A 144,179-nucleotide genomic window follows, 5' to 3' on the forward strand; every position below is an offset into this window, starting at 1 on the left:
AGGACCTAAAGAGCACCTGATCTTTGCATGAACCTTAACTCATTCAGTAATCCCATATTACATACACAGATCTGTATCACTGTCATGAATTTGTATTTATTTCTTTTAATGCATAATTTAAGCATTATGGAAATAAAAGCATTATTTAAAAAAACATTACCAATACACAGATTTTATTTATTGATTTCTTTCTTCTTTTTTTATTTTATCCATGCTTGTTTAACTGTAACATTTTGTAATTTGCTTTGAAACAGGTTCATTAATAAGGCAGTACCGCTGAGACATGTCCATAGCAGAAAGCCACTCAGGGCAGGATTATCAGTGAGCTCTTAACTCTCTGCTGTACCCGGCTCAACAGCATGCTGTGTCTAATAAGATTACATATGCACACATATAAAAAGAGAGAGAGTAAAAGAGAGAGAGAGAGAGAGAGAGAGAGACTTCCTTTCACATGGTCCTAAACTTACTTTTAAGCCCATATCAATACTCATCAGAGTGACAGGTCAGAGACTACAACCCAGCTTAAGTCTAGTTTAGGGATTAGAACTAAACACTGACTGCGTATCATATTAGATGACCCTAGATCATATATTAAATGATTGAAGAAGCAAGATGGATACAAAATAAATGTCTGTAAATATTGTGTGCAAATATAGAACATGCCTGTATGTGTATATTCTGGAGGTTATTCGCTGTCAGCTTTCTTTCACTCTTTCGGTTTTCTCTCACGCTCACGCTCACGCTCTCACACTTTCTCCCTTTCTCTTTCACACACACTGACGCACACGCACGCACACACACACACACATGCAGGTTTTAAAACTCATTACCATTTCCCAGATTAGACCCCAGAATGCAAACAATACAGTTAATTAAGACAGATAATTATAAGACAGGGCGATGGGGGCAATCTGACACACACACCGACTGGAGCTAAGCAGCTCAGTTGATGCTTTTTTTGATTCTGACAGGTGCAAAAACATTCCTCAGTCACGTTTTAAAGAACTGGATCTACTTGGAGTTAAACAACTTAATTGCAGAACAATTTTATTCTTATTGAACGATCATTTATTCAATTTATTCATTTAGCAAACCCTGTTTGGGACACCATCTTTCTAGCAGGGCGCCATCCCATGTCCATTCACATCTAGCGGTCCAATTTAGTAACCAATCCAGCTACAGGCAGATTTCTGGGAGGTGGAAGGAAACGCAACATAGGCGAGAGGGGAACGAGTGACCCTGGAGCTGTGAGGCAGCGGTGCAACCCGCTGTGCCACAAATTAGCGTGACTCCAACACTCTTTGTGTTAAGCAGATTACCGTACTGCTGCAAATGGTTTAGATTATCCTGCGAACACGCTTACTGGTTTGCATAAAAATGAGGAGATGCAAGGCAGACTTAGGAGATTTTAAAAGTTGGTTCTTTACCTTTCCTCCGCTTTTCCTTCGTTATTGTCTCTGATTAGGCGCATACTGTATATCTATCTATGCGCATGCACATACTCACAACTCTGGGTTCCTCGATTCTCTATCTCTCATTGCTCTTATCTCGCTGCTTTTTATCCTTGCTGCTGCGCATTTTGAGGCAGAATACTCATTAAAAAAATCCTGTGCAGGTGTATGTCCTTACCACACAATTTCACAACCCGGTGCGTGAATACACATACCCTCACCGCCGTCTCCAAGGAGTCAGGGAGTCACCTGACCCACCCTCGAGAGAGGAACTCCGCTAGAGTCATCCATGGAACACCTCAAAAATTAAACAGGTGAAGTGATTTATACATTGGTATCCTTAATGTGGGAGAGCCACTTGGTCCAAACACAGGTTGAACACATATATGAGAAGTAGTCAAAAATTATCCGCACTCCGGTTATATTAAAACTTCCACGTTTCCCATTCAAGACTACTGTCTCCCCAGTCACTGCTGTGCAGGTGTGAGTGTGTTACATCAGCTCGTTTGTAACTGCGGTGCGAGCAAAAATGGATGTCCTACTTGTGATTTGCATGACAGAGAAGCAGCATGTAGTGATTCGTGTTAGTGTTGAGGTGTTAAGCATCCTTGTTATAGTCCTGATTTGCTCCATCAAACTGTGTTTGGACCTCTTTGGTCCCCTGAAAGCTGCCCTACGAAGACGAAGGTTCACTTCTGATGAAGAAGTGATGACAGTGGTGCATTTGTTGCATTTAAACTTTTTTTTGTCTTTGTTAAAAGTTCATTTTAATAAATTCTACAGCCAGAAAACATTTTTGACTTATCCTTGTGGAATCAAAGACAAAGGACTGCCTATTTAATGCCATCAGGCTGTAATTCTTTCAACGAGAGCTTGTGATTGATGAGGCCACTCCTCCCCCTCCACCACCTGGGACAACACAGTCATCAGGCATCTCCGTCTGGGTATCAGTATAGAAAACAAAAAGCCTTTTTTACCTAAGGAAATGGATATTGGAATGACTCTGTTCACTGGTACAGATCTGACGCTACCTTGTTAGTGAGGCTAGTCCGCAGGCTGGTGACATAAAAATAAGTAATTACAGACCTACATTATGATAATAGCCAGCCAGTCCCAGAAACTGTCTCACCTCCTTATGAACTTGGTTTGTTCTCGGGCATGCCACAATTGCAGCTGTGTCATCAGTTGCACAGACCTGCCGCTGGCCCAAGTGGAAGCCTGGATGCCATATCTCCACCCATCCAATTACACACTGCTTTGAGTCCTGCCAATCTCATCAACCTCAGGATCGCACCCTCAAATCTGGAATGGGTAGCTCAGGGGTTTTGGCAGTGGCTTAAGTTGCCACTTTTGGGCCCTTGAGCAAGACCCTTACCCTCTATGGCTTAGATGTATAACAGTCTGGATAAGGGCATCTCCCAAATGTTACAATAAATAATATATGTTATCAAGACACGCAGTGTGCATGTGGAGGATTTGGAGGTCCATGAATCATTGGAACATCTCTGGGGCTCCAAAGGAAGGGTCACATATTAGTGGCGTTTCAGTATGAGGCCACTGGAATGAACCAGTCACTGTGATACTCCTTGATTACCCCATAACAAGCATGCCCATGAGCTGTTCCTACTCCAAGCACCACCATAGCACCACCCCTGGGGGCATCTTAGTGTGGTGTTCTTAGAGATTAGTGTGTCCAGGTACTGTAGCGATGAAAACACATCAGAAAATTATTTGCAACTTGAAAACCTCCATAATTTAGAACGGTAAGAAGGACTAAGCTTTGCCTTTAGATTCACCTCAAGTTCAAGCTCCTTCTACTCTTGAATGACTGTCATCAAAGTTATTGCCAACCACCACAGATCTTCAGGAAAAGTCAAAGTGATCTTTCGTTTAAGACTTTGTAATAAAGGGGAAATAGGAAAAATGAAGAGTGTGCAATTCATAGGCCAGAAGTGAGGGGTCATGCAGAGGGGATTAGTGCTGGTGCAAAATGAGGCTGACCAGTGGCAATAGCTTCTTCTTACAGAGTGAGAGTCATAAAGAAATAAAGTGTGATATGTCCATTCTATTTATTAGACAGACACACCTACTCAGTTCGCTCCCTCTCTCTCTCCTGTGGCTTGAACCTCTCCTTTTTTTTTTACTTGCTACCATTCTCACTGCAACACAGAACACCCACACAGGTGTAGGTCCTTGCCATTCACTATTCAGCTCTATACACAGCAAGCTGTGGTGCACCTTTCTATTATAACCAGCCACAACTGTTTCAGCACCTTCTGAGGGATCAGACCATGCTAGATCACCAGTTTTCCTTCCTTGGACCACTTTTAGAAGGTCCTGGCCACTGCAAACCAGGGACACCAGACAAGACCTGACATTTTGGAGATGCGCCGATCCAGGATCCAGTCGTCTAGCCATGTCTAAACCATGAGCCTTATCAAAGTCATTTTTTCTGCTCCCAAGACAGCAAATCTGAGAACAAATTGATCTCTTGCTGACTATATGTTCCATGGTTTGATAGGTGCCACTGGAAGGAGATAATCAACGACTTTTCCTTCAACTGTCTTTTACTTTATTCTTCCTTAATGTGTCATTTACAGCATGACTGTTAGAATAAGATTGCATATTGACCTGACAGGAAGCTCTCTGCAAAAAAACTTTCCTTTCTGACATTAAGCTGCTAACTCTAATTGGGTTAGTCAAATCCAGAGGGGCAATGCAACCAAAAACTCTCCCTTTCTCTTTATTTCATTTTCCTTAAAGAAAATCTCAGATAATCCATACAAGGCAAATATAGCCAACAGAATGCTATACCAAACCTTGCATGCTAGAAAATAATATAATAGGCCTAAATTCTGTAATAAAGGCATATAGTTCCATTTGTATATCCACATCATACTCTACATCCATATTATTTCATCTTGAAAATGGAGACTAATAAAAGGACTGTGAGTCAGCCTTCAATATGAAATAATAGATTATTTTTAGGCCATTCAGCTCTACTTAGGTCACTCATTCAGTTCTGCTATGTATTATATCTGCCTTCAGAAACCATTTATTAAACATTCTTAGTCAGGTTGGGTGAAGATCATTCCTAATACAGTAAGGATAAAAGTAATGACCATAATAATATAGCTGTCTTGATATGGAAGTTTTAAAAAGGTCTAAAACAAAGGTAGTCTAAATTTAGTCCAGGCTAGTCCAGGTGTGTGTATGTTTGGATTATAGAGTAAATTGCTAAAATATCTTGGATAAAAGATCCATGTTGGTGATTTGGTTCACATAATATTTCCGTGGCATTTTTTATGTTAGGGACTGTGCTTCCGTCAGTATATTCAAGTTGTGATGATCTCGTCCCCTTATAGGAAACTGTGGGAGGTGATGTCAAAAGGTGATTTACTTTTGCCATGTATGTAGTAATTATACACCAGATGTGTTCAAGTCAAACCGGGACTTGTAATTAAATTTCCCGCAAATGAAGACATAAGGTCCGGTTTAAATTTACAGAAGACATCAGGCACAGTATGGTGCTAAGACTCTTAGCGCACTAAAACATAATTTGAACGGTGCAAATGTATTAAAGAAGCCCATAAATGATGACCCCGGTTGAGGTGGCTTGGAGCCCCATACAGATGTTTTCATGAACATTCAGCAATCAGAATGCCATGTCCTTAAAAAAACAACACACAACTTGTCATTAACTTTTGGAAGAGAATAGAATCTATCTGTGGGAACTGTACACACAATCATTTACCAACACTACTTGTACATTTACATGAACTCTGCTGGGAGTTATTGCCACATCCCTGTACAGTCCTGACCTCGATCCAAACCATTTCCACATATTTAAGGCATTAAAGAACTTCCTGGAAAGCCTGTGTTTTAGATGCATGCAGTACGATCGTGGCTCCGGTGTACTGAGAAAACTTTCTACCATGAAGTTATCCAAGCACAAGTAAAACCCTGAGATAAGTGCATTAGTGTAGCAGGGCATTATATAGAGAAATAAAGCTAATTTTACTCACATAACTGTCTTCTGTTATTTTTCAAAGTCAAAAACTATAGTGTGTTACTTTGAAGAGGAACTTAAAGATAATTGATTGTTTAAATATTAAATATATGTACATGCCAATTTATAGTAGAGCGTTTATGTGGGCTACATAGAGGTTTGATTCTATGAAAGTGGTGGCACTGTGTGGCTTTTATTTTTAGTGTTTTATATTTAGACATTCAAGAATTTTGGGTCAATAACACATATACAGCATGCCAAACTATTGTATTGTAAGATCACGTGTTTTGAATGAGGTCTCACAAGGAAAACTAAATATGAGGCTTTTTTATGGCTTGCAATGGCAATCACACACACACACACACACACTGTTTTTTTACTGTTCATTCTGTAATTTAGTTTCTATGCTTTAGTTTTTTAGATTTGATATCAACCCATCCATCTATCTACGCATCCAAGATTCTTGCTCGAATAATATCTCAGGATTATGTGCTAGAATGTAAAATATAATTCAATTTTGGAACTGAACCAAACTGAATCAAGGTCACAGCAAGTTCAAAAGTCTAAACATTTGTGTCAAATGTTGTTGCGTTTAAGGTTCCTTCCTGTCCAAAGTACATTTTATGGTATTTGTGGCGCAGAAACAAGAAGGACAAAACATGTCTCTATCTTAGGCATCTCATCGCTAATGACTTCCACTTGTTTGTTATCAAAGCTCATAGCAACTTTTTTATTTCTGGCTGAGGCGTACACAAACTTCACATATCCTGGTGGTGTGATTGCTTTTCAGTCTGCCACAGAAGCACATACTAAAATGCACTGAAGCAGCTGGAATTATTTTAAATATAGTTTGCATTCACTACTGACACCTATGCATTTTAATTCTTAAAATGAAAACCCCCTGCTGATTGGTTTTCTCTGAAGAAATCAAACCAAACAGCAATGCATTGAAGGGTTGCATTTTCAGTCTGACAGCTTGGCATGTCCTAATGGAAAATCATGATGTTTGTGTTAAATTAAAATAATTAAATTATTTAATCATCTTCTATACTGCTTAATTTTTTACAGTCTATTATATGAAATGTGTCCAGGATAAGTGGTACAGAATTAATTAATAAATGAATGTGACCAGGATAAGTTGTATACAAGATGTATAAATGAATGAATGAATAAATAAATGAATGAATGTGTATTGGATGATCTGTATACAAGATGAATGAATGAATGAATGAGTGAATTAATTAATGTGTACAGGATAAGCTGTATACAAGTTAAATGGATAAATGAAAGTGTATAGGATAAACAGTATATAAGATGAATGAATGATTGAAATAATGAATTAATTAATGCATGAATGAATGAATGAATGAATGAATGAATGAATGAATGAATATGTACAGGATACGGTGTATACAAGAAAAAATAATGCTAATCATGGTAAGCGGTATACAAGTAGAATGCATGAATAAATGTGTACAGGATAAGCGGTATACAAGATAAATGAATTAATGTGTACAGGATAAGCTGTATACAAGTTAAATGAATAAATGACTGTGTAAAGGATTAGCAATATACAAGAAAAATGCATGAATGAATGAAGTTATAAATATGTACATGATAAGCGGTATACAAAAAATTAATGGATGAATGAATGTGTACAGGATAAGCTGTATACAAGATTAATGAATGAATGTGTACAGGATAAGCGGTATACAAGATTAATGAATTAATGTGTACAGGATAAGCGGTATACAAGATTAATGAATTAATGTGTACAGGATAAGCTGTATACAAGTTAAATGAATAAATGAATGTGTATAGGATAAGCAATATACAAGAAAAATGCATGAATGAATGAATGAATGAAGTAATAAATATGTACATGATAAGCGGTATACAAAATATTAATGGATGAATGAATGTGTACAGGTAAGCTGTATACAAGATTAATGAATGAATTTGTACAGAATAAGCTGTATACAAGTTAAATGAATGAATGAATGTGCATAGGATAATTAGTATATAAAATAAATGGATGGATGGATGGATGGATAAATGAATTATTGTGTACAGGATAAGATAAGTAAGGGAAAAAATAATTAATTAACTAATGTGTTCATGATAAGCAGTATACAAGAAGAATGAATAGATGAATGAAAGATGAATGAATTAATGTGTATAGGATAAGCAGCATGTAAAATAACAAGCAAAATAATTAATTCATCTTTCAAACCTCTTATCCTCTGTACAGGGACATAGGGCATGAAGCCTATCCCAGGAGACTTAGGGCACGAGACAGGGTGCCAATCCATGGCAGGGCATACACAATTCGGGAATGCCAGTTAAACTGTCCTGCATGTCCTTGGACTTTGGGAGGAAACCCACCAAACATGGAGAGAATATGCAAAACACACACACACACCTAAGGCGGGAATCAAAGCCTCGTCCCTGGAGGCGCGAGACCACAGTGCTAACCACTAAACCACCGTGCCGCCATGTTATATTACCTTTCATCTGTTGTGAAACCTTTTTAGATTTGAATCTTATTCTCAGTATCGCGTACTGAGTTTCGTATTCGGCTGCTTAAACTTTTGAATTAGTTGGGAAAATGTGCAACCAAAGAAGAGAATCCTGACTCTTTTTTTTTTTTTTTTTAAGTTTGTCTGTGCTTATTTGTGTTGAAGGACATTTTCACATTCGGACGGGGTGATGTTTGAATAAAGCCCGGGACGCTGAGGCGGTGACGGTGCGGGACGGACGGATTCAGGAGGAAGTTCTGAGAGAGTGTCGCTGAGAGTGACGCGCATGCGCAGACCAAGCTCCGGCAGAACTGCAGACGCCGCTATGCGCTCGCGCTGAGCTGTTTTGAACGGCAGAAAAGCCACTTATTATTCCCTCAAAAGTCTCACCATTATATATATATATTATATATATATAACTATAACTTATGGTCCGTGTGTATCTGTGAAAGATTTCCCGTGACTCGTTGTGAGGATTGACGGAGAGGTTTGTAAAATATATATATTTTTTTTTTTTCATTTTTAAACGCCGCTCTCTTGGCTGACACAAAAGACAGAAAGCGTTCTCGTTTTTCCTTTTACAGAAATACACACAATAAAAACACAGACTGTCGCTTTGTGCTGCGATAAAAACCGACGGATTTGGTTTGTTCGGTGACGTTATGTTTGTTTTTAATGCCGCCCGAGATGATTAGTTTGCTTTTGTTTTCGGTAGATCACTTGTGTTGGGCCGTGTGGAAATCTAGGCCGAGGTTGCTAGCTCCGGTGGCTAACTGCTCTTCTTCTCCTCGCTCTCTCTCTAACTCAGTTTTTTATGCTAATTATCCACACAACACACGGACATTGGTTAACATTATAATTGTAGGAAAGACATGTTGTTCTGACTTGTTCTTGTTGTCGTATTGTTTTATTTTCAGCTTCGTAAACTCAGTCGGATACAGCTAATTAAACATAGCATCTTAGCTTACAGGAGAATTAGCACTGCATAAAAGTTAATAGTTTCTGCTGCCAGGCTAGTCTCACCCAGCAGGACAGAGGGGACAGGGCTTTTACTATGAGCTTAGCAACCTGTATTTCTGCCTTGTTTATTCCTTATTTATGCCCTAATATATCCAGGTTTGTATTTTTTCCCCCTGTGTTTTCATCTCTTTCCACATCATCCGTAAATAAACTTTTTTGTTTTATCTGAGTTTAGTGGTCAACCTGGTTAACTTTAGCTTTGTTGTGCTTTGTTGTCTGCAGCTAAAAACAGTCAATATTAGTGGCCATGTGACGTCACACATTAGTTTGCATATTAGTGTGTTTATGCTGTAACAGTGCTCTGTCAGGGTTTTTTGTATATACAGGAGGAAGGTGCCAGGAAATGAATGGCATAATCGAAATGAAAATCAAGTAAAAAACGATGCAAAGGCAAGTCTGTTGAACGCAGAGTGTGAGCCGTCACAATGTTGGGAATGTTCAGGGCAGGGTAATCCTGACCGGGAATCCCGTGCTGAATGACCATCCTGAATAATCTGTGATTGATCGTTAGGAGCAGTGCTCAATGACTATGCATTGGGGAAACCAGTGATCAGGGGTGTGTCGTTGGAAACACTGGGGATCTGTGATGTCGTTGGGCATACTGGGGGTTAGTCACTGGGCATACTGGTGGGGTGGGGGGTATTCGCTAGGCATACTGGGGGTAAGTTGTTGTGCATACTGGGGAGTGGTTAGTCGTTTTTCATACTTGGGTGGTGGTTAGTCGTTTTTCATACTGGGGGGGTGGTTAGTCGTTTTTCATACTGGGGGGTGGTTAGTCGTTTTTCATACTGGCGGGGTGGTTAGTCGCTTTTCATACTGGCGGGGTGGTTAGTCGCTTTTCATACTGGGGGGGTGGTTAGTCGCTTTTCATACTGGGGGAGGTGGTTAGTTTTTTTTCATACTGGGGGAGGTGGTTAGTCGTTTTTCATACGGGGCGGGTGGTTAGTCGTTTTTCATACGGGGCGGGTGGTTAGTCGTTTTTCATAAGGGGCGGGTGGTTAGTCGTTTTTCATACTGGGGCGGGTGGTTAGTCGTTTTTCATACTGGGGCGGGTGGTTAGTCGTTTTTCATACTGGGGCGGGTGGTTAGTCGTTTTTCATACTGGGGCGGGTGGTTAGTCGTTTTTCATACTGGGGCGGGTGGTTAGTCGTTTTTCATAATGGGGCGGGTGGTTAGTCGTTTTTCATAATGGGGCGGGTGGTTAGTCGTTTTTCATACTGGGGCGGGTGGTTAGTCGTTTTTCATACTGGGGCGGGTGGTTAGTCGTTGGGCATAATCTTATACTGGTGCTCAACGATTGGGAATTTGTAAACACTCAGTGATCAGTGGCTAGTAATTGGAAATACTTGTGATTGGGGGTCAGTCGTTGAGGAAATATCAATGATCAGGGATTGGTCGGTGTGGAAACGCTAGTGCTCTGTGAACGGTCGTTGACGGGGACGCTGGTGCTCTGTGAACGGTCGTTGACGGGGACGCTGGTGCTCTGTGAACGGTCGTTGACGGGAACGCTGGTGCTCTGTGAACGGTCGTTGACGGGGACGCTGGTGCTCTGTGAACGGTCGTTGACGGGGACGCTGGTGCTCTGTGAACGGTCGTTGACGGGGACGCTGGTGCTCTGTGAACGGTCGTTGACGGGGACGCTGGTGCTCTGTGAACGGTCGTTGACGGTGACGCTGGTGGTCGTAGTGATGTCGAGTTGAGTGAACCTGCTCTTTCAACACGTATTACAGCAGCTGTGATGTGAGGTAGACTGCAGCATTAAGTTCAGCACAGTCATCTATATCTGCTAAGTTCCAAAGCAAAGTTTGTTGTTAGCTCTATTTATTTATTTATTCATTAATTTGTATATAAAGTTGTTAAAGGGGTCTAAAATCATTAAAGCACTGAAGTCAGTTGGCGACATAGCTTGTTTAACTTGTTTAAATAGTTGAGTTTTCCAGTCTGCCTTTTTATGATTTGATGAATTATTATTGTTGTTGTTGACTTATTTGCTGTTTTTAAGAAGGAATTTTTATGTTTGAACAGAAAGACAAATGTATAAAACTATTTGGTTTGCAACAGTTACTGGATGTACACTTTATTTGTAAATTGTGTATATTTGTGAACGTTTTATATCGTCCATAGCACACTTGATTCAGTGCTGCACTTTAGCCATCTTGTCTGTATCACTTGTTCTATAAAGTAGTGTTTTTTTTTTGTTTGTTTTTTTGTTTTTAAGCAGTTGTTTCAAGGTTAGCAGAAAGTAACAGCTGTGTTTCAGGCAACTTCCAGTTCTGCATAAAATACAATTAGGCAAATGAAACAACAGTGTTGAGTGCTCAAGGGTTGTTTTTTCACCTTTGCATTTCAAGAATAAAGATTTCAAAAGCTTGAGAATCGAAAACACTCTTAACATGACTCACATCATCTACATTTGAGTCGAATGTGTGTAGTGTGGTTAAGTTGAATGTTTAAGTCTACATGTTGACTCTGAAAAATGGGAAATGTAAAATAAATGGAATTTATTTTCCAGTAAAATAAATGGAATTTATTTTATGCTTAATATAAGCCCAAGAGCCTTTAGATGACTTTGGTTTATTAGTTTTATATTTACGTTACAGGGTTCGCTTTCGCATATTGTTGGCAGTGGCCTTTCCCAGAATTCCTTTCATCTGCCAAGTGTTGTGGTCTGCAAGTCCTCATCGAGGTGCCTCATCTAATTAATTTCAGCACACCAAACGCGGTGAGTGTGAGCTGTTAGAGTTTCAGTGTTTCATTTGGGTAATATGTAAGCTATGGCAAAATGACATGCTGATCCTTGGCAACATGTAAACTACATGTGTTTTAATGCATCGGACACAATGTCTGTTGGTCCTCGCATCTAAGCCCAACCTGCAGCAGCAGCAAATCAGATATTCTGTTGTTTTTTTTTAATTGTGCAAACTACTGATCTAAATCTCACATACCGAGTTTCCTGTGGAAAAGAATAACACGGTCGTCGTATGTAACGCAGATGGTACATTGCTGGCTACACAGTTAAAGTTTATGAGTCTCCCTAAATCTGTAGACAAAGATGTGCTTAAAGGCTTCGTGAGTATCTAAGCAGTGCTACTAATTAGTGCTGCGAATTAAGGGCTCTCGGATCGATCTGTCGCTGTTCAAAATCAGCCAATAATCACTTAATTTTCACCAATCTGTCATCTTTCAACCAACTGATCACATAAACTGATACTATTGTGACGACGTAAAATGCGTTAGCATGATGTCAACAGTCTAGGAATATTGCTGAGTCTCTTTAAAAGATGTCACAAAAGACATTGCACACATTTGTTTTATTTGGCAAAACTATGAAGGACTATATCTGGTGAAGGCTATAACACAACAGCCTTTAATCAGCGCTTAAGAACAATTTCAGTATAAAAAGTTATCCACAAGGACAGCAGGTAAATCTTGTGCGTCCACCCTCGCTTAACCACCTGTAGCATAAGTGCTCAAAAAGAGCCTTACTCTGCAGAGAGTAAAAATACTAAAACCAAAATCACAAAAATAATAATGAACGGAAAAATAAAGAGCCGGCCACCAGCTCTGGACCTTACCGCTCAATACACTGTGAGCGACTGACTATTCAGAACAGCTGCACACATTCCAGGTGATAAGAGGAACAGACTATCTTTTAAAAATGCAGAAATTATGATATTTATAAAGAAATGCCCGTCCTCACTGCCTAATAATAAGTAGCCATGATTGGAATCCAAAGAAATAGAGTATAAAATGTGTGAGAAAATATGTAAAACTCATAATAATCAGATTGCTAGTTTGCTCTCTCTAGTTGAGCGGAGTCTATTTTGTTGGTTTCAGTTTCTTTATAATCTGTGTGAAATAATAAGGGACTGGAATATGTTGCATATGTTCTGTACAATCAATAAAAGCTTCGAGTTTGATACTTTTCCAGATTAAAATCATATTATATAAAAAAATAGTTAATTTTTATACTGCTGTAAACAGTAAATACATAAACAATATTGCACAATAAAAATGAAATCTCAATAACCCCCATCGGGTGGGATTGGCGATGAGCCTCAAAAACCTTAATCAGCGCATCCTTACTGTGAATTGTAGGCAGATTGTTTAATTTATTTTATTGAATTTTTGCCCATTGCAATTTGCAATATCATTAATGTTTATTTTTCTATGATTTGTTTCAGGCAGCTATATTTCATAGAAGACTTTAAAGTATTAAAAACTACTAAAAGTATAATCTATAATTTATGTTGATTCTTACAAATGTTTTATATCGTTTTAAGGGGTAAAAACTTTTCTGACAATTTATTGAGCTATACTCCTATACAACATGTGATGATATTGCACCAACCACTCGTAAATAAAAACTGTAAAGAGGAACTAATGATGCAAAATGTATATAGTAAACTGTGGTTTTATATATTTTTAAGAATTTATATTTACAAGTTTACTCCAATAAGTGTGAATAGAAAACTAACTCAATAATTACATTTATTGAATCAATCAACCTATTGTGTAATCAATTAATTCGGAACAGTTTTAGTACTTTAAAACTTTAATAAACTTTAGTACTTTAACGGAATTAGTTGTTTTATTTATTTAATTTGATTTCTTTAGATTTACTGCACAAACTAGAAACATCTTCCATTCATGTGTTGTGGAATTCTGAAACACAATATACACAGCATTTAAATTTTTTATTAGATTACTTTTACTTTTACTGGATACTATTATTTTTTAGGAGTTTTAATACTTGTAAGATGTATAAATTGCTTGAGACAAACCAGACTGAAAACTTTTTTGCGCTCTTGAATCAGATTGAAACCGGTTAAAACCCACAATGCATAAAATCGAACCAACAGTTTACTCATGATTCACACCTCTAATAATTGCATAGCTTCTTACAAGTTTTTGTTTTTTGTTTTTTGGGTAACCTGAAAATACCGCAGACCAAAATAACCAGAGCTCACATTGCCAATATTGCAAGTGATTAATATTTGGAAATTGCAGCACATTACATAATGGAAATGAAAATCAAGTAAAAAACGATGCAAAGGCAAGTCTGTTGTTCGCAGAGTGTGAGCCGTTACGATGTCGGGCATGTTTAGGGCAGGGTAATCCTGACCGGGAATCCCGTGCTGAATGGCTGTCCTGTTGTGCTTTCCCCGTGTTGGCGGTCGTTTCCCGCCCACCTCCAGAGGCGCGAGTACAATGGGTTGCAGCAGGAACACTGTTTGCCCTCGAGCCTTCATTACTAAGCCTGTTTTGTCTGAAGCGGTCAGCCAGATGTAGTTACAAAACAGTTCAGGTTCAAACATGACATGAGGCAGGAGAACAGTGAACAATGGGTAGGTTTTTGTTTAGTTTGTTTCCCCATGTAGCTATGCTACTACATGTTTCACAATTGGGACATCCTTTGTAGATTGAGTAAAGTTAATTGAATAAAGTTCACAGGCTATGGGAAGTGTGGTGTTGAGTGTGTTTCTATGGAGTTTGCACGTGATCTGACTCTACACTTTGTGTGTGTGTGTGTTGGCTTTTAGAGTGTCATGGCTTTTAGAATGTGCTTGGTTGGTTTCCTCCAGGTAATGTGGTTTCCTCCCACAGTCCATGAATGTGGTGTAGGTAGAGCGGTGCTTCCAATTTTCCCCGTAGTCTCTGATTGAGTGTGTGTCCTCGTGCCGTGTGCCAGGTTGGCACCCCTACCATGGTGTCCCCTGCGTCGTGCCCTTCCTGGGGTAGGTTCCATCTGCAGTTACTTCATGGCCCCCTAGAGCGTCGTGGCCCATTTCTTTCTTAAACACTGCGCTACTTATTGAGACTACAGATGTGCTAGCAGCATTACTGAAACGTTGTGTTTTTTGATCAGTAATGACGTCTCTTCGTCTTCCGTCATAAACAAACTCCTTTTTTCTTTTCTTTCCTCATTAAAAAAAAAAAAGTTATTATCTCTACATAACTTTATCACTGTTACACAAAAGCGCTTTTTGTTTAAAGCTAGCCCATTTTTTGCACAAACCTAGATCATGCTGAGTGATAACGTACGCAGAACAGTCATTTACGTTTATCTGAGATCCGTGCGAGAGGACTCTGACCGTATGTTATAGAATGGAAGAGTTTATTAAGTCTGACAAGCACGTCATCTTAAAAGACTAATCGCGCAGGATTATACCGTGAAGTGGTGCTTCAGTCGGGGTGGAAAAAAAAAAACGATTAGTCACTCGGATTAATCAGAAGTGATTTCTTTTTAACCTTACATGCTCTTCACCTTTTTATAAAATACGGCTGTCCTGTTCGAGCGGTTTCTTCTCATTCTAATATTAACTAAAGGGAACATGAATACAGAAATAACAAACAATACTTCCTCTAACTGAAAATCAGCCTTTCACATCACTTCAGTAGTTTTCCCTCACAGTGCTTCTTTGTGAAATGATTTTTATTTATTTTCTTATATATATATTTTTAACCATGCTTATTTTTATTTTTAGTCACACTCATGTTCTGTAGGAATTAACCGTCACGGTAACTCCAGCAGGTCTGGCGTCGGTGATGCTTTTCACTGCGGAATGCTGTGTTTGCTTTCCACCAGACATAATAAGACTCGTGGCATCCCAATAATCCGCTTTAGACTCATCTGACCACGGAGCATTCTCCCACATGGCTTGGGTATCATCCAGGTTCATCTTAGCCACGAAAGACAAGCGTCTTATTATGTTCCTGTTTATATTCTTGCTGTTATTCCTATTTCTTGTTGGCCTCACAGGAATCGCATTTTTGCCAAATCTCTTTCTGATCGTGGAATCCTGAACACTTAAACTTAGCAGAGGGAAGAGCCAAAGCCAGGCATTCTTTGCATGTTTTCTTAGGATGCTTTGTAATTTCCCGGATAATTAAGCTGTACCCTTCGAGACATTTTGGCAGGCTGGAAGGTTTACTCCCGTTCCAAGTGTTCTCCATTTGGCGATTACGGCTCTTTAACGTACTTTAGTAAATTGATAGGCATGGAAATGCTTGTGCAGCTCTAATATTAGTTTTTGCTTATTTTTTTTTTCCCCCCCATTCTTTTTTTTTTTTTTTTTTTTTTTTTCCTTCCCCCTGCTAGGTATTGTGTACTCGAGTAAGCTATAAGATCATTCTGGCCGCCTTGCTGTTACAAACCCTGAATGTATTCTAATTGGCATCCTCCTTGAGAAATGACTGTCGCATGCCAGGAGCTTAAAACATATGGTGCACACATTGTATAGTGTTTCGAATGCTGTAACTTATTAGTAGTTGGTCCAATTCTTCGTTCGAGAATATCACACTCACGCACGCAAACACACAATTAAGGAATAAATGTCGCTGTGTCGCTGTAATGTTGAAGACACATGTTGAGGAATCTGCGTGAAGGTTGGTGCATGTGGTTTTAGTAGTGTCCAAATCCAACTAAAGTTCTTCCAAAACTTTTTTTTTCCCTCCTTTCTTTTGTGATTTGTGTGGGGTTATGTGGCTAAGGGGGGTATTTATTTGTTTGTGGGTTTAAATAGTCATTTAGATTTGGATTTTACATCATGAAATCCAGCATTATTATCTTTTAAGTTTATCTGTGGCTTTAGCTCACACAAGCGCAAGTATTTAGGGACAGGAATCGTCAGGAACCTTTCGGTACGATAGCCTCACGATACCCAAGTGCCGATTCAAATTGTACTTCTATTGTAATTCTATAAGTATCACAATTTATAAATATATTGATTTGATATTAAACTTTAAGTTTTTAAGGTAATGGCCTCAGCACCTGAGGTACTGACTGTACTTAATATTTTAAAAAGTTGTGCTAATCAGAATAAACCCTTATGGCACATTTTAAGCACAAGGCTCGCATTTTCATTTTATTTGGCTCTCATAAACTTGAGAAAAATGCTTTCTCTAAAGAGTAGATCTGTAGCATAATAATTAGAATTGTGATCTGGATCCGTGCTGTTATTCAACTCAAAAGGGCTGCAGTTTATTATATGTAATATATGCGTAGTCAGGAGAATTGGTTTTCATTGTTTTTATAGTGTTGCAAAATTCACATTCAATAATGCACAAATCATTAACTATAGGGTTACTTAATTAGATAAAAAGAAATGTTGGGATTATTTTGACACATACGAATGTGATTTAAACTGCAATATGTAACTAAAGAGCGATAATTTCTGGAAAAATTTGTGTGCCTCTGCGACGGCCGGGTCACTCCTAATGAGCGTGGTGGACACCATCCAGTGCGTGATGGAGCCTTCTGTTGCATCACAGTCCGTCAGAGGCCGGTCCCAATGATAAGTTTTAGGGATGTAATCAACCGTTTGCGCAATGATTTCTAGGGGAGAAGAGTAATAAGTGTGCGCCGGCACACTTAACTAGAGAGGCACATTTACTTAAGAAAATGTAAGTGGTGCTTGCTGTGGCATCATAGTCATTGCTATGATGTCATAGCTGATGTTGGTCTCAATGTTAAGTCTATGGGACTTTTTAGGGAGGTTAATTGCCCTGCGGGGGCAATTAACCACCTACCCCTTAGAAAAATCACAGCACCCCATTCCCGAATAAGCCGCACGATTTTACATCTCGTTCATGGGTCGAGGACAAACGGTGTGGGAATAGTTACACGCCAACCTTTTGTACGGAAGAAGAAGAAAAAAATAACTAGAGAGCGAAAACTTGTGGAGAAATTTTAAGTGTGGCTCTGCAACGGCTGGGTCACTCCTTATGAGCGTAGATGCCATCCAGTGCGTGGTCGAGCCTTCCGATGCATCATAGTCACAGCCGTGATGTCGCAGCAGAGGCCGGCCTCAATGTTATGTCTATGGGACGTTTAGTGGTGTTTTTGGGGGGAATTTGGGAGCACCGCGCGACGACCCCCCACCAAAAGTCATAGCACACCATTCCCGAGTGAGCCGCACAGAACGGTGTAACATACGGGACGAGAAACGCTGCAAAGATTTAGGGATATAATAAGCCGATTGCGCAAGGATTTCTAGGGGTGAAGAGTAATAAGTGTGCGCCGGCACACTTAATAAGAAAGAAAAAAATAATAAGCCTGTGAGATAACAATAGTAGTGCTTCGATCCGCAAGCAAAAGTAACTATTAATTGTGCCTTTTTTTTTCCTTTTTTTATTCAAAAGTATTTATCCAGGCTAACAGCAAATAACGACACAAAGAGAATGTTTGCCAATATTCATTTTATCACCTCAAAAGTATTAAATTACAGCCTTTTGTGGTTAAATAATTGCAAGGTTCTATATTGCAATTTAGATTTTTATGCAATTAATTGTGCAGCACTAATTAATTATTAATAGCAAAAAGATGTCGTTTTTGTTATAGCTGCACAGTCTATGCAAATTGGTTATGTGAGAGAAAAATAACGAAACCCAAACAATCTATTCAGTTTGTTTAAACAAAGAGAAGAATAATAAACAATAATGAATAGTGTGGTAACGCACTAAAGATAATCAGTGGTCCGTAAGGATCTCTTCTGTCGGTTCGGCAGGCATGTGAACTGTGGATTAAGTGCATAGTTTATTCATAGTGCAAAGTGCAGTTTTACTGCAGCTGTGTGCCGTGACATGTTTGGACCCTTATATTTTTTGCCGTTCTTGAGCAAAAACTGTTTTTTTGGGTTTTTTTTGCACACACAAAGTATATTCTCTCTCTCTCTCTCTCTCTCTCTCACTTTCTCACTTGCTCTCTGCTCCAAGGTTGCCAGATCACAGTGTTAAAAAAATGCTTAGGCAGTTCTCCAATTTAAGAAATAAATAAATAAACGACTGGCCAAATAAGATCAGTACAAGAACTTGCACTGTAGTTCAATTTTTTTAAAGCACATATGCTCTTTCACCGAAATTAGCCTCATATTCATTAATTACTCTAGACACTTTTCCCCAGACAAAGCTGATAAATAGTAGCTCAGCTTCTGAGAAAGCGGGAGCCCAATCTGGCAACGCACTCAACATGGCAGAGAATGACATGATAAATTCTGATTGGTTGTTTCTTTTCCTAAATGGCAGTACTCCCTTTTCTTGTAAACCTTAACCTGCAAGTTCTTTCTTGTGAATATATTTAAGCTACAGAGCATTATTATCTAAAACAAACAAGCAATTTTAATATACGTTTTCAGTGTATAATGGTGGTTGGATAAATGGGTTTAAATACTGAATGGTACATTTAATTGTTAAATATTAAATATTAGTTTAAGTCCCAAGTTTAAGTTTTTTTTTTTTTTAATATGTGTTAAGATTCAAGTAAAATTTTTACCTAATAAAAATTAAAAAACAGGATTTACTTTTCCTACAATGCAGTTTATTAATATTGCAGTAATTTGCTTTTGTTGTCCTTTTAAAATGTTGACAAATATTTGTTTCAGTGTCGTCTTTTATCAGGCTGCATGTGACGATACTGATATGTCTCATATTGTGGCTTTTGTGTATAATCTCATCCCTATTCATCATGCAGTCAATCTTCACAAAAGACCCTCGACCACAAACCACAAAACAGCTCAGAGCAGTTCAAAGTCTTCCACCATATTACACACCCGCTATCTTGTGGTTGAGTTGTGGTGGCTGATGATAATGATGATGATGTTTTTGTTGTTGATTGTGGTATTAATTTCTCTCCTCTGCCCCCCCCCCCCCTTTCTGAAACCCCTCTTAATGAGATCTCTTGTATTTAAAATTTTAAAACTTGATTTCTTTTTTGTTAGTAAGGTTGCTGTGTGTGTAAATTCCAGCCGCAATTATGACTGTGACTGAAGCTACTGTGACAGGAGTTAGAGTGTGATGGCTGGACAACTGGATCAGAGCGACTAAAAAAACTGCAGCTCTTGTGGGATGTTTTGTGTTCTGCAGTAGCCAGGACATACCAAAAATTCTCGGAAAACCGGTGAACCGGACACAGGGTCATGGGCGACCTCAGCTCAGTGATGCGTGTGGAAGTGAAGGCTGACTTGTGTAGTCTGATCCAATAAAGAGCTACTGTAGCTCAAATTGAGGAAATGGTTAATGCTGGTTGCAGTAGAAACGTCTGAACACAGAGCGCATCACTGTTTTGGTGACAAAAGGGGGGGGGGGGGCGTACTCTATTAGGCGGGTGGTCATAATGTTATGGCTGATCCATGTATTAATACTCTTGCACATCGTATTTTTGGTAAACAAATTTTTCCACTTTTGCGTTGAAGGACTTTGGTTTTTCACCACAAGCTACCATGATTACAACCTCGTATTTGGACAAAGAAAACTTGTCCTTTCATGTTTATTCAATGTAATGTGTATGGGTGTTAGTCATTTTTGTCACGTTTTTTAGGATAGTTAACATTCACTGTGTTATAAAGATGAAGTTAAAAAATATCAATTTTATGTATTGTGATTCTTTGGTTATGGTAATTTATGTATTGCCACACTCACTTTTTTTTATAATTATAATAAATTTAAATAATAGCTATTTTTTTAAAGTTGGTACAGTAAAAGCAAATTATTGGTAAAGTTTGTTTAGAATTTTAACCATGTCTGAGAGGAAATTTTTTTTTTTTTTTACAAAATCGCAGTGCAGAATGTAGGTATCGTGATGTATATACTATCGTGTGTTCCCTGGTTATTATGATCCCTATTAAATTCTATCTCAATTTTTTAACAGATATTTGCACTCTGGTTAAAATAATAATAATAACCTGCATGTTTTTCTGCCAAAAATGCAGTGTGGGTTTTTTTTTTTTTTTTTTTTTTGCTGTTTAAATATAATGAACTGGATGAAAAAAAAAAACACTGCATTTTTGGCAGAAAGCAAAGCTGAGCACACTAATAGATTTTATATTATATAAATAAACTAAAAAAATGTTTGAGTCAGTTAATACCAAAGACTTACCAAGATTTCAGCAAATCATTGCATGTTCATATGTTGATCGGATCATCTGCCATTTTATTGGGGAGGAAACCGAATGCTCTTTTCTTTGGCATATTTCTAAATAATATGTCCATACTAACATTTGCAATCCTCCAAATTGTGTTAGGAATTGTTGCAGGTCTGGTTATAATGTCTTATTATATGTATATTGCAGTTATTGTCACTGGTTACCATGGCATTATCATTTAAATGTCTAGACATATATCACACCACCCTTAGGGTATTGTGTTTATTTTAGTTACGCCGTGTTTACGTGGTTTAGTTAAAGAATCGAATGCCGGTGCTTTCTTTTCACTTTTGACGGAGAGACGTCTTGCACGACTGAAATATCTTCAATGGGAACTAGCTAAAGTCTGTGGGGAAAATTCGCTAAATGTCACCAAATTATGTCACAGGCTTATTTGCATTTTAATTTGATTCATGCACTATTTGTAAAAAGAAACTCACAGCAGACAAATAATGCAGTTCAGTTTTATTTATTATACTGCTTTTAGCCATTTTCATTGTTTCAATTTATAAATCAAAATGATCAGATTGTCCCTGATGAGCAAGCCGAGGGTGACGGTGGCAAGGAAAAACTCCCAGAGATGGAAATGGGAAGAAACCTTGAGAGTTTTGTGAGTGTTAGGAGGCTGGAAGTTCAGTATAACAGGAGAGGAGTTTAAGTTAATATGTCCACTTTCCTTATTGGAGGGGTAGTAAAAAAAATAAAATAATAATAAAACTTCTTAATTCTCGTGTGTGTAGGATGGGCTATGAGGAGTGAGAAGTCAGCATGCAGTGTTGAAGCCGTATCAGAGCAGCGTGTGGAGTCCTATATCTTATTAGGATGCTCTCAGGGATGGCATGAGCAACCTGTCCCTCTCTGAGCACGAGGTAAGGGATGAGGATTATAACCAACCACCAAGTCACAGTAACTCAAGATATCAGTATTACTTAATAATGCGGTTCTTACTGATGTTTCAGATCAAATGTCTTATTACAACACTTTTATCACGTGACTGTTTAGGTCAAGCTTCATACGGGACGCGAGAGGATAAAGCTGGCCATGTCACGGGTCCCCACACCCCCTCCTCCAGGGGAGATGACATCAGGACCTGTGGCGGAGAGCTGGTGTTACACACAGGTGAGAGGGTAAAAAATGTAGTCTGTGTCTACATATATTTAAGGATACGGTTTCGTTGAAGATCACAGCCCACCGTATGTGGACACCTGATTATTTCACTCTTGAGCTGGACCCCACTGAACACCTCATTAATGATCTTCTGGAGCAATATGTGTGTGATGGTTAGTTGTCCAGTGCGATTGTGTCTCCTAGAAGAAAGAAAATTAATTTCTGAATAGATATCTTGGAGTTTACTGCAGAAAAAAAATACTACTACAGTGGGTCGAAAAAAGTATTTAGTCAGCCAACAATCGTGTTCTCCCTTTTAAAAAGATGTTATATTCATCATGGGTATACTTCAACTATGAGAGACAAAGTAAGAAAAGAAAATATCCAGAAAATCACATTGTAGGATTTTTAATGAATTTATTTGCAAATTATGGTGGAAAATAAGTATTTGGTCAATAACAAAATTTCATCTCAATACTTTGTTATATACCCTTTGTTGGCAATGACAGAGGTCAAACATTTTCTGTAAGTCTTCACAAGGTTTTTACACACTGTTGCTGGTATTTTGGCCCATTCCTCCATGCAGATCTCCTCTAGAGCAGTGATGTTTTGGGGCTGTTGCTGGGCAACACAGACTTTCAGCTCCCTCCAAAGACTTTTCTATGGGGTTGAGATCTGGAGAGTGGCTAGGCCACTCCAGGACCTTGAAATGCTTCTTATAAAGCCAAATATTTACTTTACCAAGGAATTTATTAATTCATTCATTAAAAATCCTAAAATGTGATTTTCTGGATCATTTTTTCTTATTTTGTCTCTCATAGTTGAGGTATACCTATGATGAGAATTACAGACCTCCCTCATCTTTATAAGTGGGAGAACTTGCACAATTGGTGGCTGACTAATTATTTTTGGCCCGACTGTATAAAAGAAGGTAGTACCAGGTATGATTAATGCTGAGAATCACTACCACTTAGTTTAGGGGTCTAAATCACTGATGACTTTATGCTTACTACAGGCACCCATCACTTAAAAATAAAGAAAACAGGTTCTCATGCCAGTTCACTGTATCACACACGGAATTGTCTTAAAAAGCCTGTCGAGGAGGTTGAAAAGAAAACAAGACTTGGATTCTTAGCAAAAGAAACAAAAACAAAGTGCTAAATCAAGCGCTTGGCGAAGAGTCGAATGACAGGCAGTGAGTCAGCTGTTTACACAACCAGGAGAGGGTTTGTGTTCTCTTATGATGCCATGGTTTTAGGTATTAAGGGTGGATATAGGCGACAGCTCATGCTTTTTCTCTCGAGTCGAAGACGAGCATGGCTATTACGTATTAAACTTCAACTCTAAGCATGTTCACTTTCAGACCTTGCATTTCTAGTAATTATTATACAGCAGATGAGTATTGGAGTGAGTGTGCATCTTTTGAGTTTTACACTTACCCCCAAATCACCTTTCTGAGTCATAACACTGATGCACAGGCATGTTTCTGCTCAGAAATATTACTCATCCTTGAAAGCACTTGAAGTTCCTGATGATTGTTTTGTTTTGGTCTTGTTGGAAGCATACGGAGCTTTTCGCAGGATTTTAACCCCTCGCATATTTTTATTTAATGTTGAATGTCCTATGTGCTACACATCCGTTATATGTACAATATATATTTAAATTATTAATGCACAAAACAATAATTCCTGCCAGGTCAAAGTAGTGAAGTTCTCCTACATGTGGACGATAAACAACTTCAGTTTCTGCCGAGAGGAGATGGGAGAGGTGCTGAAAAGTTCCACTTTCTCTTCTGGTCCCAACGACAAAATGAAGTGGTGAGGTTAACTTTCTATCCTAAAATTACACCTTAAATTAATTTCTCTAATATTAATTTGCCACCTTCGCAACACCAAAGCCTGACAAAAAGTCAGATAAAATTTAATGTTTTGCCCTTACCTTAATTTTTATTTGCATGTTTCTTCTCTGTAGGTGTTTAAGAGTGAATCCAAAAGGGCTAGATGATGAAAGTAAAGATTATTTGTCCCTCTACTTACTCCTTGTAAACTGTCCAAAAAGTGAAGTGCGGGCAAAGTTCAAGTTCTCCCTGCTAAATGCCAAAAGAGAAGAAACTAAAGCCATGGGTGAGCCATCACCTAAAAATAAAAACAGTCTGTTATAATGTCATGTGTGGTTTCTAACTTAATCGTATTTGCTTTGTTGTTCTCTAGAAAGTCAAAGAGCATATCGATTTGTCCAGGGAAAAGATTGGGGCTTCAAAAAGTTCATTAGGCGGGACTTCTTACTCGATGAAGCGAATGGACTTCTACCAGATGACAAGCTTACACTTTTCTGTGAGGTACTGTTATTTGTGTTGGGGAAAATATATTCAGTAGGTGTGTGACAACTACAGGAACTGGCACTGCACCCCCCAAGGTGACTGTCCTAAAAAAGCTCTGGGACAAAATGGTGTCTGGGATTTCCCTCGCGATTTAAAGGCGCAGAGACAACGCTGTTCGTTACCGTGAGATTTCGTTCCTTTGCACGGGACAAATCGATCGGGCCTGTTGTATGAGCGCCTTGATGAAAACCTAAAACAGAGTTGGGTTTATTGTGTATGTCCTGCTGTTTTTGTAATGACTGAGTTTTTCTTTTCTCCTCCCCTTTGCTATAGGTGAGTGTGGTGCAGGACTCGGTGAACATCTCTGGTCAGTCCAACATGAACATGCTGAAGGTGCCTGAGTGTCAGCTGGCTGACGACCTGGGCAGCCTGTGGGAGGGCTCCAGGTTCACTGACTGCAGCCTGTTTGTGGGAGGACAGGAGTTTAAAGCACACAAGTCCATCCTGGCAGGTGTGGCCGGTTGTACAGATCGAGTTATTTTGTCAGATTTAATGTTTAAAACTTTGTTAAACTTTATAATTTATTTTGCAGCGAGGTCTCCCGTCTTCAATGCCATGTTCGAACACAAAATGGAGGAGAGTAAAAAGGTAAAGGAGAAAGAAGAAAAAAACTGTTTGACGGAGTGAATTTCCTGTGTACTGTTACTTACGAGACAGATTCTTCAGAAAAAGCTGCTTTACCGCAGATTGTCTATTTCTATAGTTGCACAATTTGTGTGATTTGTTTTGCATCTCTGTGCTCAGCGTAGCATTTATGTTTCATTTCCTGTGGTAGCGTCACAGTCGTGTGTGTGTTTTATGGTGCAGAGCTCTTTTTTTTAGCATTAGTTATTTTTATTATTTTTTATTATTTTATTATTATTATTATTAGCAAGTTTCTTTCAAAACAGATGATTTTTAGAGATTTTTTTTTTCTTTCTCTCTTTCTCTTGGGTCCAAAGAACCGCGTGGACATTAGTGACGTCGAACCCGACGTGTTTAGAGAGATGATGGTCTTCATCTACACGGATAAAGCTCCAAACTTGGAGAAGATGGCCGATCATCTGTTAGCCGCAGCAGACAAGGTGAGGCAGGAGACGACTGTAAACGAGTTACTAATTGATAAGATCTCATGAAGTGCCTGAGTCACTGCCTCGGTATGTTATCTGCAAATTCTCTGTTTCTGCAGTATGCTTTGGAGAGATTGAAGGTGATGTGCGAGGAGGCTTTGTGTAACAGCCTGTCTGTCGAGAACGTGGCAGACATCCTCATTCTAGCAGACCTTCACAGTGCAGAACAGCTCAAAGCACAAGCCATAGACTTCATCAACAGGCAAGCCGGCTCTCGTTTGCTTTTCTCTTGTTGTTGTTTAGTTTTGCCCCATTCCAGCTTTACACACATGTATGATAGGGGTGTAATGGTAAGCGTCATTTGAACGTTCGGTTCAGTGCACATTGTAGTCTCCGTGAATACAGTCTGGATTTAAAGGTGCTTTGTACGTCTGTGTCGGTCTGTGTGTGTATAAATAGTCCATATCTACCAGAACCATGTGATTGCACTGTTTGCTGTAGGTAGCGCACTTACTTATATTGGTCAGCTTTTTTTTTTTTCTCTCCACAATATTTTTTTTATTTAAACAATTTAATAGGAAGGGAATCAAACTATAAATGTATATAAAAAAGCGAAGGAAGGGCCCCCACACCTGTTGAAATTTCAAGTCTGAATAACGGATTGAGTAGTGAACCTTCTCCAGGAACAAACAGGACATAATATCTCTGAGCCACTGGGCGTGAGTGGGTGACGTGGCATCCTTCCACTTGAATAAAAGAAAACGCCTGGCCAGGAGTGTCGCAAAAGACAATAAATACTGTTTAGCTGGAGTTAGACACACATCGTCCTCTCCAGTGATACCAAAAAGAGCAATTAGAGGGTCTTTTTGCAGCTTTTTAAATGATAGATACATGCTTGTGTGCGTTCCTTATGTGTTCAGCCAATATTAAACCCCTTGCTACTGTATAAAATAAAATTGAGGTATTTACCAAACCGTGAATACACCCCTAATACACACACTGCATGTGAGGAGAAAAAAGTGGCCGTTTAAGAAGAAATAAAAATAAATTATTAAGCTGCGTCAAGCAAAGAAAACAACTAAGGAGATCCTCATTGCCTAAAAGAATAGTGCTGAACTTTGTGGATGAAAAAAAATCAACATTAAAACCCACTTTATATTGAAAGTAAAAGAATTTCCATATGCAGACAATGTGATGAGGGCTAAACAGCTGTGTGATTGTAAGAAATGGGTGCATTCCAGGACTCTGATTGTGAAATAGTGATTATGTGAACATGAGGAATCATTTTCACACACAATCAAAAAGCTATAGGCGACAAAATGAAAGTTGGTGTGTGATCGTACAGTGGGCTGGCAAACACGCTCGGGTACGTTTGGATCTTTTAGTGCACCTCTTCTACCTAGAAATGCACATGTAGTTTATCCTTTAAAAGTAATTATAGTCCTGTAATTTAGTGTGAAATGTACATTTATATCAACATTTTAGGATGCTTATTAAAGCTGTTAAAGAGAAGGAGACCACCCAGGAAATCGTCTTAACAGGTTTTGTTATAGCGGTGCTGTAAGTGGTGCAAATATTTTTGTAACACCACCTGTTTCCTCTCCAGATGCAGCGTTCTCAGACAACTCGGCTGCAAAGATGGGAAGAACTGGAACAGCAAGTACGTATGCACATATTCTACCGATATCAACCGTCATGATTAAAATAGAAGAAATAAAGTCTGAATGTTCATGTATTCTGCAGATAAACTACAGCTTAGTGATGTAGGTGTGGGATGCAAATTAATTAGCCAAGAGAACAATCCTAAAGGTTTTTTTTTTTCTGTTACAAGTTAACCAGGGTCTCAAAACTCCCCTAAAGTGTGTTAATTCCCCAGCTGAAATAAAAACCCTACAAATAATGCATTTGTGCCTTTATTTTACTTTTGCTCCAAATGCGCCAATTTAGTGTATGTGTAAATTGGGTACTGCTGAGCCACAACCCTCTATCGAACAGCACTGCTGAGAAACAAGCCAGGGGAGGGGCTTTTATTATGTGATGTCACATTAGGAGAAAAATTTTATTAGCTTGTAAGCTGGGAGTTTTTTTTTTTTTTTTTTTTTGCATGCACACTGGAGACCCTGCTGAATGTCTAAATATGACTTACTTTTTCATAATAGCCTCCCTTTAAATAAATTCCACACTAAATGAGTGCATATAATATTATAAAAAGTATTCATGTATAGTCATTGTTCTTACAGAATGTAGAATTGCCCAGAATTAGTTGAACTTGATAAACTGTGATAAAGTAAAAACTTGCATCATGCACTTCTTCAGTGTTTGCAGAAATAATAAGCATGCACGGCTTCCCTAATTGCTTTATAGAGATGATGTGAAGAAAAACATTTACTGCAATAATACTTCTCCAAATAATATCAACGTCATGTCTACTCATTCTACATTAGGCTAATCACTTACTCTATTTGTTTCCTTGGTTCTTCAGCCATGCAGCAGACATAATGGAGACCGCAGGCTGGAAGGCCATGATCCAGTCCCATCCTCACCTAGTGGCTGAAGCCTTTCGTGCCCTGGCGTCGGCTCAGTGCCCCCCGTTCGGCCTCCCCAGGAAACGGCTCAAACAGTCCTGACCTTCGCACACAACTTTGGAAAAAAGCAGCAGCCAGCCCTGATTCCCTTTGGCCTGTCACTCCCTTCTCCTTTACTTAAGCCCAGCTGGAGGACTGCACTAGCTCACAGTGCTCTTTGCTCACTGCAGAAGAAGAAGACGACGACGAAGAAGGAACCAGCTTTAAAATGGCCGCCTCCGAGCTGGCTTCTCTCTGCTCAGTGATTTTTGTCATTTGATAAATGGCCTTAAAGGACATGCCCTCCCCCTCCAGGCCTGTCCAGATTGCACTAACTCTTCCGTAACACCGTAGTTTTAAGGTGATGTTTAGGTCCCTTTGTCTGTGAAGTGTTGTCAACAGGGGCACATTAACTGGCATCCAGAATGTTTAAAGCCCTGCCTGTGATATTGACATTTTGGAGGAGGGGAAGAAAAAAAAACAAAAAAACAATGAAAAGTGCGTGAACTCACAAAAAACGGCTCCACACATCAAGTGCGAAATCATTTCCTTTGATACGTTTTAAAAATGATGTTGCCCATGTTGTTTTCGGAAATGTTTACCAGTGTGTCTAACATCAGTACATATGGGCATAAGTATTAACTGAGATTCTGCTTTAGAATACTTGGTAAAATGTGATGCATTCTTTCTGAGTATGTAATTGAGTATTACATGAAAGCAGAACTGAACATGTTGATATTTTGCACCTCCTTAACTATTGGGTAAATATGAAGATTTTCTTTATCATATTGTTTACAAGACGTTTTTTTCCCCCCTTTTCACACAGACTTATTTTTGACTTTAGTTGTATGGAGTTTATTTTCTATGATTAGCAGCTTTGCTTACTCTACAAAACGGCAGAGTTCTTTGTGTTTGGAAAATGTATTGTGGTTTAAAAGAACTTTGATTTATTGCTTTGAAATTAAAACACAAAAAGCACAAGTGGTTTTGCTCCTTTTTGGACTCGCAATAGCAAAAACTGGCCCACTGTGTATAATCGTAGGATTAATTCCATTATTCTTAGAGTGATCGTTTTATCCTGGTCAGGATCTCGGGAACAGAGTGTGAGGCGAGAACATTGTGGTTGCTCAGCGATCGACTGGTAGTCCATTCAGAGAGGCACGGTCTCTCCCAGGGTCGTTTGAGGATAGTCAGTCCACAGATCACTGTGGGTTTTTTTTATTTTATTTTTTTGGAGGAAGCTAGAGACCCCAGAGGGAGATGGTGAAAACTTGTTAAAACTCCATACTGGTATTCAGCTAAGCTCAGGATTGAATCCCTTGAGGTATCGGCTTAGACCTTCATCATCGTAATCCGGTGAATAAATCTAAACTGAGTATCGGGGTTATTGAGATTACTCTCAATGAGTTTACCCAGCAGGTGTATAAATGAACTTTGAGTACAAAAGCACCTAAGTGCATTGGAACTGCTGACACAAAAATACAAAAAAAATAAAAAATCATCAATAGAGGAAACCCTGCTTTTATTTTAAACCCTTAATATTGTCTAGTAGTCACTTGTTTTACTTCAGGATTGTCACAACTACATATGTGCAAGTTTAATCAGTTGTGTAATTTAATCGACCTATTGTTTGTTTTTAACTTTTTTTTTATCATATAGGTAAACCTGGGAAAATATAAATGGTCTAAAAATGACATTTCCTAAAAATACACTTCAGCAGAAAACACTAGGCATCAAAGTCAAACAGACTTTTTAGATGATTGTGGATAATAATCGCCTTCTACCCTAATGCACTTATCTCAGTGTTTCACTAGCGCTTGGATACCATCATGGTAGAAAGTTTTCTCAGTACGCTGTAGCCATGATCAGTTTGCCTAATTTACCTCTGAAACCCTGGCCTCCCAGGAACTCCTTTAATGAAAAGAGAAAAAAAACACTTTTGATCAAAGGCGTTCTGTTTCAGCAGTCCTAAGCCTCCAAGCTTCAGCCACTTCCACATGTTTGGGCCATTAAAGGAGTTCCTGGGAGGCCAGTGTTACAGCAAGGACAAGGCAATCTGATCATGGCTCTGGTGTACTGAGAAAACTTTCTACCTTGATGGCACTAGTGAAACACTAAGGTAAGCGCATTAGTTTAGCAGGGGATTATATAGAGAAATAAAGTGAAATTTTTAATGTCCACTATAAATTTCCCGTTAAGACTTGTTTATCATAGAAACAGCTCTATGCGAGTGTCTCAATTCTTCTTTTAAGTTTATGATTGTGCTATTAAATCAAAACAAAAACAAAAATTTGAATTGAACCTCCTCCTGATTCACTGCTCTACTCAGAACACTGTTATATTTCAGCCTTCAGCTTCGTTGCTGTCTTTTCACTTTGCATTGTACTCCATAATCCCAAATCAGGTCTGTGTTTAAACCACTCAGGAGAACAAAGTGTTTGGAGGTGTCACAATTTTAATGATCAGAATGATTTGTACAGGATGAATCAAGAATAGCCGTACTTTTCGTAATCATCTTATGGTTTGCTTTCCAGCACACAGCATAAAGACGTCACTGAACACATGTAAAGGGGTCGTGTCATAATAGACATCAAAAACATCTTTTTTTTTCTTCCTTTTATCTGGTAAGAATTCATGGTTCAAGGTGAATAAATGAGTTTTGACACTCATTAGGTAAGTGTGCGATTTTTTGTACGTGTGTATGTCCACTTTTGACCAAATTTACAGATACTATTACAACACTTTTTTTTTTTTTTTAAATGCTCAGAACATGCAAAAGATGGAACATTATCAAAAGCTGGGTTCAGGGTTTAAACACTTTATAGATTCTTAAGATTCCTTAAATCTCGAGTGAGGCTTGCTCACAGCAGGTCCTTCAGCTTAGTTGACTCAACTTCAGCCCTCTAATTACGACAAGGGAACAAGGAAATGTGGGCTGTGATGACAGAAACTCAACTCCACAGACATGTACGGTACGCTCGGGGCGAGTTTGAAACTCTACCCCATCGAAGTGTAAGGCATGTCACTGTGGTAATTGTAGTCCGGACAGACTTTCTGCAGCAGTTTGTAGTCAGCACTGAAGAAGTCAATGTAGATGCAGATGACTTTAAAGGGCTTGGAGCAGAGCCAGGAGACGTGGCTCTGCGTCTGTTCCTGGAAGCACACCCTGCCGGTGTCGTGGGTGCAAAACGACGTCCTCTTGCTCCGGTCGGTCTTCTCGTACTCCACCCTGCAGTTGAACGACTTGGTGTCTTTATGGACGTCCAGAGTTTCCTGTTGGGTGATCTCGAAGTCCACAACCTTGGAGGGGGGCACCAGGCTCACCGAGACGTTGCCGAGGCCTGTGGAGTTGTGACGGAAGTAGACGCTGAACGTGCCATTGCCGTGGTCGACGATCTTGCCCGTGATGAGCAGGTTGAGCTTGACTGTCTTAATATGGGAATGGAAGTCACCCCAACCGAACATCTTCTTGAATTTGCCCGTCTTGACGATGGGTCGCCGCTTGGCTCTAGTCAGACTCTGTTCGTTCTCCTCTGTGCGATTGAACAGCCAAGCCCACAGATCTTGGACCGCGAGCTGCTGGGGGGCTTCGCTGGTTAAGGACAGGTGCGAGTAAAGCCACAGGGGTTTGAGGAGGTCCGAGTGGGAACTGTGCCGGGAAATGCTTTTATCCTTTTCGTTTTCCCTCCATCCTACCGGAGCTACTGCTGCACTGGGCTCTGCATCACACATGACCTTTAGAGAAAAAAAAAAGCAGGGATAAATCCAGGTAAAAAAACAATCGGTCAACCGGTCAAATCACCAACCGGTCGACATTGACTAGTAAATGTGTTGTGTAACAATGCTCATTGTTGGAAAGCACCTTTACAGAATCTAAGGAATTATGGAAATAAGTTGTGAGGAAGTATGTAGAAATCATAACGATCGGTTTGTCCCTGATGGCGACGGTGGCAAAGAAAAACTCCCTGAGATGACAAGAGGAAGAAACCATGGGAGGAACCAGACTCAACAGGGAACCCAACCTCATTTAGGTGATCTCAGATAGATATCTGTGGAATTGATCTGTGGTTATCCTGAAAGTTCAGTATAATGAGAAATGTGTTTAAGTTAATAAGAAGTCCTGGGTACGAAACTCAAATCTATAAACCCTTAATACAGAACTGCAGCAATCGAGTTTAGAACATTTGGGTCAAAGTGGATCTGGTCTGTTTGTGAAGCCTGAGAACATGTTGGCTCACGTTGTTCTACACAAATCCGACCATGGGAATGGAGGTTGCACGTCTACTTCCTTATTGTTTTTTTTACAGAACAAGGTAAACCCCTCGTGCCAACTGAAGTTTTCCCAGACATCTATATAAATAAAGAACGTTGTGTTTGTACGTTGGTCAGAACTCTTTCTAAGTTCTCTCCGTTTCACTCATCACTCTTTCAACGACGTCTTTAAATTTCATACATTAGAGGACCCGAAACCAGTCTCGGCAAATGTTCTGTCTGACTGTAAATCTGGTCTGTCTAGCCAGATTTTGTCATAGCATCATGCAAAACTTGCTGGACAGAATTTAATGAAACTTTTGCAGTACTTGGATATCTGCCTAAAGTTTAACCTGCGCCAGAAGTGAAATCAAAATGCTGAGTAAAAGCAACGTTATGAACAGTTATGTGCCGGATTTAATATCCCACTATAAAAAAATCTACTAATGCGCTACTTGCTTAATGTAAACAAACACCTGCACCAATAAATATTAATTATAAAAGCTAAACTGAATATTTTTACTGCTAATTATATATATATATATATATGTTTGTGGACACCTGATTATCACACCCATATTATTTGGGCCTGACGTTAATTTGCAATAGACGATGGGACAACATTGGTATTATGTTTTTGTAAAATTTGATCACGTTGATGAACTGATGTTGAACGAATGCCCCTAACAAATAGCATCAGTACCAAAATGATGTCATGAGCATGATTCAAACTCCAGTCACTGTGCTGAGAGCACTGCGTGTTTACCACTGGACCACTAGGGAACATGCTGTTGATGCTAGTCATTTCAACCAAATATTAACCTATAAAGCAGCCAAAATGGGTAAAATAAAATAAAATAAAAAAAACTGCTTAAGTCGGAGATCTGTTCTGTGACAATAGGGGATACAGTTTAGATGTTGTGCAAACACCATTTTACAGTTGAGCCATTTGGGAGCTATGATGCAGCTCACAGTAATGTTACTAAAAGGAAATGAAACCGAGCGCTAACATTAAAGCACTAAGAGATGTCATGTCTGTCCCAGAATTCTAACCCTGGTAGAAATTTAAGGGACTCTGTGGTGTGGTCAGACTTTCCCCCCGGTCACGTTCCCAAACCTTATAAAAGGGAGACTCAAAAGAGTTAAAGCGGTGGGAGGAACCAAGTGCACATACAGGGAAGATGCTCAGGTCAACATGTGCCTTGACACTTTACACCCTGCTCTCAGGTTTACTACGCCATCATTTCTATCATGCCGAGAAGTTCTCAAAATATACAAAAACCTGCTTCGTTCGGACAGGTTTCATAGCCTTTAATCACAGAATCCTTTAGAAATCCAAAATTGTCGCCTTGCACCTTCAGGGTCCGGGTTCGATTCCCGTCCCTGTGTGCATGGAGTTTGCATGTTCTCCCCGTGCTTGGTGGGTTTCCTCCGGGTACTCCGGTTTCCTCCCACAGTCTAACGACATGTAGGTTAGGTTAATTGGCGTTCCCAAATTGGTTGTAGTATGTGTGTGTGTGTGTGCCCTGCGATGGATTGATATCCTGTCCAGGGTGTACCCTGCCTTGTCTCCTGGGATAGGCTCCAGACCCCCCGTGACCCTGAATACAGGATTAATAAAGTACTCGATCTCTCTAACTAACCACAGACAACAGGTCACAATTTCTGACGTTATGTGTCACGTGGACCCAATATGGGACCCTAATTTAAAAAATAAAGTGACTTGCATCTTCTAAAAGAGGGAAGTAAAGGTGCTGCGTCACTTCTCCAGGTACTTTTCCTCTCTGCCCATGATAAAGCTTCAATGGGTGCACTATCTCTGCCCTCACCTGTGCATAATCACACACACAGCCTACGAGATTAACACTATCCACAATTTCTCTCTTACAGACACACACACACATGCAAAGCCACCATCAATCACTAAGGCACCACAATTCACAAAGCAACCACAACCCCAGTGATTCGCCTGCGGAGTTAAATATGCAGAGTTTTTTTATTTATTTATTTTTTATTTTTTATCCGAGACTAAGTACCATGCCTCACACTGACAACACTTCTCCGAGATGAGAACGCTGAGTTAATGTTAGCGTTCAGAGCTTTAAAGGCCATCAGACAGGTGAGGTGTTTATTGGTGCACGGAGAATATAAGTACACAAGCTGGTTAACAGAAATGCAGTATGTCAGGGTGTATTGGGGTCGAAGAAGTGAAGGCTTATTCCATTGGTAGTCTAGACATTTAAATATGCACCTCCGGTTGAGGTTCAGGAGCCAGCTGGGGTGAAGATAGGAGTCTGGAAAGTGTGAGAGAGGAAATAATTCGCCTCGAGCATAAAACCTTGAAAATAATCTTTTCAGAAATCATGAGATTAGGGACTTAATCCAGTGTGAGCAGATTTTATTACAATTTTTAAAAAACAATAATAATAATAATAATAATAACACGGTGCAATAAAAGCTCAGACTGGACTCTGACCTGGACTTCTGAGCCATTTTTTTATTTGATTTAACTGGTTTAAGGTGGTGGTGGGGGGGAGGGGGGGGGGGTCAAGGGCTTACCATGAACATGTCCCATTTCAAATTAATGATTAAAAAATAAATCATGCCTCTTTGGTAGGGATTAAGGATTTCTTCACAAGACGGATTAGATGAACGTTACATGCTGCGGCTCTGCGTTTTTCCACCAAACTGCTATCTGTCGGTTTAATCTGCACTAAATATTTTCCATGGACTAACTAGGATTTAATGACACTGTTGCAGTAACGACCGACTAAAAATACACCGTACTCTGGCTGGACGTGCGGAAAGCCAGCCCTGTACCCTAGGGAATAGGAGAGGAGCCTGAACAATTTATAGCTTTTAATTCTATTTAAATAAAAGTGTGATTTAAGTATATAACTTCCAGTTATTGTATGTCATTTGTAGATTACTGGAATTGTCTTTTCTTTAGCCTAAGGCGTGTGTGATTAGGATGTCGATTTGTACGTACTCTTTTTTTTTTTTCCTTTTCCCTCCACTCAGCACTTCAAGTCGTTGTATTTCACAAATGTTCAACAGAACAGTGTAATGCATTATGGATGAGATTGTATTGTTTCATATTAATCAGGAATGCATTGTTTTTGGCAGATTCCTCTGCTGAGTCTCAGCCGAAGTCAAGCGGCACAGCGAGATTTCCTTATCAAATTCTATAGCATTTTTACAGGCTCAGTGCATCGCTGTGATTTGAGGTGGATGAAGGAATATGATGATAAGCTATTCTTACATCAGCAATAGCTTGATTCTTGAATGCAAATTACATCGTCACCAGAATATCAGTGTGTAGCACGTATATATATATATATATATATATATATATATCATTAGTCTTTATTTATAAAAAAAATTATAATAATAATAAAATAAAAAGGTTCCTGTCTAAGGGCTTGGAGAACGTACATCCCGTCCTGCACAAGGTTAGTGTATTCCCCGCTTTCACACACCCACATCAACTGGTGTATAGCTAAATAGAAAGACTTGTCTAATGGAAGAAAGGGAAGAAGATATTTTGAATAACTTCTATTTAGATATGCACAATGCCACTGTAGTGTTGCAACATTCGTTTGGCTTGTACAATGCATTATGTCTAAAAAATTCTTGTTATTCCTATTCAATTGTCTTGAGAAATGGGAAAACACACACGAGTTGTACTTTTAATGCTCCGAAAAACCTATTTAAAAAATATTATTTTATTTAAGAAAAACTTCTTTATTTTAAAGAAACATTTTAATTGGTTTAGTTCTTTTATTGTTTGATTAAGTTTTTTGCCCTCTGTAAATGTTTTTGCATGTTTTATTTCACTTTACTAAAATGTAGAGGATGTACTAAATATCGCCAAATCCGTTGTGCAGAAGTGTTGCTTTATATATAATAGATTTTTGCAACAATTTTAACTCACATCCAAAAACAATACAATGAAATATCTTACCATGTGCAAGAACAAAACCAGCAGAGCTGAGAGCAGAGCTGAGAGATGCTTCATCTTTAGGGTTTTTAACTTAAGCAAGTGCCTTAAAAACCAGGTCCACTGATTAAGCTGCTCTTCAGGCTGCAAGGACAAAAAATAAGTTTATATCATTTTTTTATTATTGCACTGCTTGCAGAACCCTTCTCTTGTGATTAAGGCATAAAGATTGCATTATTGCAAATAATGGTTCAAAATAAACTACTCAAAATCAACCCACATTCAGAATAAAAACTTCTGACCTTCTGCAGACGCTAGACTAATCCGAGTTTGTACGAGTATGATGAGGTTCCATGATCGACTCACAGCTCAACTCCGTGCATGTTGTTCCAGCTACAGGAGACGCAGCATTAGTGTGGAGCAGAGCGGCGGATCAAAGCCCAGGTGCTGGAGGGAGGAGAGTCACCATCAGATCCGCTCGGAGCGCATCATGTCCTCAGCTCGTGCGCGCACGCGCTCGCGGTTTGAAGTCCCGCACGTTCTCCCTGTTCCACCTCGGAGCAGGTGTCGCGCGCCGGGCAGCACGCGCCGTTTCCGATTGGACAGAGATTTCGAGTTCGGATAGTTTTCCACCAATCACGAGCGAGAACACCACAGCCTTCACTGCATCTTACAGAGGACTGGATTTTAGTCAGACTTTTCTCCCTCACACACACACACATACCATTATAATGTTACACAAAACATTATAAGTGACTCGAGTGCTCAAATAAATTAGTTAAAATAGGATTATTTCAAATAAAACTACAAATTATGACCCAAAGTGATTGATGTATAGGTGAATGTCGTGCTTTTTATTAATTAAATAGCGAATTTCCCTGCAACCTGACAGAGAGAGATGCAGCACAGTAATTAATCTTCATAACAACAAAACTATTAACTTTAATACAATTCTAAGATAAATATAATAATACACATAAAACCTTAAACAAAATCTGCTTTTTATTTATTCTTATTATTATTATTATTATTAATAATAATAATAATAATATCAATCAACATTAACAACAATAATAATACTAATAATGTCTCTTTCCTGACTTAATAACATTAAATATTGTAACTAAATAATACTTTTTTCAAACTTTTTTAAATATATTATTTCCCATATATACACAGTTGTTGTATGGGTTGGGTTTATGTGCCACCTTGTGGACAAGCTTGAAACTGCAACAAATGCAAAGTCTTGTCAACCAAATTTATTTTTTCCTTCACTGAAACAAAAATGAGAGAATGGATCCAACCAAGATACGTTATGCGAAAATAATATTTATAATCAAATGTTTAACAAGTCACTGCTTGGTGCCTTTTAACAATGTCTGTAAGCACCTGTGATGCAATCTCTGGAAAGGGTTAGTATGGCCTTTAAAAAAAATAAATAAAAAAGAAAACCTGAACATCTTGAACAGGCATCTGATAATAAACATGCAGGCTGATTAATCATGACTTGAACTGACTGAAAAGAAAAATGTGTGCAATAAGATTTTCTTCAAATATCAGTGATGGGACTCTTTAATAATCTTGTTATGACTCTGCCCGAGTGACGCAGCTAACATGGTCCTGAAGCTGCCCTTGCGCCCGCCACGCGGAACCGATGGTCTGCTCTTCTTGGTAACCTCCAAACCCGTACTGAATGTATCCGTTGGTGTTCTGAACACATCCGAATCCTCACACAGACCATCATCCTCTATGATTATAAGACAGTCTCTGTTCTTTGCGGTGAAATCCACTTTTTCTTCTGCATTTTTATGTACCATGTGCTGCTGTGGTTTCTGTGTTTCAGCTACGACAGCAATGGGAGAAGAGTCAAATTTCAGCACCCTTCGCGTTCCCTCCAGGCTGCTGCTATTAGCCTGAACGTCCATGATGCCACTGACATCAGTAACAGATTGTTTCTTGGAGACTTTCTCTGATCGTTGCACACCCTCATGGTGAGTGACGTCATTTGCAGGCGGTTTGTCACTGGAGGTAATGGAGAGATCCAGGGGGGAAACCTGCTCCGTTGTGTCGTCTTTCTCCGAGGACTTCCTTTTCTTTTGCCTCAGATTTTTTCCACTGCGATTTGCTTGATTTCTCCTCTTATTGAGTGACTTCGCTTTGCGTTTAGAAGGCTTCCCAAGCACCTTTTTGCAGAGACGCAAATTCCTATAAGTAAAATAACCATTACGAGGGTGTTCAAATCAAACCGACTTTATATTGTACAGAGTTATGAGGGTTAAATACTTCCTTTACTTTTCTATATAACCCCCTGCTATACTAATGCACGTATCCCAGTGTTTCACTAGTTTCATTAACGTAGTTTGTCCTAAAAGAAAAAAATAAAGAATACCTTTGGTAATAAAACTAGGTTGTTTATTCATTAAATGAAAGGACCATTAAAAGGAGTTCCTGGGAGGCCAGTGTTTCAGATGCATACTGAATAAGCTTTTAACCTTAAAAGGCTGGAATAAGGGTATTAGTGTAGCAGAGAATTATATAAAGAAATAAAGGAAGTTTTTACCCTCATAACTGTGCTCTGTTACGCCGCACAATCAAAAGTCGCAGTTTGACCCGAACGCCCCCCATATACATCCCCATTAATCAAAAGTCAGTCAGTAAACAATCATCCACTAGAAAATAATCTCATCAAATTAGTATCCATTCCAATCTAGAAATCTTTTCCAATCATATTTTCTGGACAGACCTCTGCAGAAAGACATGCGGTCTTGAGCAGAACGACCAGGCTTCATGTACCATGCAGTCATCTGACTGCTTCGCAGCTCGACCCCTGATGCGCTTTAAGTGCACCCATAACAACCTGGAGAAAAGCATACAGCACATGTTTTAGAGAAAAAAAAATGCATTCAGTTTCTTATTAACACACTTTTTAAAGGCATGTACCCTCGGCGTTGATGCCATCTCAATGGCTGCCGTGTTTTAATAAGCATCCACTCATCACACGACAGCGAGGCTGGATCTGAAAAGGGTAATCAGAGAGGACGCTTTAGTCTACATACCAAGAATTTGGATCTGTAATAATCAAAGCACTAATGTAAGATCAGGATATTTCTACAGCAATTAGAGCGGCAAACTGAGAAATGTTTACCATCAACTTGTAGTTTTTTTCTTGGTTGTTCTTGTCTCCTCATTTTAGAGAAAAGTCTTTCACACGCTCTGCATCTCAGTAAAAGAAGTGCAGAAGATGGTGAGCTTGGGCCGGACACCACAGAGTCTTCAGATCCTGAGCCATCCAGTGGACTCTCAGCACGAGCTTTAGACGGACTGTCCGATAACCACACATGGCCTGAAGTGGCTTTGTTCACCCGGAGCATTTTCAGGGTATCTTCTGCCTTTGACCCCATAGGTAGGAATATTTTCTGCCTTCATGGATTATTTAAACAAATTAATGAAAGTGTTGTGACTCTTAGTTACTAATAATGCAAAAAAAAAGGCTTTAGAGTCATTACATATTTACAGGTACAGAAAATCTTTACACCAGCCGTTTATTGTACTTAGGACAACACTATTAAATATAATTATCTTCTTTAATGTTCTTTTATCACACAAACGAATGAAAGTTGTAACGGCATAAATGTTGCTGTGGAAACATACATGCACATACTGTATATATGACCATCCACACATATTATATCACATTACACATCAATTGTCCTTTCGCTGTTAATGCAATCTCTGCTCTTCCGGGAAAACTTTCCCCTAGATTTTGGAGCAAGGCTGTGGAAATATGTGCTCAGTCATCTACAGAGTATTAGAGAGGTCGCAGACTCGTCGATTAGTTCATCCCAAACATGTTGGTTGAGGTCAGTTTTCTGTGCTTGAGTTCTTCCAGTTCAAACTTGGCAAACCATGTCTTCTCAAAGCTTGTTTTTTGCACAGGCGCAAAGGTTAGGACCTGTTAGTTCCAATCAAGGGAATTGTGTATACATGTGGATATATTGTTCAAGTCAAACCAGGACTAAATCTGTTTTTTGCAGGATCTGTGTTAAAAACTCCAGGAGTGTTTGTAGCTCTATGTTGTCTCTGAAATATTTAGGGGATTCTAGTTTAGAAAACTCTGAATTCATTGAACCTTAAGCAGACCTGCTTGAGTGTGTAAGATTAAGGTCCAACTGCGACAAAGTTTTCCCTTATTTTTAGCATGACCTGAGATGGTGGCTGAAGGTTTGTAGCTCTATGTTACCCACAAGGGGAATAACAGAGACTTTTATTTCCATAAATATATACTTTTAGATAATTAGATGGTTTAAGCTTAAAAATGAGATCTAAATCTGGTGAACATTAAAACAGGCCCACCCCCAGCATGTTTGAGTATGTTACATTCAGGTCAAACTGGGTTAACTTGTTGTATGAGGAAGTCTGGAGTGGCAGAGAAGTATGTTAGAGTGGTGCAGGACATGTATGAGGGCTGTAAGACAGTGGTGAGATGTGCTGAAGGTGTGACAGAAGAGTTCAAGGTAGAGGTGGGTCTGCATCAAGGATCGGCTCTAAGCCCCTTTTTGTTTGCTCTGGTGATGGACAGGATGACAGATGACGTTAGACAGGAGTCTCTATGGACTATGATGTTTGCAGATGACATTGTGCTTTGTAGCGAGAGCAGGGAACAGGTGGAGGAAAATTTGGAGAGGTAGAGGTATGCTCTGGAAAGCAGAGGAATGAAGGTTAGCCGCAGTGTGTGTGAATGAGAGAAACCCAAGAGAAACAGTGAGGATACAGGGAGCAGAGGTAAAGAAGGTGCAGTACTTTAAGTACTTAGGGTCAACGGTCCAGAGCAACGAAGAGTGTGGAAAGGAGGTAAAGAGGCACCCGCAGGTTAAAATAGGTGGAGAAAAGTTTCAGGTGTGTTGTGCAATAAAAAAGTATCAGCGAGAATGAAAGGAAAGGTGTACAGGACAGTGGTGAGACCAGCGATGCTCTACGGCTTAGAGACAGTGGCACTGAAGAAAAGACAGGAGGCAGAGTTGGAGGTAGCAGAGCTAAAGATGTTGAGGTTCTCCTTGGGAGTGACAAGGACAGATAGGATCATGAATGAGTTCATCAGAGAGGCAACCCATGTTAGATGTTTTGGAGATAAAGTCAGAGAGGCCAGATTGAGGTGGTTCAGAGGAGAGATGGTTAATATATATCGGTAGAAGGATGCTAAGGTTTGAACTGCCAGGCAGGAGGTTCAGAGGAAGACCAAAGAGGAGATTTATGGATGCAGTGAGAGAGGACATGAAGTTAGTTGGTGTGAGAGAAGAGGATGCAGAGGATAGGGTTAGATGGAGGCAAATGATTCGCTGTGGCGACCCCTGAAAGGGAACAGCCAAAAGACAAAGAAGAAGACATTCAGGTCAAACTGAGACTAAGTGTTTCCTTAACTCCCTCTCTCATCTTCTATACCTCTTTAACCTGTATTCAGGGTCACAGGGACCTGGAGCCTATCCCAGGAGACTTAAGGCAAACGCTGGACAGGGTGCCGGTCTATCGCAGGGGTTCCCTTAACTTTTATTTTTATTGAATTTATTTTTTTGGCAGAACTGGGATTGTGCTCCATACTTCATATCATTTCAGATAATTAAACGATTTTAGTTTAAAGAACTGATTCTGAATCCATTAAACCTTAAGCAGACCTGCTCCCAGCATGTTCAAACTGGGACTATGTTTAACCTTAACTTTTATTTTATTTGGATTTAGCAGGACCTAATATTGTAGCTCAATATTGCCACCTAGTGTCTATTATCAGTATAAATATCACTTTAGATATTTTGAGGATTTTAGTTTATAAAACTGAATCTGAATCCGTTAAACCTTAAGCTGAATCCTTAACCTTGAGCATGTTTAGGGTTATTAAGATTCAGGTCCAACAATGTGTCCCCTTATTTTATTTTGAATTTTTCATAGCATGACCCAATACTGTAACTGAAGGTTTTCTAGCTCAATGTTGCCCCCTAGTGGGACAACAGAGTATCTTTTCCATATATAAATATAATTTTAGAAATTTAGATGGTTTTAGTAAAAAAACAAAAAAAAATCCTTCTTAATCCCTTAAAACTTAAAGCAGACGTGCTAACAGCATGTTTAGGTATGTAGGGCTCGGGTAAATTTTTATTTATTATTATTTTTACCAGAACGTGAGATTGTAGCTGAATGTTTGTAGCTTAATGCTGCCGCCTAGTGGACAAACAGAGACACTGTTTTCTGGTTAGCTCTTACTTGGACTCGACACGATGAACCTGTGTTCCTCTCCTATACTCCATCTGCTTTATTTGGCGGTTTTAGCTCCCGGGTTTCACCGCTTTTTCAGCATCTGCGTGAAAAAGAAAATTAAAGTGTCACTTGAAGTGAAACAGACCTCAGCTATGCGCTGAAAGAAAAACCTATTGTGTCTCCTTTTTATAAACAACCTCGTGCTGATTCATTACAGCGACAAAAATTACAAACGAAACACATGGTTTATATTATTTCCTAGGTTTCTATCTGTACCATTACTGAGAGAAAATCCATAACGGTGCTGCAGGTCTGCCGCCTTTAAACATCTCGACTGGAGGCACTTTTCTTCTTCATGGCATTGAGTTTAAACAGAGGCGTGTCCGTCCTGGTGTGTATCGCCCCCTGCTGGACAACACAGGACACTACTGCTACACCATTAAAAAATATATCATGTGAATAAATACGTGTGTGTGTGTGTGTGTGTGTGTGTGTGTGTGTGTGTGTGTGTGTGAGAGAGAGAGAGAGAGAGATATCTGATGCTCATGAGTCCATTGTAGTTAGTGGACAGAACACACACACACACACACACACACTCACTCACTCACTCACCGTCTATACCGCTTTATGCCCTAAATTTAGGCCCAAATAGAGAATGTGTGTGTCCCGGCTTGTGCCCTGATTCACCTGGGATATGCCCCATGCCCCCCGTGACCCTGTATACAGGATAAGTGGTATAGACAGTGTGCGAGTAAGTGTGTGTGTACCCTGTCCACCACCTACAATAGACTTTTGAGGATCAGAACTGGACCATGAAGCAATAAAAGAAGATGTTCTGGTCTAAGGAATGACATTTTCTTTTACATCATATGGATGGGTGGGTATGTGTGCATCACATGGCAAGGCAGCAGAGGCAGTGTGACTTGTGGCATTGTTCTGCTGGAATTCACATAGAGCCACTTTGACATGTACAGTACCACCTCCCTAAACGCTGTTGCACACCAAGTTCACTGCTTCATGGCAACAGTATTCTCAAGTGGTCTCTTACAGCAGGATAATGTTCACTATGTGAGGAGCATAACAAAGAGTTCAAGGCATTGTCTTGTTCTTTAGGTTCACCAGATTCCAACCCAATGTAAGATGAGCTGGAGAAAAAGAAAGTTTCATCCATGGAAACTGAGCTTCACCTCACAATATATTACAATCAGAATTTAAAGGATGTGTTGCTCTAAATTGGTGTGAAATTCCACAGTACACACATTGTGGTCTTACGGAGTGCCTTGACAGGTCTGAGCTGTTTTCATGGCTCAAGGGGGATCCAGAGAGCAAGTGGTTTTAATGTTATGGCTGATTGGTGTGTATACAGTGTGTATACGTAACAGTCTCATAAAGTAAGTCTCATCATTTGCTTTTGTATACGAAAGTGTCATCCTTCCAGATCCTAATTACACCTTTCACAGATAAAATATTATCTTTCAGCGGTGTGTATGCATTTCTAATTCCTCTATAGAACTGCTGCTCCATACAGCAGGGCTGACGAGGGAACCGTGCTCTTTACACATTCTTCCTCTTTACACACTTAAGATAAGAGGCATGCACTTATGTTTACTCTGCACCAATGTCACCTAAGGGAAACTACATGTGTATGCTCATCCCCAGGAGTCTCACTTAAGATGAAGTGCTGAACACAGCTTACATACAGTAACTTCTATTAAAAAAAAAGCCAGTTTATCAAGCTTATGAACATGTAATTGGTGATACAGCAAATGTGAATCAATTTAAGATAAGTTAAGATAAAACTTTATTATTGCCGGAGGAAATTCCGTCTTGGGGTTCAATCCTCATTACAGCGAAGGCTAAAGAGCATAGATTGTTTATGCTATCCAGCTATGGGGGAAAATACAGTGCACTCTTCTCTCAGACATTAACGAGGAATTTTTTATTAAATATAAAAATGTAAAAGATTGATATGTCCAACAGAAAATGTCCAAGTTCTTGGTGCTGACGGTGGTTCCATATGGTACTGAATTTTAGGGTATACTTATATTTCCTCTACCTGCATTTGGTGTGTAGGCGAGAGCCACACAAATTATCCCCCCCCCCCCCCCCCGAACCCGGGCGAAGATGACAAAGAAAAACTCCCAAAGATAGCAATAGAAAGAAATCTCGAGAGGAACCAGACTCAACGGGGAACCCATCCTCATTTGGGTGATAACAGATAGCAGAGATTGATCCAAAGTCATACTGTGTGCTGAAAGTTCATTTATGTTTTTAAGTTAATATAGAGTCCACTTTCATTGTTGGAGGCTCAGGTATAAAACTGTTTGTAGGAATTTAAGTCCTGAACTATTGTTTTGGTCGTTCATTAAACTTTATCGCAAAGTCATTTTATTAACGCCTAACTTAGTTTTATAAACGATTTATTTATTAAGTGAACAAGGGTTATTTTGTTGTGTAACACAAACATAGCTTTTAAACAGAAAAAAGACTTTTTAGACTTTTTACAATTTAAATTGTACATATTTAATGTGTTCAGATGATACAGTAGTTACACGCCAATGGCATGTTGAAGAAAAAAATCTGTACATAATTCTTATTATATACGTAGGAAATATTTCACATGAACAATATGATGACACGTCATTGCCGTATCCGCTAAAGACATCATACAGGTGTAAAGACAAATGGCCCTCCTTTAAGATCATTCATTGAAACAAGTTTAAAACAAGTTTAAAGCGATGCTAAATTTATCGCTCAGCCTCAATCTGCACTGGTATTCTGCAAGTTAAATTTAATATTTATACACAAAAAAATGGCAACAAAAGACATTACAGCAGTATTGATCACCATGGAAATATCAGCGTTCTCACACCCCCATAACATCCATTTTATTCTTATCTACATGTGAAATAAACACTATTACATAATACGCAAACAACATACACAATCATTGTACAGATCATTTGTCCAAGGTCATTCATCTCAGGTTAATACATGATATAATGCCCCTCTTATTAAAAGGATTATTGCATCACTTGTCAGTAATTTGCCTGCACAGTTGTGTGAATAAGTTTGTTCGGGAGCAGGAGCATCTTCTTAGTGGGGACTTTACACTACGCAAAAAAACATATGGGTTTATAACAGTGTTTAAGTAAAACATGATCATAATACTCGGAAAGTGTATGCAGTATCAGCTCTTTAGTAGAAGTTTAAAGATTTTCTGTTCAGTGTTTTGTATAGTAAATCTAAGAATTCCGACCAAAAATAAATAAATAAATAAAAATAATCACATTATACAACAAAGAACAGTCCATAAAAGTACATTTAAAAATATTGATTGCTGGTTTTACAAATAAACTGGTCAGCTTACCTTACAAAGTGTTAGTATGCTGAAGAAAATACTTATTCAGAATGAATAAGTACAGACAGGGTCATACACTCATCACAAAAATCAATGTCATAGTAATACTGGGCTTTTTTTTTTTTTTTTTTTTTTACAATATTTGATTCACAAGGTTTAAGTTTTCTGAAATGACCGTAGCACAGGTTTAAAATTACAAGAAAGCCAAGTTTATTTGAACAACAGAAAGAGATTTCAACCAGAAGCATGTTGACAGCTACAGTACTTAAAAGGTGAAACTTGCTAATGGATATTAAACCAAACATTAGGTAGGTATATACACCAGCCAGCCATAAGATAAAAATGCAAAAAATAAAGCCAGATAATCTGTAGGTTCCTCTTGTACCACCGTGGCAGCTCTGGACCCTCAGGGCATGACTCTGGGGTGCGTTGTGGCCCCGGGATGTTAACGCCAGTTGCTTTGGGTTGTGGATGGGACTTGTTTATCGAGAACATCACATGGATGCTCGGTTGAATTGAGATCTGAAGAATTTGGAGGCCAGATCAACAACCCTGTACACATCAGGCTGTGATGCACTGGCTGTTCTGATACCTTTCTATCAAAGAAAGCATGTTTTTTTTTTTCTTCCAGGAATTTGTGCTTTTCTGTGTGATTAAACAACACAGGGTGGCCTTTGGTCAACACGGGTATAAATGAGCTCTGGCTACCCATGATCCTCTCACTAGTTTTGCTCTTATACAGTATAATTAATAATGTTATTCATAAGACCCTGGTGGTGGTGGTGGTGGCAGTGTTGTGGCTGATTAGTGTGTATGCTACACAAGCATTCTGCATCAGAAAAAGACCAGTGTAAAAAAAAAAAAAAAAAAAATATATATATATATATATATATATATATATATATAAATATATATATATATATATATATATATATATATATATATATATATATATATATATATATATATATAAAAATCCAGCGAACACCCAATATTGCTGTGACATTAATGATCATTCTGAGGGTATGTAAACTTCTGACTGCACCTGTACATATAGTTCTCAACACTGACTGGAATGACGAGGCGACACATCATAAACAAGTATGTCAGACAATACTTTTAAATAGTGTAGTGTATATATTTATATACTTCATTTGATATCACAATTACAGTTATATTTACAGACAGGTGACAAATTTTAGAGAAAAAAAAAGGAATTTGGCTGGCATGGTTTGGAACAACTTATGTACTTAGAAGGAAAAAAAAAATCACTGCAAAACATTAAAACTTCAGATCTTAGAATGACTAAAGATCCACATCCCTAAAGCACGAGATCTCACTGAATGAACATAGAAGTGGAGTATAAATCATATGCTACGACTTCCCTTAGGTCACCCATTTAAAAGACCTTTGTGAGATTTTGTACTGACACACAAAACGGCGCTCACGAGAATGCTGTTTATCCCTTCAGCACCGGTTCCAGGGGTTTGTGAAATCGATACCAGAGTGCACTGAAACTGTCCTGATGTTTCATGGTGCGTATACGCGTGTTATTCTGCCCTTTAATTTGTCACCTGACTGTTTCGCAATCCTTCTCTTCAAGAAGTTGCATTAAAAATACATTACATATCTTTATATATATGAAGTAGGCATCTTTCATACTGTATGGCAAGGATATTGAAAAGGTTAAGCTACCATTAGGAATACAAAAACATAAAAAATACATCTAGGTTAAAACAAAAGCAGCTTCAAATTGTGAAGGTTTTTAGCCTGTAAAAGGATCTCACATGAAGCTTCCTCCTTTACAAACACACACTTTCAGGCATTCGTTACACACTCACCCTCATATGTATTGTCGTGAGCACAGTGTTACACACAGTGAGCTACAGTAAAACATGGATTAGTGCTATACGGTGGCACAATACTTCTCTTTTGTATTTTAAAAGCAAGGCGAGATATCACAAACTCGTCTCTCTGTCAATGTTCCAGTCCTTCACCTCTTCTGTTTTCATAGGACTACTGAGGTCCTTCACTGGAGATCTGGAGCATCACAAAAATGGGAAACAGAAATGAAAAGGAGGGTCAGCACAATTCATGATGGAAAGAACAAAGAATCAAACCTTTAATGCATTTAAACAAAAACATGCAAACACCGTATGCCTACAGTATATGCTTAAAGAGCAACTTAGCCCACTTGTGATCTAAATCCTTCTACAGTCAATCCAGGACAAACCAGACCTAGTCATGGTGTCATACGTTAAAATATAAAAGTGATACATTTAATATAAATAATAAAATCTCCATTTGCGCTTTTGCATTACTAAAATGTGTAATAGTTTCACATATTTTTCATGTTTTAATACAGAATTGTAAGGATGTAACCATGTGGACATCATCTCATAGTCGTTACTACATGCTATATTAAAGATCATCTAATGTTAGAGGTTCTGCCGGGTGTGAACTAGTGTACATGGTGCCAATGAGCTGGCATCCTAAGGTACATTCTCTTCATTCTTATATTCTTTCATTCCATTACTCCTTACCCCTGGTTATGATAGTGATATGCATCTTTTATTAAACTGTCAAAATAAATGTGACAGATGGGCAAGTTATTCTTTAAGTGATTAAGCAAGTGATGGGCCCTGCTTCACCTTTGACCCATGAAAAACTCATGCATCCTTTTCTTATACAACACACACATACATACACACCCCCAAATCATAACAATTACAAATCATATTGCAGTTAATGAGTTTACAAAGTAAAGAATAAATAAATAAATGTAAAAATCCAAAATTTTTCAAATTGAGAAAAGAGATTAATGTCATTAATGACCAGCAGTAGATTGGGAGCTCATCTTACCTTTGGAAAATCAGCAGCTGGGAGGTTAGGAGAGGGAGCTAATGGGTGACACGGGATGAGAAATTTAATCAAAATAGGAGAAAGGTACTTTAAAAAAAAAGCTTTAAATAGGAGAGAATATTAAGTGTTTTCAGGAGTAGAGGTGTAAGGCAAAGGTGGGCAAAGTACACCCGTTTTCTAGGGTAAATATTACAAAAGTAAAAGAAAGTCCTACATTTACTCGGGTTAAAGAACAAAAGCACTTACCTTCAAATTTACTTAAGCGTCAAAAGTACATGGCTTGTATTAGTCTTTTTTATATATATATATAAAAAAAAATAAAAAATAAAAAACTCTTTGCAACCAGCTCCACTTCTAATTTCGAACACCGGGTACGGTATTAGGTGTGTCTCAAAGGAAAGGCGAGACACCCTATTAAGGTTAATGCTTTAAACTCTACTCACCCCTGTGGTAAGATCATTACATGCAGAAATGCATTTAAGTAAAAGTACAGTTATTTCCTGTACTTTTGAGCGGAGTAAAAGCTTAAACAAAACCACTAAAGTAACACACAGATGTGCAAAATACATAGCTTTAAAGAATTACAGACAAGGAGAAATATAATCAGGACACAAATAAATAAAAATCAAATGTACTAGCTTCTTTGGAAGCTCAATTTCAGTGAGGAAATTTATATTGTACTGTATTATGTGATTATACACACAGGCGCCGACAGGAACCGATTTTATGCCATACTTTTACCGACTAGGTGTAACGCACAAACATGCAACTACAGTGAGCAAGCAAGAGAAAGCGAGATAGAGAGATTAATTAATGCATGTTACTGATATAACAGTTTATGGTGATACCACCATAAAACTCTGATTACTCTACCACATGCATTTTAAAAGTCTCAGTGCTACTGTTGCTTTTAGCAGAATCATCACTGTGTACAAGATTTTTATTTTGCTCATTTCTAGGATAGTATTTTCCTGCCAAACACAGAAAAGCTAAATGTGGAAAAAATAAGCTAGAGATCTGCATCGATTGCCAGCTGTTAAAAACTAATCAAAATCATAAAAAATGTGCACCCAGTGCGTACAGGATTACGACCACTGGCAGCCCCGATAAAAGGAGAGAATTATAGAATAGACACAAACCTTTTTGCACTTTTATCATCTTTGCTGTTATCAGTACTGAGGCTTTTCCAGATGTTTCCAAAAGAGGTCTTGGTCATTTCATCTGAAATGTTGACTGTGGAGGGGTCGTCCCTTAAAACATCACAAAAAAAAGCTTTTCAGAGATGAAAAAAAAACAACAACAACAACAAATCACACGGAATGAACATAATCAATGTATAATTACTTCCTGGTAAAGTGTACAATGGACAAGATATGTCATTTTGCCTACTTGTAATGACCTTCAAGTGGCACCTGGACAATTCCCTCATCCTCCACCATCACACTGTGATCCTCCTGTAAGAGAACAAACAAGGGTCCCAAGGTGATTCAAGGTTTTGTTTAAATTATAGAGAAAAGATGGCTTGAATTATAATAAATACTTATCCTGGTCAATACCACAGGACCATCCTCATTAATTAATGATAATTAATGCACTTGCTGTGATCTAATTTAAGAAAATACTAATTTCTATGATAATACCTTATTTGCATAAACCTGTAATCATTCTCACTATAAAGCTTTATTTCATAATCAATCAATCACATAAGTGATCATTTGCTGTGATTGGATAGAGCAGTGTTTCCCATAGTGTGCACCACAGCCCCCTAGTGGGCCAAATGGGTACTGTAGGTGAGAAGAGAGGCCACTTACAACAAAAATTCTATAATTAGATTTAAAATACCCATAAAATATTTCTGATTAAGTATTGACAATTCTTCTTTATTCATCTTAGTCTCGTGTGTTGATCAGAGTTGTGCTTAAAGGTGCTGCAGCTCATGCTGTACCTCCTGTTTCTGTGCATCCTCCAGTTTCTTCTTCTTGCTCTCAGGCATGAGGTCATCGAGCCAGCTGAGCTCCCTTTTTGTAAAGATGAAATCCAACAGCTTACGTATGAAAACTAAAGCCAATACCTGCACAGCAAAGCAGCTCCCTTTTATTATCAAGATAAAAAAATTTTTTTCTTTTTAAACAGGATCATCATTTTCTCTTAGACTTGAACTGGATTTACCATCATGGGGAAAACAATGGCAGCCCTGGAGGTTTTAATGACCCAAAGCAGGACAAGGCAGCTTAGCTGGATGATGGTGAAGAGATGGACCTTTCTTAGAGGTACATGTCTCAGATAGATGAAGTCCGGCTGGTGCTTTGCTGGCATCCCAAACAATTTCAGACGATCGAAGAACTGCCAAAAAAAAAAAAAAAAAAAAAGCCATTAGCTTGGTGGCATATTACAACAAACTATTGTTCAGCAAAGATGCGTTTGGTGTCCGTTTTCTTCTACAAAATCTCCTTTATTAACGCAACCCAAAGCTTAAAGTTTGTTTCCTCTAAAGCCTCTCGTATCCGTTTAAACCATAGCTCATATAATATCACTTAGAGAGAAGTGCTTAAAGGTTACACAGAATCAGCCCTGATTGTTTAGTGTTTCTTTAAATGACAGGATAGAGTAACACAAGCCCTCCCACCCAGGAAGACTAGACGATTTCATTTCGTCTAGGGCTCCAGATGTCTTGGATTCAAATTTCTCCATTTGTCTTGCACCATTTGAGAGCCCATGCATCAAGTAAAAAAAAAAAAAAATTAGTAATGTAAAATACTGAAACCTAAGAATGCAATGCAACAAACTAGTTATGCTTACCTGTATGCCTCTGAGAGACGACGCCCCCATGTACAAGAAAACACCATACAACACAGGCATTGGGATGAACTACAAACCAAAAAAAAATATTTTTTTTAAAAATGAATTCAATAAAACAAAGCTCGTTTGTAAAAGAACATAATGGGTTTTATCTACTACAGGTCAAAACCTACTGACCTTCAGGACAGAAGTCATAAAGACAGAGCAGCCCATGAGCACGAAGATCATGAGGCCGGTGAAGCGTTGCTCTCTGATTCCCAGGAACTTGGGCTGCTCTCCAGGTGCTGAGCACTCAGACTCCAGCTTCAAGCTGTTCACGTGCGAGATGGAGAGGACGGTGGCAGCCACGAACCACGGTAGTCCCATAATTGAACACACTCCAAGCATCACACCCACCACAAACAGGTCCAGGTGGTAGCCACAGCCTTTCTGCAGATAAACACACGGTCTGGACGAAAGTCTTAAACTCTATTTTTAGATCAAATAGTCCTGGGATCAATCATCAAGTTTTTTAAACCAAAAAAAAATAAAATTACATTCTGATCAGTAATCAGAGCGTTTTATTCCATTTAAACTCTGCTAATGTATTGAAAAAGATCCTCCTCACAATATACTCATACCCAAACTCCGTATCCCTTCGTCAAAACAACCATAAACTATTCAAAACCTTCTAATTATTCATTTATATGGCCTTAAAATATACTTTTAAATAGGAAGGACCTAGCAGGAGTCGTAACACTGGGCGAGAATTTCAATATACTGTAGCTGTAATAACGTCGCAAAGACATTCACAATCGGGACAACTGTGTTATTTTAAATGACTTTAATAAACTCATGTCGAGATACCGTTGGGTGAAGAATCAAAACATTCATGCGTCGTCTACACCGCTTTATCCTGTATACAGGGTCACAGACGCCTGAAACCTATCCCAGGAGACTAAGGGCACAGTGTGGGGTACACTCTGGACAGGATGCCAATACATCACAGGGCACACACACTCATTCGCACATTATGGGCAATTTAGGAACACCAATTATCCTAATCTGCATGTCTTTGGACTGTGGAAGGAAGCCAGAGTACCCGGAGGAAACCCACCGAGCTTGGGGAGGACATGCAACCTTTCCAATTCAATAAGCATCTAAATCCCACTCAGGCCATTGGTTTAGCAAAAATATTGCTTTAAAGTCATTTTTGCAATATTGTGTTAAGGTCATTTGTTCTGAAATCTTTCCATTCAAGTTAATCCGACTTTAATTAAAAAAAAAACATTTTTGGAAAAAAAAACTATTTCAGAAATTCGACCTTATTATGACCTTGACCCTGTCTGGATTTATTCTAATCTTTAATCAGTTCACTTGTTTTTGAGATGGCATGCAAATGAGAATATCAAACAAACTGAAACAAAAAACATAATGACTTCACCACGTGGTAGCAGAAGCAGAACAATAACGGTTCCCTTTTTAACAATGTCACCTTAATTAGCATCATGGTATAATCGCCTGAGCACCATGGTTAAAAATAATAGTGTATTCCTATTTACATTAGGATCTCGCTCTTAAAATACCTTCAACTTGTGCTCCTTCCTGTTAATGATGACGGCCGTGATTTGCTGGTCCATGAAGATGAGGATGGTGCAAAGCAGTGCTGGGATGAAGGCAATGAGGATGGTCCACCACGGGTTTGGTCCCAGAGGTCTGATGAACCAGCCGCGGTCATCTCTGGTAGGCTGCAGTGGTTTAGGAGAGCAGACGCTTACAGATGATCATGTTTGATTTAGAACTTGTTATAAAAAGAAAAGTTTGCTTATTATTAAAACTGTACTAGGTTAACTCACTTTAAATTCATTGGGGACCTGCAGTTTGGGAGTGGGAACCCCCAGAGCAAAGTCGGTCCCCACCATGGTGACGATAGTAATGAAGACTGCAAAGTCACTGATGATTGCCCTCACCTGTATGACGAAACAGCAGAAAGAAACATGCACAAGTAAAGATACAGACCCAAACTTAAACATGCGTCGCTAGAAGCTGAAATTGACGGCACACACGCTGACATGCTTGCCTTGGTGGGGAAGTAGCGGCTAGTTTTAAACTCCTTGAGGAAAGAAGACATGGCGACAGTGGAAAAGAACAGGATGACGGACCAAAAGAGAACATCGGGGATGTAGGGGCCGTGATGTCCACACATACTGCCTTGGAACTCACCCCTGAGCTTCACACAGCTCTGCAGCACAGAACACAACAAAATCATCCTCACGACAATGCTATAAAAGATTCCACTTTTGATAAAAATACAATTTTTTTTTTTTATAAAAAAGTTCATTAATTTAATTTAGTGCACGTTCCTTGTTATATGCACACCTGTGACTATCACATGTATCAGATGGGTAGGAGGGGGTTGTGCCTACGTAGGGAGCCTATGGAGTGAGCAGGGAGCAACAACAGGTTGAGGCACACGTTCATCACAGGCACACGCTGTGACGATGTTTTCAAAGTAACGTAATTAGTAATCTGATAACTTTTTACATGCAATTATCAGTAAATGTAATCAAATTACAAAAGTAGTAATTTGTAGTAAATTACTTTGAGTAACTTCAACACTGGTCATTAATAAAAATACAAGAAATTACATAAATTATAATACTGTGCTGTTACACAACTTGAATCAGCGTAATTATTTAATTAAGATCAGAAAAAGGCTTATCTTCTGATGAAACTAAAAGATGTGTTAAAAAACTATAAAAAATGTGTTCGGCTAAAATCATAAGGGTTTTTTGATCTGTATAAGCAAGCATGTGAGAGTATATGCATGTGCGTGCACGTGTGATGCAGGGAAGCACAATTTGTCCCTAAATTACCTCACTCTATTATTATTTCTCCGGCCATATCATTCTGTTTAGATCTGAGACCATTTAATCAATAGCTGTGTCTGCATCTCTGCATTCTTATCTTGTGTTACAAAGAATGATTTGGCATGGTTATTTTTTTCCCCTGTGCTGAAAAAAGAAAAATAAATAATTTTTATAAATTCTGAAAAATATGTTCTTTAGTAAAAATAGAACATTAGGGAAAATGATGAACGCTCTTAACTCTGTATTATTCTCACATTTAGAAAAGGGAAAAATGACAGTCAAGGCCGAGGTGGCTCAAAGCCTACTGCACTTGTTCCAAGTAGGTAAAACACCTGATCCTTGATAACTTATCTGCAACGTGAGGAAGAGAAATCTGTCTGAGCGAACTTTACATACAGTACAAATCACCGTCTGCGCATTACAGGAACTCTGCTTGGAGTTATTGCTGGCTCCTGTACAGACTAGACCACCATTTCCACATGTTTTGGTCAATAAAAGGAGTTCCTGGGAGGCCAGCGTTTCAGACGTGAAACCATCAGTCCGATCACGGCTCCGGCGTACTGAGAAAACTTTCTACCTTGATGGTATCCAAGCACTAATGAAACGCTGAGATGGGTGTAGCATGGGATTATATAGAGAAATAAAGGGAGAGCTTTTCCTTCTTTTTTTTTTTAAATCTTATTTTTTCTTATTTTTTATTCTGCAAGTATTCAAAAGTCCTGCTCTAGCGTCAACACCCTTCATATTTACTACTATACTTAACCTTAATTCCAGTACTATATTTTATATGTTATTGACAGAATTTAACACTTGCCAATATTTTTTCCAGATACTTCAAAGCTGAATAAATTCATATACTGCAGATGAGGCAGATAAAGATATGGTTGAAACATGGTGTTCTCCTTTTACGGATGGCTTACTTTCAGGACCTGACAGATATATAGTGTAAGTGTAGACAGAAACAAGATTAGACATGCCTAGTTTAGTCCACTGATTGAATATTCACATTTCAGCAAATCCTTTTTGCCAGATGGTTGCCTCCATTTTACACGATATGGCTTCATAAGGGCATTCCAACACTCCTGAACTTTCTGCTAGTGATTAATTGTTTATTCGATGAATTGTTTAAAATCATGTTCCTTAAACCAATAACAAATTGGCAATGCATTACCTAAGAAATGGTACTTATGATTACAATGTCAACACCTAAAAAACAGACTCATGCCGAACCATCCCAACCAGTCTACACACTTACTGTACACCTCAGAATATCTATATAAATAAAATCAAAGGTCTTGTCTGTTAACGCTCCTGTATGTTAACGCTCTTTCATTGATTTCTTTACATTTTGTACATTAGAGGACCAGAAACCAGTCTCTGGTCTGTATGTCTGTCCATCCAGATTTCTTCACACCATCTAGCAATTTTTTTAACTCACTTTTCCAGCGCTTTTGCCTCGAGTTCGGCGTGGTTATACACATCACTCAATAGAGCCAATCAATGCAATATCTTCAAATCTCTCTCCCTTACACAAACACACACGTCTCCATCATGGCTAACTCAAAAAAAAAGAAAAAAAAGGGACGTACACTATGAAAATTTAACCTTGCACAATAAATGATATTAAAATGTTGACTACAAGCGAAGTTATGAACAGTTATGTGAAAGATTAAAAACTGCTTTTGACAGCATACAGCGCATGTTTTAAATCGACCTCCAGACAGAATTTGACTTTTTCTTGCCTTTCAGCAAAAAGGATTTGCAGTTTAACCTGCACAGTAAGTGAAATCAAAATGTTGATTAAAAGTGATGTTATGAACAGTTATGTGACGGATTTAATAATCTGCTTTAAAATAAGCTACTTATAACTACAGATGTGGATTAAAGTCTCTGATCTACTTTCTCGAAAAAAAAAAATCTCATTCCCATTACTGAAAAGCGACAACAAAAAGAAGTCCAACTTAGCGTAAACAAGGCGTAAGATAGTCAATCTTACCATTTTTTTCCCTTTCCATTAATAAGTTAGGCAGAGAGTTCTACTGTACAGAAAGACAACTTCAATCACTGATTACATTAAAGTGGCCCTATTATGCCATTTTAAAGGTTGCTAATATTGCTTTATGAGTCTCTTAAAACAGGTTTACATGTATGCAAGGTTAAAAAACTCTTTAGTTTTCTCCAAAAATAGATTTAATTTTACCCCATTTCTAGATGATTCCTAAACGACTCGTGTGAAGCAGTTCGAAGAATCAGTCTGTCTAAACCGCTCCTTTTCGTGAGCGCTCACTGCTGTGATTGGTCAGATGGCGCGGTCCTTTATGATTTCCGTGTCGGAAAACGAAGCGCCCATTACCATAACTGAATGACAGCTCTAGAGACCCGTCAATACATAGAAAAGATGGCCTCGATTTTACCCCATCAATTCGAGCCGGAGACTGACTAAGAAAACAGTTGAAGTGGCACATCGACCAGAAACTGTTTCGCAAGCACCACTGGAGCAGGATACTGAGTCTTCTTGTCATGATGTAACGTTAATCCACGTGGAAATTGTACTGTTTGTGGGCGGGCAAGTTGTTCGCATCGTAGAACGTGGGCGAACATTATGCAAATATGTTACTTAGTGATGACTTTTTTTTTTTTAATAGACAAAAACTTCACGCACTGTCGGTGTCACAACTGTGCAGATACTTATGTTTACATACAGCTACATGGCATACTGCATGAAAGATCATATTTGAAAAAGCATAATAGGGGCACTTTAAAGCTCATTAGCTTAGTTTTAGCTTTAACCTTTTAACTCTTTCTACTAACTATTTTCCCATCAACAACGAGTACTTATGCTAACAGAACAAAAAATAAATAAACACAAACAATTGTTAACACAAAAGCCACTTGACGATTTGGTATGAATTGATCTCTTACTTCTTAACACCGTCCTAGTTAACCTGTTTAGCACCAAACACCTAAATCTAGTGTGTAAGTTTTGTCCACTGCAACTGTGTATGACAGAGGCAGAGAACTTCTTGTGAGTGTGTCTCTTTGCCATGTCCTCACCTTAACATCCAGACCTAACCAGTCGATCTCAGAGCTGGTGATGTTGTTCTCCTGCCAGTGTTGCAGTGTGCTGTTGCTTGGATTTTTTGGCTCCGTGCACACACAGCTAAAATAAATAAACAGTTTAGTAGTGAAATAAACAATTAATGACAATACTGAAAAAATAAAGGAAAGAGCTTGCTGGATGACTACGCGTGTGCACTCACGAGTACTGGGTGAGCTTGTTAAGGTCATTGTGCATGTTGAAGGGATACGTCTCTCCCAGGTGCACTAGTTTCTCCAGAGCTTCATAGATGAAAATGATGCAGATGAGTGAAGCAAAGGCTTCCTCTGTGAAGCGAGTGATGTAGCACACCAGCGAACTGGCATCTGTGGCCACCAGGAGCAGGCAGAAGAAAGCCGTCCACAGCCCGATACACACACGCAGGGAAAGGTACGACAGTCCATAATCCCTTAATAAAAGGCACACATTAATAAGTTTTGGAAATATGAAATCTCCAGATATGAGAACACTTTGAACTTCCATCCAAAAGTATTGGGACAGCTAGACCAATTCATTTTTTTCCCCCCCAACACACCGAAGACATTTTTAAGTTTAAAATCAAACAAGACGGCAGATCATGATTTCACCTTTTGTTTTCTGATATTTACTTTACATATAGATGTATAAATAACTCAGAACATAGCACCTTTAATTTGAACTCTTCTTTTTTAAAGGATCAAAATTATCGGAACATGCCCGTCAGGCGTTTGTTGCCCATGTCGGTGTCCTGTCAGACTAATTAAAAATTATTAATTATTATTAATAATTGATTAATTATTAATCTGAATAATCATGACATTTAGAAGCAGAACACACAGGAAAAACCAATACAGCAATTTGGTGACGATCATTGGGAAATAAAAATAAGTCACTGCTATAGCAACACCCAGATATGGAACAGGTCAGTCAAAGAAGATGCAATTAAGGCAAACATTGATTAATGCAAAAGCAATTGATGACAAACATTTTAAAGCTCGATTTAAAAGAAAGAAAGAAGAAGAAAAAGAGAAGATATCGAAAGCAGTAAAGCTAAGACCATACAACAAGGTGCACACCACTCACCTGCCTAAAGAATCAGAAAATCTGACTCAAACCACGAAAGACTAATGGAGTAAAAAAATTAACTTTCACCAAAGAGAAGTATAAAACATATGAGCTCATCGGTCAAGCACAGTGACGGTAGTGTCAGGGCTTGAGCTTGCTCCTACAACGTCTACAGAACTATTCTCTTTGCCAATTCACAGAGAAATGCATCCGAGTTAGTTGAAAGAAACTTTAGCTTGCAGTAAGGGCCTAAACATACTCCCAAATCAACAAAGGACGTCACCGGGGGAAAAGTTTAAATGCTTTATCCTAAGTCAATCACCAGACCTTAATCCAATTGAGAAGCATTTCACCTCCTAAAGAGAATACTGAAGGGAGAAACCTGTTGAAATAAACACCTCTATAAGCCTGGAGAGTTGCCCAGTGGGTTGCTGGCTTGATGTGGGTTTTGCAAGCAAGCGATGTTCAACCAAATATTAAGTGTCATCTGGTTTAAGGCAATTTGTTCCAATACTTTTGCTCACCCAAACAAATAATAATAGGTGGTCAAGGAGCAAGTTATAGTTTTCATTTATGGTCTCATCTTTTGAGCTCAAACCCAAATGTCTTCAGCGTAATACATAAATACTTAAAGGGGTACTGTATGGCAGTATCAAGAATGTGTCATATTCCTCAAATCGACTTTTAATCAATGACCATACTCACTTGCAGAATTTGAACAAGATCTTCTCAAACACCAAGACAGGACCAGTGCTGCCCAGGATAGTGAGCGGCTGCCCAGCAAACAAAGAGTACGCTATCCCAGTCATAGAGGCACCAAACAATGACTCTATAGCACTCTAAATGACACAAACAAGGAATTGAAATGAATTACAGTTTGGCTCAGCATCGATGTGTGCAAGTATAGAGCATATAAATGCACTCTTACTATTCGACCCTCTGTGGCCTCCCCAAGCAGGCCTCCGAAAGTGATCACAGGAGACATGCAGGCACAATAGAGGAACAGGAAGGAGGCCAGACACTGCAGGCTGATGGCATCGGTGTAGTCAGACACGTAGTGCCGAATTTTGCGTTTTACATCGCGGACAAGGCCTCCAAAACACCTGGAGAATCAAATACACAACGTCAGTACTTCTTTCCACAATGAACCAATAAAAATTCTATAATGACAACAGACATGAAGGATAAAGTAACTTTAATAGTAACACCAAATTTATGTATCAGTATCATCTATAATGGAGTTTGTGTGTGAATTATGTCTTGAGGAGCTAGTTCAGTGGTTCTAGATGATCCTCATTACCTATGAGCCAAATGCACCGCCACATCGCCACACCGTTTCACAGACGGTGTTCTCAGAATGAAAAGCCTTATGTCTCTTATTCTATACATAGTGCAGATCATTATGCTTAAAACAGATACATTTTTGTTCTTCCTGAAAGGAGAATGCTCCTCCAAAATGCTAGTAATTATATGCAAACTTACTGTAAGTCTGAGATTTTTTACGCCTGTCTACAAATAGGAGCTTCTTTCTTGCACAACAGTTGAGAACGCAGATATTTGGACCATGACGTCTCCACCACTATTCACCAGTTATTTGATTGGTTGTTAAGTCTTTTACACCAAAGTTTGTTCAGTCCTGGAAGCAATTTCCATCCTGAACAATGCAGCCTATGGGTGGTCTCGAGATGGTTATATTTGCATACAAACCTTTGGTCTCTTTAGTTGTTTGGAAAATTGCTATTAAGAAGTAAGCAAGTTTATTGAGGTCCACATTTTTGGCGAAGTTGCTTGGATTTTTTTTTTATGGTATAGTATTTAGTAGGAACCAGTTGCGTACACACTGAATTCAACAATACGCCTGCATGTAAAGCTATCCTTGCCCCCTGTAAACAAAGGTCCCCCCCCCCACACACACACACAGACTCACATTCCTGTTCGCTGTAATTCAGGTCCTCCATGGCCTCCATGCTCCTCTGACTCTCCCAGCTCAGTCACTCCATTAGGTAGAGGAGGAACCTTTCTTTTCTCCTACAAAACAGACTTCAATCACTTTTCAACAAGCTTTCTGGATAGAAATTACAGTATATAGGGATACATTAAGGGGGGAAAAAAAGCATTTGACAATTTCCGAAGTTATTAACCTCATGTCTGATTTCTGGTTGTTTTACTGCAGCATAAGATTCAGCTGTATTAGGCACGGATTTCCTCTTGGCATCATAGTTTCCATGGCAACAAACACCATGTGCTCATGTTTATGTTGGTCTCTGTTTTGGTCCTATCTTTGTTCCATCATTTGCTCATTTCCTGATTGCATCCAGCTGTTGCAAGTTAGTCAGTCATTAGTTTGCCTATTTATACCCTCTTCTGGATTTTTTATCCTTATTTAATATGTGCCAAGTCTTGGCTTCCCTTTGAAACTGCCAGTTTTCTGTGTTTTTACAGTACTTCTCCTGATTTGACCTTGCCTGAATAATTTTTTTGGCTAATTAATATGATCCATTGCAGATGTTCACTTCTTTATATTAATGCTCTTAATAAAAAAGCCATTAAAATTATGCACTCGCATGATTACAATCATCACAATGTCTAGCCAGATGGAAAAAAAAAAAAAAAAGGGTGCTTATGACAAACTGGCGGAACCAGTAAAAACCAGTGCAGATAGGAAGAAATCAGGACATAAATGGTGACAATGTGGGTTTGTGCTAATCACATCTGTTCCTTGAACATCCTCTTGATGGCAGACATGTGCAAATAAAAGATACAGTGTGACAGTAAACAAAATCTTATTTTACACATTTCCCATTGCCCCTCAGGATAATAAAATTGATAATAAAATAAAAAAACTTGTACTAAAAATCAATGTACTTAATAAAATTTCTACTAAAGTTTTCCAAACATTTTTTATGTTAATTACAAAAATTGAAGCCAGGCAGGTCTCACGGAGGGAATGGGTCATTTTCCCCCCAAAACATATCCAATGGAGCTTTATGCATCACCTGTGAGGGCACGTTCTTGGGTGGCTCTATTCTGATGGTGGGATCCCACTCTCCTGGTGGTAGCACGGTCACCTGGTCCAAAAACTCATCAATTCCAGCGACCAAATCACTGCGATCCTTTGCCTTATATGCCACATCATGGAACACCTTGAAGGGAAGTAAAACATATAATTAGTGCAAACTCAAAAAAAAAAATGATAATAAAAGTAAAAATTGTTCTGAAATGATGCTGACCTCGTCGGTCATTATCGTAGCTATGGAGCGTCCGATCTCATGGTACTGAGGTCCTTTTCCCAACGGCCCCAACAGTATAAAAAGAAATCTGGAAAATAACCAAATTCATTTAAAAATGTTACTTGACATACAAGTATGATTCTCCCATTACTTTAGATTTGTACTTTTAAAATTATTCATGGTCTTTCTGGTGCCCACCTAGTGGTGATGGGGACTTCAGCCAATCCATTGAGGAGCACAGCTGGAGAAAGACGCACAAACGCCACCACCGGTTTCTCCAGGAACTCTAATTCTCCAACCAGGATGTTTGAGGCTTCCGCTCCTGGTGGGATTTTCTTCATAAAATGGAGATCTATCTGCAGATTTTCAAAAAGGTACAGTTACGTCCCTGAGAACTTTCTATTTTCAAACTCTTCTCCAACTGTATTGCCACACAGTATTGGGTTTAAATCACCAGAAATGGTCTGACATTTCCTATGTGGAGTAGCGTATATAGAGATCTGTGCAAAAGTCTTGAATCACTGCTCAATTCTTTATAGTTTGCTATATTGAATGTATTCCTGAGAAATATTTAACTTAAAATGAAGGAATGATGAGTTTTACCTTACTGAAGTCCACTGAACTGTTCTCTCGACTGCCATCGCCTCGGCCCTCTGTGCAGCTTGGCTGTGACTGAGGAGAAACTGTCTGACCTAAGGAAAGAAAACAACATTATTAATTCATTCATCACCGCATGATCATAAAACTAAGTGGCAGATCAAATGTAACCCATGATATCATGTCAGATATCCAGTTGCACAGGTGAGTTTTGCACTATAGCTAATAGAGTGCCATGGGTAAAATGTTTTAAATTTGCCATTTTAGCACACATCACCTTTCTTAACCTTTTACAGAATTAAAAAAATTTTAATCAAACAATGTTTTAAACACCATAAGAGCTGTTTTTTTCTTTCACTGTAAACCCACACTGTTTAAATTATTTTTAGAAGTAGCAGGGAAATCCAAAGCTGAGACTTCCCCCTTTTTTACATCCCAAAATCCTTATTTAAAATGCCCTAAAAAAATAGGAATTCGACTAAGTTTTCCTGAGGCCATCCTAATAAACAAACACGCACATGTTACATTAATAAACTTGGTATCAGAATGGAACTTATTGATTCAGGAACCTAAAAATATGCAGAACTCAAAATCACCCAGAATGTGACTTTATACCTTATGAAGTAACTGGTCACATATTTAAGTTTAAAAATCCTGTAATCAAGAAGGAGCTTGTTAGAGAGCCTAATGTGGCTAAGAGATGCCTAGTTTTACATCAGAGTCTCAAACGAGCTCTAAAGATTGTCATGTTCACTCATTTTTTTTTTAAGTGAACTTTGTGGACCAAAAATATTCAATCACTGTTTACTGTGTTTTTAATTAAAAACCCTTAGCATGTGTAAATGTAAGTAACCACGAAGATTTGATTTTAACATAAACTGTTATTTATAGATTCAAAATCAGATATTTAGAGATATCAGACACTGCAGCTAAAACTACCCTAAGGGATGATATTTGGCTTTAGCATGTGTTTGTTTGATACTACCACAGCAGTGATTTTCTGAAGTAGCACATGAATAAGATTAGAATAGACTCATCTGTCATTGTGCAAGTTCATATACAAAGCCAATTATATACACAAGTCTAAGCTACTTATGCATTTTATGCAGTAGAGATTTAAGCTCTAGTAGTCCTGTACAACAACAAACATGCAGTGTTCAGCACCAGATTCTGGACAGCTCCCTCAAGTACCGTTTTGGGCACTGCTAGTTTTTTAAGGTCACAAAACATTAATGAAACATGTGTTTCTTTATACTTTATACTGTACATGGCATGTAACATGTAAACTGCACTTCTCTCTTTCACAAAATTGTTTCTGCTTCTCAGTGAAACTGAGGACTCCTAAAAACCGACAAATACAATGTCTCCTTGCAAAACAGTTAATCATCAAGATTTAGTCTTTATTACATTTTGGAGGTTGCCGTAAGGAATGTAGTGTTTTTAAGTCACATGTCCAAGATTTTAGGTTCTGATGTCTTCTTACCATAGAAGTAATCACTAGCTTTGATCATTATTAAAGAATTTGCAGTCCAGTCAACTCATACAACCCTGTGTTTACTCTTCCTTCGTTAGCCTGATGTGATCGTTTATCAATAAGATGAATCAGTTCTTAAATCATGTCTTTTCTGTTCTCAATGAACACAGTTTAGATAGAGCTTGAACTCCTCGTGGTGGAATTCCCTTCAACATCAGGCCATGTGTATGTCGAGTGCATTTACCATTCTTATCCATGGAATGTGGCTCGGATTGCTTCTTTCCGATGTCAGCGAACGAGCGGACGATGGGGATGCGGTTGGCCAGTTTCTTCTGGTTTTGGTGGTGGTGCTGTTTTAGAAGAGCATTGCGGATTTTCCTACGCACCTCCTCTCCGATAGTGACCGATGTCTCATGTTGGTCGAGAACCATGTCTATCCATCGAGAATAGTCAAATGCAAGCAATCACTGAGGGTTTTGATTTAGATTTTTTTTTTTAATTTTTAATTTTACTACACCTGCGATCTCCTCCAGTGAGCTAGCTCTCATGTCCAGCATGACAATGCCATTGAGAATGCAGCTGCGCAGCTCAAACAGGCTGTGCAAAGACAGCGTGGCTACGTAGGGTTTACTCCATCTCTCCCCTCCGTCCTCCACATCCTCCTCAAATTTCAGCCATCTATATCAACAGAACACAAAGCGTAGTGTGAGAAAGTAGAAAAGAGATAGGTTGTTGGACAGCAATTAAATTTCTAATAGATGTTAAGTAAGAGGTATTGAGTGAAAGAAAATGCATGTAAATGTATCCATTTAGTCTCCGAGATGTGAAGGATGGCATTACTGACTCTGCCCTGTCAATCAGTGTCGTTAAGCTTTCTAAGCTTCAGCACCTACTGGTGGTCCAGTATGCCTCCTAGATAATCAAGTAGACTCTGTACACAAGCCTACACTAAACATTACAATAAAATGATGCAAGATGTGCAAGTCAGGAACAAGTGAATGTATCTCGGGCAATCGAGTACAAATAGAACATTATGAGCTTTAGTTTAGAAAAGGGGTCAATGTTGTCACCCAGACAATCAGGAACTAGCACACACACTGCTCTGATCACTTGTGCAGAGAAAATCAATTCCCTCACTTTATTTTCCATAGCAAATCGAGCGATGGAACAAAAAGCAATATGAATTCACTTTAGGTTTTCTCACTCACTCATATTCTATACCGCTTTATCCTGTATTCAGGTTCACGGGGACCTGGAGCCTATCCCAGGAGGCTTAGGGCACGAGGCAGGGTACACCCTGGACAGGGTGCCAATCTATCGCAGGGCACACACACATACTCACACACCCACTTACACACTTTAGCCTAACCTGCATATCTTTGGACTGTGGGAAGAAACCCACCAAGCATGGGGAGAACATGCAAAGTCCATGCACACAGAGACGGCAATCGAGCCTGGCCGGGAAACGAACCCGGACCCTGGAGGTGCAAGGCAACAGTGCTAACCATTACACTTTCACTTTAGGTAACATGTACATTTATTTATTTATTTTTATTTAATGGAATCGTTCATTAAAATTTACCACTGTACCAATTTCCTAAAGTCATTAATATCAATTTCAGAACAAAAGAAAAGCATTCCTAAACATCTGGCCTTCCTACAAGCTCCGTGATTGAAAAGAAGTAAAAAAAAATAATAATTCACGATCATCCAGCTAAAAATATAGGAATGACGTAAAAGAAAGATAACGAGGAAATAAATATTTGCTAAAGAACAGATGGTGCGATATAACAGCTGATATATAAAATGTGTTCACAGTACAAACGCAGTGTGAGGGGTGCCAGACCGAACAGCTAATCTAACACACTGCTATACCGAGCTATACATAACTCCAGGTCTAACTTTCACAGAACATTTATTTATGCCTTTTTTCCCGACAGAAATGACTCAACGTGATACAATGAGACAAAAGTCTTAATAAAGTATAGAGTGTGCATGTGTGAACTTGTTATACCGTGCAGTCTCTTTCCACTCAGCGTCCTCTCCCTCTCTCAGACAAATTTCATCCAGCTCGGTGAAGAGTGCATGAGGAATGTGCTCTTCATCCTCATCTTCCATCCCCAGCAAAAACTGCACCCTTTGGGACGGGGTGTCTGCTGTGAAAAGAACGAGAGAGAGAAAGAATTTAAGAAGACACACACAAAAAAAAAAAAAAGCTTTTGTCTTTTACTGAACATGCACACGCTGACACACTTACTGTATGAAGGAGATTCCCTTCCGTCTTCCGTTCCTGAATCTCTGTCTCTTGATCTCTTCCTGTGACGGTGTCCATGGTGACGATGTCGCCTGTGTGACCTTCGACCAAGTGGGACGTGCACGCCGATGTACAGAGTGCGGTGGCCTACAAGAGAACAACCCAGTCGTCAAGAAAAGAAAAAAAAAAAAGCATGTTCATGACAGATGATGTTTAGTAGTGTTTTAAACGGATTGGAAGTCTCACGCACTCACACCATCTATACCGCTTCATCCTGTATACAGGGCTGCGAGCCTGGAGCCTATCCTAGGAGACAAGGCGGGGTATACCCTGGAGGGGGTGCAAATCCATCACAGGGCACACATGCATATACACACTTCGGGTCATTTGGGAATGTCGATAATCCTAATCTGCACTGTGGGAGGAAACCGGAGTACCCAGAGGAAACCCACCAAGTGCGGGAAGAACATGCAAACTCTACGTGCACAGACCCAAGGCGGGAATCAAACCCGGACCCTGGAGGTACAGGGCAACAGAGCTAAACACTAAGCCACCGTGCCGTCCAGGGAGTGAAATATTATCAAAAAAAATTTCGAATTGACTGATTTGTAGCCATGTTTATTCAACTCCAACACTAATATGTTTCAATGACAGATTTAAAGTTTCAAACACACACAAAAATATATATCTTTTTTTTACCTTCTAGCTCCTCTTTCTCAAAGTTGGTATTGAGCATGGAGCGAGTCCCACCTCGGTCCAACACGGCCTCCTCGTCATTTCTCTGCAAGCAAAAAACAAGCATAGTGATTAATGAATTTAATTGCATGTTTTTTAATACATATACACTCACATACACACACAACAAAATCCTGGCTCACAGCTCACATAAATACAATATGATTGTATTATTATTATTATTATTATTATTATTATCATCATCAACAACCTCTAAAAGAAACTATTTTATAAACGTCTTTATACATATTACATTAACATGTGCATTCATTAGAATGAGATACCACCATCACCACCATCACCACATAACTCTTCATTTGTCCACCACATCACAAAGCCCTGCTCACATTTCCAGACAGTAGAGCGTCCTGGACCTGTTGCTTCGTAATCTGATCGGCTATTGTCGCAGAGGAATCCTCTGTCCCAGACATAGTCTCATGTATTATATTGAGGAACAAGGACAGCCTGTATTTTCTGCCTCTTCTTACAACCATCTTCAGTTAAAAACCTGTCTCTCCTCTAACTCATTGATCGCACTGAGAAAACACAAATCAGGACAAAAAAAAGCACCATCTGCCCCCTTTTTTCCCTACATAGCTGAGTTTACAAACATGCACTATTGGTTAGTGTCACTCTGATTGACAGTGGAAAGACAGTAACGGCAATCCTCCTTCACTTCCAGAAAGCATGGTCATCACACCTTTGCCATTTCCTTCATTAGGAAATTTAATTTCCTAGAATGCTCTGCAGCCCACAAACATGAACTAAGATTTCCTGTAACTCTTTGTTCTCCGGTTAAAGTGTCCTGATTACTAAACTGCAACACCTGTCTTTCATTATACAACACCTATTTAAAGGGACTCAGATACTCAGCCCTTTGGTTTTTCCCCTTGTTATTTTGATTCTGGCTTTTACTTATGATATTACTATGATACTTATGATATTCATATTATGCCTTTTCTAACATTTTGTTTTTAACTTTATAGAATGACATCATTCTATGCTTTGAGACAATGACCATTGTTAAAAGCGCTATATGAATAAAATTCAATTGATATTTAATCAAGTTCAAAACAGAACCAGGGCATCAGTGATAGACAACTATACAGCATTGTAAAGTGTGTGTTTGGTGCTTTCTTAGGATTGCACGGAGGAGAGCACACACATTTCTTCATTCTGGCAAACTGAGCCAGACATTTAAAACTTTTTATTATGGCTTTTATTGTCCTTAATGGTACCGTGAACTGCTTACGCTTTAACGGTATATCCATTACCTGACTTGTGCAGGTCACTGACCATCTGTCTCATATTAAATTCATATCTGGTTAAACCTTAAAATAGATTGTGGGAGGTGACCTTTTGAGGTTATTTTAAAAAAATATTCATTGAGAACATGATTTTGTGATTTTTACTATTAAAAGTCATCAACTCAATTCTTTCTGCATAATGTTTTTGTAATTTATACGAATAATTTCACATATTATTTCCCAAACAGAACAAGAAGATATTATTATTATATTGCTTGTCAATATAGCATATCACTTGTCACTTAGAAAGCTACATTAATATACTCCTATTCCATTTTTTGTACTTTATTCCATTTTTTGTACTTATTTTTTTTTTTATAAAAGCAGAATTTATCTAATAATTCCAATGAGTTGATCATCACATTGTAAGGAAACATCTGCAGTATACAGAGTGCAGCAGCAGAGGGATCAGCTCTCACCTTCGATGAGAAAAAATGTCCTAAAATAAGCCTTGATGAGTTTGACCTTACTGGACAGTCACCATGGCAACAAGTACAGCACATTGCCAGTCATCTCCAGAGCACAATTTTAGTCACCTCTGCAGCTAACATCTGTATGCGTTTATCACAAGGATTTGTACATCTAAATAAGTAAAATGGGAACATTTCTTTAATAGGAAAATAATCCATAACACAATGTGGCGTAATCTCTTCACTTCCAGTCTAAAATGAATCATATCACTTTTACTATAACTACAAGCCCTGAAGTGTCTGAGTCCTCTTGTATTACAACACTTCACCAATGATTAAAATGTGTATTAACGAACAAAATGTGATTAATTCCAGAGTGACTTATATTTCATCTCATTATACATCTGAGCAGTTGAGGGTTATGGACCTTGGTCAAGGGCCCAACAGTGGCATCTGATCAGGAGTTTAACACCTTAACCAATAAGTTACCCCTGCCTTAAAGTATAATAGCTTTAAACAGTTATTCTCTCACCAGCCTCTCACTTTTAACATTAATACAATAAAAATATACATCTTGCCATGTTACATTCATGTATCTTCTATATCACTTATTCTGTACAGGGTCGCAGGGGGGCATTTAGCTTATCCCAGGATACTTTGGGCAATATACAAGGCGCCCATCCATCACAGCAAACACACACTGTGCAATTTAGGAATGTCAGTTAAGCTGAGGTCTATTTATTTGGACAATGGGAGGAACCCAGAGCACCCGGAGAAAACCCACCAAGCACAGGGAGAACACGCACACAGACCTGAAGAGTTTCTCATGTCTAAAAAAATGCTGATACCCGAGACAACATAAAAAAAATTATAGAGAGAGTTTCACCGTGTGAACGATTATACAATATTTTTTGGTTAAATATTGTAAAGGATCCACCATACTAACCATAATCCTACAAATTAGATTAAGTTATTCGGTAAACTTGTACCTTACAACACTGTGAAAAGATTTTTTATTTTTTTTACATATCCCTGTTAGGAAGATGGGGTCAAAGTACAGGCTCAGCCAGGATACAGCATCCCTGGAGAAAATAGGGTTAAGGGCTTTGCTCAAGGACTCATCAGTGGTAACTGGGCAGTTCTGGGGCTTGAACCTCCAACCTTCTGACCAGTATACCAGAGCCTTGGTTGTTTGAGTTATCAGTGTATTCTTCTTTGTCTTTCGCAGCGAATCATCTGCCTCCTTCTAACTCTATCCTCTGCATCCCCTTCTCTCACACCAACTAACCTTATCTCCTCTTTGGTCTTCCTTTAGACCTCCTGCCTGGCAGTTTCAACCTCAGCATCCTGCAACCAATATGCTCACAATCTCTCCTTTGAAAATGTCCAAACCACCTCAATCTGGCCTCTCTGACTTTATCTCCAAATCATCTAACATGGGTTGTCCCTCTGATGAACTCATTCTTGATCCTATCTCACTCCCAAAGAGAACATCTTCATCTCTGCTACCTTCAACTCCTGTCTTTTCTTCAGTGCCACTGTCTCTACACCATAGTGAATCGCTGGTCTCACCACTGTCTTGCTACCTTACAGTACCTTTCACTCTCGCTGACACCCTTTTGACACCTAACACTTTTCTCTACCAGTTCCAAACCTGCATATACCAGCCTTTTCACCTCCTTTTCACACTCTCCGTTGCTCTAGACCGTTGACCCCAAGTACTTGTCCTGCACCCTCTTTACCTCTGCTCCCTGTAGCCTTACCGTTCCACCTAGGTTACTCTCATGTCTCTGTATTCTGTCTTGCTACGGCTAATCTTTATTCCTCTGCTTTCCAGAGCGTACCTCCACCTCTCTAGATTTTTCTCCACCCGATTCCTGCTTTCACTACAAAGCACAATGTCATCTGCAAACATCAATGTCCATGGAGACTCCTGTCTAACCTTATCTGTCATCCTGTCCATCACCATAGCAAACAAGAAGGGGCTCAGAGCCGATCCTTGATGCAGATCCACCTCCAGTAGTGTATTGATATATTTAATACTATTGAGGGAAAAAACAGAACACACAGTAAAGTCAGAGCAGCTGTAATATAAAATGAATCAACATCTGACATATCAGATTTATGAATTCTACAATGCTGTGATACAAATGTCATCTAATATACTGATTGGCCAAAATTCAGTTTTTTTAGGAAGCATAAAGATTAGACTTTGGAGCAATGTGATCTGATGAATCCAGGCTGACCCTATGCCAGAGCTATGGGCTATTATTATAGATAATTCTATAATTCTGTATCCAAGTTATTTAATGAACAATGATCAATTCCCCTTATTTAGTAAAGATCAGTGCTCCGCCCTGCCTTTGTTTGTTTCCTTCATTCATTTGCAAGCTATAATCAGAATCTCATAATCCAGAATGCAGACAGGGATTAACTCCCAGTGACATATTCCCATTGAAGATTTTCCACCCTGTTTGTGATAACAGATTGGATTTAAATGACCAAAAACTAGGTGGAAATTTTTTGATGTGTTTGATGTGAGGATGAACACACTGGATCAGAATGCAGAAAAATTTACACACAACCACTTAAACTCGCAAACAGATTTTTCTACACGAAGGCTGACAGAACAGACAGAACACAAACCGTGTTCTTTCACACTGCATTTGTTTGTTTGTGCCTCAAGCAGCGCCGCAGAAAGAAGGTCAACGATCGACCATAAATATCTGCTGGATTTTTTTTTTCTTTCATAAAAAAATAAATAAATAAATAAACCCTTTCTGCAGTCCATCTATGGTCCAATTTGCAAAGGGTCCAAAAATAGACCGTCCTTGTTAGGTCTGTCGAGATGCAATACAGTTAACTGCAATACACTTAATTAAATCAAGGAGCATATTGTGTTTATGGCATGATACACATGTGTGTGTGTTCTGTCTCTGTGCCGGCTAAGGTGCGTGAGCTTGGCTGAGACACTGCATGAATGAGAACCTGGTATCTCCATGGAAACGTAACCCCCCCCCAAAAAAAAAAAACCCTGGGAAACTGTTTCCAGTCTGTGAGTGACATCATCAGCCTGAGACCACCGCTCCGATTCTGTCGAGCTCACAGAGGAGATTTGAAGGACATGCTCGGTGCTGCATGATGTTTAACACATGAATAACATAGAAAAAGACCTCTTCGTCAACACATGCGGACATGAACATACTCGTGCTTAATAAAAGCTTATGACACACCCTGTGGCTTTGATTAATTAATTATTAAGCTCACTTTGTGCTGAAGTGTAATATCAATTCTGAAAGCCCCCTTGCCACCTATATCTCCGCCCATGCAACCATGCCTCTTCATTTTTTTCCCTCTCTGTCCATTTCTTCTACCACTCATGTTCCTCATTATCCAGAATTTTCTATCTATCATCACCCCTTCCCCCATTTTTCATTTTTCCATCCTCTTGTCCTTTCCTGCCCGCACGCATTTGTCCTTCCCAGCATACACGACATGGGCGACATGTGACCAGGACCCCATAGCATTGAATTATGATAAAGGAATTTTTCCCAAGGCTCTGAGACTCATCAGTGTGCATGGACATACTCTCTCTCTCTGGCACCCACAGGGCTGTAAACATTTGCTACCCTTGAAGGTTGTTGCTGTATATATCAGGATGGATCAGCTGCAGGGTTATCAGATATGAGTCTTGCGCAAAAAACATTTAAAAAATCCAGAGAGCACAAGAAGTAGAGTATTATTTTATTCTTACGATCTAAATCTTACTGTCTAGTCTAGATGGGTTGTTCTGAAGACGCAGGTCGTTCAGGAGATGCAATAGAACTACACGTTCTGATGCCGTTGTAGCATTAAATATGCATGCACACCACCATCAAATACCCTTACCTGGTCCTGATGCTATTTTTACACAGACTGATAAGCCCTGCATTAAAGACAGCTCTTCCTCCAGGTCTGTCATGCATGAAGAGATTAACCTAATCCTTTACCTGCCATTGTTTAGCCAGTATTCCTGCCCCGGGTCTGTGTGCATGGAGTTTGCCTGTTTTCCCCGTGCTTGGTACAGTAGGTTTCCTCCACAGTCCAAAAACATGCCGATTAGACTAATTAGTGTCACCCAGACTGCCCGTATTGTGTGAATAAGCGTATGTGGATGTGGCCTGTGATGAATTGGCACCTCATCCAGGGTGTACCCTGCCTCCGTGCCCTAAGTCTCCTGGGTTAGGGTAAGGTTACCTGCGCGAACCTTAACACAGGATGGAGAATAGAGATCCGTGGATGAGAAAATGCACATAAGTTACTTCTTGTAAATTTCCAAGTATTAATAAATAGATGAAATAAATGAAAAGTATATTTGTCGCCATTTTTGATTTGAAAAGTATATTTGATTTGAAAAGTATATTTGTCTCTGTGTGATCCATGGTACGATCCGAACCGTAAGATCCATAATACGATCCGAACCACTTCAGATATTTCAACCCTATTTAAAGTGACTTCAGTCAATTTGTCAAAAAAAACTTTTTTTTTTTTTAAATCATTAAAGAAAAGTGAATTAAAACAGCAATACAGGTACATGTACAGCGTTTTAGCAAGTCTAATACAGCAAGTTCCAAACTTTTTTTTTGGCAGTCTGTAATTATTCAAAGGTAATTTTGTCAAAGCACGATCAGGAAAACCACATATTCACAGTCACCCAGGAGTCAATGAATGAAATGTGTCTTAATTTACAGTAGCTAAATAACTTTAGCTTTGCCTTTTAATTATCCCTATCATAAGACGTGTGTAGGCATCTTTAAACGAGCAGTTAAACGAGCATAGGTCAGCACTCATTACCAAGGCTTAGTGTGAACAGCAATCAGAAAAATACCGCTGATCAGCATGTCTTACACAACACCACACATCATTACTGAACACTCCAATTAGGCTCTCAGTCGGTAACTCAGAAAAACTTGTGTATACTATACGTGCTAATAAGCCTATTCTTCCATTAGTAGCACATATTGTATAGGGATGTAGAACAGAACGTTGGATTTAATGCTAGAAATAATTGAATGCATTTTTAAATGCAAGTTGTACTGTATACTGTATATTGCTGAATAAAACTTTTTGAGTTCTGCATTTCGTTACATATTCATTCAAACCGAGGGGCAAAATACGATGGGCGTTCAAGTCAACCCGAGACTTTTGATTGTGCAGACTAACAGAAGACAGAAACTCCCTTTATTTCTCTGTATAATCCTCATTCATGCACTCGTCCCAGCGTTTCACTAGTGCTCGGATACGATGCTGGTAAGTTTTCTCAGTACTCCGGAGCCATGATCGGACTGCCTGCTTCACTTCTGAAACTCCGGCCTCCCTGGAGCTCCTTAACTGGTCCAAACATGTGAAAATAGCTTAGAGCGACTATACAGAGGATGCGGCAATAACTCCCAGTTTACCCCCAGCACCATTCAAATATTTGACTGAGACTGAGAGACTCAACAGCATACTCAAGTCTAATGTAAACGTCAACGTCTACTGAATTTACACATTCATTCATGAAAAATTTTATCACAAGACTTTTTTTTATATCACAATACTTAAATAAAAGAATATACATAAAGTGGTAAAGTGCTCGCCCTATCATCCGGAGATCGCGAGTTCGATCCCCGGGTGATGCTGTAACCTCTCACAGCCGGAGGTCTAGAGAGAGCTGATTGGCCGAGCTCTCTCAGAGGGAAGGATGAGAGGGTACTCGTGCTCCCACATTAATCACGGCTCTACTAACCATTCAGGGGCGTCTGTGAGCTCACATAAGCAGAGGGGGCGGATAGCGCTGTCCTCCGAGTGTGTTACTCCGCCCCGAACGGGCGAATGGCGACTGAATGGCGGTAGAAGCTTAATGTGGGACCCCCCTTAGCGACTGGGAGGAACTGGACACTACTAAATTAGGGAGAAAAATCGGGGAAAATCCACAAAAATAGCAAAAAAAAACCATCAACAAAAAACTGTACTTTTGCGTAAAAAAAAGAAAACCTATTTTTTGTCAACAAATACATTTTCTTAAGCTTTGAAAAAAGGATATTCACAAGTTTAAACCTATAATGCAAAGTTTAAACATCATCAATGAATTAGTCAGTACATTTTTACCATGTTAAAACATATTGTCCTTACAGTCATATTCCATCCATCTATCCAGGAACCTCTGTAGTCCCACAGTGACCATTGTATTTATTCCCATTTTTGTATGGGAATTAACTACTCAACACGCATTCACACACTACAGACTAATTTGGGACCGCCAATTGGCGACCAAGCAAAAGGAGAACATACAAACTCCATGCACACAGACCCCACGTGGGAATCAAACCCACGACCTGAAGGGGCAAGGCCACAGTGCTAACCACTAAGCCACCGTGCCATTACAAGTAATAACACTAATTCAGGCTTGGGCAATCAAAACACAGTTGTTGCATGTAACATTTCATCCATATTGGACAGGCTGATTCTGACCTGAGAAGAGTAGAGTTTTTTTGGGGTAAAGTACACAATAACTACTTTGTGTTTCTTATCCCTTAAAGTGTGTTTGATATAACCATTTTTGGTTCTGTAACAATGTCTTGTGTCTTTTTCTCTCTTACTGTTATACACGTGCACCATCGCTCCCTACTAATCTTCTCTGGGAAGAGGAACATGGATTGTTCTGAGGTTTTCTAGGACACGCACGCCTCATGACCTAGTTCCGTGCGCCGCAGTATTCATGCAAATCTATCTTGCGGCCGATTGATATGTACAAGAAAGCTCATTTCCATGCATGACTGACAGCATCATGATGGGGCCAAATTACAAGACCAGAATCCAGAAGAACCCAGCAGGGAGCTCTAATTAACCAGTGACAGAATGCAACACGGTCCATATTCGATTGTGTTTTTTTTTTTTTTTACCCTTACATTGGCTCATCTGTTCCATGTGTATGTGTGTGTGTGTGTGAGTGAGAGTGTGTGAATGTGTGAGAGTGTTGTGCTTCTGGACTGTGTGATTATTTAGGAGCTTCAGCCAAGAGAAGCAAAAGGAAGAGATTATCAGGAATGGAGGGGGTGGGATCCAAGCCATGTGATTGGACGGAAGCCTTGGGTCTGATCCCTACAGATGGCCACAGTTGCCATGGCGACGACGAGCTCAGCATCAGTATCCTTTCACCGAGCCGAGAGTGGAGCGTTCTGACACACGCACGCATGACGTGGCGATGTGTCTGTCTTACACACGCAGACCGTGCTATATCAGCACAATTACACTTAAGCGCTTAATCGGACGTGAATGGCTTTGTCATGCAAATCTGAGCAGAAGCTTCTACGCTCACGTGTCTAACGCAACACCAGTGCAGTGACCTTGTAACAACCAGTAACTAAAAGATTATCATATCAAGTCTCGGCGCTTTCCTCCACGCACACGTGCATCCTCCCTGTTCATCCGCTGAAGTGGAGTCAGCGTGAAGCAAGCCGACGTTCCCGTTCTGTAAAAGCTCAGACCGAGCACTTAATCTGTCAGTCATGCGACTGTGAAGCGAGAGCAAAGTGACGAAAAGGACAGAAGGATGGGGGGGGGGATAGAGAGTGCCATCAGAGGGAGGAGAAAATGAGAAGCAGGAGAACAAACAGTAGCACAGTAAGGGAGGGAAGAGGAGACGGAATAAAGCTTTGTGCCTGGATAAGCTGTTGCAAAGAGCACATTCCTTCAACCGGTCTTAACGCCCAGAACGTATCAAGTGAGCAACCTGTGATATAATTACAACACAACAATACACCCCAAAAGCATCAAATTACTATACAGTTCAAAAGAAACCAGCTCAAGGGCACAGCAGCTGCATCAACTAGTCAGAGTTTTCGCTCTGGCTCTGAGAAACTCAGAGGTTTCCGTCCTACCTGGCAGTTAAAGCTGCTGCGCTCAGAGGCTCGCTGCTGCATGCTGTGTGCCCGCTGGTGCCGGTTTCAGAGGCTGGTGAGCTCCAGTCAGAGCTGGTGCTTTGGCACTCCTCACCAAGCTCGAGCCTCACGCCAAGACAAGCCTTTCAGCGCGGCAAACCCGTCCGACTGTGATCTCCAGCTTGTGTGTGTGTGTTGTTTCTCTTTTTTTCTTTTTTTTTCCTGAGAGTCCTCCATCCACCAATCAGGAGGGAGGTTAGAGCATCGACATCACTGACTGCGTGGACTGCAGGCTACGCTCATGTGGTTTGTGGGTGTCTGTGTGTATGTCTAATGAGTGCTCCGTGTGTGTGTGTGTGTGTGTGTGTGAGCGGTACGTGCTGTACCGAGCTCCCTCCTCTCTGTCTTTTTACTCGCACCTTCTAGATGTCTCAGCATCCTCTGTAAGGAGGACAAGTGGTGCACTCTGGGAAATGTAGTGCTTTTGCCTAGCTAGCACAGGCTTTTTTTTTTTTTCAGTTTATTATGTCTTGTTTTAATATTTCAAGCTCTCACAGGGTTTTTGGGGGGTGACAAAAAAAGAAAAGAGCAAATCCTTCACAAAGATCTCAGATCAGCATGAGTACGAGAGCATTTCAACTCCCACTGTGTGTCCGTCTGTTCGGCATGGCCTTTGTCCAGCTCTTCCATTGACCGAAATCGCAACCTCTCCACAACCCCGCGCCCACTTCCTCTCTCTCGCTCACAGATTTTTTTTTTTTAAACATGTGCAAATAAAACCCTAAATGGAAACAACAGAGCTGATACACTTGCTTTTTTTTTTTCTTCTTTTATACGTACGAGTCCGGTCTCTGGATAAATGTTTAACTTTGCCTTTTTTTTTTTAACTTGGGTGTAATCCAAAAAGGGCAGTCTTCTTTCTTTAAAAGCTTAATGGATAATACTTCACACAGCTCATTTCCTTTCATTTGTTTAAATTCCCATTAGACTGACATTATAATTTCTCGCTCACTCATTCACTCTCACTCGCTCTCTCCGTTTCATCCTGTTCTTGGAACCCTTTAGACAAATGCGTGAAAATTATGACAGGACTCATCTTTACACTATCTGTCTCCATGGTGTCCGTGCAAACTTCTGTGACCTCTTCGCAATGACATTTTCGATTCGAGCGAAGCCCGGCCCCTGGAGCACGGGTGCGATACAGTGAAGGAAATCAATAGGCAGCCTATTTTCTCATGCACACTGAGGCATGCAGGGACACAGATACGGTCGGTGTGAACACTCACCCCCTCGCTGCTCACAGGGCTCTGAACCTGCACAACAACACGGAGAAAGAAAAAAAAACAGAGGATTTCACAATGAGAATGAAATATTTTCAGAATTATTTATGGTCTGTTGAAAAAATATTGAAGAAGTTTAATAACCGGTAGAGGGTTCGCTAAGATGCAGAATTGATTATTGTAGGATCAGGAACACTCTAAACCATGTCAGGGTCAAAGCTTCTTGTCAAATTCAGAAATGACAGATTGATTACCTTGTATGACCCACATACATATACTGTACACACACACACACACAACTCACATCAGCACTCCACCAAGGATAATTTTCAGATTATCCAATATAGACAATATAAGACAATTTATGCATAGTTTTTTACTGAATACATCCGAGTCAATCAGTAATTCGTTATCTATGAAATATTTTTATTAGCAAAGCAAAATACAACATAGCAAATAGGACTCGACTCCGATGTGTGTAGTTCTTTGTATTCCTTAAAATATACTGCATTAAGTAGGAAGTGGTCGTTTAAAGAAAAAACTATGACCTTGCTCTGACCTTGACCCAGTTTTCGAATTCGTTCCAAAATCTGCTGGTTATAATGATAACATTTAAGCTTTCCCTTTGAGACACTCTGCCAATGAGAATCTCCGACGGACGGATGTATGGACGAAGCCGAAAGCACACAATGACTCCATTAGTCAAAAACCGAGGCATAAAAACATCCTGTTCAACTGTAAATTGTGTGTGAATTATTAAACCGTTTGACAGCAACATGAGAAGTCCATTTTTGCAGTTTAAAAAAAAAAAATTATTTTCAAATGCAAACTAATACAGAATCCTTTGTACCTGTTTTTTTTTTTTTGACACAATGGTGTTAAAAAGCACAAATGTCAAAATATTAAGGCAATTTTAGTTTGGCTATATCAGTGTAAATTGTGTATGTTTTTGCAAAACACTATAAATCCACCTCGCACAGTTTGGGCATAATGTGCACAATAAATCAGGCTGCAGTTGTGTTTGTGGTTATTTAAGTACGGAATTTAGTATCGATAATATGTATGAAAAAAAAATTACAAACTCCTGCATTAATTTTGATTTTGTACTGAGTCAAACTGAAAGTAGTGGCGGCAAATAAGATGAAGGAAAAAGATGTAAAGATTTGTTGCACACAAAACCTTCTTAATCACAAAGATTGTTGAAGATCATAAGAAACTTTATAAACAATAGAATCAAAAGAGAATTCAGTCTACAGCATCACCAGCCTCCTTCTCTACCAGTTTTAGGTTTACTTCCGTACATGCCGACTGCACCTTATTATAGTAGGAGTATGCACCATTTGTTCACCAATCGACCGCATCACTTTACAGGCTGAAAACATACCAAAAAAAAAAATTTTAATTCCGGCTCTCACACTAGTTCATTTCAAATCCTCCAACAAACCAGACAGAGACTCGTCCGTCCCTAAAGCGGACACAATACATAAGAAGAGCAATAAAATATACGTCTTCCAGTGCAGTGAAGAGCTCTATATTGGGGAGACAAAACAACCTCTACCTAGGGGAATGTACCAGCACAGAAAGAGCTCCATTTCAGGACCAGAATCAGATCAGTGCAACTTCATCTGAAGGACAACGGACACACATTTGAGGACGTGATTGTACAAATTTCGGACAGACGATAGATGGTTCAAGAGAGGTGTAAAAAAAGGCCATCTACGAGTACGTCATCTAAGTGGAAAAATTGTCTCTCGTCTATCAAGACCTCTTCACAGGTCAACCAGGAAAGTCAGGACTCCACCTACTCTCTCTGGTCTTTACATCTTAACGACTCTAACTAATATCTCTCTATTACTGGTCATCTGGTCAACAGCTCTCTTCCGCCCCTGCTCACTAACGACTCTGCCGCCTACTCTCACCTTCTGCATTGTGAAGAATCCAATAATGAACCTTTTCAGGCAGAGGAGGATCCTTGACCCTGGAAGAAACAAATATGTGGAATCCTCCCAATTTCCCTTAGACTGAAAAAGCTACAGTACTTAAAACATTTCGACTAGGAAGGAAGAAGTTCAATTGTCTTAAACACTTGGTGAGGTTGCATTGTAAAAATCACAGCTATGATTTATACTGAAAGTAAGACCTTTTCTACACACACAATGTAGTGAAAACTAAACAGCTGCATGGCCATAAGACAACCACTTGTTAGTAGGACTCATCAGAAAGAAAGATTTTAATTTGTTAGGAAGTATAAAGTTTGGACTTGAAAGCAATGGAAATAGGTCATGTGGTCTGATGAGTTCGGATTGAATCTGTTCCAGAGGCAAGGAGGCAGAGTTTTACTGCCTTGATGTATGCCATATATAATGAATAATTTCATGCTTGATGTATGCCATACATGAATAATTTCATAAAAGCGAGACCCGCGGGTTGGAAAAATACCCGACCCGCGCATCACTACTGCACAGGGGGCAATCCATTGCAGGGCACACACACATATACACACTACAGGCCAATTAGCCTACTGTAATCTGCAGGTCTTTGGGAGAAAACCCACCAAGCACGGAGTGAACATGCAAACTCCATGCACACAGAGACAGGAATCGAACCCGTCCCTAATAGTGTAAAGCGACAGTACTCACCAGTACACCACCGTGCCGCCAAACCGAGTACAATATGAAATTAATAAAACAGTTGAATGTGCGTGGGATAAATTTCATAGGAGAAAGCTGCTCTGTGTTCGACTGCAAAAGAAAAAAAACACAGATATCTTCCTCTCGTCATTTAGGTTTGCATGACAGTAAAAAACTCCCTTTCAAAATGTCCACCAAAACCCAAACCCAAGCTCTTTAGTCGGATATTAGTAAGGACGACGCTGTCACTGAGATTTCCGCAGGTATCGTGTAATTACAGTTAATTACTAAATTTAAAATTTATGTATTAATTAAGCCAGTGACTTAAGCTTTGACCATTATGTAATTTTAGATACTGTTCGAGTTTAACTTCAGTTCATAACCAGAGAAAGCTGGTGGGATCAAATGCTGAACTGCATTCAATTAGAGCTTCAGGAGCTACAGCAACCATGTGGTAATATGAAGCTTCCCAATTCAATTCTGGCTTTTATACATTTTATTTATCGATATTAACAGACTGCATTGTGCATGAACATGTGAAAACAGCACCGTTTATTGCAGGCGCTCATTTTTTGGTGAACAGTTAACAGAACAATTCAGTTTGCAACAAAAGCAAGTGGAAGTGAGACATGAAGGGGGCTGAACATGAGAGGCAAAGGCTTTGTTTGTTTTTCGATTAATATGTAAATGGGTAAATGGTTTTATTTTTTATGTTGTAAAACATTGAGGTAAAAAAAATGCTGCATGGCTGAATCATAAAATTAAAAAGTTAAAACAGAAAACGTTAGGTCACCTTGTTCCGAAATAAGGTAAACCCCCCACCCCAACTTTTCTCCCTTTTTACCATTTGAGGCGGCGTGACACACTCAGAGGCAGCACTACCCGCTCCTTCCATTTGCGGGGACTCACAGACACCACTGATTCGCTGTAGAGCCAGGACTGATGTAAGGCGATCTCCAGATGATAGGGCAAGCACTTTACCTCTGCACCACTCAGTTTCCATTTTTAAATGATAGGAGATGACTTTGTGTAAGTAAGCATGCCAGTGTGACGAAAAGTGGCCAGGGGTAGCTCAGTGGTTAAGGCATTGGACTACGATTCGGAAGATCCCAGGTTCAAACCCCACAACCACCAAGTTGCCACTGTTGGGCCCTTGAGCAAGGCCCTTAACCCTCAGATGTGTAATGAGATAAAAATGTAAGTCACCCTGGATAAGAGCGTCTGGATACCGCAATGTATTCCTCTTTTTGTTGAAGTGGATCATACAAAATTGGTATAAAGAAATTATATTGATATATTGTTCAGGAACTGATACAGAAGACAAGGTATTGGTATTAGAACCACAATTGACATTCTTGAACAATACCCATCTCTACATTAGGGTAACATTAGATAAGGTGACAAGTTCCTGAGAGGGAGGTTTATTACTTTTAAGATCTTGATTTCCTGTGCAATTTCCAGAAACAGTATGTGCTCCTGACTAAATAGAAGCAGAAATGCATATGTTGTTCCCATGACACAAGGTGAGTCCAGCATCATCGACCTCTTACACTAAATGCATTGAAGTTTCTTAGATTTGAACAAAGAGAGCTTCTTTCTTCTTTTTCTCTTCCAAGTTGTTTGATTAAAAGTCTGGACTTCACCAGGGTCACCTTCCTGTTCCCAGTCACACACTCAGATGAGGACTATATTTAACATGTAAAGCATTGTCAAACATGCTCCACCTAGAGATAGAGCCAACCTACCCTTACTGCAAATTGTTAAGGAACTGTAAAGCCTCCTGTAGTTTGTCAGCTCTGTCTGCAGTTTAATTCCTCAGCTTAGCAGTTCCCCCCTAACAGCCAAGCGTAAAAGCAAACTGACAGTTGAAGTGAAACCATTTTGCAATGGCTGGCTTTCAAGCCTTGCAAGATTGCACTATTAGTGTTCTGGGTGGAATTAGATGCTTTAAAGCGCAGAAAAAATGTTCAGGGATTGACAATTTTACAGCGGCATAGAAATTCAGAGAAATTACACCCATTCCCCTTCTTTTCTAAGATCTACATCTTTCTGAGAGGAACCGCACCACCATTGTCATCATTATGATAAATAAATCTTTTTTTAAAGATTTGGTCTGCAGCCAAACTTCCCACAGTTAACATTGGTTCGGACATAAAGGGCTTTCCCTTAATAGATTACGCTTAGAACGAAAGCTGTAATCCGGTGTAGTTGCCAGTGATACAGTATTTGCTATCAAAAGCTCGACAAAAAAAACACAGATTCCACCATGAGATGTCAATGAAACCCACGGGTATAACCGGATGATATGGGTATTAATAATTAATCATTAATTGATTAATAACTTGATTAAAAGAAGTGTACTCAGCAATTGTTTTGCACAATAATGCGCCATAGCTCACATCAACTTGTGCACCACGAGACAGCAAACTTGTCAGGCATTTTGTTGAAGAGAAAGAATGAAGAAACTACCTTCTCAAGTGTGCAGTTGATGGGCAGTGTTGCCAGATTGGCCGGTTTTCTGTCTATTTTTTAATCATCTTTGGATCGAAAAATATGGGCAGGTAATAAATATTAGGATAATTTTAGTTAAACGTTAAATGTATGTTTTTAACTGCACTATTGTATGAGTTCTAGTAGTTATGGTATTTTAACTTTTTTTATCAGAGTGTGTGCATTTCCAACACTGCCAGAAAAATCATTCGTGTGTTCACTGCTCATGAATAATGCCCAAATATAACTCTATAGAGCAGCAGTAAAACATCATTTCTCAGAATCATAGGTAAACTTTGCAAGGAATCTACGTTACAGATGCATACTGTATCATACCGAACCCTATAGTTCATTACAATATTTATATACTGTATATAAATATTTGTACTTTTGTTTTTGCTTTATTATTATGTTGATTTAAAGTGGTTCAGCTTCATCAACCTGTCAAACATTACCACTTTTTTGGGATTGTGCCTCTGGAAAAAATGTCTCAAAATGATTGATTGTTAATATTTTCAACTATCAGTTAAAAGAAATGTGCAAAATTTGCAACTCTGCAAATGCTAAACTTGTAGTTCTGTTGTTTCCCCTTTTTGCATAGTGTGTACTTTCATCAAACAAACCTCTAGGACCCTCCTTGGTCTATCTACTGTCCATTTATTCTCCAGTGTCATTTTCTAATAGAATAATTAATCCCCCTGCATTATTTGCACCCATGAGTGCATCTCACATCTGTCTCTTCAGTCACTGATGATGAATTTATCTGAATGTATTAGAGATGATGGGTGACAAATATCAGTCCAAGGGTAGATTCATGCAAGTTATCATGAGCAGTCAGGGGATTTCATGATAACTTGCATGAATCTACCCTTGGTACCTGTAGATTACATTTGCATTTGAGCATTTGGAAGATGCTTCTATCCAGAGCGACTTACATTTTTTATTTCATTTTTTTGTACATTGTTCTTAGCAATTAAAAATTAAGGGCCTTGCTCAAGGGCCCAACAGTGGCAACTTCATAGGGTTAACCTGCAGTTTCACAAAAATCTAAAATAATCTGCATTAAGAAAATGTAAAGCAACAATAATGATGATGATGCCTAAGTAAAAAATTTTGACACCTTAGTCCTGAAAGATAAGAGCTTAATCCCTGGTAAATAATTTACCCCAGTTGTACTTAATCCAGGTTGATTTCTTTAAAATTACTTTCAAAACCCAAAAGAAATGAAGCATATTTTTACTCTGGGTTACACACAGTCACTAACGTAATCTCTGGCAGGAGTACTTCCTTAGCTTATGTTCCCAATTGTCTGTGGTTTATGATTGGTTGGAAAGAAATACCTAAACTTGGGCTCCAAACCCTAACCCGGATTTGTTCTTATTGGTTCAGACTTTGCTTGACACCAACAAAATCCCATCTGGTCAACTAGGAGGACACCCTTGACCCCTTACTCACTGTGGCTTTCCACCTGCAATATCCACACCACACAGTTCCTTTGCAGTCTTCAGCTTCAGATTTTGTCATTGAATTTGCCCTCTTGTATTAAAAACCTATGCTTTTTTTTGTATTACTTCTGTGAAAGAATTCTGTGTAACTGCTTTGGAATTTAAATTTGACTCTGTCTGTTTAATTACAAATATAAACAATAGCACATGGAAACTGCACAACTCAACCAGACTTACTGTGTTGAAATCAAAAAGGATGTTTTTTAAAATAAGGGAAGCAGACAAACTGAATAGGTGAAAGTAAATTAATCATTAATTTCAGATTGCTAGCCAAATTGCGGCCACTGGTGACTCACTATAGACCTCAAAAGCTGCTTTTACACCGAGAACGCTTGTTACCAAGACATAATTTTCTTTATCTAAAACAAGAAAATGTGCTGTAATGTTTATTTAAGCTCAAGATCTCTGATCTTAATTTTTTTCCCTCTAAAGCTGGAGGTTCAGCACTATCCTTACAGGTTTTAATAATGTGTTTACCAGTTTTTAACCCAAATCATATAATTTCAGAAATCTCCTTTTTTTTTTTTGTATGATTACGTCCAATAATTTAAAACTTCTAAAACATCATTTCCATCACACCAGGATAGATCTTCCAACATGGTTGTTTTAAAGAAATGAGAAGCTAATTATTTTATCAACTGGGGTTAAAAAAATTTTTTGGCCACATAGTGTACTTGGAGTGGTCTTGTAGAGACAGAAGGCAAAAGCATCAAATTTGACAACAGTTATGACTGGACCAGGGGCCCTGAGCGAGGCAGTGCACCTGTTCCTGGCTGAAGTGCTGAAATAGAGAGCCAGATAATACAAGCAAATCTTCCATCACTCCAACAGATCCAACAGAGCCAACACTACGCAGGACACAAAAACGACTTCTCGGTCTGACATTCTGCAGACCTGTAAGATTTAAGTGACTCCATGAACTAGAGCGAGCATGCAACATGGCTTCTATTCTCTTTGCAGTAATCTTTACGTCTTTAAAAAAAATCATGTCCATAGGTTGCATGCTGTCTGATCTATCCAAGTTTAGTTTTTCATGATTACTTTTGCATTTTGCTGTAAAATGGTTCAGGATTAAAGATAAACAGTTGTCATGCATTTAATAATTGATGCATGCAGGATTTCTGAGCTTCCTCTGTTCCCATGATATAGGAGAGATTCTGGTGAAGAACATTAACTAAACATGACAACTGTAATAGTAGAGGAAATTCAGGGGAAAACAGCCATTCAGTCCAGACTCTTACTAGTCATGAGCATTCATTTTGGCAGAAGACAATGGCATTGGGGGAAAAAATGATGCCAGGCTGATGTGTCAGCCAGTCAGTAGCGCAGGACTAAAATGGACACACAGACGTCTCACATTCTTTGTTCGAAGCTTTGCTGAAGCTATATGCATTACCTGGTTAAGTGTATGCAATCCTTAAGGAAGCAACAGTGTTAGAATTATTTATTATTAGAAATAATTTGCATGCAATGCAGCCTTGCTAGGCCGTATGGGGGAAAAAAAAGAAAAGAGCAAATGAGACGCACTGGAAGGATGAACGTGTCTTCTTACCGGCGGAAGAAGAGGCTCCATTTGCGCTCCTTGGTCTTTTACGTCCATTCTCTGCCCCCCCACTCTGAGCCACAGCTGAATGTGGACCGAGTGTGTTTTAATATATACCTAGGAACAAAAAAAGATGCACACACTGATAGAGCTTAAAACAGCTGCAAACCATTTCCTAGACGTCCACACTCACTGATGATTTTTTTTTCCCAAGAGAGAGAGAGAGAGAGCGCGCGCGTCTTTTCTCTGCTCGCGCACCCGTTCTCGTGCAATTTGCGCTCGTGCGATGACGCAGCTCGCTTTGGCACGTGAGTATTTATAGCGAACCGCGCGACACGTTTAACACGCACGAGACCCAATTAGCGAGAAATTTGTTTATCCGGAAACTGCGATTTCTATAGGCGTTGCGATGGAGACGGCGTACAACATAACGCAACAGATTATCATACCAATTATTTAAAATAATAATAATAATAAACATAAAGTAAAATAAAGAAAAATCTACAGTGGCAATAAAGAAATATCTCAAATCATATTAGAAGCAGGATATATAATCCCATGTCTAATATTACAGTACATTTTGCTTATGGATGACGTCTTAGAGGTTTGGGGATACAGGGACCGTACAACATAGTCAATCAGAAATCCACAAATGTAGTTGCACTGGCGCTATCTTGTGGCTGATTTAGTTACTGTAATTCTGAAATATTTTATGTGCTAGGGCCTTTCTAGTCCCTAACCAAACATTGTCCTGACTATGACTCCAAAATTGTTTCAACAATGTTAAAAGCATGCAATAATAATAATATAGGAACCGCTGTAGTCTAACGAGGGACTGTGGAGGCCAGTGTTGATTACCTGTGTAAAATGGGAATAAACAATGATAATTACCATTGGCCTTTACACACTTACAGGCAATTTTGGAACACCTAATCTGCAATGTCTTTGGACTGTGTAAGGAAACCAGAGTCCCTGGAAGAAACCCAGCATGCATGGGAAAAACATGCAAACTACATGCACATAGACTCTGAGGTGGGAATCAAACCCCGACTCTTCAAGTGCAAGATAACAGTGATCATTAAGCCTATAGGATATAAGATAACCAAAAATTGTTTAGCTGCCCAAGCAAGCCCCATGATGACATCGCTTTGCCAAAGACTGCAGTGGAAGAATTCAAGTGTCCGGGACTTCAACACGAATGAATATCAATTGGATTAATAAAATATTCCAAAACTTTGCATCTAATATCAATGCCTGGCCTTAAGAAAGCTCTTGTGGCTGAATGAAGAGAAATTAATCAAATCAACAAATCTAGTGGAAAGCCTTTGCAGAAGAGTGTTATGGCAGACAAAATGAAGATGGGACTCCATATTAATGCAACGCTATTTGAACAAGATGCTCAAAAAGCACAAGTGTCACAGTCGGGTGCACATATAATTTTGGAAATATACAGAGGGGCCCAAATATAAATATATATATATATATATATATATATATATATATATATATATATATATATATATAGTACAAGCTTCACCATGTAGGCCTATAATATATACCTCTTTTCTTACGGACACCTGATATCATTAACAAAGGTGTGACCACTGACATCTTTAGAGGAAACATGATATTACACATTGCTGCCATAATTTAATTTAAGGGCATGGATAACAACTGTTAAAGTGTGTATTCATTCTTCGGGCCTTTTTGTAGGTTACTGTAGCTTATGTGCCCCAAAGATAAGGTAAATGAATGAATTCAAACACTTAAAAACTGTAAAAGGCAATTGTTTAGAAATCGAATGTAGGAAAACATGTTGCATATGCTGCTAAATTCCTGTAAAAATTTCATATTGTGAACAATTCACTGATTTAACCCCTGCACTCTGATTATGCAACAGTGCAGTTAGACAAAATTATAGTTTAGTTCTTTCAACCAAGTAAAAGGTTTGCGGCTCAGAGTAGCAGTGCACGAACGTGCCGCTAGATGGCAGTCGAGCTCGCCTAATTTATCATCAACGTGCACTTAAATGAAGACTTAAAAATGAAAAAACTCGACAAGACATTCTGTTTTTAATTCACGTTTAAAGCACACTCAAATTTTTCACAATTCCATAATGACCCACTTTAATACTCATCGGTTAAGTTTTTTTTCTACTCCATTGAAGGGGGGACTGCATATAACCTACTACACATTAGGCTACTTAGTCTGATAGAGAGAGAAATTGCATCCTGCACAATTTGTGGTGAAAGATAAACAGTTACAATACTTGGCATCCACAACTGACTGGATATGTTGACTGGATATGCTGAATTTGATTACGTCCATTAACTACAATCAATATGACTTAATAGCCCATTTAGAAGGATAAAGTATAGGCTACATATTTATATATATATATATATAGTTGTTTTTTTTGCAAGGGAAGTTGAGGTTAATTACCATGAAGCTACTCTGTCTACACTCTAGACACTGATTACATTCAATTCATTTACACCGATCTTTTTTATTATTGATATTATTATTTGACATTAATGGCTCTTCAACTATGGCTACAACAGTATTAGCATTTATTTTATTTTTTTTTTAAACCAAATCGTGTAATGTGTTTGTCCTTTTAAAATAAAGATCTGAAACCTTCCTCTCATCCCACACAAATTAATTAGGGTATTCATTTACTTATCATTTGTAGGGTTACAGTGAGCTCTGGGCACAAAGTGGAGGAAACCCTGGATGGACACCGACCCACACCCACTCACACACTACAGGTAATTAGGAAATGTGTTTGGACTTTGGTAGGAACCCCACAAAGTATAGGAAGAACATGCAATCTCCACACACACAGACCTAGGGTGAGATTTGAAGCCCCAACCCTGGTGCTAACCTCTTAGTCACTGTGCTCCCGGTAAATGTACTCTCACTTAGTCATCATCTATACTGCTTTATCCTGTGTAAAGGGTCGTGGGGGATCCCAAGAGGCTTAGGGCATGATGCAGGGCACAGCCTGGAGGGGGTGCCAGTCCATCGCAGGGGACACTTACATATACACACTCACTGTGGGCAATTTTGAAATGCCAATTCTGCAAAACTTTGGGATGTGGAAGGAAACCGGAGGAAACTGCCGGCATGGGGAGAACATGCAAACTCCTTGCACACAGACCCGAGGCGGGAAACAGTACTAAATATTAAGCCACTGTGCCCTTAATAAATGAATTAGGCCAAATTAATTAAATGGAAATAAACAGTTCATGAGGTGTGTGTTGTTAATAATTTGATAAACTGTAAAAGCAATAGCTATTGTCATTAAGGGGTTCGAAATCAAATATGGCCTAATGTGCTTGATCCAAGAGGTCCATGTTCTCTGACACCCACCCTCATAAATAAATAAATAAGATCCATCCCACATGGTCTTTGTTTAACTCTGAGAATAAAAAGTGAAGTAGTTCATATTCCGGGCTGCGTCGTGGGCGTTATTATTAATAAGGAGGTCTGTTTTTAGAGGTGAGTGTTCCTCTGAGACCGGAGAAGACATCCTCTTCCTCTTGGCCTGCTCAAAAATCCCCGAGTCGCCCGAATCGACGGATTTTACCGAAGACGGAGTTTCTGTCCAGCCCGAATCCACTCCGTCCTTGTCTTTGCTCGCCTCGGACACCTCGGGCGCAGTGCTGTCCTTCTCCGCGTTCCCGTGCTCTCCGGACAGGTACGCGCGCTCCAAGCTGCTCTCCGTGATCCAACTCGGCAGCGCGGCGGCGCGCGACTCCCAGCCGGCCTGCGTGGCGCAGTACGCACCAAGCGCGCGGCCAGAAGTCGGGCTAGCGGAAAGCGTCTGACTTTTGACCCCTGCAGTGGCGGGATAGGGCAGCAAGGCGGGCAAACTGCCAGTCAGATCAGCTGCGTCGTAAGTCGAGGCGGGAAAATCTAATCTGTTATTAAACCATCTGTCCTCGGCCTGCTCCGAGCTTGCCAGGCTGTTGGGGAACGGCAGCGCGCGCTCCGCGCTCCCTCCTGGACCCGAGTAATGGCCGACGAACTGGTCGTGAAGGAGGGAGGGAGCCGCGGCGTACCGGGCCGACATCAGCTGTGCGCGCTGGGACTCCGCAGCAGAGGACGGACTCAGGCGCTCACTGTCACACGCCGTGTAAATCCTGCACACATCATGGGTTTGAGAAAATGTCAGTCTCACATCAAGCTTTTATAGTGTTATGCATTTAATGTTTTTGTTATGAGCATCACTGTGACTTAGTTTCCTGAAAATCCCTGAAATAAATTTTAAATATATGTGCAGACAGACAGAAAAGCTAAAATTAAATATTCATGACTAAATCAGACTAATAATATTATATATAATTATTATTTTTATTTTTATTATTATTATTATTATTATTATTATTAATCGTTGAATAAAAATATTTTTCAACTGTCAATAAAACTGCCTGTACGAAAGAAATCCACAAAAAAATAACCCCCCCCCCCAAAAAAAAAAAAAAATAAAATAAAAATAATTTGTCTATTTTATATATATATATTTTTTTTTAAGTATAAAGCCCATTTCCTGGTTGTGTAAAATGATATCCTAATTTAGGCTATAAACATTAAAAACACATTTGTTCAGAAATAGCAAAAATAAAAGCCTTCGTGTTGAAGTAAAATTTACAACAAACCCCATACTTGGATTGTCGCATTTGTTTGAAATCAGTGAAATTCTTTGTACAAAATGTATCTAAAAACTTTTATTCCAACGTATCCGTATGGCAGTGACATCGATCCATTGTGAACATTTAAAGGCAAAATTTTGGTGATTCTGGAAATGTGTCTATTCAAATTGATATATACAGGAATTCTGCATGATGCAGGGTGTAGCAATGCAATATGTGAAAAGCAAAAGTAGTCACGCTGAGATACATATTACAGTATAGAGATATAATAAAGATAATAAACTCACGTGTCATAATTATCCCGGAATCCTTTAGCGAACGGATTATGGTCAATTTTCAGCTGGGTGATCTAATAAAGAAATAAAGAAACAAAACAAACATATCAATAACTTTATTCAAGCGAAGGTTTAATGAACAAGTCAGAGTTGAGGCTAAACGCACACTGCCACACTTAACAGCTTTTCTAATAATAATAATAATAATAATAATAATAATAATAAACGGCCGTGTGGATTGCTGTCCTTACATCAGTGTTCTGGTACGCAGTGACTGCTATGAACTGCGTCTCCGAGAACGTGAAGGTGTGAACGCGGTCCGGCCGGCTCGAGTCCTCTGTCCCGTCTTCATTCACCTCGACCAAGTGCACTCGGGGCTGGTACTTATGCAGAGACTGGAGGACGACCATCTTGAACAAAAAAAAGGAGGAACAGAAGTGGTAATAAATCCATCATGCGTTTTCCTCAGCCACTTGAAAAGGTGCCAAAGGTTGACAGCGAGGCTGGAAAGCACAAACTAAGCGCCAATTACGCATTACACGTGTGCCAAAAAAAAAGCATCAGAAAGCTCCCAGGCTTAAGCAAACAGTATAGTAGATGTAGAAATACAAATGGAAAATGAAATCATGTTTTTTTTTTTATTAAACTGTTATTATTTCACCTGTCCAGTGTTGTTTGAAGCTCCTTTGTTGTTGGTTAACTTGAGTTTCCCAAATGAAATCTCCTGACGCATCCAGTGCGCGCCTGTGTTTGGAGAGTCTGGATGCATGTACACTCTGTTTCCTACAATTATATATATATATATTAAAAACATTATCATGATACACAATAAACAGAAAACAAATGTGTGCCGAAAATTAACTGGATAAGGAAAATAAATAGGTTTGCAATAAGGAAGAATCTACTTTATTCGCATGTGATATAATTATTGCATTAGCAATCAAATTAAATGCGCTTTTTAAACAAAACAATACCTGTTACGTTCGTGTCCGCTTTTCCGCACGGAACCCACTTTCCTCCCTGGAAACGCCAGTGGTTCGGGTCAGCCAGAATAATGTCGACAAAAATGTTGTAATGAGCTGTCGGGTCAAGTCCAGAGATGTTGAAGCTTAGGAAGGGAAACATGCGACTGCAGGAAAATACAGAGCAATTGTTAGGTTAAAATGAACACAAACAATAATAATAATAATAATAATAATAATAAATGAACAGGTGCCGGCCTTACCGCCCTTGTTTGGTGATGATCATTTCGGTCTGATGTCGGTGGAATTTGAGCCAGAGCGCACGGTTGCACAGGTACACTTGCGCTTTGGCGGCCATGAGTCCCGGGTGCGCCGGGGAGAGCGGGTACAGGGCGCCGCTCTGGTACGCCTGACTGTAAGCCTGCGCGTACGGATACGCTGCGCTCGTGTAGTTCTGTCTTGGCGCACCGGACAGCACTCCGTCGTACGGCCCGTTCGGAATGACGGCGTGATGCGCCACGAAGTGACCCGGGTTGGTGATGGAGAACGGCGGCAGCGTATGTCCGTGCTGCGCCGCGTATGAGAACATGGTCGCGGAGGACGGAGACGAAGAGATGGTGGTGCGCGCTCGGCTCGCCTCGGGCACGTGTCGCTTCTCCGCGTGGCTCCCATCCAAAGCGCGTGGCGCGTCGGACGCGGTGGTGGCGGTGCCGTCGCGCGCCGGCGCGAGCTCAGTCCTCGCGTCTTCGTCGCCGGTCAGCTCGGCGGGGAGTTTTGTTAGAGCCGGGTGGTTCCCTGGGGCGGCGCCGGAGGACGGAGCGGGGTGGTGCTCGGCGAGCAAGTCGTCAGGAAAGTCGCTGGCCGCATTTCTGGCCGATGGTGAAGTGCAGTGCTGCAGGTGCATCACGCTGATAAACACTCGGCTGCTTCGAAGCGAGCCAAAGTTGTTGTTTTTGCGTTTTTTTAAACCCCCGTGCGCGTTAATGAAGCGGCAGTGCGCGCGCCGTGCACTGAGACGGCTGCACCGCGCAAGGCTCGACTTATTATAGCAAATTGACGTCGATCCCGTGCCCTAATTGGGGAAGTGTGCAAAAGCATGGCGCTGAGATTTGTTTATTTATTTTCTTACTTTGAAATCCTTGCATATATAATTAGACGCAGAACTTTTACAGGTTATAAAAAGTGCAAGAAAACACAAACCGCAGCAGACCCGAAATCATCTAAATGGCACGTGAAATAAAGCCTCAAATCAGGCATCGTTTTGATTAATAATATTTAAACACTGGATTATTCTTGTGACAAAGGATCACATGGCTAAATTGCGTTAAATGTTTGTTTCGTCATTTCTAGAAATTCAGTGTATGAATGAATATATAGAGCATATCAATATCATAGATTTTAATGTGGGGGATTTATGCCTGGTTTAGGAAATATTTCTTACAGCAATTTTAATATAACACAAACAGATCCTCCTAAAATGAGGATTTTAAAATAAATTAATATCATTCGCTTTCCTGCATCACACTGAGCTCCAACATGTGGTTCATTCTGGTTTAACCTTGACTCGTATGGACTAATGAAAATGTTACTAAAGATGGAGCTATAGATCCTACAGCAAGTTACAGCATGCTTACTTCATTCTGAAATTATGAGTGTGGTTTTTGATGCTGTGAGCAAAAATGAAATGATTGATTTGGCAACCTTATAGATTGGAAACACACAATTTGAAACACTGGATTTTGTATAGGTTTATTTTTTAAAAAGACAACAGACAATGAATATTAACGTTTATGCACAATATGAGTTTTACTGGAACACGACGGTATCTAGCATGGCAGCAAGGCACTGCACGATATTGGAGGTCATCAATACATCCACATGTTCTTCCAAATGTCGTTTGGGATCCTATGGAAAAAGCAACAAAGCAAGGGATATCAGATATATAAATTTAGACAGAATATTTCTTTAGGAACATAATTTAATTGATGGAGCATCATCTTGGAAGTAACTCAAAACTGTCATCAGTGCAAGCACATGTGAAATTACAGTAATACACAGCGAATTTAAGAGATCAGGGGAAAAAAGACCAACTGAAAAGTGTTTATAACCTGTTTGCCAACATTCTTGATGGCCAGCTGCTCAGGAGTCATCTTGTCTTCCTCTTCGACAGCCTAAAGAATGATAAACAGCAATGTCAACTGTGCTGAACTATGAAAGTAACCAAAACATGAACTGTTATACAGCCAGTCAGTTCCAGGGCACAAATCTGAGCACCGTTCCAAGAGGTGTTTGTATTTACTATAATTGCACTGGGATGTTTTACTGGTTGTATTACTTTGCTTGTTTGATCGTACCACCTAAAAATTCCACTTACTAGTTTGAAACATAGTAGTCGTTACTACAGTAGTGTTACTGACATTATCAAACATGGTAAAAGACAAAAAAAAAAAAAAACATTTTTGACTAAAAATATTAAAGCTCATGAGATAAAAATAAACAGGAACACTGGCATTTAACCAGCAACACCTTTAAATTTACATTTAATACAGATCTATGTTTGCTACTTAAAAAAAAAACAACTATCTGGTTTCCTACATAAATTGTGCTTTCTTCTGCATCTATTTTGAAACAAAAAACAAACAATATTTGTCCATACAGTGCCAGAAATGTCACTTGACGTGTCAAATTTCTTACATATAAGACTGTAGTATAAATCCAATATCACACCCGTCATTATGTTATCATATTAAATATCAGCACATCTGTTTAACTACTAGAGACCTTACAGGCTCATACCTGTAATAACACGCAGTGTAACTGCATTCTTGCTTGTGCTCAAATATAGGTTTTTAAATAGCCTTGAACAACATGGCTTCAATCTGATGCTGTCTTTATTTTCTCACGGTCCATAATTAAAGCACACAAAACAAACCTGTACATAAAATTATACACAAGTCAGTTCCGAATATTTAATCTTATGGGACGAAAGGCATTCCACAAGTGATGATAGACTGTAACAGCGCCGAGACATCCAACTAAAATTACTCCACATTACAGTAACTAAGTAAGTAAGATTGTCATAACAATCATTAATTACACCGTCGGTTGCAGCACGAGTGAAAGTAGGTCTGTACACTCCACAGTACTAGAAAAAGGGAAGGAGCAACTGCCTGTCAAAACCTACATTTAAAACGAGTCACAGAAGCACTTTTAGCAAGACTAACACATCTGCTAACACCATGTCATCTTAAAACAACACTTATGTCTTCTTAATATTTGCTTCCAAGTTGTTCCAAATTGCCTCCGTGTTGTTTTATTCACATGATGCAAGGTGAGCTACAAAGCTATCCAGCTTCTAACAAGCTTGAATCCTAAAAATCCCTCTCTAACCCCTGATCAAGGGCACTACTTGGTGTGTGGAACAAATGATTGTACACATTAACTTTCTGTTTAAGGCTAATTAGGATTTAACACTGGAAAGTTAACTGAGCTGATATTCTGAAGTGGAATTAGTGGAAATATAAAGTGAAATATTAAGTGTGACAAGACTGTCCACCACCTCCATGTTTTTTTCTCCTCACCCTTTGGCTACATAGTACCAGTAAAAATTTAAAACCACCTCCACCTCCCCTGTTTCTCCCCTGTTAATTACACTTGCTTACGGTTACAAACTCCGCCAGTCACAGAAGGATACGTGTTGGCAGAGCAAAATAACCGGTTAAATAAAGAAACTACTGATAATCTGTTGACAATAAATAGAAAAAAATAAATGTCTGGGAAACAATTGTTCAAATGTCTAAACAAAAGCAATATCACACTAGAGGTTGTACTGCTGTACTGTATATCAGCACATCTGACTCTTTAGGTGCTCTTTTGTGTGCGCGCAGAGGGGCGGGGCTATTCATAGACCCGTGTGAGAAGGACGGGGGGGGGGGGGGGGGGGGGGGGGGGGGGAGTTAATGCTGTGTAATAAAATTTTGTTCATTTTAAAAAATACTAGGTTAATAAGTGGAGGTCAGTGTTGATACTATGGCAGGCCATCACAAATAAATCAGTACATGGGAAACAATATGGGAAACATATGCGAAACACATGTACATGGACACTAGTCACTTTATCACATATATTGCACACATCACACATTCTGTATAATTGATATTTATATTATATTGTATATAATTTATTTCATACTCATCTTATTCTTATTTTGTATATTCATTTTATTAGTGTTTTTTATTAGTCTGGAGTTTGGCACAATTGCATTTCACTTCTGTTGTACTTGTACAACCATGTATGTGACTAATAAAATTCTAAAAATAATAAAATGGGACTTCAATCTTAAACTAGATGGTGCCTCTAGAACAGTTTAAATAAAACTTAACCTGAGTGGCAATTGTGCACCTGGTTATCATGAACTATAAATAATTATATGATTATTGATTGATGGCGTGTTCAACTATTTCGTGTGAAATGTGCTATCACACGATTGGCTCTTATATGTCTTAATATAAGAAGAATACATGTTCAGTACTAAGTCACATGCTGCAGTGAGATGTTTAGCTTCCTGTTGGGACTAAAAGTTTTAAATGAATGTGCTGGTGTTAGAACTGGAATCAAGGGCTTTTCTAAATCCTGGGTTTATCAGTTACCTTGTTGTAATTCTTGGCCAGCTCGAGCATCTCTTTTACGATGGTCTCATTAAGTTTGCAGTGATCGCTGTAGTCCTGCAGTGTCAGACCTTCCATCCAGCTCTTCTTATGTAGGTTCAACAACATCTTTAAAAAAACAAACAAAAAAAAAAAAAAAAAACACATGACACAAACATGAAATCAGATCATCCCAGCTGTGAGACTTTTTCATTCCTGGGAATCTGTTACTATTGGATCATTTTCAATAAAAATAAATATATATATATATATATATATATATATATATATATATATATATATATATATATATTTTTTTTTTTTATTATTTATTTATTTTTATTTTTAAACACCTTTTGTTCGAGCTCATTCTTCCTGTAGTTGATGGTAATGGAGTAGTAATGTCTGTTTAGTCCATGAATTAAAGCCTGAGAAAACAAACCAAAAAGCAAACATAAGGAAAAATTTGCAAAACACTAGCATAATATGAAAACGTCAGTAGTGTGGCTGTTTAAGAAAGAACAATAGATGTGACTTTGACCAAGTCCTGGCGATCAGGAAAGAAATTTGAGGTTAAATAAAATGACAAGATTTTCGGGCTTATAGCACATACAGACACATTAAGTTTAAGCAATTATAAATTTATATCGCTTAGTTGTATGTTATTCTTTTCTCTGCTATTATACTGTATAAGTTATCACATGTTGAAATTTTATTGCAATTTATTTTTTATATACTTTTTACAGGTAAAATACCGTAAAATGACTTAAAATGCTCTACTTGTGGTTGAAATGCATTTGAAAGAAGTTTCAATTTAGGAAAGCAGTTCGTCTTCTGAACTTATATTAAAGAAAAAAATATATATAAACACATACAACTGAATAAGCCCTCATCAATACTATGCAAAAAATGAGTGTGCATGCCTGAATCGAAGGCTTGTTGAGGTGTCCCAGGTTCGACGTCGTCTGCCGTGGTTCATGTCCCAGGACCATCATGTTAGCATTGATCAGTCGGAAGGCATCAATTACCACCTAGGAGGGGGGGATAAAAATCATCAGATTACATAACATTATTTACTATACACTACATGTACAAAGGCGACGCTCTCAGGTCATTATTAGTGCATCAAAGCTACACGAGTTTTAGTATAACACAAACAGACTGGCAAATAAATCTGCTAACACTATGTCATCTTAAAACAGTTACAAAGCTAACCAGCTTATAACAAGCTTGAATCCTAAAAATCCCTCTCTAACCCCTGATCAAGGGCACTACTTGGTGTGTGGAACAACTGGTGTGTTGGTGTACACACTAACTTTCCGTTTAACACTAATTGGGATTTAACACTGGGAAGTTAACTGAGGTAATATTCTGAAGTGGAATGAGTGGAAATATAAAGTGAAACTATTGTGTGTGACAGGCCTATCCACCCCCTTCATGTTTTTTTCTCCTCACCTTTTGGCTACATAGTACCAGTAAAAATTTTAAACCACTTTCACCCCTGTTAATTACCCTTGCTTTTGGTTACCAACTCCGCCAGTCACGGAAGGATATGTGTTGGCAGAGCAAAATAACCGATTAAATAAAGCAACTATAACTATAATCTGTTGAAAATCTCGACAATCTGTTGGTGAGAGAGGCCTAACTGTAGTCTGATCTCCAACACGACAACGGGATCTCCATATTCTCAGTTAAGGCGCCAGAGTGTGTACACAATCTCTTCTCCCACAGGTGCAATTGCTCAGGTTTGCCTCCTGGGACAGGGAACACACTTACACGGTTAACTGGACACATGCTGACACTGTTTAGTGGGAGAGACAGAACTGTAACTGTGCCAGCTAAACACACACGCACGCGCATACAGGTCTGTTCGAAGTGATGTGAAAAACTTGTGGGAAATTAATTAAGTGAAGAACGAAATTAAATGGTAAAGGCTCCCACTGACAAAGCATGCTTAAAAAAAATAATAATAATCCAAGTATCCACCTTAAACACAAAAAAAACTTTTTTTATTTTGTGAATAAAGAGTGCCAATACAAATTAAACAGGTCAATTCATTGGATCCACCACATATGGTTGTAGATTTCTTGAATAAATTTCTGCAAGTCATGAAGTTTATACAGTAGGTGTCGTAGTTAGTAACACAAAGTTGGCTATGTCTGCAGCGTCACCATTTTATCAGGCGTGTCAAATATCCTGTATTAGTAACACTTTCTCACTGTTTTATGGCATGAAACAGACCAAATCCCACCTTAGCTGTAGAGATGTGGTGACTGAAAACCATACCATTCTCATGGAGGCGGAGTTATCCTAAAAGAGACCACTCCCATCAGGGGGCAAGGTTCCTAGGATAAAAGTCATCATTTAAAAGAACTGACAGTCCTCATCAAGTCATGTGGTTAAAAGTCCGTTTATATTTTACTGTTACCTGCCTGTATAGTAGTAGTGTGACTGAATAGTCTGTCTTTCTGTTTCAGAGGACTGTTAATAACTAAAGAATCTTGGGGCTCAGGTGTTATGTGGTAATTAATTTCTCCATTGATTTCTGCACCGAACTGGTTTGCGAGCCGATAAGGTCAACCTTAAAGCTATGCTTAATATTGTTGATATTTCAGAGAAAAGTGACGCTCTTGAATACCTTCCTACTTTATTAGATATGGCTGTGCAGCTCAGAGGATGAGATCGAAGCGTGCCACATGCACATGAAGAAATGGGTGGAGACGGACATGTTGCTCCTGTGTTTAGAAGTTGGCTTTCAAATTTGATTCAAACTGTGCCGTAGTACACTATACTAGCGACAATTTCAAGTTGACTTTTGGGGGCAAGTGTACTTGTATCCATGCCTGAGTCTGTAGTGTGAAAACACCTTCTGAGACCCATTAAACCTCCATAGTAACACATCACCTTCACAGCAGTGACGGATATACTATGGTCATAGCTTGTTTTTTTTTTTTTTAAGCCATTTAAAGATGTACATGTGGTTAGTGACTTTTGAACAAATTAGCCCTGATCTGATTTGGTAGAGTCTTTATAATTAAAACTACATACAGACAATGAAGCAGTTCTGGTCAAAAAAAAAAAAAAAAAAAAAAAAGAGCCCTGCTGTTTGCTTTAAATGCTATTTTCTGAATGCAGAGACTTAAAGGATTTCAAACAATAACCACCTCCTTCTAGACCACACCCAAAACACCAAAACGCCAGCATGTTTTTTTTGTTTTTGTTAGTAAACACACAGCTGGCATCGATTCGGTAAACTTGCCCAGGGCTTTAACTATTAAACTGAAGAAGTAACCTTTGAATTTAGAGTCGACTCGAGTTAGCATACTCTCACAGCCAGCCGGAGTACAGCAGATGACGCACAGAAAACTAAATAGAAAAAAAAAGGCTAGAGTCTGTTACTGGATGCGCGAGCACAAAGCCGCACCTCCTGGCCCAAGAGACTCGTTAGCGAAGTTCTGCGAAAACCAGCAGAGTTGTGCTCTCGTCGTGAGCCTGATCATTTTAAATAGAGCGGGAGGATCCAGCATGTTGGCCTGCCATGACTGCCATGCTGTCGCTACGCTGTTGTGTTGAGCCTCCTGTTCGAGAGGACTACACAAGAGCTTGAATTCTCTGTGGTGTATACAGCGAGCCCTCCAGCTGGAAGACCGAATGCTTGGTATTGTTCTACAATAACGCCATTAGCACACCTCGTTCCCACAGCACCGCTACGGTTTTTTCTACACAGCCAATCACAGGTGGCGTAAAGACATACATGTTAAACATACAAGTTTAGAATGAGAACAAAACTCATATGCTTTCAATATGGATTTCAGTAAAACTAAAGTAACAAAACAAAAGCACTGTTCCTAAAACTGGCTGGATTTCTTTATTATGCAAACGCCAGGGTTGTTTAATAAAAATAAAATAAAAAAAAGCTTAACAAAAAAATTCTAAATGGATAATGTGTGCGCTTAGTAGTCTAGCCTTCTGTTCAAGTATACCTTATCTCCTGAAGGAAAAAAACAAAAAGTGGGCATCTTCTTTCTTCTTGTCCCAATCCAATCTCACCAACCTTCCAGCATTCCCCATTTTTTTTTTATCCCAACGACCCCCTACATTCTCCGAACAGAGGAAGAGATTTACTTCACACTTCCTCATACAGCTCAAAGAAGGTGCTAATAGAACTGCATCCTGCAGCCAGGAAATCTCTCTTGCTCCATCTCTCACACACACACAACTGACAGTCAGGATGTACTAGTACATGTGAGAGCAAATGAAAGTTAGAAAGGTAAAGATGTATGTCAAAAAAAAAAGAAAGAATGAACAAATGTAAAAAAAAAAAAAAAAAAAACCCAAAATGATTTACAGTAGGTGTGGCTAACTCGAAGTACGTTAATAAATGTTTAGTGATGATTAGCGAGTACCTTCCCCTTGACGCTCTGAATGGGGTCCACCACCACTGCCACGGCCCTTTCAGACAACGCCTCGAAGCTCTGCTGTGTGTTAATGTCTACGCCAGACAGCCAGCAGCCGAAACCGGGGTGACTGTGGTACCAGCCAACCACCATCTCCGGCCTACAACACACACACACAAAGAAAGGTTATAGCACCAAACTGCCATATAGGCAATATGCATTTACGTGTCATTAAAAAATAAAAATAAAAATTATTATGTGTCGAGTCTTACCTTCCAGTCTGCTTTAACATGTCCAACATCTTGGCTTGAAAAACAGGATCCACAGCTTCCACACTCACACCCTGTCAAAATAATACAACTTTAGTCATTATCAGCTCCAGAAGTAAAGAAACCCTTGAGAAAGATAAAAGGATTTAAATAAAGAAAGAAAACAACTTTGAACAAAATGCACCAGCTTAATGTTGTGCTATAAAATAATAATATAACCATGACCAATATTTTTATTCTATATCTATGATTGTAAATTATTGAAGGAGTATTCCCCTGTATGGCGGGTATACTACACCCGAATTTCCTCAATTCAGGATTTCTACACATCCACCAGGTCTTTTCTCATTCTAGACTACACTACATGTTTTTAATTAAAGTTTAACACTGGTAAAGTTCTGAAAACCACATTTGTACATTATGCAGAAAATGTCAATTTTGCTTAAAGGACCAAAGAACCTGAGTTCTGCTCAAACTGTATAGCTTCGCCAATTCTAGACACATACATTTGTAGCTAGATTAAACCAAATATTTTCTTCTGGCACCTTCTGAATAGTTTGTTGGCACAGAGGTGGCGTCTAATTATAGCTTTGGAGACTCTGTGACCCGAAAATGCTACAGTCTTCTGTGAATCTCCAACTGTGATCCTTGGAGCCTCTCTAACTATCCTCCTCACTCTTTGTGTGTGCGTGTGTGTGTGTGTGCGAGGGCAAAATACATTTGTGTCCTCTTCCAGGCAGGTTTCTTACAGCTCTGGTTGGAGTGAATATGGGCATTTTCAAAACATTATTTATGGCATGTTTAATGAAGGCATTTCATTGGTTTATTCTCTAAAATGTTCTGGATATTAATGAATGAATTAATGAAAGAAAGAAAATGTGGTCTGTTTCAGCCTCCATGTCTCATTGTGTCAGTTACACAATCGTGAACTTTAAAATGAGGGGTGTTCAAGTCTGGGTATGTGGCAATAACTCTCAGCCAAATTCTTGTAATATGCAAGTGGTGGTGGTCAATTTACAAAGACCAGGCATTCCTCTTTGTACCATTCAAATGTTTTACTGTCGTTAATAATCTCATCACTGTACTGTGCTTGAAATCCTCTGTAAATGTTATCCTCTATCAAATCCCGGTTAAACTCGTACGCCTCGTGTAAACATGCTGTTTATATAAAAAAAAAAAATTCTTAGTAAAAAAAAATTATAAAAAAATACAAAGGTGTTTTTATTCATTCATTTATATTTAACAGTTTAAATTATTATCTTTAATGGTAAGAATAACAATGCTAAAAAAGAAAGAAAAACATGTTCTTGGGGAAATGTTTTTTTTTTTACAAGACATAAATGTGGATTTAAATTTTTTACAAACCAACCAGCTGGGTTAAATAACCAACCCGGGGCTTTGAATAATATTTACTCATTGCTAGGTTGAGTTGATTTCCACCCAGTGTTTTGTGTGTGCTTATGCGTGTGTGAGAGAGAGCGAGAGTGTGAGTGAATACTGCATGGGAACACAATTTTATTCCCATGCTGTCAAAACTGCCACTTCTTAATCAAAATGAGAGAGAATCATCAAAAATCAAGCAAACACATAGATTAGCAGTTTTGTTTCTGACACAGAAAACAGTCCTGTTTCCATCACTGTACAATTGTTACGATTAATAGGTTCCTGCAAACCTGCTGCTCATTCAGCTGAGGTTTCCAAATTCCTTATGCTTGTTTATTCTATTCATTTTTTTCTCCTTCACACAAATTTAACAGTAATCAGAGCCAAAACCCTGAAAATAAAAAGGAACAAAGTCATTATCTGTTTTATTAGCCTCTTGTGTATGTCAAGCTATTCAATTCACACTACCCGGGACTGGATTCCTGACTTACTTAGTTCTGTGCTTTCTCAATACGAGTGAACAAATGCATTCCATCTGTGGATTATTATATTCGTTATCAAAATAATTGGCAAAATGTTTTAATTTGCTTAGATGCACAATTTTTTTTTATTAACCTTGTATTTGTTGCAAAAAAGCTTTTCATTCCAAAAGTATAGCATACAAAACAAAGACACACCCAAACTCTATAGGATATTTAGTAGACAGTCATCTATTTCGGATCTTTCCCTTAAAAGTTAAAATATATTTCAGTTGAACACAAGGAACAAAAATGGGGGAAAAAAAAAGAAAAAAAGAAAAGAAAAAAAAATTAAAACCGCAAAAAAAAAAGAAAAAAAGAAGAAAAAAAAAATACTCTGCTGCGTGTAAATGAATAAAAATCAATTATGTTTCTGGTTGAAACTTTGATTGTTAGGGAACCCTACGTTGTGTAAACCTGTCTTCGGCAACAAATATCCAATGTTTACACAAATGCTTCACACGTTAAACTTCACATGGAGCTAAGAGCCAGCAGTTGTGCCATGGTGTGAGTATGTGGGTGAGTGTGAATGTTTTTGAGAGACTCACCGTGCCTGACTGAGGCATGGCGAACACATCAATCACACGCACGGTGTAGTCGTCCACGAACTCGCCCAGCATCAGGCCCATGACCTCCATCGGGACACCGGCGCGACCGTGCTTCAGCATCTGCGCCACGACACACGTCACAAATAGTTTACATGCAGCTTGTGCTTTTGGTCATTACAAAATAAAAAAAAAAGTGCATTGTGTTCTGTATTGTGCGCAAACTCGTGTGTTTCTCGTTACCTTGAGCAGGGCTAGAGAGGAGATGTACACCTGTTCGGCTGTGTCCACAGCAGGGGCGTCTGTAGGAGGACCCTGCATCAAACACAACACAACAGTAAAGGTCACTTGCGCGGATTACGGAGATTAAGGCGATCAGTGAATCTCCGGGGCAAATGCATGGGTGAACGGGCGGATAAACGGACGGATGGATAGCTGATCCTCGATAGTCCTTTCAAAAAGCACCACGAGTTGGACGCCTGCCTCGGCGCCACGCCTTGCACGGTCTCTGTGCCGCCAGCCAAGACTGTGGCTAAACAGGGCCAAGACAAGTCCCCTTGTTACTCTATGAATCTTAGGGTTTTAGCCTTGGTGTGCCAGGTTAGGTAACACTACATCCTCCAGAAATTTCTGCTGTTCTCACCAAGAAAACATGTTTAACACTGCAAAAAAAAATAATAAATGAATCGTGCCCCCAACCCGAGCAGTATGCAATCAGGATTAATTAGCCCGCTAGCCTTTCGTTTAACAAGGCCCCTTAAAACACCTGCTAATGACTTGCGAAAGCAAGTGTGACCGGCACATCCAGACTAGAATAGTTATACAATCACCAGCACATTTCTCATTCCAGAGGAGGCCTTTCACCTCTCGCCTTAGGACCACTACTTGCTGTTCTCTTACACCAAACTCTGCTGTGCAAAAACGTTTTGTGTTTTTTGTAACGAAGAGGAGAGATCGGTCGGGTTGGGGGGCGTTTAGTGTTTTTTGGTGTGCCGCAGAGGAATAGCGGGGAGATTTAAAAAGAGAACGCAGCAGGTGCGGTGAACGTTCACACCCCGGAGAGGTGTCGTCTGTCAGCAGGGGCTAATCAAAATTCATTTTGAAAAGGTGGGGTTTAGGAGCCTGAACCGCACACGCATAGTGAAAGTGAGATTGAAGGCGGGGGGGAGAAAAGAAAAAAAAAAAGAGGAAACCTTGAGACATATGCCTCGTCAAGACCGAAGATTATGTGATGCATATTATTAAGCGTGGACCTGCTAGGAGACAATTACAGGGGCTGTGAGGCACGCTCAGGCCTGGCGCCTTACGATGCACACGCAAGGCCATATGGACATGTGTGAATTTGAAGAAAGGGGAAAAAAATTAAGAGCCAATTGGTGCTCGCTTTGAGAATGAGATTAAAGATAACGGGAAGGTGTCAGAAACACCCCAAATTTTGCTTTTCTGAATTCCCAATAGATTCTTATGGAAGGGGGGGGGGAACATAGTACTAAAAATCATTCCTAAGCTCCGACTTATCGTCGAGAGAAAGCAGAGTGCACAGAGGAAAAGGGGTAGAAATAGGAAGGGGGGGGGTTAGAGAAGTAGCTGTCAGTCTCCCCTCCTCTTCCCCCTTCCTCCCTCCCTCCCTCCATGACTGGCTGGCTGGGAGCGGTGTGAATCTGAGGGAGGCAGCCTGTTACTGGAGGTGTTAATTGGCAGAGTTGGAGCGAGTTTGGAGATTTCTCCCTCCCCACCGTGCACAACCTCACCACAGGCCTTAAAAAGGGAACACGAGAAAGAGAGAGAGAGAAAGAAAGAGAGAGCACTCAAGCAACTTTTTTAAAAATGTAGAATTTATGCATTATAATTATGTTTAAGGTTAATCAGGTGTGGGATTTCAAGGAGGAATGAGACAACAGTGAAAGTGATGTTGAACATAGTCTTGCAAAAGCACCGAATTATACACACTATTTCTCCATAGGATTATACATTTAAAACTATTTCTCTCTCTCCTATTTGAAGGAAAAATAAATATTGCTAAACGTACCTCTTAGCACGCTATTCTGCACGCCACAGCTTAAGAGTCAACTTAAAAGCAAGTGAAGCGGCTAAACCGTGCGCCGATCTGTACCTCATACCGAACACCCTTCTTTCTTTTTCTTTTCCAAAGTGCAGCAAAATGTTTGTTCTTCACAAACTCTGTATTACATTATATATATATATATATAGGTCTAACACTTGCAAAACACTAAAAGCACCTTTTCAGGGTCCTGAGCACAATTAGACACATAACACGTCTTAACGTCGAGTCAAATATGGGAATTGTGCGCTTCATAACTGCAACTGTGGCAGATAAGGTGTTTAATTACAGAATTCACACTGACTAATATGGATCAGACACTTCAACGATGACGCGCTACTTGTCTGATTTATAAAAATAAAAAAAAAAAGCATTAAAGAGTTTTGCAAAACAAGCAAACAAGAGAAATAACCGTTAGCCGAATTACGACACGTAAGCAAGTGCAGATATACATAAAAAAAAAATTATTATAAAAATGGTTTAACTTCTGCCGTAGACTCGCTTAGCGTTCTAGCACGCTAATGTAAAACAGTAATGACGGTGACGTCAAAGTGAACTGTCAGGAATGCATACATTTTACTTTTTCTATACAGCATTCCCCTCATTCACATGACCAGATCTGTATTCATTACTATTATTAATTTACACACAAAGTTCAGACTTGATTTTAATCTCTGTGCGCAGCACTAAGAGCACTTTAGGCAAATGGTGGTACCGTGGGGTAGTGGTTAGCACCGTTGCCTTGCACCTCCAGGGTTCGAGTCCCAGCCAGACTCGGTTCTAGTCTCTGTGTGCATGGAGTTTGCATGTTCTTCCCATGCTTGATGAGTTTCCTCTGGGTACTCCAGTTTCCTCCCAAAGACCCGCAGATTAGGCTAATCGGTGTTCCCAAATTGCCTGTAGTGTGTGAGTGAGTGTATGTGCCCTGCCCTGCGAGGCCTTGTGCCCTAAGTCTCCTGGGATAGGCTCCAGGCCCCCCGCGACCATGAATACAGAATAAAGCGGTATATACAATGAGTGAGTAAATTTAAGCAAATCATTATTACCCATTTAACAATTTCATTTAATATTTGAATAAACACAGACTTGAACATCTACATTGGGATAGACCGAGTTCTGTATTGTGATTCTTTTTTTAAAAATTTAGTTTTTAAAATTAAACTTATACATGTTTGGAATTTATGCATGTTTAAGGAATTATGTTTGAGGGGGTAATATATTGCAGTTCCTCTATAATCCTACAGGTGGTGCTCCAAAATATTCACATATCTCAAGGCAGCACAGCATCCTGCGTGGAATGAAAATTATTTGCAGAGTTTGTTGTTTACAATTGTAACTTAATAAAAAAGGGTGAAAAAATTTATTATATCAGGATATTTACAAAAATGTGACATTTACAGAATTGCAATATAAATCGAACAAAATTATGATAACTAGGTATCATCATTTTGTTGTATTGGCTGGTCTCTCATTATTTCCATCCCTACAAAAAACTTGAAAAACTTCCAAAAGTAAGAATTATAAAATGAAAAGCCACACATGAAAATCTTTCCTACTGGGAATTCAGAAACCTCCCAGTAACAGATTCTTTTTTTGTTTTTGTTTTTTTTCGTATTAGGATTTATTGCCTTATCAGCTTCTCAGGCTATTTCATGGCAGATGCATATTAAACATTAAACTAATTTATTTGGACCAATATAATATGTTATAATGTTAAGGATTTAAAGAGTTGTGGAAAAAGTAAAAAAATTTAAATAAATAATAATCATATATAAATCACATTCTTTTGTACTGGAGATTCAGAAGCTTCACAATGTCCAAAGCTGATACAAACTCCTAATTTTCCTATTAGAGCTGTATGCCATCTACAAAAACCGGAACTGAAGCCCTTTTTGGTTAGTGCTTACTTTGCAGCGGATGAGAGTATCTATGTAATATGTAGCTGGAGTATTTCACTGTTAACATCACAGAAAGAGCAATCTGTACAAAATAGTTTCATCTAGCATTTACTGATTTCAAAAATAAACAGAGAAAACAGAAGAAATGGCTTAAATGTAAGTGATCTTAAATTGAAAAGTGCTTACAAATGGGAATTAAGAGTTAAAGAGCCACACAAGTGGACCTTTTATTCATGCATAAAGAGATCCTAGTAAGAATGTTTGGTTGCGCAGTAGTGTGCAGCATTGGGAATTCAGAAGATTACCAGTTCTCACTTGGTCCTCTTGGTCGCATTGATGTGATTTGTGCATCTGTAGCCTCTATGACAATGTTTCTCAAGCAAGTAAACATGACTTTGTGTGACACAATTCTCATTTGCATAGTAGTGTGATCTGCAAACCATACAATAAATCTGCCTTATCGCGCCTCAGCGTTTTGTATGAAAGAAATTAAAGCGTCATCCGGGGTCATTGTTGCCCCGTGCGAGACGAGGACTGTGTAAAAAAGAAAAAAACTTAAATTGTAAGACAGACTGGGGTCTTTTATTTTAAGATGTCCTCTTAAAATAAAGATGAAACTAAGCACTGAAGTGTCTTGATGCCAATTGCATGGGTTTTGGATGAATTACATAATGTAAAGGAAACCAGAACATTAAGAGGGTCTTATCACCCCCTTTATACAATAATTTGTTGGTCGAAGGCACAATGCTTTTTCTGAGCATGAGAGCCAGCCACTTTTCCCTGCCGTAAGAATGCAGACTAGTTGTTTTTAACAAAGACTGAAACTAATCAACCAGGCTTGTTAGAGTCTTGCACAAGTCTGTATGGAGCATTTTAAAACAATATACTAAATACTGAAGAAAATGCTTAGTGGCTTAGAGCATAAAAAAAAGAGATTTTTTTCCACTCCCATTCCATTTTTGCATGTACATGAAATAAGATTAAATTTTTCTTTCAAACTGCAAATTTGCGTTCAGACGCATAAAACATCACCATTTCTTAACGCTACAGGTGGTGCGCTGAAACTTTTGACACTTTCCCATCAAGTGTGATAGGAGTGAATTATTTGACAAGTTTTTTTTGTAGAACAATTATGCCAGATGACAAAGATATGTGCTGCTTAGTTTAAAAAAAAAGCTTTTTTGTTGCATTTAATTAGAATTTAAATGTTAAACTCTTGTATCGTCAACTCTATTTGTATTGTCAGTTTATATTGTTAAAATGCTGCACTGATGCAAGTGTTGAATACATCTAAGGTACAAGGGAGATAAAATGTTTTGAAATTAGCTCCGTTTACAAGCTCTGCTTTTTTGCAGTACGACTTCTCTCAGATGCCTTCAAAACTGGACGTAGAATGCACTTTGGCTGATCTGGCCCCGGGACAAGAATTTTTTATGAACAATTCCGTGGATGTCGAAAAAGACGATGAGCATGTGCTTGGTAAAGCTACGAACCTGCCTCTGGAGATAAAGGACTCTTCCACTGTGAAGACTGTTGCTTCATCTTAGGGTTGTACCCATAGACCCAAGTTTTGTCACCGGTAATGATCCTCGATATGAAAGACAGATCATCCACAGAACACTGATGGAATTTTTGGCAGACTTTGACGCCATGTTCCTTCTGTCAGCAGTCTGGGTATAAACTTCGCAACACGGCACCTGTTCAAATCACACATGAGGACTGCCTGGACTGTTCCATGAGACACACCAACAACAGCAGCAATGTTGTGGATTGGTCTCAGACAATCATTATGCACAAGTTGAAGAATCTTTTTGACATTTTTGGGGGTTGAGCATGTTAAAGGTCTTCCTGGTCTCTCATCGTCTTTCAGTGATCGTCCTTCATTCATAAAGAGTGCATGCCACTTAACACCACAACGACTTACTGCAGCATCGCCATAAACTTGAACAATCATGTCAAACAACTCTGTGGCAGATTTTCCAAGTTTCACACACAATTCCATGTTGGCGCTTTGTTTTAACTTGCTGTCCATGATGAAATACCAGTCATGGTAATGATCACATGGTCAAAATAGCACCAGTTGCACAGCTCCTGATGTACACAGGACGATGTATTTTGGCACACTGACTTATGGGACTTAAGGGCTGTGCGACTCTGTGCGTGTTACAAAACTGTTCTCAAACATTTTAGGATACCACCTTGTATAAATATAATACAAGATCAGAATATTTATAAAATCGTGATAATTATAGAATCGCAATGTAAATCAAATCGGCACCTGGGTACCGTGATAATATCGTATCAGGTAGTGGTAAATGGCGATTCTCATCACTATCATTTATATTTTATATAAATTACCTGTCCTAGTCCAGGCATCCCACCTCCAAGCCTCAGTAGCCGGTCCATTTTAACTCTAAAAAAACAGAATAAACAATAAATCTTCAAAATGAACGAGAGAGAGAGAGGAAGAGAGAGAGAAACATTGTTCCGATAAAATGTCTTAACGTCACATTCAGTCTAACCACATTAGTCATGTTAGCTAACTAGCTAGTCATGTCACTGAAACACACTCATGCTAATCCCTAGCTGACTTGTTAATCACCCCTATATTAATTTATATTATTATTTATTTACTTGAGAATAAAAAAAAAATCACATTTAAACGTGAACTTCAGCAGAAATTATCTTAGCATTTTTAAACTTCAGAACCATATGAGAAGCTAACAAGCTGAGCTAACACTAAGCATGCTAGCCACATAACACACACACACACATTATACACTGGTTTGATACCAACATGACAAAATATTCCTGAAACGTTTAAAAGCTAAACATAAAATGTAATATATATATATATATATATATATATATATATATATATATATATAAATGCTTAGCGCTAAGGTTGCTAGCTAACACGATAACTAAGAATGATGCTACGATGGTCTGAAGCCCGATATAAAACAACTAAAACAACTCAAATGTCCTGGTTCAAAAAGAAATACCACATTAGAATATAATAAAAAAATAATCTGTAGACATTAATGCTTTATAATATTACCTGCACTATTAAACAGCGTCAGACTGTCAGTGCTAAAGCTTCAGCAGCTCTACAATGAATCAGCCGGAATTAGCACAATGAAGTGAGCAACCTTAGCCATGTCAAGTTCCGAGGAAACATAAGGAGACATTTCAAAATAATAGTCTCTTTCTGTTTTAATATCGAATAAACATCGTTATTGATGGTTTAAGCTTGTTGAAAAAAAAACAAGAATAGAATTTGCACATAAATACCACAAGAAAGTGATAAATTAAATTGGATTAGTTTAGTTTGAGTGCGTAAAAACAGTTAAATAGCTATTTATTATTTTTTTATTAAAACTTTAAAAATCACATTAATAGCTTTAATGTAATCAGTGATATTATTTCAGGTCGATGTTGTTTGTCTTTCTGTACAGCAGAACTCTCTGCCTGTATTATTAATATAAAGTTAAGCCTTTCTAATTAATATATATTGGTGCAGGTGTTTGTTTACGTTAATACCCATGTACTGTAAAAGTTTTATTAAATTCTGTTCAGCCAGTTTTGTGTGATGCTGTGACAAAATCTGACTGGACAGACATACATACATACAGACTCAGACTGGTTTCTGGTCCTCCATTGTATAAAATGTAGAAATTGGATATAATTCAATTTGGTTTGATTCGATTTGCTTAGGTTGTTAAAGTGTAAATTTACACTGTAAATTACTGCAATCAAGTTGATAATCTAAAGAAACTGTACATTGAGATGCATAGACATATTAACATGTTTGGATATTAACAAAAATGAATGTGCTGTACGTGGGGTAGTCAAGAAAAAAAATTGAAAAGTGATAAAACTTTTTAATGAATGAAGGCATAAAGCCGAATAGCATTTACAGAAGACTTCAAGCATAGTGCGGTAACGGTATAACATTTGAATGGTGCAAACACTTTAAAGAAGGCCGATGTGGCAGTTGTTACCATGAACATTCAGTGAGGTGAACGGCTGATCCTTGATAAATTGTCACCAATTTGCGGAAGAGACACATCTGTTTGTGGGAATTGCCCAAACACAATCATTTACCAACACCACTTGCACATAACAGGAACTCGGCTAGGAGTTAATGGCACAACCACTGGTTAATAAAGGAGTTCTTGGAAGGCCAGCTTTTTCAGATATAAAGCAGGCAGTCTGATCATGGCTCCAGTGTACTGAAAAAACGTACTACCGTGATGGTATCCAAGCACTACTGAAACACTGAAATAAGTGCATTAGTGTAGCAGGAGATTATACAGAGAAATATATTCTACCCTGATATTACTCTCATAACTGTGTTCTGTTATTCTGCACAGTTCAACTGGACAATAATGCAGATAACCAATCATCCAGTCACATGGCAAGATGCATTTAGGCATGTAGACATGGTAAAGATGATCTGCTGAAGATCGCACAAGCATCACAATGGGAAAAAAAAAAGTTGATTTAATTGACTGTGATAGTGGCAGGGTGGTCGGTGCCAGACAGGCTGGTCTGAGTATTTCCAGAATTGCTTATCTACTGGCATTTTCACACGCAACCATCTCTACTGTTTTCAGAGAATGGTCTCAAAATGAGAAAATATCCAGTGAGTGGGAGTTCTCTTGGTGAAAATGGTTTGTTGATGCCAGAGGTTAGAGGAGAATAGCAGGACTGGGTCGAGCTGATAAGAAGGCAACAGTAACTCAAAGAGCATCTCTGAACATACAACACATTGAATCTCGAAGCAGATGGGCTACAGAGACAGAAAACCACACTGAGTGCCACTTAAGTTAAGAACAGGAAACTGTGGACACAATTTGATGGTCTTACCAGAATTGGACAATAGAAGACTGGATAAACATCGCCTGGTCTAATGAGTCCCAATTTCTGCTGCAACATTTGGATATTAGGGATATTAGAATTTGGCGTAAACAACATGAAGGCATGGATCCATTCTGCCTTGTATCAACAGTTAAGGTCGGTAGTGGTGGTGTAATGGTGGGGGGAAATATTCGTTAGGCTTTGGGCTCCTTTGTACTAATTAAGCATTATTTAAATGCCACACCTACCTGAGTATTGTTTCAGACTATTTCTATACCTTGATCACAGGATAACGCACCATGTCACAAAGCTAAAATCATCTCAGACTAGTTTTTTCTGGGCATGACAATGTGTTTACTGTACACAAATGGCCTCCACAGTCACCATTTACATTTAGGCATTTGGCAGACGCTCTTATCCAGAGCGACTTACATTTTTATCTCATTACACATCTGAGCAGTTGAGGGTTAAGGGCCTTGCTCAAGGGCCCAACAGTGGCAACCTGGTGGTTGTGGGGTTTGAACCTGGGACCTTCCGAACCGTAGTCGAATACCTTAATCACTAAGCTACCCCTGGCCCCTGGTCACCAGATCTCAATCTAGCGGATCAGCTTTGGCATGTGATGGAAACTGGCTCATGGATGTACAGCCAACAAAACTGCATTGACTGTGTGATGCTGTCTGGTCAATATGGACCAAAATCTCTAAAGAATGTTTTTAGCAGCAGAAAATGGGGTCCAACTCAGTACTACCAAGGTGTACCTAATGAAGTGGCAGATGATTAGGAAGCCAATTGAGATTCAGGTCAATCTGTAACAGTAGGATAGAATTTGGAAAACAATAGAAAACATAAGTAAAAATAAATTAAAAAGGAAAATGCAGAGCCTATATTTAATGCGATTTTCTATCCTATTAATTTATTAAGCATGAAATCGTTACTGATTTTTTCATTATTTTGTTCAAAATGTTTGGCTGATATAAAATTATAACAAAACCTTTTTTTTTTTCATCTCAGCATGCTGATCTCACTAGCCCTTAGTGACTATTTAATCGCTGGTCTTTCACAAAAGATGAGTTGTCAGTGTGAACCTATTCTCTCTGCTTTTTTTTTTCTATATTACTCATCCCCCCCTTTTCTTTTTTCCTTCAGGCAATTTTGACACCTTAGGATCTGCCTGCTGCCACTTCTCCATTGAGCACAGACCTCTATTTCACCCATCCCCACACCCTAACCCGCATCCGTGATTATAACTCCAAGAAAAAGAAAAAAAAAACATCATATGAAATACACTAAATTACACACCATCTGTTTTAATCTGTTTTTCTTTTCTTTTTTTTCTTTCTAAAAGAGCAACTGGAGTCATATTTGTGTTGCTTTGAAGGAAATAAGCTCTTCAAGAGGCCAATTATTGTCAATATTGCACCACCCTAGCACTACTTATCCTGATGGTATTGTAGCTCAATATTTTTTCCAAGGACCTTTGCAACAAAAAGCATAAGCAATTGTTTTTATACACCAGATGCCTTTATAATCTCAAACATGCGACTGCTTATTAACCAAAACGTAATGGATATGACCTGTTTTGATTGTGGTGCCAGATTTTCGTTTACCCTGTTACACTGATCCTGAATAACAGATAAAGTCTCATTATACACTCATGATGTTCAGGGGTCTTCAACACATTATTATGAGTATGAACCTCAATTAGTGATCTGCTAGAATGTTGAATTTATTATTATTATTATTATTATTATTATTATTATTTTTATATCACAATGTCTTCTATTTCTATCAGATTGTGGTGAGAATAGTTTTCCTGATCTCAATGCTGGGTGTGATGTAAAAAATTATTTAACTAAGCTCCATGAATAAACAGCTATGATGATGATAAAGAACATGATGAGGATGTTTATTGATTATTGATTATTATTGTTGCTTTAATCATTGTTGCCTCCTTTGTATATGAATGGTACCATGTGAGGGATTGGCATCCTAATGTCAAGTGCATTTGCGAAAACCCATCAAGCACCATGATGAAACACAGGAAAGGTGATGGAAAGAGAGAATTTCATTTAGAGTTTCCGACTTCAGAAATCACCAATTAACAAACAGCACTTCAGATTAGAGCCGTTATGAAGGTTTTATAGAGCATAACTAGCAGGCACATCCCAATATGAACTGTTTAAAAGAGATTAATGGATTTTTTTTATGCCTTCAGATTTGTTTTACAGTGTAGAAAGAAATCAAACGAGCATAAAATAAGATGGTGTGTTGAAACCTTTGACTGGTAATGTATACACTGTATGTACAGAGGGTAATAAAAAATGCCTACATGAAAAATATATGCAGTGGGGTGACTACTGACATATTTAGAGAACACATAATAATACACATTGAAAGGGCATAGATAACAACGGTCGAAGTGTGTATACATCCCCCCCCCTGTATATACAGTACATGCATACATGTACGATGGGAAAATATTTGTTTTATTATAAAACACAATAACAAGAAAACAATGCAGTGTTGCCAGATCGTGAACAATGCAAAGAAGGTTCATATCCTTTCTGAATTTTTTTATCATGATGTTTTTTTTTTTATTACATGATTATTTTTTTTACACTTCCATATTTTTATATTTCTACACAAAGATAAATCTGGCAGATTAAAGCCTTGCAGAAGCACCCTTAGATCATCACCAGTTCTCTCCCACACTTCACAGTTGGTGTGAGACACTACGGCTTGTGGGCCTCTTTAGGTCTCTGTCTAGTGTTGGCCAAAACTGAAAATTGGACCATCAGGGAAGCTGACCTTAGTCCAGTCTTCCTGTGGTCTTTTTCAACCCTCAGCCTGGCTTTTCTTCACTTCTATTTAATAAAGGGCTTTTTTTCTGGCTTTAAACCATCCTCATTGTGCATTTCATAGCTTCAGTTTGACACGCTGTTTGAAGGCCACTTGATGTTATCCTACAGTTGTTGGATGAAATTCTAATGAGTTTGTGGTCACCCTATCGGTAGAGATTTCTTTCCCTCTTTGCCAGCTTGTAACTTAGTTGTCCACAATGTCTACTGCTCAAGGCTTGTTCTTGTGTACTGATAAATTTAAAATTTTAAGAATGGAAGCAACCTGATCTTTACTGTTTCCCTGTGTCTCAAAATCTTTCTTTTTAACTTATTCAGCATGGTCAATGGTTATTTTTTAAATTCCACTTACCTTTTTTTTTTTTTTTAAACTTGTGATTTATATATTTCATTTTTATGCTTCTTATATATCTTGTAGTTTTTGTTCTTAGCATTGCACTAGTAACTTCTGGTGTGTTCCCAGATCACCCTGTGTTTCTTTCTATACCTTTAAGGTACTCCTAGCACTGTTTTTGCCATTCAGCTAGTCATTCTGTGAGCGATGTGATGATAACAGCAGTGTTTTTTTTTTTTTTTTCACTTTTTCTCATATAATACGATTTGATTCAGATGTTCAGATCACCTAATCAGGACCATATAAATCAGAATGTGCTTGTGTTGTTATTTAACTGACAGAATGGAATGGAGATTGTGTAAATGTATGTATATCAACCCAACAAAATGTAAGTTAATATATGGAATAAAAATATGGAGAAAAAGAAAAAGCTTACAATAACCTGTGCAGGTCTTTATAATAAGTAACGTGTCTATGCATAAAAAATGGCAATTAAAAAAAATAAAGAACAGGACATCTCTCCAAAAATGGACAAATCTGAAATCAGGAAGGCTTAAAGAGCCCTAGGACAATATTCAGATATAAAAGGGCTCCAGAAATATCTGTCAAGTACAGGTCACCTCAACGATCACCATCAATAATGTCTTGCTAACATGTAAAGCAAAAAGTGCTCTTTATGGACATAATAATAAAAGATATGTTTGAAATGTAACACATGGCAGTTTATTATTATGTGCACGGTCAGGGTGGCATCATGCTATGGCACAGCTTCTCTCTAGCTTAAACTGGGAATGATGGGAATCACTAAGCTAAGGATGAACAAGGAAACCAACGTCTGCTACAATAACATTCCATCACACAAAACCAAATCAGACGAAGATGATCAGCATTAAAGTTATCAATTGAGGCTTGTCTCCTTACAAATGAAGTTTTGTGCATGCATTGTAATTGTGATTGCCAAACTGGTTTCACCAATGATTAGGAGAACAATGAACAAGTTGCAAAAGTTAGCGCCCTCTTGTGGATGGGGAAATTTTGATTTCGATTTGATTTGCATTGATTCACAGCCTTGGTCAAAAGTTTTGAGAACATACAGTCTTAGGACGCTTTACTGTTGGCATGACATAGGAATGATGGTAGCACCATTTCTTCTCCAGACAAGCTTTTCCGGATCCCCAAACAATCAGAAAGAAGATTCATCAGTGAAAATGATTTTACCCCAGTATTCAGCAGGCTTTGAACCTCTTGCAGAATATCGGTTTGTCCCTGATGTTTTTGCTGTAGAGAAGTGGCTTCTTTGCTGCCCTTCTTGATACGTATTAAGGTAAGTGCTACCATCGGTCCTGTGTCATGCCAAAAGTGAAGCATCCTGGGATCATTTATGTGTAGGGTTTGGGCTCACTCACAAGTTGGCCTAAGAACACAACCATGAATAAAGAATGGTACAAAAACATCCCAGAGAGCAACTTCTCCTAACTATCCAAGAACAGTTTGGTGACGAAAAATGCCTTTTCCAGCATGATGGAGCATCTTGCCATAAGGCAAAGGTGGTAACTAAGTGGCTGGAGGAACAAATCATCGAACTTTTGGGTCAAACTCCCCAGAGAGAATCCCTCAAGAGGCGGGTGGACAAACAAAAACCCACAAATTCTAAAAAACTCTAAGCATTGATTATGCAAGAATAGGTTGTCTTCACTCAGGATGTGGCCCAGAAGTTAACTGACAGCATGGCAGAGCCAATTTCAGTGGTTACGAAAGTTAATATTTTTGTCATGTTTAAAATTTTTGGCCTCGGCTGTACAGAATGCATTTAGTGCTATGATGCAAATGTGCATCACATAATTAAGTGTCAGTAATTGAAGTTAAGGTTATGGTCCAGTTTTGGACTGAGTTTAAAATACAGATTAAATTCATAGGTAAATGTAACAGTCACATGATGGTACTTGACACTGGTGTAATGACGATGATGATGATCACTCTTCATCTTCTTCTTCATCTTATTATTATTATTTTTATTATTACCATTATTATTGCACAAATAGATTTTTTTTATCTAGTCATCAATCATTCATTTAAAACAATGCAGTGGTCCTTTATGGTGTAGTGTGAAATAACAACCACTAGATGGCCCTATTAAACTGTCAGTATCAGAAATTTCTGCCCCTATGAAAATGAAACTGTACATGGTGTTTCATTTCAGAGAAATCACATGGTATAATTGAAACTATTTCAACTTGCTGATTTAGAATTTTCACTCAGCTGTTACTAACCAGATGACTTCATGTCATCTCTGTATTTTTAATTATACCTTTAAAAAAATGTTTAACTTCAAACACAGCATGCAGTTTGCTTTAGAAAGGGTGTGTGTGTTGAAACGAAACTATCAGTAACTATCCGAGATCTTGCCCATCCTTCATGGTAAATAAGTCCATTCATAATTATCCACAAACACACACACACTCTGGTTAGTGCTTGTTCAAGCATACCATGTAGATAAATATGAAAGTAATAGATGACTATGCCTTTTACACTCCGAAAAGTATTTTTTACGGATGGTGAGGCCTCTGTGCTGCTAATTATCCCCTGTTGGATTCCAAAGCCTCTGAAGGGTCAGGCGTGACCCCCGGGGCAGAAGTGACCTCCTCCTTTCATAAAAAGACTCTCAGAACCACCAGTGACTCTGTGTCATGTTTCCCTTCATTCACTGGTGTGTGTGTATATGCGGATATATATCGTCACTCAAAGTATTTGATAGTTAAACAGTTGAACCACATTGTGAAGGGCGTCTTCAACAAGTGGAGAAAATGAACAGGAGACCAGGAACAGGAAGTCCCACCAAAAAAAATAATAGTCAATCAGGCATATCAGGAAGGCTGCCAAGAGCCCTAGTACTTTATCTGGGTCAAAACATCAACTCTTGTACCAAACCTTGTGCTTAAATAGGCAAGACAGTTAAACACCCAAAGAAATCAATGCCCATGGTGGTGATGGTGGTGGTGGCATCGTGCTATGGGGTTGCTTTTGTTCTCTCATTAAGATCACCCAGAGCTCCTTATACATGATTCATTTTGGTTATATTATTTAAATCACTGTCACAAAAGTGACCCTCTGAGAATAACCGGAATAATTTCCACTAACCCAATCAGACTCGATCAATACTCTAAATTATATATTGATGCGAGGCATTTCTAAAAAGCCATCCTAAGCAAGAATGAAAAATCACCGCCCCCTGGCTAATCTATCGCACATCTTACAGTACCATTCAGATTACTTCAAGTAACCGCGTAAAAAAACCGACGGAAAGCACGCTTCTCGGTAAGGTCAACGAGTCTGCCTCTCATGCGCAACTCGAAATCTTTCCTCTACTACAGGAAGTGGTAAAAGTGGGAGGTGTGGGATGGCTTCCTGTGGAAATAGATCCCACAGCATATCGAATCAGACAGAGCACAGCTCACAGGCCAGGTCTCTTCCTGCCAGTAGATAATGAGAAAATATATCAAAGTGGTGTCCAGGTCATAACAAAGCATGGTAGGTTCCAGGATTCCATTCGAGTCTTCAGGTTCATATGCGCTCGCACTCAAGGTCTTGTGTTTGTGATAGGAAAACTAACTCGAACTCACTTGGAAACTAAAAACAATATAAAAAAAATGATGTAGTAATGTCATAGGAATTTAAAGCCCTGGAAAAATGAAAAACAACCATACAACATGTTGCCTAAGTTTATATACTTGTACTTAGCCATATAAGCCATATACCTAAGGTTGGGTGGTATTTAGTAGTAGAATCATGAGCAGTAGGAGTACCATGCAACACGTCAGTTCAGTGTATTATATGTAACATTGATGGAAAAAGTTTTTAAATTATTATTATTTTTAGAAACGCCATCACTGCTGTCATCACCTTTTTCCGCTCTCGTTAGTCAGAAACTCAATCTGACTGCAAACATTCTGCACTGGGGAAATGAATACCTCAAGAGTCACAACTTCATCTATGTGCCTCAACTAGTCCCAGACAAACTGTATGTCAGTGTAGTTAATGTTACCAGAGTTCCCGGTTCAGGTTTCTCCATCCGGGGCTGCAGTGCAAAATAAACTGCAGCTGTCCTGGTCCGTAAACAAATCCTAATGGACAGTGCGGGGAAGTGTGTATAGTGTGAGATTGAGAGGTAATAGGAAGGTTGAGTAAAGCAGACTCCCTCTCTGGTATGTCAGTAATGCGTATTGCCTGTTCACCTCCCCCTAAACCGCTCCCTTTCACTCATGCGTGACCCTGCTCCCGATTCCCCCTGGAGTGGTTTAGAACGTGGAATCCCTGTGGATCCTCACGTCTGTCCGTCCCGACCACCCAGTCCACTCCTCCTGCAAGCGCAGGATCTGATTTCGCCTCCTCTAGATAAGCCTAACGATGTCCGAGCAGCTCCAAACACACTTTGATCCGGTCTGTGATTGAGGCCGGCTCTCTGCAATGTGCATTAGACTCTCTGGATATCGAGTTACACTATTACACTATTACTGAAAGGGGCCTTCAGTGTACAAAGGGCTGGATTGCAGTGTGCCGCATGACTAAGTAGACTAAGTGGTCTTGCTGATCAATTAATGACAACATAATAATAATTACTGTAATAGTAGTAGTAGTCATTTCTGAGCAGTAACATCTGATCACATATGGTAATATTTATATTCTTTTATATTTATGTCTATCTATCTATCTCCATCTATCTATCTATCTATCTATCTATCTATTAGTAAAAATGTGAGAAAAGAAAATGTATACTGTCTAATGCATTGACTGACATCCAATGTTTGCAATAAAAAATAAATGTGATTCTGAGAATGCCCTCCTTTTTTTATGTGTGTGTGTGTGTGTGTGTGTGTGTGTGTGTTAGAGGGCTGTGAGTATTCCAGGAATGCAGTAAGCAAAAATGCACGGCTCAGATTGCAGGAAGCAAACCACACAAAACAACCCAGTGAGGAAGTAGACGTGGTACCCCCCTCACCCCCTCACCCCTCCTAACCCCCCACCCAACAGTCTTGCTTCTTTTCCTAATCTGAACGGCCAAAGATGAAACCCGTGCCTAATTTATGGCTAAAATAGAAAATGAGGAACTGATTCTTGGAGAAACTCAATAAAATGTAACTAATAAAAAAAGAAGAAGAAGAAGAAGAAGACATGAAAAAGAGATAAAAGAGAAACGGATTTAAAGCAAGGGATGCAAAGATCATCAAATAGGAAAAGCTGCTGGAGAGGATGAAAGGAAGAATCAAAGCTGAAAAGATCAAGCATGTGTTTAAATGCGTTCAGTGTTGGGGATGAACAGAAATGTAAGAGATTCATGAAATAAAAAAAGAAACAACTCCAAACCACATGCACTGTTTTGCTTGGTCATGACTGACCACATTATTGTTCTTTGGCCATATTTATACTCGCAGAAAATTATATTCGCCATGAAGCCAGGCTTACAGCCAGGTTTAGCTATTCTATTTTGACATACATGTAACTAATATCCCAACAATCATTTTTCAGAAAATATTTTTTCATACAAGGTTCATACCAATGTTTTCATACCAAGGTTCATTTGTTTCCAGTAACAGTAAGTGGTTTTTTTTTTTCATTTCTTGCCAATTACCCTCAAAGTTATCAATTAATAAACAACAGAAGATATAGATTATTGATCTCTCTTCACTTCCTCTTTTGTTCTGCATTTAAAGTACAGTTCTGTGCAGAAGCTCCTCTCATTTCTTCATATTTTGCCTCCAAATCCAGACTTTCTTGTATATTTAATATAATCTTGATGAATAGTTCTCCATGCTTCCTGAAGGCCTTTTCTGGCTCTCATTATTGGCAAGTTTTTGGTGCTAATTTTCACTCCAGTCTCTGTACCTGAGCAGATTTAGATGTTTTTTTATTTTTGGTTTGTTAAGCCACAACCTATAAATCAATCTCATTCTTTCTTTATACAACTTCAGGACACTGGGGTGAATTCCGAGTGGCTGGGAAATGAGGTTGCTGCTAAAGTTGGTACATAAACAACCAATCTTAATCCACATTTGTTCTTATTTCTTTAATTTGATCAACATCATTTAATCACTTTTGCACAGTAATTTTCCATATTTTGTAAAGCCTATCCCAGGGAGACAATTTATAAAACAACTTGCAAAATATGAGTTTAGACACTGGGAGGAACCCAGAAAACCCAGAGTACCTGAAGAAAGCCCAGAAATCAGAACATGAAAACTCCATGCACCCAGACTAACCCTAGAGGTGTGAGGTGATAGTGCTAACCCCTAAGCCACCATGCCATGCAGTTAACCTAAATTAGGTTTTCGGTTACGAAGAAACCAGATTTCTGCCTTTTAATATCCTGTCATGATTTCATAAACTACTAAAACGTGATTTTACAGGCATGGTTATATAAAGCGAGCCAGACATATCTAAAGCCTAGACAGAACGTAATATTTTGTACACCCTAAGTTTTTCCTAACGCTTCTCTGAAGAAAAAATCTCCATACCGTCAGGTTTCTGGGTCAGAAAAATACCCGGCAGGGACTGTCAGGATTTTCTGTGTAAATCAGATAAGCTGCTCACACAATTTGTGGAAGCAAATTCGAGCACTTTGGGGAAAAAAAAAACTCATCTTGGGTTTTATGCAATTTAGACGGAGAAAATTATCAACAAAGCATGGATTATAAATGTAACTTACACTCCATACAACCACAAGAATCAAAGAAATACATGTGAATTTTTTATGCTGTATTGCTGTGTTAAATTCATGTGATGAATAATGGTATTTATTCATTATCTAGGAAGAAGAACTACATTAAAATTAATTACAATATTTTCTTTTCCTGTATATTAACAAAGTATATACAGTATTTTATGCTTTACTGCTTTTAATGTACTCCTTTTTATTACCTTTAAAATAAAGAGTCAGACCTAGTGCTGTTTTGCCAGTGCTTGGTGCATTTTACTGATTTTTGAACATAAAAAAATAGCTATTTAATTGAATTTAAGCTGTGTCCATGCATGCTTTCCAGCAATCAGACCAGATGATGTTTCCAGATGCTTTTGATCAAGCTAAGATACTCAGTACTGTGCAAAAGTCATGATCCAGCTCTTAGTTTTGTTATATTTTGCTTCCAAAGAGCCAGACCTTCTTGTGTTTTTAATGTAGCCTTGAGGAGTAGTTCTCCAGGATTCGTGCAGGACTTTCTGTCTCTTATATTTGGCAAGTTCTTTTTTCTCATTTTCAGTCCAGTCCCTGTAACCTGACCAGTTCCAGAGGAATGTGTTTTGTTTGTTAAGCCACACAGTGGCCTATGAATCATTCAGATATTCAAAATATCATACTTTAAGGCATGAATCAGTGAAGAAACCGGTGCAGATGATCAGGCCGGTGATTGGTAAACTGGTCATGCTGAATGCTGAGTGGTTGGAACAGATGAGAGGGGAAATGAGGTTCGCTGCTGAGGTTGTTACACAAACACCCAATTGTTAAATTGCATTAGTAGGCACTTTGCAGCCTGTCACAGTAAAACATTTGTTCCCATTTCTTTACTTTAATCTAATTTAATATGAAGAAATGAGGGTTGGCTCAAGGCTTTTGCACAGTACTGGAAAGGTTTTATTATACATTTCACCATGTTTTATTGATTCTTAACAAATAAGTAGTTAATAAAAATATAAGATTGAAAACTTTTTAGGAATGATATGCAGAGAACCTTATAATGCTTGCAATTGCTTTTTTGAGTTTCTCTTAGGAAGGCCCCAGGAAGAGGAAGTGTCTAAGCGTTTCAAGTTTCAATATTTAATGCTGCAGCAAGTTAGTAAATTGTAAAATATGATGCTAAATTATTGAGCGAGAGGCTGCAAAAATGAGCTCACAAAAGATCCAAGATAGAAATGTGTAGGTAATGAATTTGATTTAAAAAAATATAGAGTAAACACACACACACACACACACACACACAACATATATATATATTTTATTTATTTTTTTCTCATGAGAATTTCTTCTCATTAACAAAAATCAGTCGTGGGAATGTAGTGTGACATCTGTGTCGTTCATACTTTTTATTTGCAGAAGAAAAAAAAGATACCCATTGAGGCTGTCTCAATGACCCAAGCTTGCTTCAACAGAAAGGAAATACAGATGCTTCCTATACGGAAGTCTTTTAGCATGTAAGGTACACCAGTGATATAAATGCTCCAGAAAAAAAAAAACAGACTGAGCATGCCTCTTATATAGATACATTTATACAGTATATGTCTATATGTCTGTATTCATTTGTCCTATCTTGCTTTCCTTGCATCCACAGAAAGGAATTGAGGAAACGAAAAGAGGAAGCGAAATTAAAGAAAAGCAATCCATTTTTAAAGCTTTAGATCAGGTTGCCAGGAGGAATCCAGTTATAAGTGATTTGATTTTGTCATTTCTACAAATGTCTTAATGTCATCATGGCTTGTTTACCTTGTCTAAGCTTATTTCTTTAGCAGACATGTTTGCCCAGGCCATCCCGTGTCCCTGAGTATCTCTAAGCAAAACACAAAATTCAAGTCATTTTCATACCTTTCAATTACAAAAACCACGATTGTGTACGCATGTAAAATTCCTTGATTAAAAACACACATATAAACGATTAAATAAAAAGATAATAAGGAGGAGGTAAAAATGGCTGAAATTCGTAACGCTTTAGTGCCTCCTGGACTGTTACTGAGAATCCTATCTATAATTTAGCATTGGGATGATGTCTGCATACAACAGCTCTGGGCCTCCAGTAAAAATACAGCATGACATTCTGGCCTACGATGACGAAACAGGTTGTATTTATGTCTAGATCATTTACTGCCTTCTCTCAACATATCTTCGGTCAGCTCTTAGTCAGGAGTGAGGCTTTAAAACCTGTCTTGACGATGACTTTAAACCAATCTGGACAACGTATTATTTGATTTATTCTATCTAAGAAAGTGCGGTTTGCATTTTTCCATTCTGATATAGAATGGAAGTGATTTTTGATGTGAAGTGCTGTACGTAGGCAGGAAGTGTGAGGAAACCAAATGTCCTTAGAAATGCTCAGTACTCCTTGTCATGATGGAGTAATGGAGTTTCGACTGCAGACGGTGAGCACTTTAGGAGGCTAAGCTTGGAGCAGGCTTCAGGGCTGAGATCTTAGGCACTGATCGGTCATTAGGACTGATACATATTTAATGCCGAGGCCAAAAAGCAACCAGGACTTTAGATCAATATTCTACACTAAGGCACCCAATCAAGGAGAACTGCCATGCCCAGGCTTATGTATTTATGTAAAATTAATATACAGTACATTCTGAAGATACTGCTGTATCGTTTCCTTAATGAATTATGCACTATGTTGTATATCAAGGTTCGAATACTCTAAGATTTACCTGAATGATCAGATGGCAGAATTTCCCTGAATGAATAATTTAAAGCCTAGTGAGCACCCTACAAGGGCAGAGCGATACAGTTTACTGTTTTACCTTCCTAAGACAGTTCGGATTGATCCATATGATCTAAAGACAATCTAAATATACCCGAACTCTCTTCAATGTCCTGGAATCAACACAGTGTTACATGCATCCCATCCAGGGTGTACCCTGCCTCGTGCTTTAAGGGCCCCCTGTGACCCGGTATACAGGATAAAGTGGTATAGATGATGAGTGAGTGAGTGAGTGAGTGAGTGAGAATACATACACTGATGTGCCATAACTTTATAACCAACCGCTTAATATTGAGTAGGTCCACTTTTTGCCACCAAAACAGCAATGCACTGTGTGTTCTGACACCTTTTTATGGAAACCTTTCCATAAAATTTACCTTTCCAGTAGATCTTCTATTGGATCGGACTACATGGGCCAGCCTTCAGCCTTGGACATCCATGACCCCTTCACCTATTCTCTAGATCTTCTACCTTGGAGCTCGTTTGATATGCCCTGATCACAGAATCACAAGAGCTACAGTTCTGAAGTTGCTTCGACCCAGTTGCCAATTTGGCCCTTGTGAAAATCACTTAAATCCTTACATTTGCCCATTTTTTCTGCTTCCAAAACATCAACTTCAGGGACAAAATGTTGACTTGCTGCATAATTTATCCCTCCCACTTCCAAGTGCCAATGTAATGAGCTCCTATGACAAGGTCCAAACTGTGACGGCTAGACAACTGGATCAGAGCAAAACTGCAGCCCTTCTGAGATGTTCCTGGTCTCCAGTAGTCAGGATGTACCAAAAGTGGTCCAAGGAAGAAATTCCAGTGGAGTGGCCGAACCTCAGTGAAGCACATGAGGAGAGGTAGTCTGATCCAATAGAAGAGCTACTGTTGCTCAAATTGTGGAAAAGGTTATTGGTGGTTCTGACAAAAAAAGTGAAAATGCATGGCTGTTTTAAAGGGACAGACTGGGAACCCACTTGATATTAGGCAGAAGGTCATGTATTGTTATGGCTGATTGGTGATAAGCCAGTATGACTTGTACTGTAATATGTAAATTTTAAATGATTATTATTAGAAATATTACTATATTTGTCATTTTAAAGAATACATTGTGTTTATCTTTCTATTCCGAGCTTGTTAAGAACAATGAATTTGTATACGTTGTTTAGCCAGAATGTGAATAATAGCCGTGTTTGTACTCGAATGGGCTGACCTTTAGCCGTGTGTCATTGATTTTAATAGTGCCATGCCAGGTCAGATTTGTGGCTCTCTCAGGGAGAGAAAAAGGAGAGCACGTGCTCTGTGACCTGGTCTGTTTGTACAAAGAGCCAGATGCTCTTTCTGAACACAATGTGACCCTAAGAGGACAAGGGTCCTTTAAATAGCCTATTATCAAATGCAGGGGCAGGGTAGAAAAGAGTTTGTTTCCAATGTGTGTATGTGAGAGAGAAAGAGAGAGAGAGAGAGAACTGTGCAAGCATAGCATGCATGTTCTCAAAGCATTCCTCTATGGAATGGAATAGAGCTTGAAACCACAGAGCGATTACACAAACATGGCAGCTGAGACTCAGCGGACGTACTGTTTACAGGCAGAGTTTGCAATGTTGCTCAGCAACGGCTTCAGCTCAGACAGACAGACTCGAGACTGTGCTGCTCTGTTCTGTTCTGTTCTCTTGTGTTCTGGATGTCTGCGGCTCTGGGAGAAAGTGTGTGTGTGTGTGCGTGTGTGTTTTGGGTGGGAGGGAGTCTGGAATGAATGCTAAAAAGCCGTGACCTTTGCACAGGAAGTGACTGGACACCCACAGGGAGGTGGGTGTGTTTGTGCAACTGCCAATCGTGAATGATGTATGAGATTACGCTTAGATTTTATTCGCCATGTGGATGTCGTGTTTTCAGACAGCGCGAATTAATCAAAAAGCAGGAAGGCAGACGGAGCAAGAAACCAAAACCAGACACAGCACCAGCGTATAAATAATGGAAGAAATGTGTCAGTATTTGCATGGTACTCCACTTCAGTCACCAAAAAAATAGAAGTGTGTAAGGAAGCGTGACCCTTAAGTGCAAAGCCAGCAGCTTCATTCAGACCTTTACAAAGACAAGGCCCTCTTGCTTTCTCTTCATGTGGTCTGACTTTCACCGAATGACCTCCCCCGGTGCTGAATCAGATCTCTCACTCTCGGATTCACCTCACCCTCCCCTGTCCTCCCTCTCCATCTCCATCTCCATCTCTGTGTCCTACACTCCTGCTTGTTGACCTATTGACGTCGCACCTTTATCCAGATAGACTCGGGGGCTTCATTCTGACTTGACCTCTTGTGTTCAGTGCAACCTCTAAAGACCCACCACAGCGAGGCCTGTTATGATTAATGCATAGTTGTTGCTTAGGATTGTAGATATTGTATAGGAAATAAGGAACTAGAGATGACTTCATGTACAGTATTTTATAATTATTAGGAGTGATGTTGATTAATTCTCTGCAACAGCCGTCCCAGGTATAATTTGAATGTAATTATTATTCTGTACAAATTAATTATTCATTAATTAGTTTTTGATTATAGGAAATAACTTTATTAGACATTTCATAACATTAATATAATACTAATACTAATACAAATACTACTACTACTAATAATAATAAAATTATAATGTACTGTTCTTTATGAAATAATAAAATGGTATCTTTGAAAAATATGACATCTACAGTAAAATAATAAGCCATCACCATCCTATCACTATTTTTCTAGTAACAGCACATTCTGTCATGTTATTTTATTTCTCAGGTTCTCAATCAGAATATTTCCATGCCTGCAGATTTAACATGAAAACGGAGATTCTTCCTAATTGAAAATGTCTGCTTGCTGTTTCCAAGCCAATTATGATCAAACGCCCGAGCTGACGCATTGTTACGTGGTGTTTAATAGCAGCAGTGTTGTTGTGGTGGCGGGTAACACTAGTTCTAGTTTGTGGTTGCCACTAAGACTGTATGAGCTTTCACTGTGGTCATGAGCACTTTGTATCCCTTTGAAAGATCTACAGCTTTGATCTGTACATGACGTGTGCTGTAACGGCTTTACAAAATCATACGCTTCCTAAGCGAGTTCTCAGACCTAGTGAAAATCGCATCTCAGGCTTTCCTTCCCACGCAATTTCTCTTCTTCACTTACATAAACAAGGTAAGGTCTGGTGTGATTATGTCCAGACACCACTTGTGACCGTAAATGCCTTCCTAACCTCAAAATGCAATGCATATGCTGACCATCAAGATTCTGTATGGTGTGAACAAACCTCCATGGTTGAGTCAGAAGTAAGTTAATGAACACCTATACAGTACATATGTATGTGAGTATGGGGGAAAATCTGACCTCGGTAACTATGACTATGACTTGGCCATTGGTGCCAGACAGACTGGTTTGAGCATTTTAGAAATACTGGGATTCTCACACATAACAGTATACAGAGTTTTCACTGATTAGCTTGGAAAGAAATGTCCCAAGAGTTGTAATTCTGCCAATGGAAATGCCTCGCTGATGAGAAAGTCTTGAGGAAAAAGGGTCAGGCTGATTTGATCTGACAGGACGGCTATGGTAACACAAATAACCACTATTTACAACTGTGGTAAGCAGAAAAACATCTTCAACACATTGAATCTTGTGGTGAATGGGATATACCAACTTAATACCACAATGGGTTTCACTTCTGCCAGGCAACAGTAGCAGATGTACTGGGCACAGGCTCACTGATAGGGGCAGCTTAAGACTGGAAAAAATTGTCTTGTAGATCAAGACCTCCCTTCGGAGCATCACATACAACTTCCGGAGGGTATTTAATTGGGCAAAAAGTGTTTCTTAGAAGTGAGGAACTTGAAAACTTGAGCATATTGGTGTCTATAATATGTCTATAACATTTTTACAACTGTGTTTTTACCACATGCGACATGATGGCATAGTGGGCAGCACTGTGGCCTTGCACCTCTGGGATCGAGGGTTCGATTCCTTGGGTCTGTGTGTGTGGAGTTTGCATGTTCCTCCCATGCTTGGCAGGTTTCTTCTCATAGTCCATAAAACATTCAGATTGGGTTAATTGGCATCTCCAAATTGCCCATACTGTGTGAATGAGTGTGTGCCCAACGATGCATGTACCCTGCCTTGTGCACAAAGTTTCAGGCTACCTGCGACCCTTTACAGGATAAACGGTATAGAAAATGAAGATCGTCTTCAACACATGCCTGAGACCTGATCACCATTACTACAAGCACCTTTGTCTGCAAACAAAACAGATGGTGTAGAGACCTGAAGGCTAACACTTACAGACATGATTATATTTGGGGTCAGCTGAAGGGAAAGGCACAAGTCAGTCATATACCATTTCTACCAGACACTTGGAGGTACCTAGTCGACAGTCCCAGAGGGGGTATGAAACACTTTTTTCTAGGCAAGTTTGACAAGTATCTCTGGTAAAATTAAGAAGCATGGGAGAAGTCCATTGAGTCAAATGCTAATCATGATAACGGTGGTCTTGGCTTTGCTTCTCGGTGTGAGAGCTAAAAAAAACCCGAACAACAAACTTTTCTACTTTTGTTTTTACAAAACAGTGTTTACAAATAGAAGTGTCACATGGAACTATACACCAAAGATGAACTTCTGATGCCCGAAACGCTCTGGCACGTAAACATAAAACCTTGAAAAGCCCATTAGACTTCAAGGGATACGTTAAAGTCTTAGACTTATTTATTTCTACCAAGAAGGCTTATGTTGTTTTGAATTCAAAACCCAGATGCTAAATGAGGGATGTCAAAATGTTCATTCAGTCTGTCTAAGGTGTGACGCATGATTCTAGCAAGTGGATTAGCCTATGAATAGCTAGATAAGGCAAGGCTCTGGGCAAGTATGGGTGGTGTCATTTGTTTTCACACTCACACAGTTTCACTTCTTTGTTGCATTTCTTTGCTTTTTGCAGGTAAGTAGGCCTGCTCAGAAATTTCTGACTCACTCACTCATTGTCTATACCGCTTTATTCTGTATACAGGGGACTTAGGGCACGAGGCAGGGTACACCCTGGACAGGGCGCACACATACACACACTCGCTCACACACTATGGGCATTTTGGGAACACCAGTTAACATAATCTCAACATCTTTGAAGTGTGGGTGGAAACCGGAGCATCCGTAGGAACGTAGGGCATGAGGCGGGGTACACCCGGGACAGGGTGCCAATCCATACGCACACATACAGACACACACACACACACACACTACAGGCAATTTGGGAACACCAGTTCACCTAATCTCCACATTTTTGGATTGTCGTAGGTAACCTGAGCACCTGGAGGAACTTAGGGCACGAGGTCGTGAGGCGGGGTACACCCTGGACAAGGTGACAATCCATTGGAGGGCAATTTGGGAACAATGGAGGAGGTGCGAGGCCACAGTGCTAACCACTAAGCCACAGTGCCATGTCTCTTTTTCTTATTTGATGTGCCTTAAAGGTACAACACGCGGTTTAGAAGTAAAACTAGGTGTCTCCAGATAATTTGTGACACGATACACCTCAGAAATGTACAGATGGATGGGACTGTCCCGGTGGCCCAGGGCCCAGGGCGCATTTCTATGGCTGTATTGTAGCTGGGATCTGATGGTCAGGTTGTGGAATGTGTGGTATGCTCGCTGGAGGCAACCATGATCTCGGTGTAGGGTTGGATGGAACCATTATCCGTTTGTAGAAAGCTTGTATTCTGTGTGTTAGCACTTAGCACGTGTTTAACCTCGTTCTGTATTTATTCTAACACCTTTTGGAATCGCATATAGCTGGGGTAGATTTCACAAACAAAGCTGAATTGATTGCTAGGCGTTTCGAGCACCCCCGCAGACCGAGTGACGAATGGATCGTTCCGCAGTAGGTGGGTCTTTCCTGCGGGCAACAGAACGAAGATCAATGAACCAGGCGATTTACCGAAAACTGGTTGGACGGGCCGAGGTGGGAATAAACCATCGACGCGGTGATATTAGTATTAATAGTATTAGTATTTTTTTTTTTAAAAAAAAAAGGTTATTGGCACGTCAACTCTCCGATCAAAGATTTGTTTCCCCTTCTGTAGGCGAGCAACATCAAAAGAGTGCGATGTGGAAGAATTACAGTTCTACTGTAGCCTAATAGAGCGTTTTAACATTGTAATATTTTTGGCTTTTTTTTTTTTTTTTTGGTCGGACATATTCTTTGATTCAAGGACGAAGGAATTAAACATGATCTTTGCAAACACCGCCAATCCAGTGAGGACACCTTATCGAAAGCAGGTAGGTGAAAATCATCCGTAGAGTATGAAATAATTATCAGTAATAGTAATCACAATAACAATACAAAAGCAAGAGCTCGAACTGCGATGCTGGACAGGCCATAGAGAACTCATCACACGGGCAGGCAGAAAGCTATGGGGTTTCTATGGGGCATTTATTTATTTATTTATTTATTCATTTATTCGTAGGAGATTATGTTCAATTTATTTGATTTTTTTATTTGAAAGGGTAAAGGAAGGTCTATAGTGTTTGATATTTTTTTTAATGAATAGACCAGACTTCAATTCAGTTTGGTTACAAATAAACTAACGAGTCGATACATTTGATACGAATTCGGAATGAATGAATGAATCATCATCTATTCGACTCAGGTCGAATGAGTCGACCCGTTTTAGAGTGTAGTATGAATCGTTTTCTATTCGATTCACCTCTGAAGAACCGATTCCTTTATTGATTCGGGTAAAATCAGCTCTTTTTTTAAACCGTATCGGTAACAATTACGTTATCCAACAGTTCTAAATCTAAAAAGCTTTTAAAGCGATATGAAATACGTCAATTCAAGATCGAGATTAGTGATCAAATTATTATTATTTGTATTTTTTTTGCAAATGAATCAGTACTGACTTGAATCAACACCTTTATTAATCACAAAATTGAATCATCAGCTTGCTTTCTTTTCAACCAAATTATCTCTTAAAGTATTTAATTAGGCGGACAGTTTTGAGGTGTTTGGTTTGTTCACACCGAGCTGATAATGAGGAGTGAGACAGCAGACAGACCGGGGGTCACTTTAAGGATGGAGAGAGAGAGAGAGAGAGAGAGAGAGTTTCTTAGCCATGGCAACTTGTGTCAAGAAAATCCTGAATATTCATGAGATTGTACAGTTTGTTACAGAAGTTGGGCGTGGCCTGGATGGGGCAAGGTTACTAAAGGGCAAATGGTTCTAATTGAACAGGATCTTATCTCTGTTCTATTTCTTTGATTCTGTGTCTTGTAATATTTGAAAAAAAATCATCGATCTATCTATTGATCTATCTATTGATCTATCTATTGATCTATCTATCTACAGTTAGACAGGAAACACCCTTCAGATGTTTCCTGAGGTTTAAGGCCTGAAAGCTTATTTAAGTACAGACGTATGCCAGTTTTAAATGCAAGGATATGCACACACACACACAAATGCCTACACACCTCCAAGCAGACATTTGCATATGTTGTCACGTAGCTCGGCTCAGATCGGTGGCAGCAGAGGTTAGCAGGACTCCACGATTTCACAGTTTATAGGAACCATATGGTGCAGGATGACTGCAGCACATAGCACCGGACCCAGGGGACACCACCGACGCTTGAAAGATGGCCCGGAAATTGAATCCCATCTTTCGCACTCTCTGCTTTCCTCCGTGCCTCTTCCCAGTCCTTCCTTTTTACTTCTATCCTCCCTCTCTCAACCTTATCATACTGTACGCACTGTATAATGCATCCTTTCTTTTTGTGTGTCCGAATGGCATGCATTCCTCCCGTGCCTGTATAGCAACGAACTCTAGTGGCAATAAATCGAGTTCGCTCTGTTTTTCAAAATATTAGCATTTCCTTACAAAGCGGTGCCTTATGTTAGAATCAACTCTGTGCCTCGGTGTGTTCCTCGTTGGCTTTTGGAGGCCTCTGGCTGCTTTCATGTTGAGCTGAAACACATTGCTCCACATGTATACCTTAACCTCTTTAGCTTGATTGAATGACAGGAGTAATGAGCTTTGGGTTGCATGTCCAGGCTCACCTGAGTGAGTGTGTGAGGCTGTGAGTGCATGAGTCACTCAACCAGAATTGGGTCAGTATGTCAGGGAGCAGGAGGACACACACCCCCCTGTAGTGCTGTTGTTAGGTTTAGCCTTGTCATGAACTGTGGTCCAACCACACACATCCAGAAGCGCACACACACAAACACAGGCACGAGACATGTAGCCGGAGCTGGAGTTCACCATGATGACCCGGTACCTCACACCACCAGACTTTTTAGTCACTTTATTATGTTCTTGATCCCTAAACGCCTGTCTGGTGGTGTTTTATAGGCAGCCATTTTACGCGAGCAGAACGAGAGGGTTTTATTTTTAATGAACGAGTCAGAAACAGGAAGTGATTCACTGACGCCAGCCGCAGTCACTCTACTCTGCGGTAAGGGTGAGGGTGAGGCCTGCACTTCCTGTATCCCTTTACCGCTCAGCCTTGTGCCTCGTCATGTGACCTGTCCAAAAAAAAGAAAAAAAAAAAAACTCTTTTTTTTTTTTTTTTTGTCTGCACCAGCTGTTGATTCTTTATTACTCATCCTGACTAGGCTCTTGTGTGCTGGTGTGAATGAATTTAGTGGTCAGGGGAAATGTTTCTGCTATGACTCAACTCTGCTGTGAAGTCAAGGTTATAAAACTCTTTTGTAGTTTAGATGTTTTATCCAGCGTTTCGGTATTGTGGTTTGTTCATCAGCCACATTTTTTTGACGAAAAGGTGATTCATTTCCTATGATATTTCTTTCCATGCACGCTGCATTAAAACGGCCCCAAGGATTTGTCGTATCAGTTACCTAACCGGAACGATCGGCCATTTTCTCGACAGATACTGGTACAAACCTCAGATACTTGTACAAACCTCAGTCGCTGAGACTTTGCTAAAATGCAGAAGGTCAAATCGAAACATCTAAGGTTGTTCATACTTTCCAGGAATTTCTTTTATACAGGTTTCATTTTTAGTTCCCTTTTGGTGTACGTCTTGCACCTCTCCTCATGCTTTTTCATGGTATGGTAAAGAATTACAGAAATCGTCTGAACTGAGGTTTTCGAAAGTTAAAACAAATCAGCAGCAAATTTGGATTTTCTCGGAAACGTGTCTGAATGCAAAAGCTGGTCGTGATTCCTTTCAAGCCCGCAGAGATCCAGCTTCGACTGCGGCACGGCTTCAAACTCCAGAAGCTCTGATAAACGACTGTGCGCTTTCATAAGCAGCTAAAATAATCTAATATACGTAGAGGGGAAAATTCCAGTCCCCAGGGTTCAGTGCGGGGAAATGATCCTCCATCGTTGTGCTACACTGAATGGTTAGCTGGGCCAGATATAAGCGCAGGGGGCCTGCTCGGGCAGGTACAGTACGTTTGGTAGTGCGTAGCCTGAACAGACGATCTGTGGTTACTGATTAGGTGGGTAGGGAGCTGTAGATTGTGAGTGAACCCATGCAGAACCTGAGTGTGCAGTCGAAGCTCTAACATGCTAAGCAGGCACCATGGAGGCGTGACGCGCACCGTGGCAAAGTGATTTGCCTGTTTCAACACGCAACAGCATGGCCGTGAGGCCGGGGCCGCGCTCACGTACAGTACGCTCGGTCCGACCTAACTGAGAGGTTTTCATTCACACAGAGAACAGGGGGTGATTGGACTGTTTAAATTCTTAAATTTTTTTTTATTTGTGAGGATTGAAAAGATGAGAGAATGTTTATAAAATCTGGCTGGGAAGAAATCTGTAGATTTTGAAAAAAATAAAACAGAAAAAAATCTATTAATCTAGATCTATTAATTTTTGAATGCTGTTTAATCAATGCATGTTTGTTCCTTAGCCTCCTGTTGCTCCGCCCACTCTCCCAATGGCTCCGCCCAGTCCGAGCACCAATAGCAGCACGAATAACAGCAGCAGCAACAGCAGCACGACCGGATGGGAGCAGCTCAGCAAAACCAACCTCTACATCCGCGGCCTGCCCCCATCCACCACTGACCACGACCTTGTCAAACTCTGTCAGCCGTGAGTACACACACACACACACACACACACACATCTGTCTTCCTATGCTTGTACAAACCAGGTAGTTAACGCTAAGCCCAAACCTAACATTGATCCTAATCTTAACTTCAGTAAATGAAACCATATTGAATTTTTTTTTAAATGATGATTTTCTCAACACAACCAATTAAAAGTATCCACAAAATCAGCATCAGTTTACATGCTTTGTATTTTTATGCTAATGTCTCTACCAAGATGTAAATACACTATTGTACTTTTTAAACCATGAACCATATGAGGGGCGTTCGAGCCAACCCGGGACTCGAAGAAATTTCTCCTGTACAAGACTGGGACATTAAAGGTGTTCTTGGGAGGCCAGACATAAAGGTCATGGTTTTGAAATACTGAAAAAATTATTTGAACCATGATGGTATCCAAGTACTAGTGAAACACTGGGAGAAGTGCTCTAGTGTAGCAGGAATGGGTTAAATAGAGAAATAAAGGGAGTTTTTACTCTCATAAATATGTTCTGTTATTCTGCAGAATCAAAAGTCCCGGTTTGACTCGAACACCCTCATGTAAGCAACCATATATTCAAAATATTCGAATCCTATATATATAATCCTATATATATATAATGCCTTGTTCTGCTTTATATCAACCTATTATGTCGTATACATTTTTATATTTTTACATGGCGCCAATTAGCAGAGCAAATCCCTCTTCCTTTTTCCTTCTCTTAATCTTTCCATCTCTCTGTCTTACTGTCTTTGTCTTTATGTCACTCCGTATAAATCTCTCACCGTCTGTTTCTGTCTCATCCTTTCTACTCAAGCCACCTTTCTCTCTCTCTCTACCTCTCTGTCTCTCGCTTTTCCTGGTTTGCTCGCTCGCTCTTCACGAGTGCCTCACGTGAGCGCGGCTGAAGCGTGTAACCCAAGGCAACAGCATCTATTTGTGGGACTTCTTCCCAACACCGGCACTGACGGAAACCGGCCTGTGCGAGGAAAAGCGGCCGTGATTCAGCAAATTTCTGGACTAAATTAAAAGATTTTTAGTGTGTATCTGAAAGATTTTTTTCTTCAATATAGTTATTAAAGAACCATTGGTGGTAAAATTGCAATGTATTAAAAAAACCCAGCTCGTTTGCTGCTATGTTTATGCGTTTTATCTTTCTTAAGCATGTCTGGTGGTGTAACAGGAAAAAGCTGCTGTGGTTAACAGGAGTGTGAGTGAGGAATAACACATGGTGGATTGTGCAGTTACAGGAAAATAACCAATCTGGTGGTTCTGTTGTGCCGTTAACACTCCTGCAGCGGATCATTTTCTTGTACATGAACACTTCTGGCTCAATTCATATGCAGGTTTTTTTAAGTCCCATTTCCTGCGTTTTGATTGGCTAGAAAAATGCTCTTCCACAAAATGGCGGGATCTCCTCTCATTTAAAGCTACAGACACTGAAACAGTGTGCTTGGATCAGGAGTGAAGCAGCTGGGATTTTCAGGATCATTCAGGTGGAACATAAGAGACACATTTTGTAGAACTCGAAGTGTAATGTATCTCTTCATACCTCATGCTCGTTTTATTTCACTCCTCCTGTAAATGAGCTTCTCCTGAGCCACACCCCAACAAGCTTCTTATATGAGGTCACAATAGGGGGGAAATCGAACTGATTGTTTAAGCCCCGGACTATACAAATGGGGAAAAAGGGACAAGGAAAAGCTGTAAGGTTTTTTCTCATGTTTTGTTTGTACACACACACACACACACACAGTAGAGACCCAGAATGTCTAAAAATAATTTATGCATAATATGTTCCCTTTAAGACAAAAAAAAAAAAAATCTACAGCTGGCATGTAAGAAAGCGGGTGACTTTCCCATGGTGGAAACTTCCTGATTAAACACTGATACACAAGAACTCCTGCTGAAAATAGTATTGTTCTTAGGAACTCCATAGATATGTTTCATAGTGAAAGTCAGTGCATTTTTATACACACACAATCACGGGATCGGGACTAAACAGCTGTGTGTCCATAAGAAAAGCAGTTGTTATTGAGACTAATCAGAGAAGAGGCTTGAATTTGCGAGGCAGCATAAAGACTGGTCGGTGGAGTGATGGGACTGAGCCTGAGCCTGTTCCAGAGTGATGGGCGTGTCAGGGTAAGAAGGGGAGCACATGAAGCGATCATGCATAGTGTCCACTGTACAGGCGTCTAGACGCAGTGTTATGATCTGGGGTTGGCAATAAAATAAAGTCAGCTGACGACCTGAATGTACTGAATGACTGGGTGTATGAAGTATGAAGTTTTTCCTTCCAAGAACTACTTTCGATAAACACCTCCTGAAGTGAGAAATCAACAGTATCAGGGTTAAATAAAGTGCTTTCATTGAGCCTTTTGGGCGGAGCTGAGTCGTGGACAATAATGTCTATGGCGACAATATTGCGTCATCGAGGTTTACACCAGCAATAACATATTTACTACTAACTCCAATGTCAGAATCCTATTTGTATAAAGGGACACTTTAGCACGCGTTATGCCTCGGGTGAGATTTGCCGTACGTTGGATTGGAACCTCTGTGTGTGTGTGTGTGTGTGTGCTTTACACCATCTGGAGCATTGCTGCTAGGCAACAATAACGCACCGCATGTCCCTTCCGTTATCAGTAACGTAAAATATTTATGTCTTTTTCTGCCGTGTCAGCAGTCATTAGTGGGCACGTATCGGACGCTTGTACGATTTATTTTCGGTTAGATGAAACAAAACCAAAAAAAAAAGCTCTCTCTCTCTCTCTCTCTCTCTCTCTCCTCAGTTGAGCCTTTAACATACGATGAAGGTGGTGTTTGTAATCATGGAGGAATTGACGCCTGGTATTGATATTTAGCATTTCGTTGACCTTTTCACCCCATAAATCCTGTGTGTGTGTGATGGGGGAAGGTAAAAAGGTGATGGAGTGATTCAGCGAGTGTGTGTATATGGTGTATGGTGAATGTGAATGTGAAGTCCGGACGTTCCCGTCACGAGTTAATTTATCTCCGGGTGCTCAGGGGAGTCCGGGCGTCGTCATGGTGATTCCAGAAATTGATTTTTAAGCGTCGGCTAGGGAGGATGCGTAATCCTGTGTGTGGACACACTGCTCAGGGCACATGTGCGTTTAACACGGATAATCACGTCATCACGCTCTGGTTGGTATGACGTTTAAGTCGATGCGTCGACGTTAGTGCGTTTACGGTGTAGCGATGATGGACGAGCAGCGCGTGTGTTTCTGCTAAGAAAAAGTTTCTGGGTTTGGTGATTTACTTTGACGTGCCCCAGGCTGACACATGCCATCGTAGCGAGCAGGAAATGGGGCCTCCCTACCTCAGAAGGAAGGGGTCAAGGCCAAGGTCGGGTGTGGGCCTCCGCGGAGGAGAATCATGTGATCTGCGTGTGACAGCCCATTGGTTCCCCTTTCCCCCCCTCCCCCCTCCTCCCTCCCAGTATCTCCCGTTTCACTTCACGGGATTTGCCAAGGAATGTTGTTTATGCACGCTGTTTATGCAGCATACCGAATCAGACCTTTATTCAATTTAACGTTATGGAAATTCGACTCGCTCTGCAGTTTCTCGTGAAGCCGAGAGAGAGAGAGAGAGAGAGGGAAAAGGAAAAAAAAAGTCTTAAGAAAACATTTCTGGATTATTCCTTTAATCTCGAGGGCTTTTGTTGAAAATTTTTTTTTCTGAAAGCAAGAAACGCATGCTTCAGTTTAAAAGAACTCATCCACTCCAAAGAACGGCTTTAAAAAGCGAAGGCAAATATCATTTATATACTTCTCCTGATCTAATAAAAGTCTGTAAGGAGAGAGAGAGGAAAAAAATGAGCAAATATTAATCATATGTTGCAGAAGTGGAACCTTTTTCAGTTTCTGTCCAAAATGTAGGAGTTTGTCTCAGGGGTGGAGAGAAACACTCTCGGCTGTGCCTGCTCTCATTCATCATGCCTCACTCACTGGATGATGATGAAGAACACACACTCACACACACACACACACACACACACACAGTGCCTAAGGCTTCGGTCAGCACTGTGAGCGTGGAGGGACTTCCTCTGAACCCTATGCAGTAATCACAGGCTGCGCTCCGTCAGCACCGGCCTCTCGGCCTCTTTTTGCCACGTAATTGTCGCACGTACTTCGGTTGTGGTCGGGCCGGGCCCGCCACATTTCTCACACAAAGCCGTCTTTGTCTCTGCGTCGTGCAGCTTTGAACAAGTGCCAGCCCGGGGGACTCGGCAGTTCCTGTGTGTATGTCCTTTAGCTTAGCTCATGCATTCCTCTTTCCTCGTGCCGTCTATGTATGACACGTGTAGACAGACTGTCTGTCAGCAGGATGCACTTATCCCCTCTCTCTCTCTCTCTCTCTCTCTCTCTCTCTCTGCAGGTATGGAAAGATAGTGTCCACAAAAGCCATCCTGGACAAGACCACAAACAAATGCAAAGGTTTGTCAGATCACATCGTCTTAATCCATAATATCATTCGATTTCTTTGCTTACGTGCCTTCATAATCTTTCAATTTAGAAACCTGACTGCTTAATAACTCTTTAAATAAACAGATTCGGTTGCACTTATGTGTAAGGTTTTATTCGAAACAGAAGAGAAGAGGCGTTCAAGTCAAACCAGGACTTTTGATTGTGCATAATAAAGGAACATGAGAGTAAAAACTCCCTTTATTCCTCTATATATCCTTATGCCAGTATTACAATCGTGCTTGTATTCCATCATGTGCATGATCGAAACTCCTTCAATAAGACTTTTCGGTAATGGAGAAAACAGCCTGGACACCGAATGCACCACATGCCACATCCTTTCAACATGTTTAGGTCATTACAGGAGTTCCTCAGAGGCATGGAGCAGGCAGTCCGATCATGGTTCTTGGTTCCTAAGAAAACCTTCTACCCTGATGGTATCCAAGCACTAGTGCAACGCTGGGATGTTGTTCTGCAGAATTAAAAGTCCCGGTTTGACTCGAACTCCCCGTGTATTCATGAAAGTTGTTGGTTGATCCAGTTCCTCACTCTTGTAGTTGAGGACTAATGCATTGTTACTGCGATGTAACTAAGAGATGAATAAGGGGGTTTGAGCAGGGGGTTAATGTAGAATCATAATGATGACATCATGATAAAGGTTATTAATGTGTAAAAATGTCTTATCTTAACCATCCACGAGTAAGCTTTCAGGACTGATAATGAAATATTTCTTTCGTCTTTATAAATTATAAAGATTATAAACAGGAAATAGGTCCTCAAAGGAGGAGTCAGTGATTTTAATCATATATATCAAAAACATTTATAAATATTTTAATACTAAATGTATTGTTGGACATTTTATATATATGATAATAATATAATATTAATATACAGTAATATACATCATACTATTACAACATACTATTTTTCTTTATAGATACGTGTGTGTATGTGTGTGTATGTGTGTGTGTGTGTGTGTGTGTATAATTTTTGGTCATAAAACAAACAAAATATCAAAGACCGCTCTGATCAAATAATAAGCAGTTTTAACACATTATACAATTTTTTGGTTGCTTTAAAATGCATTGTTTTATAACATTTTTAGTTTATTACTGTTGTATTAACATGTAAATATAAGGCAGAGGATCACCAGGGATCACCCGTTTTGATATTATCACGATACCTATGTGGCGATTCGATTTTTATTGCGACTCCTATGTCCTAAAATAACCTGATTTTATAAAATTAATTTTATTTAAAATTATAAGATCTTGCTACAATTTTAAACAAACTTACTTAAACCAAGTCATTTATTTCTAACACAAAGCACGATGTGCTGCCTGCCAAAGTGTGAATAGTTTAGATCGCACCATCTGTAGGATTCTAGAGGAACTGCAACATTTTAGCACTTTAAATGCAAACATGCGTATATAAAAGAATAATAAGTTTTTGGATCTAGTATAGTGATACATTGTTTGCAACATCAAAGAATCGTGATACATCAATAAATCAATGTTTTTCTCTTAAATAACGCGTCGTGTGTTTTTTCTTTTAGGTTACGGCTTTGTGGATTTCGACAGTCCAGTGTCGGCGCAGAAAGCCGTTGCAGCGCTAAAAAACAACGGAGTCCAAGCTCAGATGGCCAAGGTGCGACAACAACCTAACGCTCCCTTCTTCAAGGTTTGATCTATATGGCACCTCGTACACCAGGGGGCGGCGTGTAATGAAGCGAACGTGACTTTACAGGAAAGGAAATTCGGGGGGGAAGAAAAAAGCAGTCTCAGGGATAGAGAATGTTTGCTTTACTGGTAGAGTAAAATAATGGAAGAGAGGATGGGGGTGAATTTGTTTTGCAAAGTGCTGTGGGGCGGAAAAAAGGAACCTCGTGTGTTCAATTATTACACAGGCAAATTTGCACCCAAGCGTTTTCAGCCATCTGTGCTAAAGCCGTTTCAAGTGCTGATGAGTTTAAATATTCATTTTCATCAAACAAGGAATTGTCAGTCCCTTTTTTGTTTACGGGCAATTTGGGAATGCCAAGCAGCCTAACCTGCATGTCTGTGGACTGTAGGAGGAAACTGGAGTATCAAGCACGGGGAGAATGCACACAGACCCCAAGGCGGGAATCGAACCCAGACCCTAGAGCTGCAGGGTGACAGCGATAACCACTACGCCACAGTACCGCCTTATCATTATGCAGTAATATGTAATATAGACATCGCTCTGTGTGTGTGTGTGTGTGAGAGAGGGAGAGAGAGAGAACCCAAACTCGTGGGGAAAAACGGACTACTGCGCTGTTCAGTTTTCCGCATGTGCGAGTTTTCTCATCAGAAAGTTGCTTTATTACAGACACCAGGCTAAAAAGAAACCCACAGCGATAACAGAGCCTTTCTTATCACTTTCTGCTGTAGAGACAAAAAAATGCAAGATGCAATATGAGAAATTATTATTCGGTTTATTTTTAGACCTTAAATATATTTTGGACAAAATTGAAGCTCTCGAGTTGAAAAGCCGCAGCAGAAGGCTTGTCTTGTTTTCCCGTTACGCAATCGGACACACCTCCACCCCGACCAATCGGCATCCTCCTGGCTGGTTGGCGCACAGGACTCCTTTTCCAGAGGACAGCGTGTGAGTCATGAGTCTGCCTCTGTGTGCCACTGTTCGCCCTGAACTGCCTCTCTGGAAAAAAAAAATACCTGAATGTGCTTGACTGCAGAAGCAGAAACAGGCCCTCAGTGTAGCCCTTACACACTACCTTTTGTCTGAGCGTGTGTTTGTCCTTCAGCTCGTCATCCCCTTCTGGCTCAGGCTTTTCTGATCTCACTCATTTAACAGTGTGTGTGTGTGTGTGTGTGTGAGTCTGTGCAATAATCCGACTACAATTACCGCATTGACCTCCTCCCACTGCTTCTGCATTCGCCTTCAATTATTCATCGTTCTTCTCTTCCGACGTTTATTATCTGGTATAGTGCATCGATCGGCCGCTTTCACTTCTACGTTCGATTGCTCGTGCGTTCGGTTCGATACGTGTCGTGTCGTGTCGCTTTTCTATTACATCTCTTCTTTTAGTATGCCAGTGCTGCTTCTCTACAGATGAGGAAGCCTCCAGAGTCATCCAAAGGTCGTATGTTAATCCGAGCCCGTCGCCATGGCCACGACCCTACGACTAACTACAGCGGGGGTTCGAGTGTGGATAATAAATCCAGGGCGGCCTTATAAAGCAAATAGCTTCACCGAGAAAGAATGTCGGATTCGCCTCGGGCACGCCGTAGCTCAAATTATGGCTGACGTGTCGTTCTTGGAATGCAGAGCACACCATTTTCCTCTTAAGTGAAGTTGACGGAGGGGAACTGAGCGGTCTTGGGCATGCTGGTCAAATAACGTACACCTGAATCGTCTGGAGAACAAACCCGCTTTTCTGAATCTGAGATCTTCATTAGAAAGATGGTACTCCAGTAGTAGTGAGGCATTTGTAAGCTCTTTAAGCTTTGCATCGACGCCCCCTTGTGTCATGCACTCTGAGATGCTTTTCTGCTCAGCAGGAGCGATTGAGTTACTGTATACATCCTGTCAGCTTGATGATGATGATAATAATCACCTTCCCACTGCGGTTTGTGTTACAGCAACAGGAACAAGACCCAACCAACCTGTACCTGTCCAACCTGCCAGTGTCCATGGACGAGCAGGAACTGGAGAACCTCCTCAAGCCCTTCGGACAGGTCATCTCCACCCGCATCCTCCGAGACGCGCACGGCATGAGTCGAGGCGTAGGCTTCGCCAGGTCAGTCGATCGACGCGGCATGTGGACCGACCGTAGTGGTTCAGCGTGTTCAGCTTACCATTTTTCCTCTGTACGCTCTAGTGACGCTTGCGTTTTCCCTGTTTCAGGATGGAGTCTACAGAAAAGTGTGACGCTGTGATCTCGCATTTTAACGGAAAGTTCATCAAGTCCACATCTGGAATGCTGGGTAATAAAAAAAATTATGCTTTTCTGTCCTTCTTTGTCTAATGTTATCAAAAAATAATAATAATTTTAAAAAATCAATCTGACTGTTTAATGTGTTTCCAGGTGCATCAGAGCCGCTGCTCTGTAAATTTGCTGATGGAGGCCAGAAGAAGAGACTGAGTCAGACTAAATACGTCCCCAACGGACGAAACTGGACACGGGACGCCGAGGTGAGACTAGTAAGTCCATCTCTTCTGCTTTATTTAGAGTGTATGTGGATTAATTCGATAGATTTCTTTTACAGTATATAACCTTTTTGCCTTCTAGTTACAATTTTTTTTTTTACTGCTGTTATATATATTATATATATATGTTTTATTATTTCTTTTATTTGATCCTAATGATGTTGTGAATTAAAAAAAAGCACACTTGGCTTTGCACTGTGGATTCTGGGGATTTTCCCCTCATGGCTACATATACTGATCAGCCATAACATTAAAACCACCTAGGTTTTGAGTTTCCCGTGAGCCACCAGGGCGGCGCTGGACCCCATGGGCGTGGCTCTGCAGGGGCTGCCAGGGATTTCCGTGGTGTTTTTCAGTAGGATGTTTGTCAGAAGACGTTTGAGTGCTATCAGTTGAAGGGTGCACTTAAACGTCTGGGGATTTTTTTTTTGTCATTTATTTTTATTTCACTATGGGGGTAATTTGGTCCATCCACGTTGCATCCAGCATATTATGCGATGGATAA

At 39.4% G+C, this 144,179-nt stretch overlaps 7 protein-coding genes across 17 annotated transcripts in view; 2 read left to right on the plus strand and 5 right to left on the minus strand.

Annotated features, from left to right (window-relative positions):
- The first annotated feature begins 8,264 nt into the window (after positions 1-8,264).
- On the plus strand, positions 8,265-29,001 carry spoplb (speckle type BTB/POZ protein like b). 2 transcript variants are annotated; one of them, XM_053513631.1, is made up of 13 exons: positions 8,265-8,466; positions 11,600-11,721; positions 21,661-21,789; positions 21,923-22,039; positions 23,723-23,844; positions 23,999-24,150; positions 24,238-24,365; positions 24,681-24,858; positions 24,940-24,995; positions 25,349-25,471; positions 25,576-25,718; positions 27,063-27,116; positions 27,939-29,001. In XM_053513631.1, exons 3-13 carry the CDS (start codon positions 21,760-21,762, stop codon positions 28,081-28,083), a joined length of 1,248 nt encoding a protein of 415 aa, XP_053369606.1. In that variant the 5' UTR covers positions 8,265-8,466; positions 11,600-11,721; positions 21,661-21,759; the 3' UTR covers positions 28,084-29,001. The 2 variants fall into 2 exon arrangements, with proteins under 2 accessions (XP_053369606.1, XP_053369607.1); XM_053513632.1 differs by lacking the exon at positions 11,600-11,721.
- Positions 29,002-30,472: 1,471 nt separating this feature from the next.
- Positions 30,473-36,972, minus strand: nxph2b (neurexophilin 2b). 3 transcript variants are annotated; one of them, XM_053513408.1, is made up of 3 exons: positions 36,578-36,972; positions 36,236-36,355; positions 30,473-31,755 (listed from the first exon to the last, which is right to left on the minus strand). In XM_053513408.1, exons 2-3 carry the CDS (start codon positions 36,287-36,289, stop codon positions 31,018-31,020), a joined length of 792 nt encoding a protein of 263 aa, XP_053369383.1. In that variant the 5' UTR covers positions 36,290-36,355; positions 36,578-36,972; the 3' UTR covers positions 30,473-31,017. The 3 variants fall into 3 exon arrangements, with proteins under 3 accessions (XP_053369383.1, XP_053369384.1, XP_053369385.1); XM_053513409.1 differs by having other exon boundaries at positions 36,514-36,972; XM_053513410.1 differs by having other exon boundaries at positions 36,492-36,972.
- Positions 36,973-37,455: 483 nt separating this feature from the next.
- On the minus strand, positions 37,456-42,809 carry si:ch211-227n13.3 (uncharacterized). The gene is made up of 6 exons (XM_053513489.1): positions 42,734-42,809; positions 42,464-42,557; positions 39,357-39,631; positions 39,152-39,227; positions 38,955-39,068; positions 37,456-38,416 (listed from the first exon to the last, which is right to left on the minus strand). The coding sequence occupies exons 2-6, from the start codon at positions 42,505-42,507 to the stop codon at positions 37,768-37,770; spliced, it is 1,158 nt and encodes a 385-aa protein (XP_053369464.1). The 5' UTR covers positions 42,508-42,557; positions 42,734-42,809; the 3' UTR covers positions 37,456-37,767.
- Positions 42,810-46,791: 3,982 nt separating this feature from the next.
- slc4a10a (solute carrier family 4 member 10a) lies at positions 46,792-86,012 on the minus strand. 5 transcript variants are annotated; one of them, XM_053513428.1, is made up of 27 exons: positions 85,835-86,012; positions 77,664-77,690; positions 66,724-66,805; positions 66,028-66,171; positions 65,785-65,926; positions 64,288-64,448; positions 64,015-64,203; positions 62,303-62,391; positions 61,898-62,055; positions 61,700-61,787; positions 61,466-61,612; positions 60,397-60,497; positions 59,398-59,572; positions 59,175-59,308; positions 57,589-57,834; positions 57,383-57,488; positions 53,539-53,700; positions 53,315-53,428; positions 53,045-53,206; positions 51,657-51,908; positions 51,480-51,548; positions 50,850-51,023; positions 50,626-50,751; positions 50,070-50,134; positions 49,820-49,930; positions 48,681-48,718; positions 46,792-47,858 (listed from the first exon to the last, which is right to left on the minus strand). In XM_053513428.1, the coding sequence occupies exons 1-26, from the start codon at positions 85,880-85,882 to the stop codon at positions 48,706-48,708; spliced, it is 3,285 nt and encodes a 1,094-aa protein (XP_053369403.1). In that variant the 5' UTR covers positions 85,883-86,012; the 3' UTR covers positions 46,792-47,858; positions 48,681-48,705. The 5 variants fall into 5 exon arrangements, with proteins under 5 accessions (XP_053369403.1, XP_053369404.1, XP_053369407.1 ...); XM_053513429.1 differs by lacking the exon at positions 77,664-77,690; XM_053513432.1 differs by lacking the exon at positions 48,681-48,718.
- Positions 86,013-89,207: 3,195 nt separating this feature from the next.
- On the minus strand, positions 89,208-92,621 carry tbr1a (T-box brain transcription factor 1a). The gene is made up of 6 exons (XM_053513433.1): positions 91,981-92,621; positions 91,730-91,884; positions 91,417-91,538; positions 91,007-91,165; positions 90,768-90,829; positions 89,208-89,970 (listed from the first exon to the last, which is right to left on the minus strand). The coding sequence occupies exons 1-6, from the start codon at positions 92,619-92,621 to the stop codon at positions 89,241-89,243; spliced, it is 1,869 nt and encodes a 622-aa protein (XP_053369408.1). The 3' UTR covers positions 89,208-89,240.
- An 829-nt stretch (positions 92,622-93,450) lies between these two features.
- On the minus strand, positions 93,451-110,593 carry psmd14 (proteasome 26S subunit, non-ATPase 14). The gene is made up of 11 exons (XM_053513434.1): positions 110,497-110,593; positions 109,794-109,848; positions 103,719-103,790; positions 103,479-103,598; positions 101,033-101,103; positions 100,770-100,920; positions 97,287-97,394; positions 96,717-96,791; positions 96,367-96,492; positions 93,826-93,888; positions 93,451-93,622 (listed from the first exon to the last, which is right to left on the minus strand). Exons 2-11 carry the CDS (start codon positions 109,839-109,841, stop codon positions 93,524-93,526), a joined length of 933 nt encoding a protein of 310 aa, XP_053369409.1. The 5' UTR covers positions 109,842-109,848; positions 110,497-110,593; the 3' UTR covers positions 93,451-93,523.
- Positions 110,594-130,864: 20,271 nt separating this feature from the next.
- Positions 130,865-144,179, plus strand: part of rbms1a (RNA binding motif, single stranded interacting protein 1a) — a 19,653-nt gene continuing 6,338 nt past the window's right edge. Inside the window, exons 1-7 of one of the 4 annotated variants that reach the window (XM_053513259.1) lie at positions 130,865-131,226; positions 134,821-135,002; positions 139,398-139,456; positions 141,039-141,163; positions 143,107-143,264; positions 143,372-143,451; positions 143,553-143,668. In XM_053513259.1, coding sequence (XP_053369234.1) covers positions 131,176-131,226; positions 134,821-135,002; positions 139,398-139,456; positions 141,039-141,163; positions 143,107-143,264; positions 143,372-143,451; positions 143,553-143,668 — 771 coding nt within the window. In that variant the 5' untranslated portion in view covers positions 130,865-131,175. The remainder of the gene's footprint in view (positions 131,227-134,820; positions 135,003-139,397; positions 139,457-141,038; positions 141,164-143,106; positions 143,265-143,371; positions 143,452-143,552; positions 143,669-144,179) is intronic. The other 3 variants (XM_053513260.1, XM_053513261.1, XM_053513262.1) reach the window with 3 other exon arrangements.

The sequence above is a fragment of the Clarias gariepinus genome, chromosome 15 (genome assembly GCF_024256425.1).
Source record: "Clarias gariepinus isolate MV-2021 ecotype Netherlands chromosome 15, CGAR_prim_01v2, whole genome shotgun sequence".
NCBI classification, from domain to species: Eukaryota; Metazoa; Chordata; class Actinopteri; order Siluriformes; family Clariidae; genus Clarias; species Clarias gariepinus.

What these genes read in the sequence shown, in the direction of transcription:
- spoplb (XM_053513631.1), top strand. Translation starts at nt 21,760, where the DNA reads ATGAGCAACCTGTCCCTCTCTGAGCACGAG. An exon ending in TGTTAGCCGCAGCAGACAAG is followed by an intron (nt 25,472 to 25,575) that starts GTGAGGCAGGAG and finishes CTGTTTCTGCAG; the next exon opens with TATGCTTTGGAGAGATTGAA. An exon ending in GCCATAGACTTCATCAACAG is followed by an intron (nt 25,719 to 27,062) that starts GCAAGCCGGCTC and finishes TTTCCTCTCCAG; the next exon opens with ATGCAGCGTTCTCAGACAAC.
- nxph2b (XM_053513408.1), bottom strand. Translation starts at nt 36,289, where the DNA reads ATGAAGCATCTCTCAGCTCTGCTCTCAGCTCTGCTGGTTTTGTTCTTG. An exon ending in TGGTTTTGTTCTTGCACATG is followed by an intron (nt 31,756 to 36,235) that starts GTAAGATATTTC and finishes TTTTCTCTAAAG; the next exon opens with GTCATGTGTGATGCAGAGCC.
- si:ch211-227n13.3 (XM_053513489.1), bottom strand. Translation starts at nt 42,507, where the DNA reads ATGGAGTATAGGAGAGGAACACAGGTTCATCGTGTCGAGTCCAA. An exon ending in AGATGGCATCAACGCCGAGG is followed by an intron (nt 39,069 to 39,151) that starts GTACATGCCTTT and finishes GCTTTTCTCCAG; the next exon opens with GTTGTTATGGGTGCACTTAA. An exon ending in CCGCATGTCTTTCTGCAGAG is followed by an intron (nt 38,417 to 38,954) that starts GTCTGTCCAGAA and finishes TTTTACTTATAG; the next exon opens with GAATTTGCGTCTCTGCAAAA.
- slc4a10a (XM_053513432.1), bottom strand. Translation starts at nt 85,882, where the DNA reads ATGGACGTAAAAGACCAAGGAGCGCAAATGGAGCCTCTTCTTCCGCCG. An exon ending in AGGCCACAGAGGGTCGAATA is followed by an intron (nt 59,309 to 59,397) that starts GTAAGAGTGCAT and finishes TGTGTCATTTAG; the next exon opens with AGTGCTATAGAGTCATTGTT. An exon ending in CCATTGTTTTCCCCATGATG is followed by an intron (nt 50,752 to 50,849) that starts GTAAATCCAGTT and finishes TTTGCTGTGCAG; the next exon opens with GTATTGGCTTTAGTTTTCAT.
- tbr1a (XM_053513433.1), bottom strand. Translation starts at nt 92,621, where the DNA reads ATGCACCTGCAGCACTGCACTTCACCATCGGCCAGAAATGCGGCCAGC. An exon ending in AGCGGACACGAACGTAACAG is followed by an intron (nt 91,539 to 91,729) that starts GTATTGTTTTGT and finishes ATATAATTGTAG; the next exon opens with GAAACAGAGTGTACATGCAT. An exon ending in TTCCGGGATAATTATGACAC is followed by an intron (nt 89,971 to 90,767) that starts GTGAGTTTATTA and finishes TGATGTGTGCAG; the next exon opens with GATTTACACGGCGTGTGACA.
- psmd14 (XM_053513434.1), bottom strand. Translation starts at nt 109,841, where the DNA reads ATGGACCGGCTACTGAGGCTTGGAGGTGGGATGCCTGGACTAGGACAG. An exon ending in ATGTTAAAGCAGACTGGAAG is followed by an intron (nt 100,921 to 101,032) that starts GTAAGACTCGAC and finishes TGTGTGTTGTAG; the next exon opens with GCCGGAGATGGTGGTTGGCT. An exon ending in AGAATGAGCTCGAACAAAAG is followed by an intron (nt 96,493 to 96,716) that starts GTGTTTAAAAAT and finishes GTTTTTTTAAAG; the next exon opens with ATGTTGTTGAACCTACATAA.